We start from the raw sequence: 140,452 nt of genomic DNA, 5'->3' as shown, positions 1-140,452 counted from the left end.
TATGAAACTTTATCACTTCCTGAAATAAAATCTAACAAACCACAGTCCAAACACTTCAATGCAGCAGTATCTCTGTTAAGAATTATTTATGGACAGTGTCTTATGCCACTTAGACTACAGTTCAGAATTTATGAAAGACCAGGCAGACTGGTTCAGACAAGGACACTAATAAATTCAGATGTGTAGTACTTAGAGGGGTGTAACAAGCTGTAAATAGTGGGGGTGATGACTTCATCTGGTTTGCAGTGATCTCACATGTGGCTCTGAGACGAGGACATCCAGTGTCCAGATGAACTGTGTTGGCTGGTCTCTTGAAGCAGTCGGGTAGCAGGAGTGTTGCCTTGGCTGCATGCTGTTCTTCAATGTTCACACATCATGGACAGGCATTTTTGTGTGCTACCACATCAAACGGTATCCCTGCCACTTTTATTGTTCTAGGGTTCAACTTCTATCTCTGACTACTGCTCTTGAAGAACCTAGTAATTAAACCTCTAGATAAACCTCTAGTTTCCAAGCCAGGTGAAAAAAGCTTTTTCAAAAGGTCATGGAAGGTGGTTGGAGCTCAAATGGAGTTCCCTGAAAATGCTGGATGCTCTCAGAAAAAAAACACTGTTTGAAGAAGGTAAGAGGAGTGGGAGTACTGCTTGAGGACAAATGGAGGTCAGGAATCTCCACAAGCTGAAAGCTATTAGGTGGTATGAATGATGGAGTATGGGAATAGGAGTTGGAATAGCAGCCACGTCTCTTAGTTTTCTGCTTTTTGTGGAAGGAAAAGGAGAAGTAGAAAGAAGGCGGCAAGTAGGAAAAGATGAAGGTGCTGGTTGTGAGGTGTGGAGTTAACAGTTTCTTGGTGGAGTGGCTAGCATGTCTTCTCAGCAGTGGTAGTTGCCTAATTCAAGACTTTTCTATGATTACTTCTTAGGCTGTTTTTCCTTCTGTGAAATACCATTTTTTGCCTCGCTTAAGAGTCTACAACTAACTTTGAACAGGCTTTCAGACACAATACTAACCTATTTAAGATTTGAATAGAATATCCTAATTGATGAATTATCTTACAGTTAACTGACTCTGTTAATCTTAGTTTGTATTAAAGCTTAGGAATTTTTTTTCCTGACAAGTCTGGTAATATATCTTGCAGTGAGGATAACTCCTACAGCAGTTACCTGCAGAATCAAAAGAGATCAGCTTGAAATAAATTTTCATTTTGGAAGTAGAGTCAAGGAGTTGCAGGTGAAGACAGATCCCTGGCACTAGCTGCTGCACAGGTTCAACAGACAGCCCCAAAACTGATTGGTGTTCTCTAACTGTGCTAGACGCTGTTGCTTATGCTACTCTTCAGGGGATTCTGCTCAACACCAGGCTTTTTCTTCCCTTCAGGACAAACCTGTGCCTCTCTGATGCAGCAGTCTGTTGAATTTAGGCTTTTCTATCAAATAATAAAAGTGTTTACTTTTCTCTCTTGCATTTTTGGAGCTGTCATTGGCTACTGTATTGAGCAGTATGAGATGGAGAAGTTGTGGAAGATCTGGAATGTTTGTTGTCTTCAGATGGGTTGAAAAGTGAGAATCTATGAAACAGCCACCACTGTGACAAAGGTGATATTCTGTCCAAGATAACAGAAAATATTTTGGCTTGGAGAAAGTTGTACTGTAATCCATTCAAAATGATAAATTGCTCTACTTCCAAAATGAAAACATTTCCAGCTGATCTCTTTTGATCCTTGGGTTTTTTCCAAGACTTAAGGTTTTGGCTAAGTTTAGTAAAACTTCAATTGATTGACATGTTCTACAGCCCTAAAATAATGTTTATGACTGTAGGGAGGAGCTGTGTACTCATTCATATTCCACTGGACGGTATTGTATTCAATACCAGGATGTTTAAAGACAAATGCAGAAATAATTGTTTCCATCTATTTCCACTGCTTTGCTCACTTGGGCAAAGCAGCATGACCTGATGCAGCTGCAGAGTGAGTGTGAAAAAGAGCTTCTGTCCCCGTTTCCGCTTGTTGGCTGCACTGATCCTTGTTAATGGTGTTAATGAAAACTACAGGAAATTTTCTTTGCTGGAGATCCCCTTGTATGAGAAAGGAAAACATACATGTTCTTTGCTTCTCCGCTCTTCTAGACAGTGATGGGGGTACTACAGCAGTAATACCCAGTTTCTCTTAGTTTGAGAACGTTGTTTCTTCTCAAGAGGACCTACTCTTACTTCTGGAGAAGTCTTTTTTTCAGTGTATCTACTCTCGCTGATCTCTTGCAGACGTTTTAAATATTTCATTGTAGGTCACCCAGAAGCAAAGCAATTTGAAAGTATGACAACAAAAGATGAGTAGCAGTATTACAACAATTTTTCTCCAACAGTTGGTCATGTCCTGCCTGCAAACCAGTGAAGAGACAATGTGGAAGTTCAATGGTGAGTCCTTGCTACCTCTTGTACCTGACTCCCGATTCTTGGATGCTGGAAGTGACTTGGAAGAAATCCAAGTTGAGAGGACTGAGGCAGTGGGGACTACTTTCTCATCTGTTGCCACGAAGCTGATATCCTGTGACAGATCCAAACTCATATAATGGTTCTTTTTTGAGGTGGTGAAAGTGATAAATTGCAGACCCTTCTTAAAGCTAACCATCACTCCATTCTGAAAGGTCAACAAATTTGGGTCTCACAGTAGAAGAGAACAAGTATTTTCTTTTTCAGAATGGGAAACTTAAGTTGCCTAACCCAGCTTTTCTTAGTGGAAAAAGAAGAGGAAAGCACTTGATACCTAAAGATTTAAGCGCTGTCAGTGCTATATAATCATACAGGCATTATAATGATTGTTTTAATGGATTTTTCTCATCAAGATAAGCTTGTTGAGCTTATCGGGCTCAATCAAATAGAATACTTTTCTTTGAACCCAGAGAAGATGTTAGCAGGGCAAAAAACAACACGGAAAAGGACACAGCATTTTTGATATCAGTTAACTTGACATTGTCAAATATTATAGGGATATTCTATTTGGCATGTGTGTATAAAGAAATTTTGAAAAAAAAACAACCCAAAAATACTGGCTAGCAGAGGTTTCACAAAGCTCAACTTTCCCAGTGCTGCATTACTGCAGCTGGAGTTCTTAAACACTTCTTAAGAGTATTTTATATACCAGTGCATTTACATGAAAATAGTTCTGTGGTAAATTAATTCCAAATAATCAATCAACTAGGGAAACAAGAACTACTTTAGTATGACTGCTATTCTATCAATACCTAGTATTAAAAGTGAAAATAGATGTAGGTGGAAACGGATCAACAGAAGGAAGAAAAATGTATACTGAAAATCGATACAAGAAAGCAAACCTGGAAATTCTTGTTACTGTCATATCTGAAAATTATCTTACATTTTAGTAAGTCACAATTCGAAACTTGATGAACAGTCTGTAATAAAGTGGCTCTGAAAATTACTGGAGGTTGGGGGCAGTGGCCTGGCTTAGGAAGAGACTTGGTAAAAACTGAGACTGTAGTGGTTTTGTTACAAACACAGTAACAAATTTCTGAACCCATCTGAGTACGATATGATGAAAGATGTCTTTAAGTGCCAAACCAGGCTTGTCGAGGTTGCTCTATGTTATGCTAGCATATACTTCAGAGACTGTAGTGTGAGCAGGGACCCATCAAAATGCAGCTTCGATTCTCAGAACTGGTCTTTGGCAGCCCAGAACAGTTCATGAGGAAAAAGCAGTTGCTGTTGAACCACATTTGCTATTTTAACGGTAGCCCCAGGCACACTGCCTGTATGATAATGGAGCAGCAGAGCAAGTCAAACATGGAATGAAGGCTCAGGACTGGGAATTTTCTACCAGTTATGTGTTTGTATCCTACTGATGTCCTACCTCCACAATGACTGTTTCTGCATGCTTCCGTAGTGGAAAACTGTTGTTCAGCTGATGCTGTGGATATGAAGTGAATGGACATGGTGAGTGAAAACAGTGAGCAACAGGAAAAGCAGGTCAAGATAAGAGGAGTTTGCATAGTTTCTGCTTGGCTGTTCTTAGCCCTTTTGCTTGTACTTTCAAGAAGTCAGTAGCTATTTTGTGTCAGAAATTATTTTCTGTTTTCAATGAGAATTTTTTGGTCAAGAACCTGAAATTTTGAGAGCTCTTCAGAGTAAATGTAGTTCCTTCACAGATTCAGTCTTTCCAAAGTGTGTCAGCATCTCGTTAAAGGGGCTATATTGAATGGTGAAGAGCAAGCATGTAGCTTATAGTTCCGCCCTGCAGTTGGAGTCCTATGGTTAATGTTTCAAATAGCAAGAGGCAGCAGAGTATCCAATGCACCTCTGATTGCCAGTGTACTCTTTCATTGTTTTGTGATATAAAGTAGTTGTACATCTTATGATTAAGGGTTGTTTTGCCTATACTGGTTAGAGAAGTTGGTTTGAGGCTTAAAATGACACTAAATTGTACTGTAGAGCCTTCAAGGAATCTTGTCCATCCTTTTAGTATGTGAATACTGCAGTGCTTGGCGCGATGGGGCACAGAATCTTTTTCAGGGGCTTAGGGAGTTCAGCTTGTATGGGAAATGGAACGATCTCTGAAGTGGATTATGATGGCAAGTTAAGAGAAGAATTCTGTTAGTTGCAGAACCATCCTTAGTGTTGCTTTTTGAATGGCTAGGGTGATGTAACAGCATTGACTACCCCCACCCTCAAACAATTGTTCTGTTAGTTTCCTGCTCTTTCCAGGAAATGTTGCCTGTTGATGGTGTTGTAATGCATATGTAGAAGTGACGGGGTTACTACCATTTGTTCCTGCTTTCTGCATTCCTAGTCCTGGCAATACGAGTCTGTGCCAATCTGCAAACAACAGATCAGCTTCTGTTTAGTCATCACTCTCGGGCAGCTTCCAGCTAGTCTCTGTGGAGGCTGATGTAATCATGAATCTCCCCTTGCATGACAAATGCAGAGTATTTCATGTTAGTGTCTGCTCTGCTTCTTTCATATTTTAAAAAAGTTTCTTGTCCCACTGAGAGAACAAGGCTATTGTAAACTTGTGATCTGTTGTACCAGCTGTGATGTTTTCTTTGTGACAAATCTCATATATATTGGGTTGTTTCATGTTCTGGAATTCTATTAATACCTGATATGCACAGATAAAATAGTGGGTTCACAAACAGGAACTCACAGCCATGGTTATGGATTTACAAAATGTGATACTGTGCAAATACTTGAAGAAAGCTCATCGTTCAGTGTACTGCCTTCATGTCTTGTTACATCTCCATGCCTTCACACTCGTACAGTACAAATAAATGCTGCTGGGGAATGGTATTTCCTTCCTTTTAATTTCAGTCTGTGTGTACTTAATTTCTTTGTCCCTATTGTTGTCTAACTTTGCGGCAGGAGGCAGTCAAGTGTGGAACATTACTGTACCTGCTTGCTTTACTTGTGCAGGTTAGGGGTTTTGTGTTTTCTTAGAGGAATAGGTTAGAAAAGCTATCCTATCTGAATTTCTCAGTTTCTACATTGAGGTAGAGAAAATTAGTGAGTAAAGGAGATACTAATTGGTCCCAGAGGCTATGTTTTTTTTACTGGTAAATAAAGTAGGCTAGGGTGTGTAAGGAGGTCTGGCCTCTAGAGCAAAGGGCACAGTACAGCTTTCATCCAGGTGATTAAGTCGTCTTCTGCCCTTTAAATCCTATTTACATGCTGCCTGCTTGGAGTGGCTGTGCTGTTCCCCATGCTGTGTGCAGGTATTAGTCTGAGAAACTTTAAATGGTATAGGCCATAATTATATAAAAGAGCATGCTAATGATTAAGCAGCAAGGCTGGCTGTAGGTCAGTACCCCAGGCTTACTTGGTTGACTTCAATGGATGTAGCCAGAGCCTGACCTCCCTCCTGCTCTCCTAATTGTGGAGTAGGATAGGAGAATCCTTTTTTTACCTTTTCTTCTTGTATGTGGAAAACCAGAGCATGTGACAGCTAAATCCTGGCATATCTCCTTTATAATATATTTCACACTGAGGAGTGGTGCCTCTCTTGAGTTCCTCATATTTTAAGAAACCTAGTCTGCAGCCTTCTCCTGGGTGTCCTGCTGCACCCAGAGTCCAGGACAGCACCCCATTTACTGTCTGCTGTAGTCTATGGCAAACTGGAATAGCCTGGAAAAATTGTGGGTTGCATCTGTCAAAGTAAGGCTTGGATTGGTATAGATCCGTTTCCTGTGAGCAGTAAAAAAAGGTCAAAGAGAAAGATATTCTTCGCACTGTCTATCTTTGTTTCTCTGCTGTGAGGTTTTTGTTTGTGCAGATTGATCCTGTGATGGAAGAACTTGACATCATCTGCACTTGTGTGGGCCAGGTTTTCATGGGGTTGAGTATGTGGGCAGCTGACACTTCAGAATACAGGAATGGATCTTGGAACTCTGCTGAAATAGCTATGTGAACAGCAACAATAGCAGCTGCTGCAGCTCTTGGCGTAGCAGTAATAGCTGTGCTTGCAGCTGTGACAGCAACAGAAACCACAGGAAAGCCAGGAACACTTTCTGTTTGCGCACTTGGTACTGGCTGGGGTGCTGTGACTACCTTGATGTGGCAAAAGATTCCTTGTTAGAGCAGGTGGCTACTTAAAATCCAACGAAGGGTGATCCACCAAGCTGAAGGCGCCCTTCTTCCTCACTTCTTGTCTGTGTAGTGTGCAAATGGTTGGACTTTAGCATAGAGCCTCAGACTGCCTCATTGTTTTCTTAATGGGCTTGTGGAGAAGGGAGAGGAACCTGCCAGTGCTATGTAAGCCTATGGAACTTGGTGTTGTGTATCATTCAGTTTGTAAACTGAAATAATGCAATGCACCATTACAGGCTGGGGACTGGCTGGCTGGAAAGCAGCTTTGTACAGAAGGATCTGAGTGTTGTGGTGCAAGCTGGTGATGAGCCAGCAAAAAAGTCCAACTGGGCTGCATCAGGAAGAGCATTGCCAGCAAGCTAGGTGAGGGGATCCTTCCCCTCAGCCCTGGTGAGAGGCTCCTGGAGTTCTGCGTTTCCCAGTACAACAGAGACACTGACATCCTGGAGTGAGGCCTGTGAAGGGCTAACAAAGATGATTAGGAGACCAGACCATATGACATACAAAGAGAGGCTGATAGAGCTGGGAGTGTTCAGCCTCAAGAAGGCTTAGAGGATCTTGTCAATGTTTAAAAGTACATTACAAGAGGGAGGAAAGAAAGTGGAGCTGCTCACTTCAGTGTGATGTCCAGTGAAAGGACAAAATGGACACAAACTGGAATACAAGAAATTCCATCTCAGCATAAGAAAAATCTTTTTTACTCCAAAGGTGGCCAAACACTGGAACAGCTTGACTGAGGAGGTTGTGGTATCTGTATCTATGGAGATACTCAAACTGGACAAGGCCCTGAGTAGTCTGCTCTGGGCAGGAGGGTTGGACTAGATGATCTCTAAGGGTTCCAGCCAAACTCAACCTTTCTGTAGTCCTGTGATACTGCAACCTGAGAGCAAAGCTATTCTGCTTTCCATCTTGAATAACAATATACTCATGGTTATGCAATGACAGTTTGCAAAAGAACAAGGGGGAAGGGCCCAAGAGGAATGCGTAGTAGATTGGGCAACTAGGTAGAAGATGGTCATGTATCTCATGGAGTAAATTAGTCCATGGGACTGAGAATACTCTGAAACACTTCTGCCTTCTTGATAGTGAGGCAAGCAGTGACTGACTGGCACACTGAGAGCAGCATGGTAGGATGGGAGACCCAGGAAGAGTCCTGTTGGGATCTATTGAATGTTCACCAAAGAAACTTAGAGCAGAAACTCCTTTTCTATGTCTGGTGGAAGGAGAAAGGAGCTGCGCTGAGCACATCTCCCTCAGAGGAAAGTAAAGCCTCAATGCTAAGTCTGAGAAATCTCAAGCTTGACTTGAAGGCACCTCTGAGAGAAGGCTTGTCTGGGCAACAAAAAGAGCAAGCGTGGTTGTTGTGTGAGAACTATCACTTAGTGAAGATGAATTTCAAACTCAAGGGTGTAATTCAGTGGCACTGTACCTGTGTTCAGGTATAATGGATAATTCCCAAGGACTGGGGTTGTCCTAAGGCCAGGTAAGAAACAAGTGTATTGAATTTTAATGCTTTCAATAGATGACAAGTTGAAGACTGCATGTTCCAATAAATGTTATTAATGTTGGGCATGTAAGTATTGACTGATGTCCAGCAGTAATACAAATGGGATTTATCTTTTAATTCTTTACTTAGTTGACAGCTCTGTCAGGGGATGCTGTGCTGCTCTCTGTTCTGGTTACACAAGGGGAGTGCAAGCTTTTCATCTTGGGCTTGTTTCACAGCCTTGGAGGCTATTGTTTCCTCTGTTATGGTGCTTCCTGGGAAATTCTTGGGAATCAAAGCTTTAAAGTATCTTCAAATAAAGATAAATGTTACATTTCTAACCATTCTTCCATTGGCATACAATGTTCCTCTGTAAAGCTGTTTTTCAGAGTAACTTGTATGTTGCTTTTGCAGTGTACCTGTATATTTGCAAAATGATGGGTCCATCTGTGTATACATTTTAGTCTATGTTTGAAGACTGCAGGAGCTTCTTTTCCTTATTTTAATCTCTTCCTTTTAAACTGCATGTTGAGTAGGGCTGGGTACCACTCTAGAGCCAAAGATCAGGAATGTTTTAAACAGGGTTTTAGTCAAGTCATTGTTTCTCCGTGGTTTTTGCTCAAGGCTTAATCAGAACTCCGTGATGCTTCTATAATCATTTGGGCTCCATTGAGCTTCAGGAATATTGAAGTATTTGCTGGTCAATGATTTTTTTTTTTTAATTGTACCTTTCATCTACCTCTTGTTTTCTCCAAGTGTAATCTCCAAACCCCCAGCTGCTTTTTTTCTTAGGGAATTATGAAAGATAGTTGTGTCTTTTTGGTCAGATTTTGAACTGCAACTCCCTGATTACTTTACACTGATTACTTTAGCACAGGTCTGGCAACAATACCTAGTCATAACACTAGTCATAACAAATTAAATAATCTTCATTTAGATTAAAATGTTTGAGAAAATCAGTCTAGAAACAATTCACTGTTTCCTGGGTATTTTCACAGCTTCATCTCTTTCAAAAACTTATTCCGAGCTTCTCTGTGTTAGCCTGTCCCCTGCTAAGTGATCCTTTTCTCCCATCCTTCTTCTGAAGAGCACTTTTGCCATTATTTTGAGTTATAGTTCCATGTTCGGCAAAGGAACTCTGATTTTGTGGGTAGATACATAAACCCATTGTGTTAAACCCCTTCTCCCCTCACAGCAGCTCTTCCTCACTGCGCACATCTTACTTGCTCTTATGTGGAGTCTGCATCTTAGTATTCTCCAATCCCCACTCAATGTTTCTAGACTCATTGAGTGACCGTAGAAATCAATATGGGAATGCTGGAAGCTAAAGGGAAAATGCATAGAAGAGCACAGGTTAGCATTCAGTGAGCCTACAGAGACACCGTAATTAACTGTTAATTAGCATGTTTTTAGCGATGAAAACACTGAAAGAAGAAACTTGTAGTAGTAGTACCATAGTATCTTAAAGAAATCTCATAAATGAACAAGGTCCTGCTGTGCTAGATTCTTTATCTTGGTCTCTAATGCAAGGAAATAGGTGAATTTGAATGGCAATCTCTTGAACTGGTTTTCCCTTAAATGACCAGATTTTTTGAAAAGCAGCCATTAATTCTCATTTGGGTCAGGAATAAACAAGATTTTTTTTAGCCACCCTCAGTGGAGAAAATAGAGAAAACACTTGTCTTTCTCAGAGCTGGATCTTCTGTAAGCATTCCACTCAGAGCATGTATCTAACCCTCACGTGCTGTTTTTTGGTCCCTCTTTCAGTCCTTCAGTTGAGAAGCATGATTCTCAACTGATTGCAGGGTGCCTCTGCAGTTGCGTTTCTGAGTCTGCCAAGAGTTCATATGCTCTGTCACAAAGCAAAAGTGACCCTGAGCAATCTGACCCAGCTACTAAATATGTCCTGCTTTCAGTAGCAAGGTGGACCAGATGACGTAGTCCCTTCCAACCTAAATTATTTTATGATTGTATGAAAATCAAGGACTCTATCCAGTCCCACTGACAATCAAAGAATAGGCAAGAAACAACTCATGGATGCAAACAAAATAGACAAGGAAACAGTGAGACAATGTAGCGGTCAGCACCATCAGTGGTCGTTTTAGTTCCATAAACTTGGTACCAGTTTTGGGGGTACCTTTTCTATGAAAAAGGAGGACAAGATTTAAATAAAGACGAATGAGATAGCTTGGTGCACTTCTGAGGGAGTTTTTGCTTTCCATGAAAGTCAGGTTGAGGAAAAAGCCTTCCACGCAATTTCTTGCATAAAAACTTTACAAATAGGCAGTCTAGCACTGAGCTGGCTTGATGTGGAAGCTGGATCTTTGGCAGTGAGTAATCATGGGAGGTAATCCTCCTTAGAGGGAGAAAGGGCATTTTGTGTTGGGCCCTAGAGATGGATGCGAGTTGGTAGATGTACAGGAGGGGCTTGGTGAGAGGGTTAAAGGGATAGGGACTAGAGAAATGGCCTTTGCAAAAGCATCCTGCAGGAGTCTGAACAGGTCAAAATGGTGTCAGTCACTCTCAGCAAACAGAGTGTTACAAGAAAAAAATGTTTAGCTGTGTGGACAGACAGGGAAAGCTATGCTATTGTGCTGTTGTAAAGTCTGCAAGAGTGCTAGCTATAACATAAAAGAGAGAATCCAGAGACATACCTAAGACTGAAGCATCAGCCAAGCTGTAGGCCTTGGAGACAGGTGGATGTTGATATTGGGGGAAGAGAGAGCAGGAGGGATGCTAAGAGAGTCTGAAGGAAGATAAAACCATCTTGTCTGTTGTTAGCTGCCTGCAGATGATCAAAAAAGATTTGAATTTGGATCAGGATTAATGGCTGTAGTAGAAATAAAGTGGTGAGTCATGAGATAAATATATCTTTATTGACACAATTACTTACAAAGAGAGGGAGGCTTTGAATATGCTAGTGATCAAGTCCAAGAGATAGGAGAACTAGAAGATGGCAGTCATGCTAGTGATGAGGGCAGACCTCAAGGAGTCTGTTGTAAATTGTGATATAGGCTAATGAAACTGAGATGGGAATCTTAATTCTGAGCTTCTCCTAGGAAAGGAACTTTGAAAGAAATCTTGACAAAGCAGTTTCAGTGGTGGGCCAGAATGACAGTATGCCATGGAGCTAAGCAAAGGAAGTCTCCGGTGTTCCTGCAGAATTCAGGGAGCCGAGAGATGAAAAGGAAGTGGAGAGAGGAATGGGATTACACATGGGTGTGTAATGTATAATTACGTGGCAAGGAGAAAGAAATAAAGAAAATTATAAGAAAGGGAGAGGATGGAAATGAAGACATGGAAGACCAAACAAGATGAAACTGCTGTGAGTGTGGAAGATGGCAATGACAATTTCACTTCTCAAAGCAATTCATTTATGGTGATGCATTTTTAATGGGTAGCCTTCTTCCTTGTATTCACCGTAACACTCCGTTGTGCTCTTACTAAATTCAAAGCAAGGGACCATCAAAGCTATGATGCCCATTTTTTCTATGCCCATACAGCTTTCCAGACCTAGGTAATACTACAAGGACTTGTGTTCTGACTGTGGTTTTATTTTATTTTCTCATCCTTATGCATGTTTATGTAGAGTAACGACAGGCTCCCACAACTTTGAAGCAAATCAGTATTTTTCTCGAGAACCGCAAATCTGGTTTTCCATGGTAAAAAGTAAAGCATGGGTGTTAACCTAGCCAAATGAGGTTTTAATTTGAGAAGTCCGGAGTAAATTGTAATGCCATTTTATGACAGACACTGGTGGCTTAACCCCCGCCGGCAGCCGTCCCACGCAGCCGCTCACATGCTCCCCCCCGCGGTGCGATGGGGGAATCAGAAGAGTAAAACGGAGAACTCGTGGGTTAAGATAAAGACAGTTTAACAGGTAGAGCAAAAGCCAAGCGCGCAAACAAAGCAAACTAAGGAATTCATTCACCGCTTCCCATGGGCAGGCAGGTGTTCGGCCATCCCCAGGGAAGCCGGGCTCCATCACGGGTGACAGTAACTTGGGAAGACAAATGCCATTGCTCTGAATGTCCTCCACTGCTTCTTCCCCTAACTTTGTATGCCGAGCATGATGTCATATGGTAGAGAATATTCCTTTTGTCGGAGTTGGGGTCAGCTGTCCCAGCTGTGTCCCATCCCAACTGCTTGTGCCCCCCCAGCCTGCTCGCTGCTGGGGTGGGGTGAGAGGCAGAAAAGGCCTGGGCTCTGTGTAAGTGCTGCTCAGTGATAATAAAAACATCTCGGTATTATCAGCACTGTTTCCAGCACAAATCCAAAACACAGCCCATCCTATGAAGGAAATTAACTCTATCCCAGCCAAAACCAGCACAGGACAAAGAAAAAAATTACCTTTACTCCTTCAGATTAGCAAATCACTTCCCTGTGAGCAGCTCATTAATCTGTTTCAAATAAACAATATTTGGGGATATACTATTTACTCAAAAGATTTTATAAGGTGCTTGAATATAACAGACACCTTAAAAACCATCTTTATTTATGGCTTTCAGCAGGATCAAATGGTGTAGACGCTGACTGAAAGCTAATTTTTTTCAGGCTTTTCGAGGTAAAGACGCCCAATCAAAACCTGTTGACATCTGCAGGATTGTTTCAGACTTTATAAATCTGTATACGTATGAATGCTGAATATTTTCTAACATTGATGGGATTTTACTTTATCCCGTGATAAAACCGAACGTGTTCCGTGTCGAAAGCCATCATCCTGCAAGTGGTGTATTTTTCAGTAACAGCAGAAATCTGGTCCATGAGTATTAGGGCAGCTTAGCAGCGCCTGTGGGCCAGTTATTTCCTTGACGGTTACATCGTGCAAGAGTGGGAAGAGAAAGAAAACTAGAGAGAGTACAAGTGTGCTTTGTATCAAATTTTCAACAGCCCTCAAATTGTCATTGTGGCTCAGGAAAGGCTGTCAGGGTGAGGAGCCGCCGGGCTCCCTTCCCCTTACGGCCATACTTGTACGACCCAGCCGGGCCACTGCCGCTCGCAGCGCCGCGGAGGGGCAGCACGCCCCGGGCCGGCAGCGCCCCGCCGGGTAACGGCCCGGCTGCAGCCCGGGCTCCACCGCCCCTCAGCCCCGCGCCTCCCCCGGGAGCCTGCGCGGCGGGACAAGGAGCAGCGCGGCGGGCCGCGGGGGCTGCCTGCCCGGCCCACCCGCAATCCGCTTCCCCGCGGCGGGGCACCGGCCAGCCTGGCAGGGCGCCGCGTGTGAGGGATTCAAACGGAGCGGAAAGACCAAGGGAAAAGAGCGCAGCCTTTGCGGGGGCCGGGACACGGCCGACAGAAAAAGAAATAAACCCGCCATTTTCCCCGCTTCCCTGCCGGCGCGCTGCGAGGAGCACAGGCTGCCGCCGCCCGCGGAGGCCCCGGCGGGGGGCGGGGCTCGGCTCTCCCGCCCGCCCCCGTGGCCGGAGCCCCGCCCCCCGCCGGGCCCGGCCGCTCCCGTCCGTGGCCGGCGCGCTTCTCCCTGCCCCGGCGCTGGCGGCGGCGGCGGTGGCGCTTGCTCCGCCCGAGTGCGCCTGCGCCGCCCGCCCGGCCGCGGAGGGGCTGACGGGGGTTGTTGTGGAGCGGCGGGGAAGCACGTGAAGAGCGCAACGTCATCATAAACACTCGTAGGCAACATGGCGGCGCCTCCGAGCGGCAAGGTAACGGGGGCGGGCTGGGCCCGGGTCCCGCGCGGGCGGCCGTGGCTGCCGTCCTCGCCCCTCGGGTGCCTCGCCGTGTCCGGGCTGGGGTCGTCCCAGCTGTCGGGCCGCGGGAAGGGGCGGCCGGGCCCCTGCGTGGGTGCCTATCCTCCCCTCGGGACCCGGGCCCACCCCTCGGGACCCGGGCCGTCCCGCCTTCGGGCGGGCCTGGGTCTGGCGGCGGCGGGGGACGCGGGCCCATTGCGCCGCCCGGCGCGGCTGCGCGGGAGGGGGTCGCGGCCGGCGGGCCGGGCTTGGGCCCTGTCCGGCGCGGGTGCGGCGGCACGTCGCAGCGCCAGCCGCCCCGGCAGCGTCCCACGCCGCCCCGACTCGGCTCCGGGCTGCGCGGAGAGCCGGCCCCGGTGCGGGAAGAGGCCGTTCTCCGCCGGAGGTGGGCAGCCCCGGAGCCGGGGCTTGGCCTCCGCGGAGCAGGCTCTGAGGCTGAGGTGGAGGAAGGAGACATGTTCTGTCTACCGGCCGCCTGTCCCAGGGGTGCTGCTGGACGTCGCTGGCCTCTCTCCTGGCCCGTGCGCCGGTAGCCGGTGGATACAGAGCCTCGTCAGTGGGTAATTTGGTAACGTCAAGATTTTTGCGTGCCCTATCGCTGCCGAGCGTTCCTGAATGAAACGGTGGGGCTTGACGCGGGTTCAAGTGTCTGGCCTAGTTTGAGGACACAGGAGGAAAGGTATCGGCAGCTGCCTCCCTCCTCCCCACCAACAGATCCGAGTTGTGTCCATAAGGTTTTATTGTAGAAGTATTTTCATTCCGTGACTGTTTTCTAAAAGTGTTTCTTTGCAATGCTGGGCTCCCAAGCACGTGGATCATTTTTCTGAGATTTAATATCGTAGTGTAGTGCCTGACTGTATGTAGCCACGTTTAGAATGTGATAATCTTCAAGTTCACTTTTCCAGCATATGGCAGCAAATGACTATTTCAGCTCACGCTGATCTCGGCATAAGAGAGCATATGTAATTAGTTGTGTCTGTGCATCTCTGAGGGTGCCGAGAAGTGCATTTAGCTAGCTGGAAAATTCAGTAGAGATTTTGCTTGTGCCAGTTTACCATACCTGTTTCAACCAGAACTGATGGAGCAGGCAATTTGTTCAGTTGGAGTTGTTAAAACTTTGAGTTCTTTACTGCTCTTAGGTGCTGTAAATGTAAGGATAGTCATACTGTCCTCCAAGCTGTTTCTAGCTATGTACATCCATTTTTTATGTATACAGAGAAAAGTTACTCTTCTGGTTTTGTCCATTTTAAGGTCAGTCTAGCAGTTTACTGGATGGTGGTAAATATTTTCTTTCTGCAGCTTTTTATTTTTTCCCCCCACATAGTTTTTTATTGGGATCTTCTTCAGGAAGTTTCTCCTGAAAGCAGCTATATTATCATAGTTTATATGAGAGGCTAAAACTATTGTGAATTAGTAGTTTGTAAATTTGCTACATATTCATTGTTCCTTTTTTAAAAAAAAAAGTCTGTCTGAGACTAAATCTCTTAAGATGTTACAAAACTCTGTTTCAGTTATTCCACATCCACAATACTAATGCACATGGTTAATGCAACTGCTAGTTCAGTAACGTTCTTTGCCATGTCTCTCTTGATACAGAGAAAAAATGACACTTGTGTTTTCTCTGACTTCGTGAAGTGGCTGGGCTGATGTGAAGTTTCACTGCTCTCAGTAGGAGCAGTTCCATCCTCTAGACCTACCTGCCTGTGTGTTGCACTTCTGCTTGCTTGGTAACTGTGCTCCTTTGATCTCTGGGTGATTTCATTTAGCAGGCTGAAAGAGTACATTGAACTGTGTGTGCTTATTTTTGGCTGGGTTAGTTTTCTATTGGTCTAAGGAGCACATTGGATCACAAATTGTTCCTTTGGGTGGCAGCAGGATTTTAGAATGGCTCACAAACTAGTGAAACTTCACTCCAGATGGAATAAACACAGTGTAAGGTGGTACAGACCCAGAATTCTCACTTAAAGCATTTTGCTTTCCAGTGTGTTTCCAAGCTATGGATGTCCTACATTAATTACATTTTTCCTTTTGGCCGTGTTGTAATGAGGTGTTTCAGGTGGTGAGTTTCTGATAGAGTAGTAGGCATTAGTATGTGGGGTGCTTCAGTCTCATTTGGCAGATTTTATCACATGAAAGTAATGTGTATGTGCTTTTCTGCAAAAATATCACACAAAGTAATTCCCATGGAATGCACATGGTAATATATTAAGCAGCTGGGATAGCCTGCATTGTCTCAGCTTTCATGAAATCTTGTTTCAGCAAACCACGGAAGGTTGTGGTTTCCATTATATTTTTACCCTGTTTGCCTTCCCCCTTCTCTATCACATTTTTTTCCCCCAGACATCATTTAATATCAGTGGATTCACAGTGTGGCTATTTGATGTTGTCTCTGGCTTCTGCTCCATATGTTAATAGGATATGAATTATAAATTTGATTACCTCATCTAACTGTATGTACTAGTTTACTTGGGATTTTTGTCCTATTTGTTTCTTCTTGCTGCTTTGTATCTTGGGAGGTTCTTTTCATTTTCTCTATATGGTTAACTCTGTTCTGGAAGACTTAAGTGAATGCTGTTGAGTTCTGGAGTCGTGACTCATTCTTTATTAATGACCAACTGCACTAGAACAGTGTGAGCTTTAGTTTTTCTCCCTTTCTTAGAGTTGCTGTTTTTTTCTGCAAGTGACTTGGCAGTAAGGTCTTTCATTTTTGGTACTTTTGACTATATGCATGAAAGCAAGTATATTTTCTCTTGCTTAGCAAATGGCAGTTTGTTTTCCTTATTTCAGAGGACTAACCTTGGGTTCACCCTTATAACGGAAAACCAGGGTAGAAAATGAGGTAAAAAGTTGTGTATGGGGAGGAGTACAAACATCAACTTTAGTCTGTTGGTGTATAGGCTATTATGAAAGCTGATCTAAAGACAGTAATGATTTCTGTTTTATGCTCTTGGTGTTCAGAGTATTTTCAGCACATGGGCTGTTAGATCTTTCTCAGATTACCAATTGACACATCGTCTGTCAGGGATGTTTTTTTTTCACTTGCCTGTGTCCTTGCTCTTAAAGTTACAGAGCTTTAACTGGCCAAACATCTGAGCTTCAGGTCTAAGCTCAGGTGTTTGGCCAGTTCAGCTACTAGAAGTGTTCAAGTAGCACTGCAGCTACTGCTAAACAATAATGCTGTGGTAAATGCTGTAGTGTTGTCGGGGGGTAATGTGTGGGTTTGCTGTTGAGGGCTTTTTTTGTAGCCAGGACCAGCAAAGAGATTTAAAATATAGTCTGTTAAAATTAGCTTTTCATCCTTCAGGTAGTTTGTAGGCACAGATATAGCAGATTATTTTAGATGTATATATATTCTGTGGAGTAGGCAGTGTCTTGCTGCACCTTCTACTAGTTAAATTTTGGGGCACAGAGACTCCTATACTATGCATTGTTGTGCCATTTTATTAAGCACTTGATTTAAAACCTTCATTGTGACTTTTTCAGCCTTTATAATTTATGATGTACGGAATCATAATCCTTTCTGAATATATTGTACTTCATAGGTTTTCTTTGTGAATGGAAGCTTTTGCCTCTTTTGAATTTAGTTATGGTTTCATTATGCTTGAATGTAGAGCAGTTCACTGATAATTCTGAAATTTCTTGATATTCTTTCTGTTTTCTATTTATGAAAGGTTTCTCTTGCAGAAGTGTTCATGGTAGAAGTAGTGTGTTACCACCTCAAGCTCTTACTCTCAGTACCCTGAATAGACTTGTATCTTCACTGGTATCTCATGTTGCACAAGTAGCAGAAGTACTTTGTGGTTCAAGAAATCTTGAGTGCACTAAAGGCAGAACTTGAAAAACCTAACTGTTGTCAAGCGGGAAATCTTTCTTACACTATGTGTTTCCTAGTGTTGTGAGCTTTCTCCTGTTTGTCACAACATGAACAGTATTTGTGGGATTTCCCACCCCTTAGAAACTTGGTGTTTGTAAGACTTTAACTCTTTTAAGTAAAGTAGCAGGGCATGAGATTTTGCTGTCATAGGCAGAAGGTTGAGCCATAGGCTCAGCAAACAGATGTGTAAGGTTACAGCTTTACATTTTTCTTAAAATTGAAATGCCAGAAATTGTAACATCTTCTGTGGAGCAGAAGGTCATGTTGGTCAAGTAGTGTTACCTTGATGCTTTGCAGAGCACTCAAATGTTTTGGCATGTCTGCTTTCAGTGATCAGATTATTAATGTAGTAGGTACTTTGATGTGCCCGGTGACAGTTTAGCAGTGGATGTGTGAATAAGCTCCGGGGAAACCTCAGCTATTCCAAAGAGGGAGATGGAAATTAAAGCAGCATAATGCAGTTTTTTAAGTTGCATTATGTTTCTTGTAACTTAAAGCACAGCTCTAAACTAAGGTGCTTCCTTTTGTGGATGTAAGGTCTCTCAGGATAACCGTTGTCTAAACTGGATTTATTTTATTGGCCTGTAGTTGTTTCCTTACTGTGTTGCATCTTTCTGTTTACCTTCAGTCAGAATCTGAAAATAAGATGCTGTACAGCTGCTATATCTGTTGTTAATGTTTGCAGGCAGACCCATTTTTCCTTAATTTGTAGTCTGTGGAGCATTCAGACTTTCTTACTCGGTCGCTTTCTTACAAGCACGCCTACTTGCTGCTTCAGCTGTTGAATCCACAACGAGGTCCTCTACCCAATTCTCTAATATGAGCCAAAAATGAAGTAAATGCTATTGAAAAGTTGTTAGAATCGGGATTTGTACAGTGCTGTAGCTACTTAATGACTGGAGGGCAGTGGCTGCTTCACTGTGTAAGTGCTGCAAGCTGCATCTGGCATGAGAAGCTGGATGGCATCTTGGCAGAGCAGTGCGGGCCCCGAGCTGTACGCTCTGGCAGAAAAGGAGAGCGAGCTGGATAAGAGCAGAGGGAGAGACAGTATGAAGTGTCTGAAAGATGGGACTAGCTGACTACCTGGGAGAGTTGCTGTGCTGCTCCATTCTTTCAAGTGTCCTGTGTTTGGCAGTTTGTTGGTGTGTGACAGAGGTAAGAGCAAAGAGTATAAGGTATGAACAGTCAGTGCATGTGGCATCAGCTAGTACTTAGGTGCCCAGCACATGCAGGGTGGGAAATACATGGGTGAGGAGGGCAGGACCACCCTGTTCTGTGGTAGCCCCACATCCTAGCTCCTTTTTTGTTGGCTTCTACACCTCGTCTTTGGATGCAGTGTTGTTGTCTTTCACTAGCTGATAGCACAGGGCTGTAAATTGCTGTCAAATGGCAGGCGTTTATTTCCAAAGCTTTGCTTGTGTTCTGGCATATACTGTAATTGCTGATGTGGTATGCTGAAGGCCACCTGCTCGCCTATGTCCTTGGCAAAAAAAGTTACATTGTCTGGTGACTGCTCATTGTAAGCAGTACAATGAGCTGGAGGTACAAATTGTCTGTGCTGTGTCCTTACAGTATTAAGAATGATACAGTTTTTCTCAGCAGATGTTACTGGGACAACAGTGGGACTTCAGGAAGCTATTTTCTGCTGGACAGGGAATATAAATATTTGAACAGTTTTCCAGAACCTTAACTAGCATATGACATGACATGTAAACTGAGCCTACATCCTGCTGCTTCCCTCTGTTTTTTTATAGTAGGTGGGTAGGGAGCTATTGCTCAGTGCAGCTTTCCTGAATTTTGTGCTGTGGTTCCCTGTTCCTACAGACCCTCTGTCATCTATGAAGTGGAATAGCTGTGGTCTCTGTGCAACGCAGCGCTTTTAATGGCTGATTAGAATGAATTGTGATTTTGCCTTTGACTTCTGTAGTGCCCCTGGAAAAAAACCTAAAAAACAGGTCAAAGTGGCTTAGCAGCAGCATTTGGAAACTCTTACATCAATTTCTAGTTTTTGGTAGGATTATGAATCAAATAGGTAGTAGGTCTAGTTTTCATTCTGTAGAACTGGAAAAATAAATGTGGTGTAAGTCATGCTTGCATGTTGCAAGTGTGGACTTGCTTGACAGGAAAGACCTATGAACATAAGCTGCTCGGGTACATATTATTGCAAACTTGAAATTTTAAGATTATTAAAAAGTAATACTTAAATCGTGCAAACTTCTCTCTCTCTTCTCTTCCCCGCCCCCCCCCCCCCCCCCCCCCCGCCCTTTCTCCATCATTTCTTCATAGAAAAAAGTTGCCAACTGAGTGCTTTTACAGTGGTAGGTTTCCTTTAAGTAGTCATGCTATAGGTGAATAAATCTGGAAACAGTTTTGCATAGAGCTAGCTTTAAGCTAGTAAGATGTCTGAAAATCTTTGAGTAATTCTGATAAATGTACATCTACCAGACAGAATTACAATTTGTTTGAAATGAAGTAATTTTCAAAGTTATTTAGCTCCTGTCACATTACACCTTGTTGGTTGTGTTAGTGTGTGCTTTTGACAAACACTCTAATGTTCTTTTTTCATTGGGCCTGGCTTGCATGTATGTAATAACATCTAAACCTGAGGAGGATGCATCTCCATGGACAGTTCAACAGATGTTTGCAAATAGGTGTAGAAGAAAACAAAAGAATCATTGCTTAAATCTGTAGTTAGGCCTTTAATGGTGAGACAACTTTTTTGGCCTCGAGCATCTGAGCAACATAAGCTGCTCTTCTTCCCTGGGGTTCTGTTTCCATGACCAGTGGGTTGACTATGCAGAGCACAGGTGTCTTACTGGGTGGATGGGCTGTAATATACATATGTATATAATGTGAGGAATACTTTTAGGTTTTGATTAAAATCCTAGGGACATGATGACTTGCCTAATTACCTATGGTGTGCATTTCTTAACATGAACTTGTCTTTTTTCATGATGGGCTTGTTGATGTTGACTTAAAGGAGGAGTGATGGCTCTAATCATATGAAAAGAAAATGAAAGATTGAGCTTGACTCTACCTATTTCTCACCTTTGAAAAAGAGACCATGATGAAATATGTAAAACAAAGAATAGTACAAAACCAAGGTGAGCCAGTAGTGTGTTTTCGTGTCTCAAAGAAGCGTAATTGACTAACTGAACAGGTGACATTCTTTAAAACTCTTGAGATGTTCACACACTGTGTAATAAGGCCTTTCCAGATCACAGTCCTCTGTCACTGAAGGCAAAAAGTTATCAAGATGTAGCGGAGATGAGGTGGTTTTTCTATGCAGGTGGTGTTGACAGGTAATACTGTTGCAGGTTTTGGTCAGATTTTTGGGGTTATAGTGACTTTAACTGCTAATAAGGGGGCAAAGGTTTTACTGTCCTGCCCTGTTCATATCTAGGTCCTTCTGCTCCCTCCATGCATAACGGAATCTCACTACGTAGATTTTGTGTATACAATTTACACAGGTCCTTAGTGTTTAATGATGCTTCTGATCATCCTCCAACATTTGCTGTCTGTTCTCCCACATCTTATTTCAAGGTACTTATCTTAAATGTTCTGCAGTAACCTGCTGTTCAGGCAAGCGGCAGTGTATGCTGCTGTTGCCTGATTTTGAAATGTCTGTTTTCCTGGCTGCTTGAAATGTTCATGTGTGCTGATTGAGGAGGCATTTGCCTGATTGTTGGGCAGCGGAGGCACTGAGCTCATACATACGTTTGTGGGCCACTTGGTTTGTGGGGTTGGGCTGCAGTGTTACAGGAATTACCAACTAATGGATGTTTCTTTACCCACATGTAACTGTTGGTATACTGTCTTTCAATTTGATACTTTCCTTAGTACTCGTGTGTGTAATTTTATGTTACTTACCATCTTCGAATTGGCTAATAGCTTGCCAGTGCTGTAATACCAGAAAACAAAAATCTATCACAAACTACATTTTACTGTAAGATGCTATAAGAGTACTTAGTACTGTTTTTGCATTTTCAGGTTGCAAAAAACATTGTGTGAAATATGACTGTCCAGTGTAGCTAATCTTCAGGTGCTACCACTATAAAAACATGTTCCTGAAATCAGCTTATTCAAATTGAGTTATGGAGTTACCTTACATAGTACTGCTGAACTTACCTTACATAGAACTGCAGCTCAGTATTTCAGATGATTCAAAGATGGTAACTTCCAAAATATTTTGCAGTGGGATGAGCTGTTAAAGCATTTCCTAGATGACCTTTTGTAAGACTAATGACATGCCTTTCTTCAAATTAGTTAGATTATTGCATCTGCTAGACTGCCATCTCTGTGACTCAACGTTTTTTTTCAGTGATATAAAAAGATAGCACTTGTTAAACTCACTCATGTGAAATATTTGATAACATTTGGAAAAAATAAATACAAGATTGCACCCCTTACTTGATAATACTGAATCCCAGCAGCTTGGACTTCTGGCCTTTCAAAATTGGAGATTTTTTTTCTCTTGAGTAACAGTAGGAGGGAAATAAGCTGCACTGTGAGAAGCCCAGTGTTTCACAGATACCCTCCAAACTTCTGAGCATGTCCTCACTTCCTCAGTTTTATTGCCTGTTTTGGTGAAGCCGGGGGCAGGGAGCTGGATCTGTTATGAAGAGCAATGTAGAATTTTTCAGTTACATGATAACTGTGGCATTGGGAACATGTTTGCCTTTCCTGTGGAAGGAAGTGTTTGTCCTGAGAGATTAATGGATGGAAAATAATAAAAAATATTAGATTGCGTGCCTTCTAGACTGAGAAAGTATACTTTGATACTTAGGAACGTTATTAGCAGGAACATACTTCTACCACTGTAACTCTGGTACAAATAGGTGGGTTTTTTCCTTGGGACAGCTGTAGCAGTGATTCATCACTTTGGTTCAGACTTCTGACTGGTTATGGTGATAGATCAGGTCCAAAGAGATAGAAGGTACAATTTAACTAAATTCCAAAGTTGCCTTGTTTAAACAGGGACTGAATTTAAAAACTGGTTATTTGGTAGAAATAGTGGGAGAATCTTTTTTGTTAGAAAAGAGAGTAAAGCTCTTGAGAGAAGAGGAAAGAAGGCTTCCAATATTTTGAAAGTAACTTGATGTTAATAAACCTTCAAGAGGGAGATTTCTTCCGAGTGATATTTCTGTGATTAAACAGGACACTTCAGAAATTTCTTGCTTGTATAAAGTGAAGAGAATTAAGAGTTAACTGAATTTTATTCCTATTTTTAAGCTCTGTGTTCTTGTCTGCCTTGTTAAGCTTGCACACTTTTAGTTTACTGACCTGACTGCAAATGTGATGATATTAAAAACTTGATAAACGAGTAAGTTGAGAAAGAGATACTGATATTTTAGTACCAAAGAAATAAAATACCTGGCTTTGATTAGACAAGAATTATTAGGGCTTGCCTTTAAAAGTATTTATTTGTTAAGGCAGTGTTCGCAGCTTTGTGTGAAATTAACATGAATGTAAAGAAATTACTGTTACTGTTCGATGTATTTCACTTCCACAAAATCAAAGTTTGGTATATTAGGGACTTTCCACTCTTAGAGAGCTTAAAACAGAACCTGTTTACATTATTTGTAGAGCTTTTAAGAGTATGTCTAGCATGTAGTTTTGGAAAGCCTGCTGAATTATGACAGACAAGAATTCTCTGGTTTCCTTTTCTTTTTTATTTATGAGCATGATCAGAATACTGTAAAAAGTTTTGTAAATGCTTAAATGCACAAGTTACGTGGGCAGTGTGTATTCCAACAAGCCTCTCTGTCAAATATTCTACCTTTGAAATGGAACCTTTGCCATTCACCCCAAATGTAGGATTGGACCATTATTTAATTTAAGGCTGCAATTTTTTATTTCTGTGGAGTTCATCTTTTGTACACTAGACTGTCCATTTTTAATTTAAATTAAGATTATCATTGCGACACGCGTAAATGAAAAGTGGGGAAAGGCAGACAATGTGAAAAAGCCTTTTAATGTTTTAAAAGCTGTGTAGCATTTCCATATGAACCTTTGCCTGCTGATTTTAAAAAATACTAGGTATTGAATGCATTTTTTGTGATTTACTGGCAAAGTAATAGTAGTATGTTGCTTACCAATTAAGTTCAACAAGTTCCATTTTCTATTGTTTAGTGTTTTAATTAAGTGAAAAACAGCTCTTGGGGGTGAGAAGGAAAGACAGGTAACAAAACCCATGACATGGTAGAGGTGTTCACTTATAAAGGTGAGTCAAAATGATAGAGCACCACAGGAGAGAGAAAATCTTAGAGTCTTTGGGTTTTTTATTTCATTACCCATTTTGTGTTATAGGTTGTCTATGAGCAAGAAGGAGTTTTCATTCATTCATCTTGCAGAAAAAATGATGACCAGGACAGCTTAATATCAGGAGTGCTGCGTGTCATAGAAAAGGTATTTGCATAATGCAGTTACGGAAACTTCATATATTTGTTGGCAGAGCACATAACTTGTTTGGCAAACCTTTTACATGTCTTCAGAATTTTGTAAATGACCAAACACCATATAATGTTTGACATAGTCTTCATCATTTATATATATGTCAGTTGTATTGTAATCATACAGTGAGTAAATAGGGAGATATGTACTTTGCTGTGTAGTATTTAATAATTTTATGATTATTTGTACTGTAGGAAAATGAAGTAATAGTAGACTGGAGACCACTGGATGATACTTTGGATACTTCTAATATCCTTTGTGCTGGAAAGGTATGTTTGTTAGTTATCAACGTTCGTCATGCTGTTCCTCCAGAGATTTTATTTTGTGTTCTTATATGTGGGTGTTCTCATAACTGGAAGCAAAGTCTATTTATGTGATGATCATTGATATTAATAGCTACATGTAGGAATCGTATTTGTGAACTGCAGCCCAGTTCATGTTATTGGGGTACACGTGTAGGTGACTCTATTTAGTTTTTACTTGGTACATATATAAAATAGAAGGGGACTATTGTATAAATAGTAAAGACCACATGAATGTAAGTGTATCATGATCACCAGTCACCCTGCATCTACTATGTTGTAGTCTGGTGATTCACTCTCTGTAATTAGACTCAAAACAGAGAGGTATTGTTGTAATGCAGAATACAAATAAAAGTCTATGGGGGTACCAAGATGCAGTGATATGTGGTATTTAAGTAGTATTAAGAGGATGTGACTAAAGAAGATTGAAGTTTTACACTTAAAAACTTTATGTTGGTAGAGTCTGCAAAAGAGGCTAGGATATTTAGGACCATTTTGAATTTGTTAAGACAGACCTCTTAGTCATAAGTCCAAGTTTGCTATGTTGAACTGTATCATGTTTCTTAGGGTTTTAGTACTACAGATTCTCTTAATCTGTGAAAAAGAAGATGCTTATTCTTGTTGAATCTGAGAAACTAGCTCAAATTTAATGCCTTGTGGTTTTTTGATAGTCACTACTTTTTTGTGTGCTCAGGATTCCAGTTCTGTTGTGGAGTGGACTCAAACTCCTAAGGAAAAATGTTCCCAAGCAACAGACCGTCCAAGTAGTTATGAAGCAGAATGGGACATGGTCACCACAGTCTCTTTTAAAAAGAAGCCTCATTCAAATGGAGGTACTTAAAAACTAAGTGTGGGGGGTTTTGTTTTGTTTTTTCTTTATGGTAACTCGTAACTGAAGAATTGCCTTTTAGGTACAGTAAAATGGATTTTTTAGGAGTTGGAGAGCTGGGAGTCCTTTGTTGTAAGAGGTGAATCTCTGGATGTGGAAAAAAATTAACAGTGGAATAGCTGCTGTGTGCCTCCAATCTATTTTTTTTCTTTAAATTACTACAGATTTGTATTGAAAATAAAACTAACTTCTTGCTGTGATGAACATTGGATGATGCAGCAGTTTTATCTGCGTTGGGCTCTTCCATTTTTTCAAACAAATGGAACTTAAACTAGCTGTTTTGTAGAAAGGAAAATGAAGAAACAAGTGGTTTACTACTCCAGTGCCTTTCCATATTGCAACAGCAGAGGGAGATGGAATGTACAGTTATGTGGTACATGGGTCTTTTTTTTATATCGTCTTTTTTACTTTGACAAAATAATTTTATACCTACATCGCTTTTGTTATAGTGTCTCAGTAGAAATGTTGTAAAGAAAAAAAAGTGGGAGAGAAAGGACAGTGATTCTTGAGAAATCTTTCTGCTATAGGAGAATCAGAGGATTTTTCTTTATAGTACTTGTTTTCCCTGTATTACTTCTCAGGCTATAACTGGGGACCATTGTGCTTGGTTCACGATATCTGTGATGGTTTTAAATGTCATCTATGTCATGTATGAGTACAGGGTTTGGATTTAAGATTATGAATGTTTTTGGGTGAAGCACGGTCCTTGCTTCTAGAATACTGTGTTTGAGAGGAGCTTTTAGCGCTAGCATGATATAAAGCTAAAACCAGCATCTCTGTCAGGCATAGGATGGTTTATTACATCACTACCTTGAATTGATTTTTCATCTTCAGGCATCAGAGTACATCTAAAGTGAGTGTCAATGAGCACTACTAGCTTGGATTATGCTCTTTGCACCTTCTCGCTTATTTTTAGTTGCTGTAATTTGATGGGGGCAGGCCAGGGACTGTGCCAGATTCCCCGCAGATATGTTAGCGATTCTGTGTCCTTTGATAAAGTAAAAATTGATCTCTTCTCTTTGAATTTGTATAGTCTTGCACAGAGTGTATACGTTTGCACAGTACGGGAGAGGACTGGGTGAGGAGATTCTCAATTCCTTCTCCCTTCAGTAACAGTCTTACAATACTTGGCTAATACTGTGTGCAATATATAGCATACAGTATTATAATGTGTATCACATTTAGTTTAAGTAGTACTACCTAATGGAGATGCTGGTGGGATTCAGCTCGCTGCTGCAATTTGATAGAGCTGTTGTCCATCTAACTGCTTGTTCACATTTATGAACTGCAGGCGCAGCTTTAGGGGAGCAGTCTCGTGGACTTGCTTATTATTTTAGAAGTGTATAGAAGATGAGGAGGCACAAAGAGAAATCCAGGAATAGCAGCTGCAGTAGGTACTTTATTATTATCAGGACCAGTGCTGGGGTTTGGGTTTTGGGTTTGTTTTTTAAGAACAGTGACAGATACAAAGCATTTGTAATTGCTAACACTGGAAGTGAAACTAAAATCATGTGATAATTTTGTTTTTAAGATGCTACAGCTCATGCAAATGGAGAAAGCAAGTGGTCGTTCCTGTTCAGTTTGACAGATCTGAAATCAATAAAACAAAACAAAGGAGGCATGGCGTGGTCTTACTTGGTGTTCTGTCTGAAGGATGATGTGAAGCTTCCAGCTCTTCATTTTCATCATGGAGATAGCAAACTATTGATTAAATGCCTTGAAAAGCATGTTGTGCTGAGTGAGTAAGTATCAGACAACTATTGGTTCTGATTTAAAATACAAATTAATGGTTTACTTTAATCTGAAACTCATTACAAAATTAATGCTTCCTAGTGTATTTTCTCTGTTTTTTTATTAGTAGAATAAATTTGCAAGGTGACTGAAATTGTGATTTTTGCATATGCGTTTGGAATGTAGGCTGCAGTTTTAAAATAGTTGGATCAATTTATGAAATTTTTTAGACTCTGTTGAAGTGTTGCTAGCTCCATAATACCTCAGTAGCTCCCTTTAAGTGGATACAAAAGCTTCTCGTGAACACTCACTGTAGACTTAAAACCTTCTTCTTGAACTACTTTTGTTAAATAGGATAATTAGTCTTAAAATTTGAGATCATCTACTTTGTGTGAAGTATCTGAGTATTGACATCAGTGTGTAAGAGAACTTATGGTACTGTCAGCTAAATAAATTTATATATAAATGTTTTCCCCCAGAATTCTGTATGCCTATATTTTCTTGCTGTGGGGAATGTTTCACACTTGATCTTTACTCTTCAAATCAATTTTCTGAATGTGAACATAGCTAGACCCTATCACGGTGTTAAATACTTGGGCTTTGTTGTGTATTTATATTGTGTTACGTCCAAGTTTTTCACTTGGATAAAAGCCTTTTTGATTGGCACAGCATAAATGAAGAATAAAATAAAATGTTCTGCTCTCACCATGTAGGCATAGGTATAATTTAGGAAGTCGAGAGGGTAAATAAGAGTAGATAGAGTATGAAGAAACAATAAGCAGTGAGGTGCAACAGTTACCCTATAACAGGTTTAACATCAGTGTAACAGGTATTCTGTTTTCCAAAGTGTGTTTTTATCATCACTTGCAACATCATATTCTGATGAGAGATTTTGAAGGTGGATAGTGAAATGACTGTGGGAATCATCATAGAGGGCTCTTCTCACATTGGTATCATCAACAAGGTCAGAGTTGCCTTTGACAGGTAAGGAAGGCTGTCACCCAGTAATGCTGTTAGGCTGGAGGGCAAGTTTCTAGAAAGGACATGAGGGTTCTATATTCACTGAACTGATTTGTGAAAGGCTTTGACAGTGCTAAGCTGTGGTGTTGGAGTCTGTGATAATCAGCTGTCAACTGCTTGGAAAAGGTAGCATAGTCAGTGTGAGCAGTCTGTGAAATGGTACTGGCTGTAGCATCGCATGTGAGCTTTTTAACAGGAAAATTCAGGAAGACCAAAGGAGAGGCTATTAGGGGGACAATATAAACATGTAGGTTAAGAATATTGTCTGTACAACTGTAGATTGTGAAATCCTGGATGACAACTTCAGCTTCGATCCTGAGGTGGTGTTTCTTTCTCTAGGTTCTCTTTGACTGCTTCCTTAAACCTTTCATTTAGTTTCCTAATTTCATTACTTCTGCAGGTGCAGGGGAGTATTGTTGTCCTGCCATCCCCCTGCCTCCCTCCCCCTGCCCAGGGAAATTGTTCCTTTTTGATCATACTGCTCTGTGTTTACTTGTTGGTGGATATCTTCTGACCAATTGCTGGTAGGCTAGGACAGGTTTTTGGGGCAACCTATGTAGCTAACACTGAAGCGCACCTCTGTTGTATGGTGAGTCGCTGAAAGGTTTATACCCTATCTGTGTGATCTGTTGCCTGTGTACTGCAGTAATATATTTCAAATCTTCCGCTTCAAATTCCTGTAATGTGTATTTAATGATCAGTCTTAAGTAGGCCTAGTGAGTACATTTGCCAGTGTAGCAAACTGGTTTGCATTAGCTTAATCAAAACTTTCTGTGATTAACTATCCACTAGAAACTTTAAAGTTTTAGATGAAAAATTATCCTTACATCTTCATTCCAGTTAGTCCATTTGAGGCTTTAACAAAAGCAATTTAAAATTGATACTGTTCTTTTTAATTGCCAGTATTTAAGGAGCTTAATATTTGTGTATATATATGTGTGTGCATACACACACACACATATATATACACATAAAAAGCAATAAGCAACAGGGAAGTTGGTAAATGAAAGTGGTTTTGCAGCTACCGATGTGTAATTACACATGCATTAATTTTGGTGGAGTTCCATGTATTTAATGTTGAGACACTTGGACTGAGTTTATTTTATATTTCATATTTTTTGCTCAAAGTTATTAAAATACTTCCAACAAGATAGTGCTGTGCTATGTAACAAGTTATTTTATCTTTTCGTATTTGGGAATTACTTTGTATCTTTTGACTTCGTGGTTGAAGGTGTTTGTTTTTTAAAAAAAAAGCAGGAATCTAAACTAACATACCAGAATACCTAAAACCATTTTATTTAGTTGGACACCTAGGCTTGTGGAAGTCAGACATCTAGGTTCTGTCCAGAATTTGCTTGTTGGTTTGTTACTACACATAATGTTAGACAGTTTGTGTTACTAAATGCATTATTTCCAGTTGTATTGAGTCACGTATTGCAAATAATTACACTTTACATTCCTATATAAGGTTAATGCTTATTGGTGAGTCACTGAATGAAAATGAAATAGGTGGTGATTTTGGTTCCTGTTTCAAACACTGTCTCTTTCACATAGTCTTTGGTGAGTGAGCGGGCACTTATTCTTCCTTTATTTGACCCAGAGGATTCTTAATTCTTGTCCTTTGTAGCCTCTTGCCGGGTGCTGTGGACATTTGTCTTGGGACAGTGTAAAACAGCAGCTGTCAGGTGGGGTCAGATGGGGAAGAAACTGTAGAGAGAGAGAGGCAGTTATGTCCTCGTGTGTCTCTTTTAGAAGGCGGCAGTGGCACAGGGCTTGTGCAATTTGGCCGAGCAGCTGTGCACTGTGGTGTCCAGGAACGCTTACCAGATGAGTTCTCTGCTAAGGTAAAACAGGGAACCTTGAGGTGATGTTCTAGCATTCAGGATGTGCTGAGCTGCTTAGTATTGCCACCTCAAACAGTTCTAAGTGTTGATGAATGCAATAGCAGATACTGTGGGAACTTTAAAGCAAAAATCTGAGGTAGCCATGGAAATTAAATTTGAATAAAGTTAAGCACTGAGCTCAGCAGGAACTTCCAGTTTGAATTTTCTTATAGATTCTTCTCTTCCAGTTCAGATCTGCTTCTGGCACCAAATTCTTTTCTGTGGTCTAATCGTGAGTTATGATGATTTTATCTTTTAAGGAAAGAGAAAAGAACAAATATGCCATGTAAGTTGTGGAAATTACAGACTTTAGTCTCGCTAAGTTTCTGTTGCTTCCTAATGATTATTTATGCTTTAATACATGATCTATCTAAGCTTACAACCTCTTTTTAGGAAAAGATGTTTACTCAGCTTTCTGGATGCCAGAAGCAAATATTTGGTAACATAATTACTTGTTATCCCAGCCTCTGGATAATATATGGGATATTGATGTTAAGGTGGAAAGTTCAGTTTTTCTCTAAAATGCCTTTGTCATGGGTACTTCCTTCCAGTGTTCCTATTAACTCAAAAGTTTTTGCCCTTCTCTAACACTGTTCCTTATAAAATATCACATGATTGCTGAAAGTGTGTGTGAAGTGGCTGAACTAGAACAAAATATTTGTAATTCGTTGCTTTAAAGAGTATGTGCTTCCGATTTTGGAGGCACCAGTCTAATATTGAGAAAACACCATGTGTACAGATGACACTTTCTAACTCACAGGATTGAGTTAAATGTTCAGTAAAGTATCTAGCTCACAAATTTGTTTTGAACATTACCCAAGTAGCTGTTGATACCCAACTGGCTGTCCAGAGAGAATGTTTAATTAAAATGGAGATATGGTACAAAGTTTTCCTCCTTTTAGTTAAGGAAAACATAAGGTGTGACTCAGCCTTTGCCCCTGTGCTGCTTTTTAGCAAAAGCCAGTGACTGTTGCTGCCTCAAAACTATGACTGTGGTGTCTGGCTGTCTCAAAACGAGATCTCTTGTTGCATTTCATATCCGTCAGTGTTAACAGTGTCCTGTTGTGTTGGAATGGGAAAGAGATAACGCTTATTAAAGTTCTTATCTTTGACTTTAATAACATGGTAGATGATGCAGGTACTAACAAAAGTAAAAGTAATTTTGCTTTTGAAGACTAGAAATAGTGGACTTAAACTTTGGGATAGAGCAATAGAAAGGTATTTTATATATGGAAGTCTGCAATGGATTAGACACAGATGGCAAAGTGTTTGGCTTTCCTCTGCCTAGCTACAAACTCTGAGGCTTGGCTTCTGAGTTGTTCTCTCTTCTGTCACATAGTGAGCTGTAAACTGGTAATTCAGGAGCTGGTTAATGATTTGATAGGGTATCTCTGCTGAGGGAGGGTAGAAGATGGCATATTGGGGTGGGGGGGGGTGGGGATGCCAAAAGAACAGATTAAATACTGGGAGCAGCACAGTTCCACTGTCTTTGTTACTGTTTTCATCTGCCTATGCAAGCCTGTCAGAGAAGCAAATGTTATACTGAAGAACAAGTGTGTATAAATATAGTGAGTTAGGCCAAATCAGGTTTGTATTCATTTAGCTTTTGGAGTCTACACAGAAATACATTTGCAGGGCTGTACTGAGATGGTTCTGTTTTGCAGTACAATGGCTGTGGTGTTTTTTAAGCTCCCATCAGTATGAATCTTAGAATTACTATGACAGTAACTGTTGTAATACTGTTGGTTAGAAATTTGTTGATGTGCTTTCATACATTGAAAAGCAGTTTGTATTCCTTCAAGATTTTACAGGATGTCTTAAGCTAAGATTTACTAGTTCATAGAAAGAATTCCTTAACTGTGTATGGTAACAATGGGCTCTTTTCACTAACTCTTAAGTTAAAAGCATTTCAGCACATGTTGTGTTGAGACTGACCTTGTCTCACTAAATTTCTTTTCGTGTGTCACTTCTGTTGTCTATTGTCAATTATAGAAAACTAAAGAAAACTTTATTTATGTATGGTTGACAGAAGTTATCTTCCAGAGCAATTTCTCAAAAATTTCTCAAAAGCATCATGATTCTTCAAACAGTGCAAGTACAATTCAGAATCAGTATGATGGTGGCTAATCTTTTGAAAAATGAAAGTCCTGTTTCGTGGTGTGTTGTGAACTTGTGCCAAGAATGAAGAGTGATGCATCAAACCTGCTTTGTTTGCACAAAACCTGAAATGTGACTTCATAAAACAGTAAAGGTTCTAAAAATACTTTCAGGAAAAACTGGTGGTACTTACAGAAACCCTTTTTTAATGTTATTGCAGATCTCCACAGGATAAACGGATTCTTCTTGTGAACTCTCAGAACAAGTCTCTGTCTCAGTCTTTTGAAAATCTCTTTGATGAACCATCATATGGCTTATTGCAAGTATGCAGTCTTTGAATTTTTTATTCTGCAGACATGTATTAAAAAAACCCACCCTACCATGTCACACAAATACTCCCTGAATCATTGCCATTGTAGAAGCATTTATTGTGTCCTAAACCAAATGCTTACTATAGTAAAGTACAATTGTAAACTGTCTTCTGTGTTTGAATAACTTAACTCCCCTGTGGTACTTTTTCAGACCCATTCAAGTTAATGTTGTCTGTGATTCTGTACATTTGGGTACAGATAGCTTTAGAAAAAGGAAGAAGGAAAAGTTTTAGGAGTTACCAAAACATTAATTAGAATTTTCTAATTTTTCCTTGACTTAAGTATTCTTTGGTATTTTCTGACAGTTTTGAGGGGATGCTGGAAATACAGTGGCAAATAGCACAATATTGCCTAAAGGAGGTTTTTTTTCTTAATGCTAAAACTGCTTACCATTTGGTGGGGTTTGTGGACTCATGAAAGTCAGCAGCAAATTTTCAAATTGAAATTTTGACTTGAATGAGGCTGGCGTTTTGATGCACTGATCTGTTAAAGAAAATCTTCATGAGTGAATTAAGTTAGTTTCTGAACTTAGTTGTAAAATTAAGTTTTGTGGGGGCTTCCTAGCAGAGTACATGATGATTCAGAATGCGTTTTCTCTCTGAAGACAGGGAAGCTAGGCATAAGAAAGATGTTTCGTGTCATTAATCACTGGAAAGGTAACAGTGGATCTGATCCACTTTTATACTTAGGTCAGGCTTACTGAGCACACTACTATCCTGTCTTTCAAATCAATTGGTAGTATTATCTTAATACTTAAGATATCTTGTTTTAATCATGTAATGAATGCACTGTGTGAAAATACTGATACTGCAACTTCAGTAACTGAGACCTACAATACTCTTGCTGTTGTTTTGCTTTGAGTACAGAAATTCCAAATAATCTGAGGCTTTTGTGTTTTACTTGTTTTCCTTGTTATAACACAGAAATTGAAGAAAGATCCATACACAGTAACAATGGGAAGATTTTCCAAAGTCACAAACTATATTTTTGACAGTTTCCGTTTAAGTGACCCTTCAAGTCAAAGGCGACCGCCATCAGAAATGGCAGACTTTCTCAATGATGCTATTCCGGAGCTGAAGATAAATCAGCAGGAAGAACCAGGATTTGAAGTCATTACACGAGTGAGTGTGTAAATGAATGTGATACAGATGCATTTCTTCTTTTTATGCGCACTTTTAAAGGAGTGGTAGCACTTGAAGCTTGGTCAGTTAAGTGTTTATGCGATTGTGACAAATGCTGCCCTACCATTTATTCACAAGAATGAGATCATCATCAGCTGCTCCTAGGATATATAATTTTTGTGCCTGCAAATGAGTTTAGCTTCGAAAGAAAGCTTGACATTATTGAAATGGGGTTTATCATTGTCTTCAAATCACTACCCTGAAAAGTAACCCATTTAATGTTTAGTGTTTCCTCTGTGGTCAGATAGAGAGATGTTAAGTAAAATTGGGCTATGCAGATTAGTAACCAACTTTCTTGGCTCATCACTTTGACGTTGCAGTTTGTTTTAAGAGGGCTAAGAAGATTAAAACAAAGTATTTAATTGGATGATTAATGTCTAGGATGTACAAATGTAAAGATTTGTGTATAACTTGAACCAAAGCTAGAATGAACTTGTAATTGGATCATGAGTCATTTTGGGCTCCTGTTGGTGTCTTTTACAGATAGGTGGAAAATGTTTACTTTTAGGTGCTTGTGATTACTATCTAAGCAAGTTACATGTTTTTAGACTGTTAAACTGTTTTGAATGCTATTTTTTTAATTGAGTTTGAAGTAGTGTTAATAGCAGTAGCTGTGTGAACTGCCTAATTGTAAAAACTAGCTGCCTAGCACTTAATCAGTTAATTTATCAATGAGAAAAAGCGTAACAAATGCTACATACTGAAGATAACACTGACCTATATGTCTTAATCAGGCAAATGTCTTAAACTTCTAAAGAGTTCAAACACAAATTGACTTGGTGGTTACCATCATCAAAATGTTTTTAGAGAGCAAGGAATTACTGGCTGCTGAATTCTGCTGTGCTTAAACGTGCAGTTTGGAAACAGAGACTAACCACAAGCTCTGCAACTTTGGTGTGAAGGCACATAGAGCCTTGGGGTTTTTTTTTAAGGGGCAGTGTACTTAAACTGATCTTTCTGTCACACTGTGCAGTCTGTGTGGGTTAGCATCTCTAAACTCAAGTTGTTTTTCAGTTCTATCTTAAGATATGGTAGTGTGTATCAGGAATGTGCTTTTGAAGTGAAGCTCCCCATTGGCCTTGTTTGCTGTGTGGCACATACCTAATGTGTTTCCTGTTGCACGGAGGCTTTTAGTCCATGGGAAGCTAGCTCAGAGGTGTTTGGGGGTAGAAGGTTATTTAAAATGCACATATATATACCCTCCTCCAAAATCTGAAATATTAACATATATACACCCAGGCCCTCAGCACGGGGTCTTGTTCTAAAGATTTGCTTGTGTTGCTCATCAGTACTTGCTAATGGGGACACAGCCTTAGATCCTTAAGAGTTGCTAACTGAGGTATGCAGATGTGAAAATGTAGTTGCACCGAATATAAGAAACTGGCAAGCTTAGTACTATTTGTGCAGTTGTTTAAAATGACTGAAGCACTTCAGTGGGGTCCATATAATGTATTTGTGTGTTTCAGATCGATCTAGGAAAACAGCCTGATGTCAGTAGAAGAGAGCCTGTATTGGCTGAAGAATGGGCTAAGAATATGGATTCTGAAGGAAGAATTTTAAATGTTGACTACATAAAGCAATCAATATTCAAAGGGGTAATTTGTTTTTCTGAAGTCAACAAGACGTATGGCCTGATTCTGTCCCCTTTTTCTTTCCTTCCCAAACCACGTGTATGCTGCTTTCATTATACTTTTAATGCTTTGTGTAGGACTTTGAGTATGAGCCAGTCAGTATTCTTGCAGAGACTTCATAAAGCATGATTTCACGCTAATCAAATAGCTCAGCGGTCTTGGAACCATATGAAATGTTCTACAAGGAGAGAGATCTTGTGGTGACTGGCAAAAGTGAATGAGTTGAAAACACAAAGGCTTAAGTGATAAGAGAAATCAAAGTGCCTTTTAGGAAAACACCACTGTGTCAGTGTTAGGATATCGAGTTTATTCTTTTCTTTTTGAGGGTGTTTTCTTGTCCTTCTCCAACAAAAGCTTCTCTTCTTTGTCTAGCAGTTTGCCTGGATTTGGCCCTCATCAGAGCAGTCTTAAATGCTTTTGCTGGTATTTTTTTTATTGAACTGAGGGCTTTTGCAATATGAATGTGAACTTAGTCTCTGTGATGGATATTTTGTGAACTTTGTCCCATAGCTATTCTACGTAATGTTACTTTAGTATATATCTTTTTTGGTGGGAATTCTGCTGCCTTTAATGCATTCTTTGTGCACCTGTTGATGCATGTTTGTAAGCATGCAGTCTTGCATTTTTGGAGTTTGAGCAGAAGTGGAGAATGATAATATTGGTATTACATTTCTTTTAAAGACATACATACTAAGTAATGTACTGTGAAGATGGTAGTGTGAAATCGAGGTCGTATTCAGTTTCTGTGACTGTTCTTTAAGATACCTGTGCCTGAGGTGCCCAATTAAGGACCCTTCTGCAGTCATGAGAATTACTACATTTCCCTGTCATCTTTGTCCATTGCCGGATGAGTGAGTACTTGGTCTTATTTATGACTCAGGATTCCAGTGACTTCCAGTACATAAGTGCAGATCCTCAATAACAAAAAAAAGTTAGGATGCCTCTTTTAAACTGTTTTCCTGTTACTGAAAAAGTTCCAGTTGCTACTTGTTTTTGCAGTGGTTGATGCTGTTTGCTGCACCATCTTCCTTGCCTTAATCTAATGGTAAATGAAGAAATATAGTGAGTATTCAAGCTGGCCTTGGACTGGTAAACTGGGGAGTCTTGATAGCAAAAGTGCCTCATTCCCATGAGTATACTGCGGGAATTTTTCAACTCTTCATGAGAGTTGGGGATATAATTCAGCTAGTACATCTTTGCCATCTACAATGATGAACATTACTTGGAAAGATTTCTCATAAATAGTGTCCTTGAGTGGACACTAGGTTTTCTAGTTGCTTGGAAGATTCATCTGCGTGTTGCCCATGTCTTGTTATATGAAAATATTAGTTAAAAAAAATAAATAAATGGAAGTCTAGTCCTCAAGAACAGTTTGTGGTGAGACCAGAAGTTTGGCAGTTAAGCAGCATGATCTTTAAATATATAAATTCTAAAGGTACTTCTCTTTCGCTTCTTAAAGTCTGTGATGCCAGTAAGGTTTTCATTTCCAGCAGTGAAGTGAAAATATGGGAAGAAAAGTCTTCTATGAAGTTTCATTTTTATGGTCTAAGGATGAATCCAGTTGCTTCTACAGTTTTCTACTTAATCACATTCTCTTCCTCCTGTTTCCTCCGAGTGTGATGCCTAGTTAGCAGATAAGATTTGGCTACAATGTAAAAAGAAGCTTAATTACAAAAATTCTCTTTTAGGTTGTTACTTCAAGAAGTGTTGTATCAATCACTATAGGAATGTTTCCTCACAAAATAGACATCAGTATTTTTGTTAATGTTTCATATCCATTTTTCCCTAGGGTCTCTGCCATACTTTAAGAAAAGAGGCATGGAAATTTCTTTTGGGGTATTTTCCTTGGAATAGCACTAAAGAAGAGAGAGCAAGTCTGCAAAAAAGGAAAACGTGAGTACAGTGGGGATTTTGTAACAAAATTAAAAAGCTGCTTTTTTCTTAACTCATGTAGTGGTGTAGAAAGCTTTTTGGAAACTATAAGGACAGCTGCTAAAGATTGTTGAATGCAAAGAGGTGTGTGAGACTAAAAAAATGAATGTTATACTAAAAAATACTATATAAACGAGGTGTTATCCCACTTACGCCAAAGAACCAATAGGATGAATGAATGCTTCAATAAAAAAGGAAGACATGTAATAATGGAGCATGTTCTGGTTTCAAAATTATCTTTTTTCAGGGATGAATATTTCAGGATGAAACTGCAGTGGAAATCTGTCAGTGAGGAGCAGGAAAAACGAAATTCAAGACTAAGAGATTACCGGAGTCTTATAGGTATATTATTCTTACCTTAGAAACATACCTAACTGTACAAAATGCACACACTTTTACAATTAAATATGAAGGTGAAAAAATGCAATCTTTTGAGTAACCTGTATGAAGAGGCATTGAAAACCAACATGTTGCTGTTGTCAGAAGTGTATAAACTTTATCGTATACTTAATACTAAAATTTCCTTAGTACTTCGGGGCTGTACACCGGGTTACAGAATGGCTGGATTTTTTTTAACTTCCTTAATAACAAAAGGCTCTTCATTGCATGTTATTTCATGATGTAATTTTACTGGAAATGTCATTAAAATAATGACATATAATAAGAATGTGAAAATGTGTCTTTTTATATTCTAAAATTTCTTACAGAGATTTGTATGTGTACATTCCGACTTGTGGGAGTTTATACCTACTTTTAAAAATTTCATCAAGTTCTGCTGACTACTAGAATTTCGTATCCTTGGTTCTCTTTGGTAGTGCAATTTGGGCACCAATGTGTGGGATTACTGAATAGTTAGTTCAGGAGACAGATTTTTGTGCTACTCTGAGACATGGACTAAGCTTATTTCAGCCAGTTACTCAGCAGGCAAGCTGAAAGGGTTGAGAAAGTCTAATCTTAGCAGATTAGTAAACTTCCTTTTTAGAGAGTGTCTATGTTTAACAGGAAAAAAAATAATTGGAGTTCTAAAGGTGCTGAGGTTTTGTTGCTGTTAAAGCAGTTCTGTTCCTTTTTAAGTGTTTGAAGTGTAAATGACAATATTAGGCTTAGGTTGTAGAATAGGTCCAAAACTACTAAATATTCTTTTTGATAAAACACTCTTAAAATTTTGCTTATTTAAATACATCAGTCTTGAATTTCACATTATTAGAGAGTATGCTGTGTGCTTGTTACGTTTGAGGCATGAAAACTGCCTGATGAAACAGGCAGTTCAGGTCGCTATGAGTTACAAGTCCTTGTTAAATAGAATTTATAAACATGCTGTCATCAACTATCACAGTGTCTTTGAGCTGATCATCTGGTAACTTTCCTACTATGGCTTATGCTGCATTGCATAAGTATTCATAAATGGCATTGCGTAGCTAATTCACATAAAATTGTTCTTAATCCCTGTAAGTGTAAAACATTTTCACTGAATTATAATCAGGAAATTTTCCATAAAAAATATTAACAAAAAAAAGCAAAATGCTTTGAAATATATTTATAAGCAAATCCTTTTATTGCAGACAAGAAGGATTTTCTTTTAAAATATTCTTTTTTGTTGAAATGACATTCAGTTACGCAGTTGTCTTAAACACTTCAAAGCTTTGCAACAGTGTTTGGGGAAAAAAGCAGTGGCTTAAAGATATTTTCAAACAAGTTCTACAAAGCCAGCATCAAATGAATTCAGAATGTTTTTTTTATCTGGACTGTTTTCTTAGAAAAAGATGTAAACAGGACAGATCGAACAAATAAATTCTACGAAGGTGAAGATAATCCAGGATTGATTTTACTTCATGATATTTTGATGACGTATTGCATGTACGACTTTGACTTAGGTAAGTTGTGTTCCTGTGAATGTAAAAAGCCTTTTTAGTTTCTGATACGCAGCTTCGCTTATGATAAGGCCTGTTAATACAATTGAACTTTATTGATTACAGTGCTTTTTGTAAATACCAGTATGTATATTTTAATACTGCAGATAGCTTTGGTCAGTTTCTTATCCTGTTTATTCTTCTGTCTGATTCTTATCACAGGCATCTGAATCCATCAGCTGAAGTGGGATTGGGAATTAGGTGGCAGTTTGTCTTCACTGTAGCTCTACTGCTGGGGTTTTCTTTGTTTCCGATTTTTTGTATTGTGGGGTATTTTTAGGAATTGAAGCAGTTTTGCTTTTCAGAGTTTTAAAGGGATTTGTGTCTTTGGAGCTTGAGTGTTATATCAATTTTTAAGACTGCTGTATCAATAAAAATGATAAACCAGCTGCCACTGCTGTAATTAAAGCTCAGTGTGCTGAACCAGCTGTTTGTAAACATGGGTGCTCTTAGGAATACTTTAAAAGCTGGTTCTTGAGGAGTACACTTAACAGTCTGTCAAAAATTATGCTTTAGTGTATGCATCTACTGCAGAAGCAAGAACATATAATGTCTTGCTTTAATCACAGTGTGCTGGATGTCTAAGTCTTGGATTCTGTTAACTCTTTTGGAAGGGAGGGAGGGAAAAGATACTTCTAGCTGCTTCCCTCCTCCACCCCAGCATGACATTTGCCTGTTGTGCACTAGGGGTATTTTCTTGGTATTCTGTCTCAGAATACCACGTTGTGTCAGAATTTGAAGGAAAAGCAGGAACAACTCTTTAACCACTAGTAAACTGGCTGCAGAGCCATAGTACTTGTCAGCTGTTGTGCTTTCTGTCAAGTCTGTAGTGAGACTTCATCTTTGGCTTGAAAAAGAAGGGGAAAACTAAAACTCATTGAGGCTGTTTAAACGTAGCTGTGTTTCACGTCTTTCCATGTTTCAACCTTCATTAATGCAGAGTAACATATAAGTGAACTTAAAGCACATTCACCACCCGCTACTAAAAACATTGTTTAGATGGCTTAAATGTATGCAGTGGATAAGTCTTCTGTCTTACAAACAAGCAAGAATAGATGGAAATGTAGTGCAGTTGACTCTCTTTCCAAGGCTTCTAAGCTACCCAAGCAATCGGTACGATGCTGCTCTTAATCCTTTGGCAGCAGCTGTAGAGGTCTGAATAATACCACAAACTGCCAGACAGGGGAGGGAACAGAACAGCTGATAATACAACATTTTTCTGAATGAATTCCTTAAGTCTGCACTAATGAAACTGGTTTTATTCTTTAAGAGACTTGTGAACTGTCTTAAACAGAATTTTCTCTGCACCTGTGTTTAATTGGCTACAGTATTAAATGTGTGGGGAATAAAACATTTTTTCTTTTGACCTTTTAATTATTTACCTGTTTTCTATTCCCTGTTCTGTTCTTCTCACACCTGCTCTGCATTTTCACAGTCATTGACTCTAATCCTCTTTTCAGTTATTCAGTTATAATTATGTTGTTAATAAATGTTATCAGCCAACTGAGAAATGTCAGGTTGAACCAACTACTCATGATAGACATGCACATAAATAGTGTTCTCCCTTACTTAGTGAGGTCAGCAGCAACAGGGCAGTAGATAAGCTGACTTGAGCATCAGTGGTAGGGTAGTTGGAAGAGTCAGGAAGAAGGGGAAAAATGAGTTCTAAAACTCATGGTCCTCTGTTCTTCTTAATTGGGCTGTGAATTACGAGGAAGCTGGTATAAGCATTAAAAAGCTACAGAATTTTGAAAATGCTTTGTGTACAACTACAGTTTTCTAGGTATTTGTAAAAATTATATGCTGTAAAAATGGCCAGTTTGTTCTCCAGTTATATGTAAGCTTTTCTTATAAGGCCTGTAAGTGCTTTTTAGGGCATAGGAACTTGATTTACTGTTTCTGGGTACAGAAACCTAAAGGCACTTCCTTGATTCAGGTCTGGGTATGTGTTGTTTCATGCTTCTCACAAGCAATACTTTGCTTAATCCCTTTCCTCAGTTTTGATAGGTCGTAGTCTTTTTTGTTGTTGGCTGCTTGGTTACATAGATGGTCTTAGGTTTTGGTGTTTAAAAATGCCATCCAAGCATAACAGTTCCTTCTTTCCTAATTACAGAAATCCTTAAAGCACATTCAGTGCCAGAAAAAATGAATGTTAATTGTGAAATTGTCTTCATAAAAACTATTGCACCATATTTTTGACCTGGGGATGAAACTCAACATCTCTTCTTCAAATCTATTTGAGAAGAAAATCTTTAGTTGGGGGGGATTGGGAAGGCGTTAAAAGATTTTTAAACGTCTGGAAGAAAGCAAGGTGTTAGATGGAGATGAGAATAACAACTACAAGTCTGTGTTTGTGATGGTGCAAGGTATATATTTAATCTTTCTAAAAATGTCAGTATGTACTCCTGAGCTCTAAATGGGAACTCTTTTTACTAAAAATTCTTGTCTTGGCTCAGTTTGTAAATATGTTAACAACTACAGAAACAATGCATTTGTGTTATATCTCTTTAGATTGGCAGAAACCATTGCTAAATCTTGTTTGATCTGCTGGATGTTGGTTATTATTAATATAAAAATGTCTTTGCTGGTGATTGAGTTGGGAAATTACAGTATCTGTACAAACTTGGAATGCTAACATTTATTTAACTCTGTCATTTACACACTTGAAAAATTGCTGTTTAACTGCTGAGTTTGACTGAATTCTTTCTGGCTTTTTTCTTTTTTTCTCCATCAAGGTTATGTCCAGGGGATGAGCGACTTGCTGTCACCTGTCTTGTATGTTATGGAGAATGAAGTAGATGCCTTTTGGTGCTTTGTATCATACATGGATCAAATGGTAAAATAAGGCTTTTTTAGCCCACATAAACAATGTAAGCTGTGGATAGCATTTGGGGTTAATTTATTTTATTTTTTTATTTATTTTATTTATTTATTTTATTTTATTTATTTCATTGGGTTTTTAAAATTCTCTTAAAGCAGTCATCTTATGTTTGAAGTCAATGTTTCTTCTGGTTGACACGGGTTATTGTGGGTTTGTGATACTGTTACTGTGCCATGAAGACAAATTTGACTCCTTGGAATTCCAAACTCAGAGCCATCACAGACAAATTTGTATTAAATGGGAGTCCTCTAGCAGGGTGCTGTTCATGACGGGTTCACTGTCATACCTACCTTTTGGCATTTGTTAAAAGCAATTTAGACTTCCCACAAAATAAGCTTTTATGAATGGTGCATGTGGCAAAACAATGTGACTGGTATAAGAATAAAAAAAAAAGTTGTCTTTTTGGTTTTTAAGTGCAGTGGTGCTGCTTGGAGGTACAGACCATAGGCTGATTATAAAATGTTATTTATTATGTACAAAAGTGTTATTGAAGAAACACAGTTCATTGCTTTAATTAAGTTTCAGTAAAAGGTAGACATTTCATTAGGTAGAAGTACAGTTAAATATCCGTATGTGAAATAGCTAGAGGGTGAGAATCACTCTTGCAATAAAAAAACTTTTTTTTTTAAAAATGAAAAATGGCTGTAAATATCAAAATGATCATTGAGTTAATAAAACTGACAGTGCTGATATTTTATTCTATCCAGCATCAGAATTTTGAAGAACAGATGCAGGGTATGAAGACGCAACTAATTCAACTGAGTACTTTGCTTCGTTTACTAGACAGTGGATTTTGCAGTTATTTAGGTAGGTGTGTTATTTATGCACAATAACTAAAACAACTTACTGCATTCTGTATGCATTGATGTCCTTACCAGTCTTTAAACATATTTCTGATAGTTATATTACATGAGTACAGGACTTGTAAATTAATAACGCCTGAAAGATTTCAATAATTGCTCCATGCCCATTGAAGAACAGGGTCATCTTGTTACTGATTTTAAAAATATGCCATCCTCTGGCACGTATCTTTTGATGCTGAAAAGGGGCTATCGTCCTAAAAATCAGTGGTATGATTGCCTACCTGTAAAGTGTGTTGGTTGTCCTTCTCCATGCTGCCCTTGCCCTCACCCCTTCCCTTTTCTTAGCCAAATTTGGTGTTTATGCAATGTAACACTCTTATTTCTAGAATCTCAAGACTCAGGCTACCTTTATTTTTGCTTCCGATGGCTTCTTATCAGATTTAAAAGGGAATTTAGCTTTCAAGATATTCTTCGACTCTGGGAGGTAAGAAGGTATTTTGTCACAGAAACTTCAGCAGTCTATAGAGTTTAGAACAAAAAGCGCTGTGAAGTGATTAATAGTCTAAAAGATTTACTTTTTAGAACTGATTCATTGCAATATGCTGGGGATATATTAAAATAAGTCATGTCTTTTTAGCCAAAACAACAACTTGGGAAGTTAATGAAAAAATACTTTTAAGAGCTGGGGGGAATAAACTGACTTTCTGGAAACAGTTTGGACGGGATCCTTCAGATAAGGCTCTTAAGTGAAATTAGTAAGTGGAGAGTATTAGTTAACTTTTAATGGAAAACAGCTTATGCTAGAAGAAATAGCATTTCTGTGTGTCTGATTAATTCATTGATATTGGTAGTACTTTTAAGATTAGGTGGAATGAAGCACTGGTTGGGTAGGTTTTGTTAGCCCAAACCATCAAGAGAATGATGTCAGAAGATGCAGTTGATCTTGATAATAAGGCCTCATGATGCCAAATAACTTCTGTAAAACATAAAACGTCGAAGTTCTGATAATTCCAGGTTAATGAGATCTTCATTTAGGCAATCTTGGGATCAGGTAGAGTAATTCAGACAAACTAGCACTTTGTTGAACACTTTAATTCTTTGTTCCAAGAAAATCAAGGAGTGTGTCAACAGGACAGGTTTATTGTGTAAGATGCGTTTAACAAGAACACAGTATCCACTAAAAACTCCCAAACATCAGAATTAATGTTCAGATGAATGGAAGGCGTATATTCTAGGATATAACATCACGTAGAGTTGCATTGGGGAACGGAAGGGTAATGAAAAGAACAGGACTGAGATGCATAAAGTTTGTACTATAATGAAAAATAATGTTGATGCTTTTATTCACTTTTTCCACTAATGAAAAAGGAGGCACATACAGAGGAGGACCAGTATTTAAAGCTGTCTAAATCTTTTTTAGCTTTTTATTATCTGTTGGTGGAATTTACTATCATAGAGTATTGAAGTGGTATTTTAACTGAAGAAGACTAAAAATTTTATGAATAACATTCATAAATAAGGGCACCAAAGTGTACAAAACAGAAGGAATTCTCTTATTCTGAGGTATAAATGATAATGATTTTTTTGGAAAAAAAAAAAAAAATCACCCATCTCATTTCCCCCCCCTCAGTGTTATGTTGTCTTCTCAGTATTTTTTTTTAAGATTAATTTTTCTTTTTAAATTGATGACAATAGTATTTTTGTTTATAGTTTATAGTCTCAGGCTAGCATCACCTCGGCTTTAATGTAGGTATACATTTGCGTACAGAAAAGAAACACACCATATTTCTAACTTTTTTTTTTTTCTTTCTGTTTTAGGAAGGTGATGGAAACTATTGATGTATGATAGTCTTGTAGGCTTCTTCTGGCACATTATAATACATGTTTACTACAAGTATTCAATTTCTTTGCTAGGAGATATGGAACGGGAAGGGGTTTTAAAGATGAAAATCTTGTTTTCCATTTTAAAACAAACTGATTAAGGCATTATATTGATGTTTTTATGTGAAAGCTAGTATCACCTTTGTCACAGTTGAAGTCCAGCTTACAACAGTTTGGGTTTTTTTCCTGTTCATAGCTATGCAGCTTCATTGGTATTAACGGTGTGTATATGTGGGATTTACAAGGGCAAGCTTTAGACACAGGAGACCATTTTCCCCTTTGTAATCAGCAGAGAAAAATGAACTGCTTTTACGGTATTTCAGTCTGAGCAAAATTGATGTGCTGTTTTGTAATAGCACATGAATGGAGGGAACTTACTTGAAAGTGATGTCCCCCTGTGACATACTTGCTTGCAAAGGGTAGAATGGGAAGAAGGGGAGGGACCATCTGAGATTCCAGTCCCCAGCTCTAGGACTTCTAGGGCATTTTCTGTCTAATACATGAATTTCAGGGTGTTCTTTTGGACCTCCGTTTCTGTCCTCTGGGTTACCTAACTCTAAGGTAGTATCGGATACTTTTCCCCTGTTCCCACCAGCTTCACGACTTCCAGTGTTTTATCTCAAAAAAAGGAATGAAGATTCTTCACTAGACCAGTTATTAGACTTTTGCCGTGAAGATGGGAGATACTACTCCCCACCAGCTGGAGTGGAAGCTAAACCTAAGCTCTCCTAATTACCGAGCAAAGCAATAACAATCAGGTTGTGGTAGAAAATGTGGGTGGTTATATCATCATTACGTGGTGCAGCAGGGTGTGCTAGGCAGCGCACGTGCTAGGGAGGTGTCATTCTACCTTGTGTGGGTAAGTTGAGACACATGGTATTTGCAGTGCTATATGCAACACCTTTTTACAGAAATATGAATCCAGGTTAAACTGCCCTGTGGGTAGGATTATTTATGGTATGTTTCAGCAGTCTCTCTCAAACTCAGATGGGATAGACAGCATACTGAGCCACTGCTTAGATGTCCCAGAATTGAGAGCAGCTCAGTTCCTCTTTCACAGTGGAGGCATGGACAATATTACCTAGTAATTCCAGCCTGGTCTTATTCTTCTCTTGCACAGTGGGCTGCTTCATTCTCAAGATAGTGCAGGAAGACTGGGTAGAAAAAGAAGAATCCCAGAAGAAAAATTCTCTTAACAAAATTACGTAGCTAGCTCAGAATTAACTTCCAGTTATGCTAGTACAGCTCACATAGTATAAAACTGGAGTGATCTAGTGATAAATTACTTTACATATATGTTAGTACTGGTTACGAATATTCATGGATGCTGAGGTAGCACCAGAACAAAGGAGCCCTTACTTGCATAGTTTTATCAGAAAGATACAGGAGGAAAAGAGTTAATACACTTGAGTGGTATACTTTTATATTCCTAATTTAAATGCTGGTTTTCTTTGATCTGTTCAGCTCTTTGTGATGCTGTTGTTACGCATTTACGTACATAAGCTTAACTGCATACTCTGCTCCAGACTTTGAGAGCTGTATTGAAAACAGTAGCAAAAAGTATGGAATTTCTTGCAGCTGGTGACAGCTGCTAATTTTCCTCAGAGAGGAGAGAATGTCTGTAAGCATCCTTGCTAGTATTACTGTGTTTTTTCCCCTCTTGAGGCCAGATCTAGCTTCCGCTGCAGTTAAGCCTGAAGCCAGTACTACTTTAAGTAGGTATTCCAGTAGGATAGCATTAAGTTGGAGACATGAAAGTTAAATATTCTGTTAATGTCCATAAAAAGGTAACTGTTAAACAGGACTATATTTTGGGTCAATTTCCCCTATAGCCTGCACTGTCATGTTTCTATCATCAATATCATGGTTAGGTTAACGCAGCTTATTGTCTGACATACTTCATTATGATTGCTGTAGATGATTCATGGTATGAATGCCATGAGAATTTGAGTGTACCAGAAATGTGTGGGTAGTAGTCTGCTCTCTTCATATGCAGACTTGGTGTTGAATCAAATCCATGTATAGCTGTCAGTATTTCCTTCTTAAGAAGTAGGAGTGGAAAAAAACCCCACCCAAAACCACAACCAAACCAAAAAGAACCAGTAGTGTGTAGAAAGGCCGTATTTGGTAGACTGTAGGCATTTTGTATGATTGTTACTGTTGTATCAGTCTGTTTGTATTCCAGCCTTTTTCCAGGAGTGAGAGAATACTTTATCAGATATCCAATATTCTGTTAAAGATGTGAAATTTAATTCTGGACTGAGTGAATTGAATCTTAATTGAAACATTCACGATTAATTGTGCTTTATTTTAAGTGAACTTGGTTTGGATATCTCTCAGATTTATGCAATTCTGTTTACATGTACTAGTGATAAAAGTTCAAGTAAGCTCTTGCGGAGCTTTAAGGCTGTGTTCTATCAATAATGAAGAAAAGAAATTTTTGCTAATGAATTAAGACTGAATCTTCATGAGTCTGCTTTCTTACCTGCCTCTTTTTGAGAGTAAATCCATTGACTTAAATCCCTTTATATGTCTGTCAGAGCAATTTATGCAGGTTTTTCTTCATTTTTTTTGTTGTCAGAAGTGTTCTCCAGCTTTCTGCCCACCATGCTTATTCTCTTTGACTGTTTTTTTTTCTTTTTTTTAAATGTGACTCTTAAAAACATGCTGAAATAGGGTATTAATACTGAAGTTGCACATTTCAGTCCCAGTGAACTCGCAGAATGATTATCAGTGGCCTCTGTGGGACCAGAAGCCAATGTGTCTGCAGTCAGAAAGTAACACCCCCCTACCCCCAACACCTGCGTGTACATGTATTTGGGCTTTTGTAGTGGGGAAATTGGGAAAAATTTTAGCACCTTATTTATAACTGATAGAACCTTTTTGGGAGGTTGCTGAGCACAACGCACTTATACCAATTCATACTTAATGCAGACACACTAAGCCACACAAATAATTAGTTAGTTTTAATTACTTTTGTGTAGTTAGTAGTTTTGAATGGGAGAATTTCACAAGAGCCAAGGCAGAACGCACACACTCACAGAACTGCAAGCTCAGGCAGCTTAATAACTGTATATAGTGGGCAACCTGGTAGACACAGAAGTCTTAAAGAATGGGATAAGCATTTGGTGACTCAAGACTTGCAGTTGTCACTAATTGGCCAAAAGACAAACTTCACATAGTTGCATAAATACTTAGTTGCCTTCAAAAATAGCTTATTGTTAGTTAAGCTGCCTGGCTTGAGGGCATTTCCAACTCATTTTCTAAGAACTGCTTTTCTTTTTTTGAGGAAGAGCATGAGCACTTAAAAAGTGGTTTTCTTATTTTAACAGGTCATGTGGACAGGATTGCCTTGCCAGAATTTTCATCTTCTCCTTTGTTGTGCTATCTTAGAATCTGAAAAACAGCAAATAATGGACAAGCACTATGGCTTTAATGAAATATTAAAGGTATTGAATTCTTATGCGTTATTGAAATACTAATTAACTTTTTGAAGTTAATGCGATGTGTTTGTATTTCATGTTGGGCAGCAGGAAAAGTTCATACTATCTTCTGAAGGCTTAAATGTGAGCCAGATATTTATCTTCCATGCTTTCAAAATGATTTGGTTTACGTCTATGTTTAGTGCTAAGATTATTAACAGACGGAAAACGATTCTGCCCCTTAGAGTACTGCTTAGTATGTTTAATCTTAATTTTTGCTTTTTTCTTCTATAATCTTATTTATCATCTCTTTGAAAACGTGATCTGGGGGATACCTAGGAGGGCTGGATAGTTTGTCACATTTAGAAGTGCCGTGGATTCCTCTTAAGAATATTGGATACTGGTGAAAGCCAGCACTGCCTACTACAGGTTTCAGTACCCATTTGTCAAAGCAAATAGAGTATGTTTAGCATTTCATAGCTTAAGGAACAAGCTTGTAAGGTGATCCTTACTAGCAGTATTAGTGTGTTTAAGTAAAGTGTATTGTATTTCAAATAAAGCATATTTACCATTTATAATACTTACTGGTTTTGTGAATGTATTTTTAGCATATCAATGAATTGTCTATGAAAATTGATGTGGAAAATATACTCTGCAAAGCAGAAGCAATTTCTATACAGATGATGAATTGCAAGGTAAAGATATTTTGAATATATCTACTGTGAGCATTTATAGACAGTAAAAGTATGTAGTTGGCTGTTAGTGCACATGTATGATTTGGCAAATAACTAAATGCCTGGGTATGATAAAGGATGTGCTGTATAGGGCACGTGTCTTCTAAAAGTCTGCGAGCAAGAGTTATTGATTTTCTAGAGCAGCGTTGTTGGGGAAGACTGGATTGTGCTTTTTGGTCATGATTTCTTAACTTACTAGATAACTTAGTACAAGTAACTCGATGTTTAGTGTGCTCAAGAAAAATGAGGTGAAAGGTGCATTGCGCTGAAAGCATGCCAGACTTACTAGGTAGAACCTAATGATTCACTGACTAGAACTAATTTTGGTAATTATAATTAATTGTGTAATTATAATAGTTTAGACTGTTATTTTTGTAACTAAGATTATACTGTTAATTGGGAATTGATTCCTGAGCCTGTCCCCTTTGCTGTCTTCTTGAAAAGCAGATACAGAAAGTGGTAACTTTAATGGAACTAATGCTGAGAGATGCTGTCAGTACAGCTAAATTCAGATGAATTATTACTTACTGGGGGTGGGGGGCAGACTGGGCGGGACCTTCTTGTTAACTTTTTTCATTTAATTATGGTGATTTTTTAATAGTGGATTGGTTTTCTTCCCCCCCCCCCCCCCTTTTTAGGAATTGCCGCAAGCAGTTAGTGAGATCCTGGGGTTAGAAACCAGTTCTGTAACACCAGATTCAGATACTGGAGAGGACGAAAGTGGAGCTGTGTTGAGTTGTCTGACGTCGTCATATCAGAGTGTCTCAACACCTGTAACTGCTGCCAATGGAACAAGAGACAGCACTCAACAGATGTCTGAGACGCAGAGCCTGACACCTGCGTAATTACATATTGTTAGATTGAAGAAAGACTTTTACTGAGCATGTTTTTTTTCAAGCACTTGAGAGATGGATATTTAAATTTGGTGTTGATTAAGCTTTAAGGTTGGAAAGAAAACCTGTACTGTAATGCTCTTGCATTAAAGCTTTACAACATGACTCAACTTAACTATTTTTGTAGTTTCTTCTACCAAAATAGCCTTTTGTTTTCAATAACATTCCTTAATATTTTTGTAGCCAAGTGCATTTTCTTTTTGCTGGTGAACTGCAAATGGATGGTGATAAAGAATGAATTCAAAAATTTTGCATTTGCTGAGCTTTCACATGTATTGATCTAAGACAGTGTGAGCTCTTTGATTCGAGCAGATTCACAATAGGCCAGATGAAACTGCTGTAGAAAAATTTTCAAGCTGAAGGGATGCCGATGTGTTAAAGAAGGATCGTTTTGTAAATGAATGGGTTTTCCCTATCTCAATTGTTTACAAAAATACTTCTAAGTATTTGTTGCTGGTTGAATGTAGATTTGAAATGGACATTTATACTTAAACAGTTTGATGTCCAAATACTGAATTTTGTGTAATTGGGAGTGGATGAACAGTATATTTTTACATTAACATATCCTCACTTTATATATACATATATATATTTACACACATACATGCACTATATACACAAATGTTTGTGAATACTAAAAAGGATAGTCATATTTTCAATATCCGAATAAACTTGACTGTTCATTCATATGAATCAGTTTGACCAAATTAATGCACAGCTCCAACTTGGGCTCTTTTTCAGAATTTTTCTAACTGAAGGTAACTTTCATGTGAATACATTCAGTCCTACACTTGAGGTAATTTTGCAATTGATTTCTTGCAAACTTTACTAATGTTTATCTTTGCTAATATATTAACTGATCAATTAACTACTTACACTGTTTTTATGGCAACATTATTTGGAGAATTAATAAGCAGGTTATAAAAAAAAAAAACCAACCAACCACAAACCAAATTAGTAATCACAATTAGCATTAATGGATTTTTTTGTATATGCAGAAGGCAGTGTGAGTTTGTTCCATGCCATGCTGATGTCCTTTGACGTTATGTGAAATTTAACATAACTGATTCAGTGTATTCATTATTTGGTAACTATTGTACATATATAAAATAAAAATCAAAGCTTATTTAGTGTTTTTAATTAAATCATATTTAGAGAAAATATGTAGTTGTCTGGTTGTTGATATAAGAATATGAGCTAGAGGGGATAACTAACAATGGTTAGTCCCTTGATACGTATTTTGTGAATAATGAAGAGCAGTGGGATTATCTGTTACAGAGTGGAACATGCCTTTTGACTCCAGACAGTTGATGCATGGGATATAGTGGAGCTTTCTTCTGGAGCAGTTTACTTTTACAATAATACAAATGTTATTTGTGCCATCTAAAGCAAATACAAGTAATACAAAAAGGCTTTAATAGATAAATCAAGTTGTTTCAATAATTTGAGACCTGATTAAACTTCTCTCACCAGTTGTGAACAAACACTGGAGAGCTGAATCAGTATAGATTTTGTATTTAATACCATGCATGTGCTATCTTTCATCAGTTAATAAGGAGAGTCTTAAGCAGTGAAAGTCAAGGATTGATAGCTCAGTGTATCTGTAGCCTTTCATTTCCTGTCCAGGAAATTACTGGGAAGCGTCGTGTGTCACAGTTCCCTGTTGAGCATTGTGCTTCTTGGCAGTTCATTTAATATGGCATAGAATACATAAAGGCACTAGAACTTAGATAATCACAATTTTGGTTCAGATACACTAAGCAAGTTAGGGGGTTTTGGTGCACCTAGTTCACTTTGAAATCTACTTGCAAAATGTTTCTATCAAAAATTATGTTAAAATGAACTATAGAAGGGTGGAGAGAAATGTCTAAAACAGAAATCAGTGGGCAAATCTGTCAATTAACTATGCATCGTTCTTTAGTTATTCAGGGTATGCAGCCATAAAAAATGATATGCAACATACTGAGATCTTGGAGAAAATCATAATTGACTGAACATGAATATTCAGATGTTTAGGAGAAGGATATATAAGTGGAATTTTGTCATTGCTTAGAATTACAGCTATGGTTGCTAAGAAATACTATCAGCCCTTAAAGTTTGCCTTCCCTTTTTGGTTATAATTGTTGATCTTTTTGTATTAAGCACGCTCGGATGTCAAGGATGAGAAGGTTGCTCCTGAATTAACAGTGAGCAGCTGTTGTGGAAAGCTTGGAGTAGGTGGGCTTGCTCTGCTTCCCAGCGGCGAGATCAAGTGCCCCTTCCAGTGTTCATTACCTGTAACTTCCCGCTGCCGGCAGCCTTGCAAAGAGCTGCCACCAAGAGGGACCTCATCCTCCACCAAACTATCCCTCATTGTTAGGGGTGGATTTAGTTTAAGCTGAGACTACAAACACAGTAAGAGGCCTTAATGAGGATCGTGCTGCCTGAGAGGCTGTGGGTTGGAAGTTCTGGATGTGTAAATTTCTTTTGTATGTGGACGATTGTTTAGATTTAACAAATAAACTAACACTGAATACATTTTTGGTTACACTTGTCAGGCTATAAAAGAGGCAATACTTGTTTAATTCCTGCAAACCTGTTTGGCTTTTTAATGCTTGACTTAATTGTCTTTTGGGGGTGAGTATTTAAAACTTGGTACTTTTCAGTTGTGGCAGTATTCCAGTGTGTTTTGTTCTAAGGTAAAAATTAGATTTATGTAGGTACCTCCTTGAGAGATTTTTCTTATTTTGCCTGTTCTGGCGATTTTATTTGTTTTGCAAGTACAGTCTTGTGGTCGTCTTCTGTTTGAGGGCCAGATGATAGCTTACAAAAAGGAGAATTGGCTGAAGCTTCTTGGAAGTTTGGACCAATGTGAATGGTTTTGGTACTGTGAGGTTAAAAAAAACCTACAGAGGTATGATACTAAGTTGCCCATAGTAATCGGTGCTTCAGGTGTCTTGAATACATTTAGTAAATGTGAGCCTGTCCTGTATGTCCCTAATGAGTGGTTTGCACCCAGTGAACATTGTAGCCAGTGGCCTTCAAACCCCTGTCGGGTGTGGAGTTCTTGTTTTTGTTGTAGTGGGTAATCTTCCTGAAGAATATGAAGGAGATATATATATATATAAAAAACAGGTCCTTATTGCTTTAAGAACCGAAAGTGGAAATACTATGATGTTGAGTAGTAACATCTTTTGATCTGTAGTTTAATTGAAATTAGGGCGTTAACATTCAACAAGCCCAGTTTTGTTGCTAACAATTTTTTTTCTTAAGACCTTTTCATTTTTCTAGCAGACGAATTTAAGATGCAGATGGTGCCTCTTCAATTCTTCTCTCTAGTATTTCTTCACATACTACTCTACAAAATTCTTTGGCCTGTCAGCCAGCCAAAGCAGTGAGGAATCTGATTCCTCGCTACTTTCAAATATATTCTTATGCACCAAATCATACTCCATTGCTGAAACTTTTTAGAAAGCTATAAAAAGTATTCTTCCAGCTTCCACTTTTTGAGAGAATGTTTAAGTTCAAAACAACTGAGGCACTTTTTCTTCACTTCTCTAAATAATTTTGTTACAAGACTCTTGCCTTGTGTGTGTGATGCATATGAAACCTTACCAAGTTTGGGGTTGACTTTCTGTAGGTAAAATCTATGTTCCCCTCAAACTGTTCCTTGTTAAACAACAGAAATGACAATGCTGAAGAGGTTAGTGACATGTTAGAAGTGCATCTGTGAATTGATTCACATTATAAATGGACTGGAAAGAGGTAATTAGATGGCCTGTGTGCAGGAGTAGTAATTTGCTTAGAGAAAATGTTAAGTGTTCCTCAGACTGTGTTAGTCAGTATTCTTGTATAGATGCAACTTAAAACTGAAGCTTGGTCTGTGGGCTGCAGAAAAGTGGCTGGTAACATGATTTTGTCTGTGGTGGGCTAAATATCTTAAAATACATTATTCAAATCTGTTGACTGTTTTCTGAATGTTTCTAGTCAGTGGCTGGTGCCATCTCTGTGTGACAGATACATGGCAGAGAGGTCGGTGCTTGTTCTTAGGAGGGGAGTTCCACAAGCATTCTGTGTTGGTTGCGATTAAAGCAGGAAATCTTCACCCTTGGTTCTGTATGTGCAATTTTGTACCTGTAACTAGCTCTACAGTTGACATGACTGTACATAGAATTGATAAGGTGATGAGACATAGATACATAACTGAGGACTTAACAGATTTCATGTGTGCTGTTATATTTGATTTAAAGATGCTTTCAAATGCTTTTTTTTATGGTCTTAAAAGATGGGCTGTGCTTCATGTTTAGTGGGACTTGAAAATGTCTGCTATTCAATTAAGTGATGTTACAGCAGTACAGGCCTTGTATAAATTAAGCTTGAACTAATTTTTCATTCAAGTGGGGATTTTAAAGATATTTTTTAGAGAATGTGTGCTATTTTTTCATGTTAAATTGCTGTAACTTTGGGACAAACTGAATTTTCTGATGAATTGCAAACAAAATATATCGTAGGATGTCACTTTTGGCCTCATCAAGAATTAATTTCACAATTGAATCAAATACATATTTCAAACTGTCCATGTAATTCAAATAAATGAAGTCTTTTAGATGGGTTATTTTTTGAAGGAATTCAGTTGTACGTATTTTGATTATACAGGCTACATGTACCTACCTTAACATTAGTTCTTAGACTGTTTCTACACACGTATGTTGTTACTAACCAACTAACTGCAGAGCCCTGTTACATAGAGCTTAAATTTTTGCCAGGCTAGCAGTTCAGCAAATGGCAGTCACTTGTTTTCTCTCTGTGTGTTGTGCTTGCCCCTGGCCAGCAGCCAAAGCACCCACCCAGCCCCTCGGCTACTCGCCTCTCCCATGGGATGGGGAGAAAATAGAAGGAAGGCAAGAAGGGTCATGGATTGAGACAATGACAGTTTAACAGGGAAAGCAAATGCTGCTCCCGCAGGCAAAGCACAAAAGAGGATTTCATTCACTACTGCCCAGCAGCAGGCAGAAGTCCAGGCGCTTCCTAGAAAGCAAGGCTTCAGCACGGGTTCCTTGGTAAGTTAAACACCATGACCATGAATATCCCTGCTTCCTCCTTTCACTGAGCTTTTATGGCTGAGCACAACGGCACGTGGTATGGAATATCCCTTTGGTCAGTCTGGGTCAGCTCTCCTGGCTGTGTCTGCTCTCAACCTCTTGCCCACCCCAGGGGAAGAAGCGAGAGAGCCTCAGTGTTGTGCAGGCACCGTTCAGCTACAGCCAGAACGCTGGCGTGTTAGTGACGCTGTTTTAGGCACAAACCCAAAGCACAGCATCACGGAGGCTGCTATGACAAAAGTTAACTCCATCCCAGCCCGACCCAGTTTGATGTGATGACAGCTGTTCTTGATGGTGTCTGAGACCATGTTAGCAAAAAACCTAATCCTTCCTATTGAAGAGGTCACTTTTTTAGTGCCCATCTAAACCTGATGCAAACGCCGTTTATATTACGTACAAGCAATTGGTATTCAGCTGTTCTGTTGCTTGTCATATTTCAATGAGATGCAACACCAGAAACTTTTCCAAAATACTCTTGCTATATGAATTGGTCCAGATGTCCTTTAGGTTGCGTGGTTGCGTACCACCTTTGGGCACTGGTCTTGGAGACCTGGTTTTACTGGTGAAGTAACTGATGGAGGAGGCAAAGTCTTTAAAGGACAGATATTTGGGTTCAGGGACTTGATAATTCCTCAAGCAGCAAAACAATACAACTACTGCTACCAAAAGTGCTGATATATATATACGTATATATTTATGCTGTTATGGTTAATTTGTGTAGTGTATGGTGAACCACATAAGCTGAAAAAACTCAGGCTTAACCAGTTCTTCTAGCCAGATCAGTCATACCACAAGTTTGGTTTTTTTTCCAGTGAGGTATAGACCTGAGTATATGCATACAGCAAGTTTGTTAAAGTCATGGACTTGCGATGTTGGAAGGCACTTTTAAAAGTTTGTCTATAATAGACTAGCTAGACTATCTCCTGTTGGAAGGCACGTCTGTCTTCTGCTAGATGCTTGTCTCATCAGAGGGTACCTTTGTAGATCCTGCAGTCTATTATGCAAGCACTTCTGAGGTGTTTGTGGACTTCCAGGGCAGACTGAATGACTGTGTGTGGTTGGTGATTTTCTGTGACTTCTGACTCCCTTCCCATGAGCTCTGTCTTATCTTGTAGTTGTGTGGCTGATCATCTATAGGTAACCCTTACGCTGCCAAAATCGGTTCAAATTATGTAACCTCTGAGGTAGGTACAGCCTGGGAATTTATGGGTGGTCTCTACGTGGTCATTTAGCTGTTATTAAGTAGTATGAGAGTGAGGGTAGGTACTTGGCGCTCTCCTGTTCTCTGCACCAATCTATTAATAGTTTCGTCTGGACCTGGTTTCCTTATCTCTCGTGAGAATGTTATGAGAGACCATGCCAAATGCTTCACTACCATCAAGATGAATGACACGTTGTTTTGCTTTGGTCCACAGGACTGTCATAAGAGGAAATGAGATTTGCTTGACTCAATTTGTTCTCAGCAAATCCATCTTGGCTGCTTAATCATCTGTTATCTTCTAGGTCTTTAAGAATAATTTGCGTACTTCTGTTTTCTCAAACAAATGAAATTAGACTGGTCCATAATTCTTCAGCCCTTCCTCCCCAATATCTTCTTGCAAATGGACGTAATTTTGGCCTTTTCCCAGTCTTTTGTCACTTGTCCATCCCCTGAGCTCTTGAAATAATGATGGCAGAGATTTAATAAGCCTACTCTGTAAGCGTGGTTTCTGTGCAAAGTCATTTGCTATGATCAGATTTATCCCAAGTATTCTCCAACATCGTTTCATCTTGTTAAAATCCAAGAGCTTACCTCTCTGCCCTTTCTACTATGACAAACTTGGTCACAACTGATTCTTCTAGCAAAGAACATTAAATGCTTAGATAAAGCGGGGATTTTTCTGTTTTGTACTCTCCTTGTGTTCAGTAGCTGTCTAATACTTCAAGTCTTGTGGCTGCTGCTGTGTTTAGAGGAAAAAATTGCTTTTGATGTCCTGTACTAATTAGGCTGAATTTTGTACCACAGCCTTTGTCTCCTGTAAGCTCCTTTTTCGAAGTGAAGGTAATGACAAACTAATGACTTATGATCCTACTAGTAAAAGTGTAGTAGAAGACTACACTCCCTCTACACTGAAACTGTTTCCCGACAAAACTTTTTTTTTCTTTCCCCCTGAAGCAAGGAAAGGATTGTCTGTCTTCTCTAGGTTTCTTCCCCTTGGGAGCTAACAACTAATTAACTAAGCTAACAACTGAATGTATTGAAGTCCTTTTTTCTGAAGTTGTCAGTTTCTGCTTTCTTCTTGAAATCATTTTTTGCTGAAGATCGTGAATTCATTTTATGTTCATTCTCATACAGCCCACCTCTTGTGTAATATTTTCAACCAGTTTGTCTCTGTTGGCTCAAATAAAATCTACCGTAGGCTCTCCTTTCATTGTTTTCTTCTAAATCCTGGATCAAAAATCATCATTTGTATTCCTAGTTGTTCCAAGCCAGTCTATCATTTGGTAGATGCCTATTACCAACAGCTGTTGGTTGATTAAAATCCCTTTAGTGCTACTAGAACGTGGGATGGTTTTGCTGGCTGCTTGAAAACCTGTGTTTCCCGTATCTTCATGACTTAAAAATCAAGTCTACATTCTTATCACAGATTTTCCAGCAGACCTATATCATTCAGAGAAATAGACTTTAGAGTTGGCGTGTGTATCTTTGATAATCCGGGTACAGATTGTGCATCTTTCTTTGTTGAAGAAGCTCCTTTGGCTAGTCCACTTGTCAATGATTTAATGAAGTCCTTTTTTTATCAACTAAATTGTGATTTGATTAGGTATTGAGACTTATATTTTCTGTCAGCATCTCTTGCATTAATAATAACCGTACCTGTTCTCCTCCTCCTTTCCTTTTTGACCTTACATTGAATAATATTGTTTTATTTTTTAGATCCTTGTGAAGTCCGTCTTTCTTTATGCTTTTTTGATACTTTTCCATAGCTTCATTTCTTTCCCTGTTCTGCCACATGATGACTTGAAAGTTCTCCTCCCTGCTGTAGCACACCTGTATAGACAAAGACTTGGTGGTGAACTGGGCAAGTCAGATGTAGATGCAGTTTATTTCTTGGTATATACTAGCTACCCTGCGCTGTGATTTTTGTCCTCCTGTTAAAATCAAATGGATGGTCTTAAGGTTGCTAATATATCATCAAACTACAGTCAATGTTACAAATAGTTTTAAGGAAAACTGTGCTGAAATGGACAATCAGTACCTCTAAGGGGGAAAAAAATGACAAAAACATCTCACAGACTTCATTTGGATTTAAATTTCCCCTTCAAAATTCTGCAATTTTTTAAGCTTAAAAGGTGTATAGCTTAGGGTTTCAGACAACGGTGACTGTTCTCTCATGAGAGGAGAGGAAAACGTGTGTGTAAACTAAAGAAGATCACAGTTTCTGAATTCTGAGTATAGGCAATAAGGTGCCTTTTAGAAATAAAAGTATGCTTATTTATTTCTTAATATCAACATGAATTCCATTTCACAAGAGAAATAAGATTGCTGTGTGGCACCCTGACATAACTTCTAGAACAGATATTTTTTGATAGCTGCTTCAAGGAACTTCCAATTTTTTGGCCAGCGATTTTAAGTGTTCACTTGTGTTACGTACAAATGCTGTGAACTTCAGAAAAATGAGTTGAGCTCTAAACAAAATCTGTAGTTTAGCAGTATTCCCATAGCCATATACCAGCTCTGTTGTACAGTAGCTAGAACAAAGAAGAAATAAACATTTTCAGTTCATGAATGTATGTCCTTTGATCTGGCATTGATATGGGAAAGTCCACCTGCAAAATAAAAGTTGCAAAAGCATCCTCTCCAGGGAGAAGCAGTCTCTCTGTGGGATGCATAGGCAGGCAGCATGGTTAAAATACTTGCATCACCAGAATCTTCCCTGCCTGTTATATAGGACCTGCTGACATAGTGTACCTCTGATTTTTTTTTTTTTTTTTTTGCATTTGTGAGTCATTCTGAAGAGGTTATGAGAGACAGGAAAGCTTTGCCATGCTGTAGTTACTGCACAGAGCTGTGATAGATAGGAAGGCTACTGGGTAGTAGGGTCATTGATCTGTGGTGTCCCAGCTGCAGAACTAGCATCTAACAATAGATAAAATAGTGCTCTGTTACGCCAGTAGGAAACAAGCCAGCTCAGTAGAGCTTGGTTTTGTCACTGGAGATTCAGAGTGCGCTAAGCAATCTTCCACTCATAAATTGTTCAGCTGCAGAACTGTCTGTGTACCTCAGGCCTAGCAGGTAGGGGTATCAAAGTCCAAAGATTCCAACTTGTTTTCCTATCATTAAATGTGAAAGAACATTCTTGATAACTTACAAGACTGAGCTAATACATGAAGACGTGCTTTCCTCTGATGGGCAAAATGAAATAAACTTTTGTGGGTTAGTGTAACAAAATAATTTGCATTACAGGAGCAGGTAGAGTAACCAAATTATTACAAATTTATTGTCAAGCAGAAGAAAGGATCCTTACTACATTTTACACCTGGGAAACTCTGGAAAAGTGAGGCCAAAGGAGTTTGCTTCAGACCTCCCATGAGTTCTGAGGCAGCTGTGAACCTGCCCTAGTCCTGAACATCGAGCATGACAATCCACTTTAAGAAGGGGGTTGTCTGAGTGACAACAGGCAGTTTAGGCTGGAAACTTTTGCTGTTTATTGTTGTGATTAAGGGTAAGGTCCCATGAGACTCCATGGCAGCTATGAAAACTGTCTCAAATCTTCTGTTGTGCTTCTCTGTTGGTCTCTTTAAGAGCAAAATGAATTCCCTGATGATGGAGATCTGTAAATGCTAGCTATGAGGTGCTGAGGTTTTGAAGGGAGGCCGGCTGCAGCTGAGTTAGATGTGACATGAAGCTTAGTACTATCAGTGATACTTGCCTTGTGCAGCTCCCTGCTCAGTGTCTCGCCTTCAGTTGATCAGATTTGCAATTTTTTCCTCTCAGTCTGTGATCTGTATATGTACCAAGTTAGGGCCCCGTGATGCCAGCCATCACATCCAGCTAGGCTGCCCCGGTTCCGGGAGGCTGCAGGGCAATTCACCAGTGGTGCTTTTCAAAGGGAAGTAAGTGGTGCCTGTTTTCCCTGCCTGGTGCACTGGGACAGAGAAAAATACATGTTTGAAGGAAACCTACTGAGATAGCGCTCCCAGTCCAGATGTGCTGTTCAGCCCTGCACACTGTAAGGCAACCTGTTTATTCCAAGTAGGTCACGAAGAAGTTTTGGAAAATGGGAGAAGCAGGGAGGGAAATTATCAGGGAGAGCAAGTGACAATGGTAGGTGACAAAATGAGTGTTTGACCTTAGAATGTTAGAGAAATTAAAAATGCTAAAACAATTTCCCAAGCAGATTTGAGAGGCTGAGACAGTACCTTGACAATGCGATCAAGTTACTGCTTTAGCAGCTGCCTTCTGCTCACATAAAATTTCTGAGCTAATAGTAGTCTCGAATTAAGTAGTAAACAAATTCTTAAAAAACTGACCAACCAACTAAATAAATCCTTATCCTGAGACATGGGTATTTCAGAGACAAGTGAAGCTGTCATAGACATATAAATACAAATGACCTGTGTGTGACTCTTACCTTCACAGGCGATTATTAATTGCTTTACGATGCGGTTAGAGAAGAGCCTTGCGGTCAGGGTCTGGCCCTTGCAGGGCTCAGGCAGGACCACGGCCCTCGCTGCCTGGATTAAACAGCATTCCCTTCCAGTGGAAGGGCTCCTTGCATGTCACCAATCACCCTTCAATATATAAGGTACGTTAACCTTTCGTTACAAGATACAATTTCTGTCCCTCAATACATCTTCTCTGAACCCGTGTTTCTCAAAAAGGGAGAGGGGTGCATTCCTACACCGAGGCGCTTCTCCGCGCAACTTTTCCATGTGGAATCTCGGCCCCTGCTCGCCTGTGGCGCCCTGTTCTCTCCGCTCTGTCCCTGCACCGCTGAGCCCGGTGCTGCTCAGGGCTACCCGCCGCCGCGGGCAGCGTGCCCCCCCCTCCCCGGGCTGTAAGCGTTTTACCTCCCCGGGCTGTAAGCGTTTTACCCCCCCGGGCTACAAGCCCGTGCCCGCGGCGGAGGCAGAGGGCAGGCCGGCTTGGCTGCCGGGCTCGGGTGCGAAGCGGTGCGGCCGTGCCGCGCCGTGCCCCGCAGCCGTGCGAGGGGAAGGCGGAGGCGCCGCCCGAAGGCAGCCCCAGGCGGGCGGGGGGAGCCGCCTGGCAGCGGGGGCCCCCGGCGTGGCGGTCGGCAGCGCCGCCCTCCTGGGCCTGGGGGCTCCTGGGGGGCGCGGCGGGGCTGGGCAGCGCCTGGGGGCGACGCAGCTGGCCGTCCCCTCCCGTCCCGCCCCGGCGGTGCGCGGCGGTGGCTTGAGGTAAGCGGGGACCGTGGGCGTCTGCCTGCCGGCGGCCTTCGTCACCCGGAGACGGGTCGCCCCTAATCGGGCTTCCATCAGCCTCCGCGGGGGCGTATAAAAGGAGCCGCGGCGGGGCGAGGCGGGCAGAGCGCGGCGCTGCCCCCCGCCCGGCCGGCCCCATGCAGCCCGCCATGATGATGTTCTCCAGTAAGTACTGGGCGCGGAGGGGCTTCTCGCTGGACTCAGCCCTGCCGGAGGAGCGCCCCGCCGTCGGCAGCCTCACCGTAAGTGGCGGGGCTGGGAGCGGGGCTTCTCCGGCGGGAGCACCCCCGGCGGCGGCGGGGACCCCCGGCGGGGCAGGCGGGGCAGCCGCTGGGCCGGGGAGCTGCGGGGCGGGCCGGTGCCGGGGGCCGAGCGCCCTCCTCTCGACTAGGGCAAGTGACCGGTTTTTCTGCAGCTGCAGGGGCCGATGAAACTAACTTTGCGGTCTGGTCGGCGCCTGTTCAAAACGCCGCCTTGAAAGTGTCTTTAAATAGTAGTAGAAGTTCCTTTGGTAATAGAAGCCGTGCCACGGAAATGAATGAACTGCTGCTGGAGGGATATAAAAGCATCGGGGTCCAGTTCAGGTGATTTTAAGTGCTTGAATTTTGAAAGGCTTTGATTAGTCCTGCGGCCCTTCTGCCCCCGCAGAATCTGCCTTTTCGGGGCGCCCGTAAGCCCGGGGGCACGGTACGTGAAAGGCATCCTTGGGAACGTGCCCATCGCCGGCAGCGGGGCTGCGCTGGCGCCTGTGGTACCCCATGGCCGGGCGCCTGGCGCGGGGCTTGCGGTGCCTGGCAGGGTGCGGGAGCGACGTGCAGGGGGTGTGCAAGTTCCCTGCTGAAAACCCCGGAGGTGGGAGCCTGCTCTGCGCGGTGGCACGGGTGCATCAGGTGCTTGGGTGGCACCAAGCAAGGGACGAACTTATGTATGCTTACAGGTGTTTGAATAGGTGCGCTGCAGGAGGAGGAAAGAGTGTTAGTAGGTGCTAATGATGTGATCGGCTCCGAATAGGGGAAATATTTAGGATTGTGAAGACTTACCTCCTATAAAATCTTTGCAACACGTGAAGATTCATGTCACTTGAGCAGAGCCAAAAGGATGCACCTGTTTGTACCAGTTGTGAACTGGCCCGTTGTCTTTATAGTAAAATGCAAAATATCGCTATTTGTACCTGCTTTGCTTCTGTTGGAAATACTGAATAAAATGGGATAAATTTGTTTTACTGCCTTTGTATTTGAGTTGCTTTCTTCACTGAGTTCTGCCTTAGATGACTTTTTTTCCCAAGTACTTGCACTTGCTCCAGGTAATTCTTAGGAAAACCTTAGGGAAGTTGATTATTTAATTATGAAGTGTACTAATGAGCATGGCTGATAAAGATTTGAGTTATTGCAACATCACAGCTTCTTCTAGGCTCATAACAAATAGATGTTCTAGTATTCACATGCTTGAGAGAGTCTTTCAGTCATCACTTTGGGTCATGCTCACTTAAGAGTATTGTGGAACCTCTGATAGTCTTGGAAGGTGCCAAGTGCTCTTGTTTCCCAGAGGAACTGATGGTACTGAGATTCTCAGATGCTCAGTTGACTACGTGCTCCTTGGTACATAGCTTCCAGAAAGCACGGTGAAAAATCACAGATGCTATAAAAACAGCACCTTTGTCACTTCATGTGGAGACTGTGTGCTTGACGTATGTGAAAAGGACTTGACCAAATCCCAAATATTATTGAAGTTAAACCGAAAGTGACATTTCCCTAAACAATCCATGAGCAAACCTCCTATGGAGCAGAATCGTATATGCTCAGTTGCTAAGAAATAAACATTTGAAACCCTTCACATGTCATTCTATAAACATAATTGCTTTTCCAGATTGTTTCTGTGTAGTCTAATACATAACGAGGAAAGACCACAGAGACTTTTTAGTGTGTCCAGTAACTAGTTTAAGTGTGGCTGGTTTAACCTGTGCTATTAAAAGAGTGGCTTTCAGTAAGATTATGCCTTTTAACTAGCCTTCTTTCTAATTCAGTGCATTCTTGTACATTAAAAACAATAATCAGAAGCTCCCATGGGAACTGCCTTGAGAGCTGTGGGCTCTCTATTCAGTGGAGGGAGATATTTCAGAGTGGACTGGGATTGTGTAAAAAAGTACACCGATTTGATATGAACCATGTGAATGCATTAAGGTGGACGTGATGCAAATACCTTGTCACTGTCAGCAATATCCATTTAAAAAAAAAAATATAATCTGGTTGGGAAAGGAATCAGGCTGAAGCTTACTAATGTTTTGCTGGGTCATGAAGCACTTGATAAAATCTTGTAAAACCTTCTAGAAGCACAGGGAGACCCTTTGCTAAAAAGTCCATCGGTGTGGGTCCACAGATATTATGCAAGTGGGATAGCCTACCTGTAAGGAGGAAAAAAGAACAGAGATTTAACTTGGCTTTCATCAAGTGTGGTGGGACCTGTTTAAAAACATTTTCAGGTTATTTTCTGTGCACTGCTTTACAGTTTACTAAAGAACAGTCTAATCAGTGTGGATTAGTTGTATATGATTTCTAATTTCTGTCTTAATTTTTTTTTTTTTTAGTGACTATAATACTGATGATAAAAAAGCAGTTGGCATCTCACTGGAAATTTAATTTTTCCAGGCGTCACAACCTGGGTATTAGAAAACGCAGGCTGTTTTTTGAAAATCATGGTTGAGCTTATAAAAATTGTCTGTAAAGGCTGTACTGTTGGCATCTCAATGAGATTTGAGCTGATAAAATTACATTTCTTGGAAAATGCTGTCTGAAGTTTGGCTTTAAGCAATCTTTGACACACACACACCCCCCAAAATTGTGAGAAGAATATATAGGAGTGGCCAAGGATGATGTAATTTTCTGCATTTTTTTGAGTGCCTCAGCCAACTCATCTTCTACGAGAGGTACGTTTTTTCACAAATATTGGAATAATCTCTCTGGGGAAGTGGTGGGTTCCCCAATACTGGACACTTCTAAGATTCAGCTGGACAGGCTGTTAGGTCAGCTTGTCTACACTGCGCTTTTGCCAGGAAAGGTTGAACCAGATGATCCTTGAGGTACCTTCCAACCTGGTATTCTGTGATTCTGTGATGCAGTCTATGCTTGCATTTCTGTCGCTGTTTGTATAATCAACAGGTGTAGAAGAATGGCTGCAGAAGCATGGCCTTAGAATCTCTGAAGATCTGCACAATCCAGGCCTGGTATTAGAATAGGCCTGTAATCAGAATTGTACTGAAGTTGCTGTGCTGAAGTTAACAAGAAAGGTAGCCTTGAGCTGTTCTTGAATCCTGAGACCGAGTAATTATGTTGTGCCAACAGGCCGTGGCTGTAACAAGCTACAGCTGCTGGGAAAGCAGGTGCAGGGCCAAGAAAGATGGGGACCGGTATGGGAAAATAGGGAGTAACAAACTACGAGGCTGAAGCACAGCAACACAATTGGCTACATGGATAGAACGCTTACTTTAGTCATGATAATTAGGGGTGTGAGAACCGCGCGCGTTTAGAGACTACTAACCAATTATGTTTCTGCTTTACGAATATGCATGTGTATCGGTTCTATATAAGTAGTGTTAGAAACTAATAAAGTGGAGCAAGATGCATAACTCATATTGAGCGTCTTCTTGACTCCGGCAAACCCTTCTTCCAACAAATAGGGGTTTTGTTTTCTCAGGAAAAATGACATTACATGACAACACTAATTGTATTACAACAGGGAACATAAAATTTATGTTTTAAACTTAGTGGTTAATACAAAAATATACAGGGCACTGTAAGTCACCATAAATTGACTGGTACATGATAGAATAGCATCACTGCAGGCTTTGCAGTAATTTAGAATGTCTCCATTTGCTTGGTATTTATTACTAATGATAACATTGTCATCATATTTGTATTGCAAACATTCATATGCTTTTCCTTAAGCTTTTTTTTTATGGACTGGCCTCTTACACAATCATCTCCAACTGCTGCCTTTGACCTGTGATTCTGGTTTCGAGTAAATGCATTACCTTTTAAATTACATCTGGATGAATTCCATTCTGCTATTTTCTAACAAAAATTTATCTTTGCATAAAGGATTTGTATTGGGAAATGCCTGTTTGCATCTGAGATTATGCTGTTCTTTTTCCATTTGCAGCTAAACAGATCGAGTTCTGGGAAAAATGAAGAAAAGAAAGGGAATAAGGGAGGTGGGAAAGGTGAATCTGTTTCTGAAGGTGGAAAGACAGCTGTGGTGTTTTCCTTGAAGAATGAAGTTGGTGGATTGGTGAAAGCTCTCCGACTCTTCCAGGTAAAGCTTACAAATCATTATGCTGACTGGACTGAGGAAGGCTACCGAGGTCAGGTTATTTGTTGGTATAACTCTAATGGACCATGGCAGGAGGAATAGAGTGCAGTTACACTCTGCAGAATTGAATAAAAGTAACAAAATTTTATGGACCATTCAACAAAGCATTTTGGGCTTGTGAAGGGTTTTCTGGAATAAGATTTAACAGTAATGCTGATGTTCGCACCATTTGCTTTAGATTTCTCATGTGTGATTCTCAACACTGTAAATAACATTTGAAGTTGTCTGTGCAGGCCACAATGAAAGGAGGTGCTTTCAGAGAGCAATTCAGAATCTAAATTACATACAATCAGGTGACGGTGGCAGCATTGCTGCCGGACAATGTTTGGTCATGAGGTTAGATGCACCTTTAAGTGCTTGAGGGGTCAGGGCTTTTTGTGTCTTAACCAGAACATAAATTGTGAGGTTCCTGTATAGATCCCCATGCAATTGGTGGTTTTCGGTCAGACCGCTGGTACTGCACATAGTCTCCTTGCCTTATTAAGAAATTGAAGAGAGCTTGGAGGCATGCCTGAGGATAGTTAAAGCAAAGTGGTACTATAGGAGTCTTAAGTTGTTCAGTCTGTGCAGTGAAGAGAAAATTTGGAGGTGGCTTGTAGCCTGCCTCGAAGGCCAAACCATCAGAGGGGTAAGTGTGGGAGCACTGGGCAATACCAATCCTACCTCATGGGAGCTGGCTCTGGGAACAGATTCCCAAGGCTGATGTAGATACTTAGATTCCCCAGCCAAGGAAAAGAGGTAAGTTGGACCCAGGGGAGGGAGGCTGCCAGGAAGCGGGTGTTTCACAGAAAGTGGGGAAGCCTAAGTGAGCTAATAGGAGTTGCAGAAGGAGTCGTGTTTTCAATCCAGCTTCTCTCCAAGGGTTAAAGTGTCTAACTGCAACTCTGGCTTAAATGCTTGAATGGGTTTGTATCTGAAATCTTGGATTTACACATCAACTTCCCCTTCTTGGGAGCGGGTATATAACTCACTGTGGTCTCTTAAAACATGGCTGGAAGATGTTGCAGAGATACCATCCCCACTCACATAGTCACTTAACAATTTGAGTACTGTGAGGGGGAGTGCAGGGTTTTGTTCTCTACTCGACCTAGGGGAGGTCAGAGTGAATTTGTTACTTAAGTGGGCTAGCTAAGGAGATACGCTGTATATATATATATATATATATATATATATATATATATATACACCTTATGGAATATGCCAGTGAAATAGTTACCTACATATATCCAGAGGTGTAGAAGCAGAGACTGCTGGTTGGCTGTACCAGAGGGGACTTTAATCTGAAATGGACATTTATGTAAAATACAGCAGAGAAGTGGAAGTACAGGCATGGAGCTGTCCCCGTTTGGAAGTCTGTAAGGGCCCTTTCTGAGAAAAGGCTTTGTTCATTGTCCGGGTGCCAGGCTGCAGAGTGATTATGCCTTAAAATGTAGTGAGGAAACAACTAACACTAAATCTGGCTCTCTGAGCTCACCTGCAGATCAATTCTGTGCACACCTGTCTGCAATGAGGGGCTGTCCAAAGCCTCCCACAGCTTAAGTATGGGGGGAGACCTCCTCAGATGAGCATGGAGGGAGTAAACAGCTCAGCGCAGTGTGAACTAGCTGCAAAGGTGCTTTGCTGCATGTAGGCATATTCCATGGCAGAACCTGGGCGGATTAGCAATTGTATGTAACCAGCGCTTATGTATACAATAAAGGATCTCACTTGGGGTCTGTGCCTTCATATGCCACGGAAGTAAAAAAAATGTTTTATTGGCTTCACTGAGTAAGTGAAAGAATAGTTGTGAAAAGTAACAGATAGTTTCTGTCTAGCAAAAAAAAGAAAAATTGGAGTCAGTAGAAGTATTAGTTGAGAACAGTCACTTAGTCCTACCTCCTGTTTTGAAGCAAGGCTCTCGCAACACTAGATCAGGTCAGCCGTAACACATTACGGTTATCTGTCGTTGTATGACACCCTTGGCAGACCAGTAGTTGTGGTGTGAGAGAGACCCCACAGGAAAGTTTTCATGCTAGAAGTACGTACACACCCATGTTTGTTGCATCGTCGTTTAATTTTTATGGGAACATTGTAATAGAGAATAAATTGAATTAAGTTTTAATTTTATTACGGTTTTTAACTATTAACACTTTTGATTAATGGTAATTACTGCAACAAAGATGGATGAGGATTGATACACAGTTATCCTCACTAAAACATTATCTTCCTCACGTGTTCATAAGAGGTACTGAAGTATTACATGCTTAATAGCATCAGTTTAAAGAAGCACACTCAAATCTAGTTAAATTAATGTTATTATTATGCATATTGCCTAATTAAATTGCATTAGAATTTAGTATTTATAGCAAAGGTAAATATAAAATTGCATTAGATTTTTTTTTCTTTTTGAAAATTATGTTATACTGTGTGAGAAGTTGTCTTGGTAGATAAAATTAAATCATTAGTTGACTTTCTTCATTAAATATAACAGTTTTACTTTCAGTATACAGATGTTTCTGTTGTCAGTGTTTATTAAGCATCACTAACTAATTGTGTAAATACAAAGTGAGTACTTTCAATGAAAACACCTTTTAATAACTGGGAAAAACTTCACTGATGAATATGCCATCACTATTGCCCTTCTAGCTGGTATGTCTGTATTTCATCCGTTATTTCATCTTTCCACAGGAAAAGCATGTGAGTATGGTTCATATTGAATCACGAAAATCAAAGAGAAGGAACTCGGAGGTGGAAATTTTTGTGGACTGTGACTGCAGTAAGAAAGAATTTAATGAACTAATCCAGTTGCTCAAGTTTCAAACTAATATCGTGTCTCTCAATCCACCAGAAAACATCTGGACCGATGAAGAAGGCAAGGCTGCTTTTGTATCACTTGGTTTAGATACTGACAAATGTTTTGCACAGGTATCTCCATAGTCTTACACTCCGGTACATTCAGCTCACATTCTGTCTTCTACAGATCTTGACTGTGTCCCTTGGTTCCCCAGGAAGATATCCGAATTAGACAAATGCTCACAGAGAGTTTTGATGTATGGATCTGAGCTGGACGCAGATCACCCTGTAAGTGTGACATGAAATTGTCTTTTAGAGTAGATAATTTGTTTGGGTTATTTGCCAATCAAATAAAAAGCCTGTTGACTGCAGATTCTGAGTACCTTTTTGAGTGTATGCTTTTCAGAAGGTGAGGATTTAGTTCTCTTCAGTAATTTCAGTGAATTAATTTTCCTTTTCTGTAGTAGGATACCCAAAAAGGAGGTCCTCCAGAAAACTTATTCACTGTTTAACAGCTTTGTCCCCTTTTGTACTGCTTTCATTTGTTTATTTTTTAAATTATCTAGTTAATAGAAAGGTTTCAAAACTTAAACAGTTTAGATCAATGTGACTGTTGGTTCTGCCACAAGTAGCTCTTAGGTAAGAACTGAGAGTAACCTAGGTGTCAGAGAAGAAAGAATCATGAAGGAAGACTTCATTGGGTGCTGAGGAGGTAATTACAAAATAAAACAGAGCAACGTGTTCCTGTTTCTGCATGAATGCAGCAGATGGGAAGGTATCTCACATTGTTTCCTGACTTTGGTGACAGGAGACAAGCCAGTGTCTCACACAAGCTGTATCTGCAGTAGTGCCAAATGCTCAAGGCAAAAGGCAGGAATTGCCTTTTTTGTTATTTGTTACTGTTTCATTTCTTTTGGCTGATGCCCACAAATGCTTAACCTCTGAGTCTTTAGATGCCAGATGATTGCAAGCATTTGTGTTACAATATTTTTGCTTGTTATAAATCCAGGTTTCTGCCTTTGGACCACTTGATAGATACTTGTGGTAGCTAGTTGTGTCCATTCTTAAAATAGGCTGGATTAAAGCGGTATTGTAGGAAACTTCCAGCTGAAAGGAAATAGGTAATGAACTAAGATATCTGACCATAAGATTGTCTTGTAATAGCATGAGATTAAACTCTAGCTGGAGGCAATCGTTTCTGGTTTTTTGTCACACACATTTTTGTCGGTATTGTCCAAGATGGTGAAAAACAGCCCTGTAGAGTTCGTGACTGCAGGAAGATCAGTTCGGTGTAGGGGACTTTCTAGTGATGCATCTGTGTACCATGATACTACAGTGCCTGTGTGGACTCCTCCCCGGTGACTGTTTTGGCTGAGGAGAGGCAGGTACTCCTGGTGACTCTGGGTTTGGGGCTCTACGGCAGCGCAGAAATGGCACTCGGACTGCTGCCTTCCGTCCTGTGCTCCACTGTGCCTGCAGCGGCCGTGCTGTGGGGGAGCTCGGGCACAGACCATCACGCCTGTGCACACAAGCAAACGGACATCACCACAACGTCCCTAGCAGCCCCACTGCCTTGTCTCTCGTGTCACCTGCCCACGTATCAGCTGCAGTACTCTTCATCAGCTCACTCGGTTCCCAGCCATCTCTACCATGTGTGAGCCCTTCCCACGCTGTGGGCCCACAGTTGGGGAGCACCTTCCTGGATCCTGGTTTCTGCCATGTACTTCTTGATGACACACTAGGATTTACCTCACATTTTCTCAGAATGGAAAAGTCTGTTGATTACCTTCACCCATTAGCAGTAATTTGGTTCAAACGAGGCTGTAGTGGCAGCTCATTCTAGCCTGAGTTGATGACTGTGACGGGCCATTTGATACTGTTTCATGTTCTGAGCTGCTGCCTTCATTAAATACTTGAGTGCTCTGCTGAAAATCTGCCCTCGGTTTTACAGACAATGAAAAAAGACATTTGCATTATATGAATATATATTTTACACTTGGGGGAACTCTTATAAACGTAATTTACACACCATTTGTTAGCCTATGCAGCATACTAGGTATTAGAATTGTGGGGAAAAAACTGCAAAATCTGTGACTGGCCTTTCAAAGGCCACTTCTGGTGCCTGCCCTGTTCCTTAGCAGTGGTGTGTAGGTGCCAGAGGACCAAAGAGAATTACCGTATTACAGAACCAGCATAGCACCACTTCAGCAGCATAGCCCTAACCCACTCCATATTGGCTAATGCTTTCAGTCTCAGTTTCACTACACGTGACAGGCTTTTAAATCCCCTGTGCTGTCCTCTGTCACTTTCAGCCCTTGAATGGTCTGCAGCTGAGTAACTCAATGCTTATGTCAAAAGGTATTGAGCAGACAGGGAGACTCCCCCAGATTACTGCAACTTTTTGCCAGACAAAAAGCTTTTCTGTGTAGGAGCGGAGGCTTGAAAGTTTTCTGCAGTCCTCTGGCATCCTCCCTTACCCTGCTCAGCAGCGCAGCTTTGGTTATGGGGCAGTAAAATGCCTTCTGAGTTTTCTGGAAGCTCATACAAATATTTCAAATCAAATGACATTATCTTTTCATTCCCCTCAGTGATTTGCAACTGTGTATGTGAGCAGTAAGGAAAAAGAGTGGTTTACATTTCAGCCCTGACTAGGGGAAAATTAAATGTACTTCCTGGGCTGCTAACTGAGGAACTTAGATAACTGTTTAACCTTTTTCATCTTCAAGAGGTTGGCAGTTCTGCCTTGTAAATGGATAGCTCTTTTTGTAGTCCAAAACCTGATGTGTCTACATGTTTTATAGGTGTAGAAGAGATCTTGGTTTAGTTTTGAGTAGCTCAAAGGGCTGTAACTGGCTGGTGTGTGTTATGCAGCTCTTTTGTGCCTAACGTGGAAAAGGCATGAGCCTACGGTACCCCATAGAGCAGAGCCCTGCCTCTATAACTCAGATTGGAGCAATATGCGTATTTGTGGCTGGAGGCTGACAGTTCAGTCCCTGATGTATTGGTTAAGGTGGCAGCTGCTGAAGGTAGCATCTTCAAAATGAATTGTGTATGAACTCCAGGAGCTTGATTCTTCTAGTGAACAAAAATGTATTAAGGATAGGTAAATTACTCTGCTTTGTGCCTGCGTATAGATTGCCATTCAGATTAAGGAGAACCTCAGTGAGATGAAATGACAAGCAAAAGGTTTCCCTTTTTCAACGCCTTGGATGAATGACTGTACCCATGCACAAAACTGTCATGTAAAAACTCCTGTGGGACTTTGGTGGGGGGGAAAAGTGAAGAAATCCTTATCTTCTCTTGCATTCCAGTAGGTAGTGTTAATCAAAATACAATATGATTAGGTACTAAATAAACACTTTAATGATTTATTTTATCATTCTTACAGCTAATTTTCTGTTCTTATTGTAAATTACTCTCCTTTTCCTTGCTTAAGGGATTTAAAGACAATGTCTATCGACAGAGAAGAAAGTACTTTGTGGATGTTGCCATGAGCTATAAATAGTGAGTACTGGCATAATTCTTTCCTGTGCTGCTGACTAGTTAGAATTCATGCTCTACTTAATTCTGTAGGTTGAAGTTTAACAGTAGACAAAGTCATCCTTTAAATTTTGACTAGTTTAGTGTAGGCTATAAATGACAAACCTGATGCTTGAAATCCCGTTACATTTTCGGTACAGATACAGGTGGGTAAAGCACTTGAAAGGTAAGCACCGTCTTTTCAGCATTTTATTCGTAGCTACGTAAACTTAAGAATCTCTTTTACAAATGCTTGCATGTCTTAATGACCAACGGATGCACTGCTGAATTGCACATACCTAGCATCCCTATTTAGTTGGACGAGCTCACTAAAAAAATAAATTATTGTTTTCTTTTCATGTGCTTACTATACTGGATGCTGCAAAATGCCATTTAACAATTTTGCCAACACAGCTCTAAATTTCTCAGAATTCAGTCAGTGGATTTCTCTCTAGTTAGTGGAGCTGGTGCCTGTGGACAAATGTACTGCATGGGTTTTCTCATTTTGATTTTTTTTGTTCCATGTCAAGTCAGTATTTTCAATTTTCTACCATCCCTGAGAGTTAGGAAACTTTCTGTGCTACCTACAAACACCTGCTGTGTTCCAATTTTCTTGTCACAGAAGCATTCAACTAATTCTTATCATACTCCATGTTTTATTTGCAACAGGCCTAAGCCCTCATTCTGAAGGGAAAGGACATACTAATTTCCCGGTCTTTTCCATTTTACCACACTTCTTTATCATTTTTCTCCTTTGAGATTTCTACCTCCATTGTTTAAAGAATATAAAACACAACAATTTTTTCTCCCTTCGTAGGAGGCATGTCCTGTAAGGAAGCAATTAAAAAATGGATTTTTGAAGGCTTTTCAGTTCTGGTCTTCTATTCTTAATATAAGGCTAATATATGGGCTGCAGAAGGCTGGGGGGATGGGAGGATTAACTCTGCTTTGTGACCATATAACCCTGAATATATTTCTCCTTTACTTTTGTCCCATTCCTGTCGTTAAGCTATTACCAATCTAATAAATATGTAAGTCCTGGTGTTGGTTCCTCATTCTACTGCCCACAGTGGCATTTGTTTAGCTGGCTGTATGTGACATTCACCCAACACACCGAGCTGCTGCCTGCTGGGGGCAGGGTGCTAGCTGGTAGAGAAGCTTGTTGGGCTGACCAGGTAAGTCCTAAGCTTAGCCAGCTTTCAAATGTAAATCGAGACAGGTTTTTTTTGTTTGTTTGTTTACAGCTGATTGATTTATTATCTTTTTTTTTTCAGTCTAATGCTTGTGGTAGAGTTAGTGCTTCTTGCCTAGCATTTATTGCAGTGTGAAATGTCAAGCAGGTACCTGTGGATGAGGGCAGACTGTGTGCTCGTAGAACTCTTTCAGTAAGTTGGATAGTTCTCCATTTACCTATGGTGGTAGCAGCAGTGCCATGTATTTCACAGCTGCTAAGCGGCTGGAAACAGCTCCCTTCTCCCTCTCAGCTGCCTAAGTGCACTAAGCAATGGTTGGCCTTTTGCTAAAAAGGGTTTTTTTTGCTCTGAAACCAGTGACAAATGTCTTTTCACAAAAATCACATAATCCTGCATATTCCCAGAAAAACAGATAAAGGAAAGGAAAAATGTTTTCCTTCTTGAGATATTGAAGGTTCTTTAACCATTTCTGCAGGCACATTACAAAAATCAAACTACCCAAGCCAGAGGTTATCTGGGGGCCAGGTCTTGTGCTTCAGCGAAACTGCTCAGAAGTGCACCTTCATCCTGATCTTTTCAAGCCTGAAAAGTATTTCAAACTCTTCCTATTATCATGGGAAGAGGGAAAAAAAGATGCTTTGAATGTTTTCAGCCAGGGACCACAAAATGACTGGGAGGTCAGTTTTTAGGACAGTTACCTAAGATGTAGCAGTCTTGTTCGTACTCCTCAGGTCTCCTGCAGTGGTGATCTTAACCCCAGGGATGTGCCATATCTACTGGGCCGTATAGTCGGTCTGTCTCCAGGTGTGCCTGTAGACAGCCCAGGGAGACATCTACCCTCAGCATCCTGAACTCAGCCTAAGCCATGCTGAGGAAGGGCAGATCAGCTCAGGGGGGACTCTGTGCTGCTACAGCTAAGCCATTTCTGTTACACATGCTGGGGAACTCAGAATTAATATAGATGTCTCGACACTACATTGCAGTGTCATTACATTCTCTTCTGTGGTCTAATGACTATTTACTTATTTATACAAAAAGAACAGCTCTGTTGTAAGGACTGCTTCCCTCAGGGATAAATTGAGAGCATTGTCTTGAACCTCTCAGTGTTTTCCAGGTAAGTGACCTTCCTAATAATTTACTGAGGCTTGATGGTAATGATGAAAATTTCTACTTTTCATTTTCCAGTGTAAGAAAAAAACCCAACCAACACACTTATTTCCTTAAAAAAAGTAACGAAGAGATTTGGCTGCAAAGAACTGGCTGCAAGGAATTGGCTCTGTAAAAAAAATGTTGAGTTGAAAATCCCAGATCAGTATTTCCTTTATGAATTGCTGCTGTTCTATAGCGATAGATGCTCTGCTTTGCTTGAACATAAAGAGGCCTCTGTAGTGGAGAGAAAGAAAACCACTAAGAATTAACTTGAAGGAGCAGATACTTGCTGGTGCTGGGTGTTAAAGGGAAAGACGTGTTAATAGAGCACAGCAGTGAAGATCAGCTTTATGAAATAAATGGACCAAAAAAAAAATATTCTTCCCTCCTTCACTTAGCTTCTATCCAAAAGATAGTGAAAATGTGTTAATCTTTCTAATTAGTCCTTTGAGACTGATAAGGTATTGAAAAAGTGTTGAGAAAATTAAATCTGGAGGAAAAATACAATATTTAAGAGGGAATTCATAATATGAGTTGATAGCTCATGACCATAGCAAAATGGAAAGACCCTGTTTTAATAAGGTGAAATAAAAATTCAGGATAGGTTAGCTTGTAGAGTTATCTTACTCAGCCACAAGAAAGCTGGCTATGCAGGCTGGCCATTTCTGTGATTTATTGTAATGTTTGAGCGCAAGGCGGGTCTTGGTTGTTGAAACAAGAGGGTGAGAAAAATGAGATTTGCAGAGCTGGGAAAGACATAAGTCCTCCCTCAAGTCTGGTTGCCTTGATGTTCTTGATAAAGAAAGCACTATCATGATCAGCTCTCGTAGGCATAAATCCTACTAAGGAATTAATGTTCAGTGAACCTTACTTCAGTACTAATGAATTAATTGAAACAATAACTAAGTTATAAACCTTTTAGTGAGCAGCAGCCAAGCTTCAGATCGTTGATTGTGTTTATACCTCTCTAGTGACAGGCTAAATAGAAACCTGAATTTTTCCACCGGTGCACACATTTTTTTCCTCTTTGCTGGTCCAGTGCTGACCCGTACGGGCAGCATCCATAGTAGAGGTCAGGTCTAAGGAAAAGGGATGAGGCTACTGCACAATATTCTGGCAGCTCCAGGAGGATGGAGTAGCAACCTGCTTGTATCTGTCATGTACGGTACAATTCAGAATAGCTGTGTTATGCTTTCCATGAGCTGGCGGGCACTTTAAGGCTGATAAAGTGTAAAGGCGAAGACAGATACTGGACCTGAAGGACTGACTTCCACCACAGAATGGGCACAGAGCCAGCGCAGCTTCTCTTGACGAGAAATGCTTCACTACACGTGTTGCAATTCTTGTCATGTCTACAAAAGAGTGGCTGAAGGGGAACTGGCGGATGTATTGGATGTTCAGTGAGTCCTCAGCAAGTATGAGTACCTCATACAAAGTAGCCTTTGACTGGCAGATAACTGCCATGGATCAAAATCCATTGATATAGTGAAAGGCAAGGGAATTAAGTGTTACGTTTTCAATAAAGATGAGGGGACAACCACAATGAACGTGGTGCTGATGATCCTCTCTTGTGCATGTAGGGATTGCACAGCAGCAATCGCATGTGACAAGAGGGCTCATTCCTTGTTGCCTTGTATGATGGAGACAGGATTATGAACTGAGCAACAACCAAGGTGGCGAGCCAACCCCCAGCAAGAGCCCAGCACTGCAGTTCTGCTGCAGTGGGATTCCCCATGCCCACTGTGCCCATTCAGCTGCTGTCTGCGATACTGGGGAAGCTGCAGCACTGGGCTGGGAGCACCTGTGTTGCCAGCCTTGTGGCAGGGGAGTGGGAGCTAGGGACTGGTGGTGTGGAGGAGGATCCTGTGAATCCCTTTGCCAATCTGTACTTCTTTACAGTGCAGGAAAAGAGGACACCTGAGGAGAAGGCAGATTGCACAGCTTACATACTATAGATTGTGAACACTGAATATTATAAAGATTATAAAATGAGATGATGGCCCTTGACCATGGCATGGGAAATGCCTGACAGCTAAATACAAGGCAGTGCAAACTGGAAGGAGCGCTTCACACCCTTCACACTGTGTCAGTTTCAAATTAGCTGTAACCACTCAAGGCAAATCTTGGATGTCAGAGATGCATCAGCAGGTACCTTGGAAAGCTCCTGCTTTGCAATTTCTATACATCTGTATAAGGGGGAAGAGGCAGAGGGATGGTGCAGAAGAAAAGATGTGTTTAGAGGCTTAGTTTCATCTAGGGTAGGCTGGCTGTTGGCTCTGATGTGAGCTTCCTCATGATGTAGTCCTGTATGCATTTGGGGTTCCAAACATACCCGGACATGTAAGCGACAGTCTAAACAATAAATATATCTATATCTATATTTTTTTTTTTTAATTGGATCCACACATTTCTAAACATCTGTGTAATTGCCTAATCTTCCTTTTGTAAAATGCTAGGTAATGATGCCATGTGAGTATTATGTGTTTTAAAGAATGCATTGAGCATGCAGTCTGCTGATGATGTTACTGAATCTACAAGTTAGACTGAATCAGGATCTTCAGCTCACCACTTGCAAAGGCATCAGTGGCAATAAATGGAGAAATATTACTCTGGTATAGGAACTTGGCATATAAGAAATCAATCTTTTTGCTAGCATATATGCAAAGATTAAGAAATAATCTCATTGCTTAATAAGAAATACAGTTCTTAAGAAATGAATGGAATATGTGCAATATCACATCAAGAAGTAATTCTAAGCAAAAAGCATCTAGCTGTCATTTTTAAGGAGTTTTTAATAGCTTTAATGTGCTCCCTCTGCCTTTGCTTATTTAAATAATCCTTTTCACAGAAATTTTGCCATCCACAGTCTGTCTGGAATCTTGTTGTATTCACATGTATTTTTTATTATTTTATTTTTTACAGTGGTCAACCCATTCCTAGAGTGGAGTACACCGCTGAAGAAATTAAAACATGGGGGGTGGTTTTTAGGGAACTCAGTAAACTCTATCCCACCCATGCTTGTCGTGAATATTTAAAAAACTTTCCTCTGCTGACCAAGTACTGTGGATACAGGGAGGATAATGTGCCTCAGTTGGAAGATGTTTCTATTTTTCTTAAAGGTAAGATTCACATTTGGCTTGTCAGTAGATACGGTTTCATGAAAATGCACATTGAAGGAAGAGTCCCAGCACTGTTAGTGGACTTTGGTTTAGCCTGAAGTATCATTCTGTTTTTGACACTGTCCATGGCAGAGAGTTTGTTGAGTCAAGACAGTTTAATGTATGTATTTGCAAGGATGAAGTTGTAAGGAATTAAACAGCTGAAGATGTATCACATGATATTACTGTGCATAGGGAGGAAAGTCCTTCAGTACCACGAAAAGGAAGAGCAGTGTTAACTCTGCAGGTAAAAGAGGGAATAAAATGCCAAGATAACTGAATTAAAAGAGGAGAGCAGGTCTGGCACATTGTTTTACAGTGTGATGAATATGAGGCTTTCCTGAGTGCTCAAGACCTCATGAAGCTAGTCATTATATTTGTATGTTGAAAAAAATAAGTGGGACTCCATAGATGATCTGGTACTTCTCTTTCATGTTATTTTTTAAGGGATCAGTATATTACATATTTAAGTTTGAAAATACCCTGGTTTTTAATCTGTAATGGAAGTGTATCCCACATGGAAGAAGTGGCAGACATGAACATCCTAGAGGAAAAGCCACCAAAGAGTTCATTTAAGATTTGCATTTCTCCTCAAGGGTCACATCAGATACGTGTATTTGTTCCTTGATCCTCTTGCTCAGAGGCTGAGGAACTATGATACTGTAAAGATGGCTGTTTGGAAAAGAATGTTATGTGGTGTTAAGTGTTATGAGAAAAATTAGCAAAGTGTTTTGCCCCAAATATGTACAGAAAGTCTTTAGCTAAGACAAATACAAAATTTCTAATGAAAGGCTTGCTTACTTCAGTCCCTGCTTAATCTGTAACTCTTGTTGTGAACACTTGCATTTACTAATAACTGGCTTATCAGTCTTTTAATTCAATTATGTCCTTCTGGGTCTCTCATATGTTGTATTATGGTCTCCAAGGAACTATGCCAAAGTGTATAGGTTCTTTCTCCCTAACTAGAAGCTCAAAGCTTCACACTGCTTTCAGAAGTATGTTTTCAGACTAAATACAGCAATAGTAGTGTGCATTGAAGAAAAAATTGGAACGTTCTCCTGTAAACACTTGGAAAGAATAAAGAATGAGTTTGAGAGAAATGTGCTTTTCAAAGTCACCGAGTCTGAAATCATTCCCCACTGGGACTCATCTGACAAAACCCCACTTTGTTAAATATTTAAATGAGGACCTTAACAGTGAAAGTCAGTATTTTACTGTCACAAACAGTTATTTTATCTGTAAAAATAAGGACAGATTCGATTTAATCCTATTCTGTTCTGTTAGTTTTTAATATATTTTACTGAAGTCATCTTCTGTTTTGGAAACTTCTCTCCCATTTGGTACCAGACATAAACCCCAGATATTCTGTGATGTGAGAACGTCACTTATGTTACCTTACTGTCTTTTCTAGACAAAGGTATTTGAACCAACTTTGAAATACCTCAAGCTGTTTTCATTAAACATATGCTATCAATGCAAAATAGTTCTTGTACATGACAGGTGAAAATGATGTGTGGTGATCTTCAGCCAAGATTCTCCATGTCTCCATGCGTCTGGTCGATTAAGAACAGCAGATCATTACCTGTGCTCAGAAACTGATGTAGAGATATATATAATAATGGTCTTTTATTATCTCCTTCACTTCAGAAAGGTCTGGCTTCACAGTGAGACCAGTTGCTGGATATCTGTCTCCCCGAGATTTTTTAGCTGGCTTAGCGTACAGGGTTTTTCACTGTACTCAGTACATACGACATGGCTCAGATCCTCTCTACACACCAGAACCGTAAGTTCCTACATTTGCTTTAATGCAGAAAAAATACACTCACTAGATTCTTAAAAGACCCAGTTGGATTTGCCAAGATTGAAAAGAGTAACCTTTCTGCAAATGTAAGAATCTGCTTACATCATTGATGACAAAATGCTTTACGTTGGTGAGCCAGAATTTAATTCAAAGGTTTCTTTTGGACTTTTTCCAGGGGTCTTAAATAACTGGATAATTTATATGGTGGGTCAAAAAATTCTGTCTGGATTATATTTCAGTAGAAAATGGAGTTTTCAACTAAACATTTTGAAAAAGTGTCTGAAATTTTATTTTCTGTTGGACAACTAAGGAAAGAAGTTGGAAAAAAAGCCCTGAATCCTCTGAAAAAAAATTGCTTTTCGAATTATGGTCTGGTTTTCTTGTGTCCCCATTTATCTTTTTTGGGCCAGACTCCACAGCTGAACTTCATTTCTCTCTTATACCGCAACGCAAGCAAGTAATGAAGCACCATCCTCTCACTCAGAGCGGTATGAGATATGAAGCCTGTTACAGGGAACATGATAGAAATAAGAGACACTTTGATTATGACTTTCATGGGACAGTATTATATCTTTTCCAAAACAGAATATTGCAAGTTTAGATGAAATATTTTGGCATTTGGTCTCTTGATGAAAAGCAGGGGGAAAAAAAAAAAGATCGAAGTGATTGTAGTTTTTGTCGTGTAATATATATGGTGTGCTCTGTGTAATAATAACAGAACAATACGTGTCAGTTCAGTAATACGGAGGTATTTTTACCAAAGGCATCCATTGATCGTGTAACCACAGGAATGACATTTTTGCAGTGAATCAGTCATCAGGCGGTTAGCATGAAATTGTAGCTGTTGTTTAGTCAGCTTGGACTATTTGAGTGTATTTTATCTTTGCCAAAATTTACACAAAGGATTCGTACATATATACTCAGCTCCGGTCCTGTAAACATTTGGACCCATGCCTAACTTTGATTTCATGAACAGACTGCCAAAACTATGGAGTAATATTTTTGGATATAAAAGAATTACTGGAACTGTGCGTTAAGCTGTATCTCAAAATGCTCTGACGTTATTCCGGCAGGAGTCACCAGGTGGTGCTGTTACACCCTGAGCGACTTTCCCCGCACGTGAACTGGGCAAAGCGTTTGCTGAAATGCTGAGGCTGGTTTTGTCTGTGTGTTTCTTTTGGGAAAGAGGTGGTAAATCCTTGAAGGAATTCACTCATTTCTGTAACCCCTGTAATTGGAACTTTAATCTCTTAAATCTGTAGGCTAATTGCTACAGTCTAAAACCCTGAAAGAAAGGCTTGGATATAGGATGCTGGACCTCTTCTGGTCTGTCTGAAAATACCTAGATATTTCAAAAATAGAAATTATACTTGGGAAGTACCAGGTTTTGCACCAATAATTTCCTCTTTTATGGGAAGCCGGTGTCTCAGATTGCAGCAGCTGCCAATGTTCGGCAAAAGAATGATGACATTTATTAACTTAATACAAACTAGAAGAACAATTTCATCTATTGATAAGGGGTTTACATACAGAACTCTAACAGGAACAAAGGAAGAAACATTTTCCAGGAAACAATTAAGTACATCTGTACAGCTTTGCTGATGCTGTCTGGTTCCTTGATTTGTATATTTGAGACCCCTGTAGTTTTCAGGATGCTGCTTACATTCAGAATTATGCAGTGTATCATAGCTGATCCTTAGTAGTAATGGCAACTACTTTTTTTCTTACCTTTCTGGTCATGGTGTCTGGAAAGTCACTGTGTAGTAATAATAGTTCAGTTAGAATGAAGATTTTTATTCCTTATTTGGACTGAACTTAAAAATCCAAGTTACAGTCTTAACACCTCTAAATATGACTAACGGGAACTAGATTGTCATTTTCTAATGATGTTACTCTCTTCTTGCAAACCTACCTGTTCACATAAATTAATTAATGTGCTGACTATCAGGAACTCCCTAGGAAAATCTTGAAAACCCATTTTTAAATGAGGGGTTTTTTTTCATAAGATAGAGCGTATAGTAAGTGTTATCAGAAATGTAGAGTGAAATCCTGGCTTTCTTTTGCAATCAACGGCAGAACTAAATTGACTTGAGTGGGGACAGCTCTTCATCTTCCGCAGTAGCTGCAATGCTCTGAGTTGTGCTGGTTGATATATGGGGCCATAATGAGGTTTGCTGCAGGTCCCTGGCTTGGTGAATGTTGCATTTCAATGATATAAACCCGGTAAAAAGACTCCCTTTGACTTCAGTGGGCTTTCCATCAGATTTAACACCCAGGCTATAGAGCTAGATACAAATTAGAGAGTTCATTTGGTTTGATCTGTATCACTACTATATGCACTATATGCATTTTAAAACATTTCTTCCTGAGTTTCATTATGTTTCTACTACATTCACAGAGCTATATAGATTTCCTCTGCTCTGCTAACTAATTTACTCCAAGAAAAATCTTTTGCTGTGAAAAGTGCATTACAAAAATCTTATTTTCTCTAAGCAATGTGTGAATAAATTAAAGGAACTTAATTATTTTCTGAATAAAACAAACCCAAAGAATCAAGCGAATCAAGCCTTGGTAGTTAAGTGAAGAATTATATTGTTTAGACTATCTGTAAAGGGCCAGACTGGCAGGGAAATCTTAGAGACTCCAGTGACAGTCCCAAATGCTGGTTCATGGTTCTGCCTGGAAGTTTTAGTTGTTTGGTGTTTTTTTTCTTTTTTTGTTTGTTTTGGTTTTTTTTTCTTCATATGCTTTCTGTTTCAAGCTCCCCTCTTTATATGTTCAAAATACTACTTTGCATAGTTTTAATGGAAGAATCTACAAGATAAAGACATGAATGAAATATCTTCTGCCTCATCATCCTCCTCCCCTTGCCAGGAGAAACAAGTTGGTGGGGCTAGACTTTGTCTGTTCCCATTGTGTCTGCAAGGGTGGAAGTGACACAAAGAGCCTGTGTCCCACTGTAGAACTAAGGATAACGTGTCCTTGCTTATTTGTTTCTGGGAGTTGTGACTTCAGCACAGGAAAATAGAGATACCACAGGTACCAATAGTAGTGATACTGCTGTAGAAGCCCACCTGGAGACAAGTGTGCTTACCTGAAGCCAGGAACTTGAAGCCAATCCCACTCTTATCTTTGCTTGTATTTAAACTACTGATAGGAAGTGTAATGTATCTGGACCAATGCAGTGCAGCATAGGTGAAGTGCTCAGCAATCAGTGTTGATTTCTCCACTGAAGATGAGAACTGCAGTTAGAGCTCTGAACTTCCAGAGAATGGGCTTTGTGGCCCATTTCTGTGTTGGAAGGTGATGGTTGGAAGACGCAGATTCCTCCAGTGGATTGCTTGTCACTGGGAATCCTCTGGGTGTATCTGTCAGACTGCAAATGCCATTTTCCCACTGTCTTTTGTATTGTTAGCAAGCTAAATTTTGCAGGAGATGACAGAATAAATTGTGACTGGAACTGAATTAATTAAAGAAGGGTCATTAACCTTTGATGATTATCCACTCAAGTGATGCAAACCATCTCCTGAACAAAGAGATGGGAATCATGCAGAGCCAGCCAATTTTTCAAGTCTGAGCTCCAGTGAGGAACGAATACTAAGTTATGGGTCTTATGATAGGGAACTTTGGTCATTTTGCCAGATTCAGAGCATCACCAAAGGGGTGTGGAGGTCATAAAAGAGAAGCCTTCTTACCAGCTGCTTTTGAAGAAATTGGGAATTTCTCAGGCTCTGAAAGGACATGCAATGATGTAGAAAAAAGGGAGGAAAGGTCTTTCAGGAGGAAGGACAAGCTTTACTAGGCAGTGGAAAACAAACACAAACAATTTTCCTTATGTAGGTATGATGTCTAATACTGTTCCTGGCCAGCTGTACATATCAAACATGTTTCATGGGTGCTGACTGAAAATATCGGCACACAGTAAACTTGAGCGCTCAGCCTATATTGCTACAACTGCATCACCAGTCAGTGTCCATGGACCATGTTTGTTTTATCATGTCGGGTGCAAGAGTATCTGTTTACCTCCCCAGCCTCTTTGGGAAATCTGTACGTCTTAGAAAGCAAGAGAAATGAGATTTGGTAATTCCTCTGTACTGTTGAATGAATTACTCATATATGAGATTGGCTAAAACTCGTCATGCACAACTTCAGAGCAGTGCTTGTCTCACCAAAAAGTGCCAATATAACATGAGGAAATGTTGTCAGGCATCTGTCAGTGGGGCCATCTGGGCTGAGAAGAGAGACTTGTATGTAACCCTTGAATACTGGAACTATATTTGATACAATTTTGGTGAGGCAATCTAGTAATTTCAAAAATGCTAATCTTAATTTGCATGCATTCAGAAACTACTACCTACTGCTATCTACCTGGGCACAATTGTTGAAGATTTCTTGGTGAAGAGTACTGAGTAAGGAGACTTTAAATTACATAGAAGGTTGTTTTTCTCTTCATGATTTATATGAAGTGTCAGGTTCTGTGTCTTTTAAAACAAAAATAGTTTATAAAAGACAAATTGGATGATTTTGGATAGAAGGCAGAAAACTTGATGTTTTTTCCCTGCCTTTAAAACATTTGTTTACAGCTTGAAAAAAAAAAAAAAAAGAAAAAAAAAAGAAAGTGTCTTTGAAGAGACAAAAGTAAGGGAAATGTCAGATCTGATTTTTAAAGTGAACTTCACTACCAAGTCCATTATTTTCTGTTAGCAAATGCACCAAAACTTTCAGAATTGTTTGAGAGCTTTTGTAGATGATGCATGTGCACTTTCGTTATGTTGGTTAGCAGTTTTTTGTACACTTAGGTCTGCACTTTGTCATGACTAACAATGCACTTACAGGTGTGGACAGCAGTTCTTTTTGAAATGATTTGGGTTCTTTGCTTTTTTTGAAATCTACTTGGTGAAAAGTGGACTGTGTAACAAAAGTACCCAGTAATAACAGTAGAAACTCGAGACTAAATTAGAAATTAAGCATGCAGAAACCTCTGTAAATATTGTCCTGAATTTCTAGTGGCAAGTGGCAAAATGTTTGGTTGTGGAGTTGTACCCAGGTGCGGAAAGGGGAATGGAGAAGAGGAAGGGGGAATGTGTTGGATTTTGAACTTGCTACATGTTCAAAGAAATGCTGAAAACAGTCTTCATGGTACTAAGCCTGGAATACAGCAGTGATCAGGCCCTCCCACTCAGTCTGGAAATGCTGGGGAAATCGTGGAACAGGTGGGGTTAAATGACATATAACCCCTTTAATAGAAGCAAATGTGTATGCTTCTACAGAACAATATACAGGGAAGAACTACTGCACCATAAAAAACATGTTTCACGGTAGGTGTTTTAAAGTAGCAGTCAGACCCATGTAAAATGGCTTATGTTAAATTAATTATGGAATGATTATGGCATTTATTTCTGTAATGACTCTCTTTTAATTTCCATTCCCTTAGGGATACATGCCATGAACTCTTGGGACATGTGCCTCTACTTGCTGATCCCAAGTTTGCACAGTTTTCACAAGAGATAGGACTTGCTTCACTGGGAGCATCAGATGAAGATGTTCAGAAATTAGCCACTGTGAGTCAAAATCTTTTTGTAGCATGCTCTCTCATCTGTCCTCCTCTTTGGTTGATGAAGTGACATGCATTGTCTTGTTAGAACTGACTGCATTTTCAGGTTGCAGATGACTATGATGTGACACAGACCCTTAGATCACAGAGCTTTAGGTATTTTTCCATTGTTTTTAATAAGACTAAAGCTGAACACACGAGTCTTCAGGTAGTCAGTTTTACTTTTTATATGCAATAACCACCAATTTTCAGGGCTAGCTGAGATGGATGTTGTCTACTTTAAGGTGCTGAAAACAAGTAAGCAAGGTAATCTTGAAAAAAAGCCAGAACATTTTGGTGTGTGCTCTCACCTCTACTTTGTTAGTTCCTCCACAGGTGGCCACTTTGGCTCTTAGCACTGCTGTTTTGCAGTTGTTTACTGAATTGTCGCGTCTGGTGGATATTGAGAAGATGTTGCATCCTTGCTACTGTTTCTGTTGAGAATACCTAGTTACTAAGCCAAGCCTGTGCAGCAGTAGATTTAGAGAGGTCAAGTGCCTCAGCCAGTGGCTGTGAGATGGATTCTATGTTGCATCAAAAGATGCACATGCCAGTAGATAGTGTGAACTGGAAGAGGTTGGGTTTAAAGATGTAAGATGCTACTGACCACCTGACTGGAGCCTTCTTGGCCCTTTGTGAAGGACTGTTGCGTTGCAGTGAAGGGCCCTGTCAAATTGCCAGGACTCTCAGCTCCTGCCCACCTGTCAGCCCTGCTGCATTGCCATTTCCAAATAACTGATACGCATCCTTTTGCATCATGACATAGGTTAGTGATCCCTGATCTATACCACTTGCTTTGTTCAGTTGTTTTAACTTACTGTATGCTTCCTTTTGTGGATCCTCTTAAAACTAATGCTGCAAATAATTTAAGGAATTATATTGTATTAAAAAACAACCCCATATTTAAATATTTTGTCTCATGAAAAATTCCGTGAGATCCAGCAGAAGAATTGGTTATTTTAAAACTTATCCAGCATACTACTGCTTTTCTGCAAAAGAAGTGCAGTGGGGGTTTAAAGGGTTGGAAATAACATGGAAATAACATGTTGAAGGTAGGTTCAAACCAGGTTCAATTAAACTGTAATAGTTTTGATGCCCTGGCTTAGCAGCGGCTTAGAGTCCCATCTGCTGAAAAAGGTGTTTGTACACATCCGTTTGATTTTAATTCTGTAGCCCTGCAGAGGAGGCTACTGAATTTATTTAGTCAAACCAGCCTCACTCCTTAGACTGGCTCAATGTCTTACTTACGGCCAGTTCCTCTCACATGCTTCAGGGTATGTGCGTTCCTTGATTTTCTAGTAGATGTCTACTGAGAAGAAACTGTTGTTTGTACAGAGGAATCATGAACATTGTGTGTCTGTTTGCACATTTGCTGGGAAGGCACTTAGCAGGAAGCAGACCTACCTTGTCATGACCTGCAGCCTCAAGAGAAACTACCTAACTGGCTGTCCCTGTAGGTACTTCGAGAAAAGCAGTATGGCCAAGTCTTTCACCCAACATAACCTTGGATGACATGGGCCTGTTGCAGAGGACAGTGTTGGCACTGATCTGTTTGAGGAGAGATATTAAAGTGACCTCTGAATATTATATAAAACGCTTTTACTCATCCCCCTCACAGAAGTTCCCAGTTATGACTGACTGTGTCATCTGAACAGTGAGTTGCTCCTGAATCACAAAGCCAAAAATAAGACAGCTGAATCACTTTCCCTTATCACACTGAGAATTTGATATCTGAGTCAAACTTGATTTCTCCTCCCATGCTTGAAATAGCTCTTTCAGGTGGAAGAGACATTTAGAGAGAAACTTCAGGTAGCCCAGGTGGTGTTATTTTTTGTAGAAGCACAATGAGTGGCTGTACTCCCCTGGGGCAGGTGCTTGACAAATACAGAGATGTTACTTGCCCTAAAATTTGCAATGTAAACAGTCAACTTGAGAGCAAGTAGAAAGAACATCTCTCAGCAGTGAGGGTGAGGAGGCCAAGAAATTCATTCAGCTGGGCACCAAATGTCACCTGAGGTGCTATTAACTGACTTCTGCAACATTCGGTCCCATTTCCATCCTAGAAAAAAACAGAGACGCAGTGAGCTGAGAAATGCCAGCCAAGAGTCTTAACACAGAAAAGCAGTGCAGGTTCCATTGAGGCAACTTCAAAGTAAATAAACAAATGAATGGAGAGAGAACATGCATATTAATGAGCTCGAAGCAATATGCCCAAAGCAAGCTTGCCATTAACACGACCTGTTTCAAAAGATAGTGACATTAACAGCTGAGCCATTACAGGGAGGACAATGGCTTTAGGAAGAGAGGAAAACGCCTCTTAGGGATTCAGACCAGAAAGGGAAGGATTATTACAGGTGATTTTGTAATCTTTTGTTCCATTCTGCTCTCAAAAACCACCATTTATTTGCCTTGATAGATCTACTCTTTGTGCCCCACCAGTCCTGAACTGCAAGGGAAATGTGCTGATGTTTATGTCCCTGCAGAGCTGACACAGTAGATGTTGAGCAAGCTGGAGCCTGGTCCCTGGGCAGACTACAAGTGTTTGTTAAATTGCAATTAGTCACATCTGTGCAGCCCCACTGAGAGCAGGGATTAAGTAGGAGAGCATTGCAGAGGCCCTGGTGCTGGCCAGCTGGAGGGAGCAGGGCAGCTGCAGCGGAAGAGGGCTGAAAAGAAAGGATGAGAGCTCTCCTCATCTTCTTGTTTGAGTCTGGTAGTCAGATGGGGGCAAGAAGAAAGGAATCACTTTTGCTTCTTTTTAACCTTAATCATTCTTACCATGAGAGAGGAATATTGAAAGAGCCAAAAGACTGTCTTTGCAGTGTTTTTTTGAGAGTTGTACAATGTTTTAGGTCAGTAAGAAAGAGGAAAGATAAAAAACCCAAGTGACTGAGAGATATATTACTGAAACAAAACAAAATATTTGCACAATCCACTTTTTTTGCTTGTAGTAAGGTATGATGTGGTGACTGTATGAGGAAATACAATATTGGCTGTGCATATCTGGGTGCTAATTATTATCATCGTCATCACTAATGTCTTGTGCTACTCTGTGTGACTTTCTAAACTGAGTTGATTTTTCAAGCATGCCTGGTCTTTCTACTTTCACATAGTATGAAAATAAACAAAGGCAGTCTTCTGCTTACTTATCAAACCGTAAGATGTAGGGAGCTCTTGACATGAGGTGTTTCAACTAATGCATATATCATTTACAACATGTTTAACAGCACATAATGTAAGGTTTTGTCAGGAAAATTGTACAAAAAATATACCTCGGTTTACATTTCAGTATTACCTTGTAATTTGTGGACTTGGGAGCCAGCGAGCAGCTGTCTTTGTAAAGCTTCAAGTTAATAAGCAGGATCCTGTCTCTCTTGCTAATGGCAAAAATGTCTCCTAGCTCCTGCCAAGTTGTTTCAGCACAGCTCAGGCTGCCCCTTCGTGATGCAGTAGGTATAGGATGTGTTTGTGAATATAAAATTTGGTAGGGCACATTAACTGGTGGTGGTTCAGAAAAGAGGTTAGCAGAGTGTCTTTGTATGCAGTTTCCCACCAAATCTTTCCACCCAAGAATTTGGTCATTAGGGCCTAATTAGCTGCACAAGTTTTTTCCCCAGTTGTTTCTTACTGGAAGTTACATTTAAACCTCCTGTTGTCTACAACTGTAAAATTATCACCTTTTCATCCTTCTTGATAAAATTTGCTCTGGTATTTTAACAGAATGGGACAGCAGAAATTGAGAAATTTCTCTTGCTTTTGCTATCCTTTATGTGGAAAACCACAGTAGTGAATTGCTTCTGAATTTGAAGGGATTGTGTGTGATGAGGCCTTGTAAGTGTATTTCAGGCTTGTTATGAATATAAATGTTTTACCTTGCACGGATGATGACTGAGGCCAATGGTTTATTTCTAAAGATCACTTTAATTTATCTGCGTATGTTCCACAAACAAAATATTGTAAAGATATATGCTGGGACAAAAAACAATGTTCAGAACCACTTCTCTGGGAGAAGTCAGTGGTAATTCCTGTAAGTTTACTTGCTTGTCTTCCCTCATGATCTATGTTATCTGGTCTTGTTAGCTTCATTCTGGATCTTCTCCCATGCTGAGCAACTGACACATAATTCAGGACAATTACACATTATGTTTGCTGAGGAGATAACCAGAATGGAAGAAGCAGGAGCATTGTAGATAAAGATGGAGTTGCATTTGGTAACTCAGAGTAGATACAGCGTTCATGGTCTCACTAGACGGAGCAGACTATTGCAGTCTCTCATCTTCACAAACAAATTTCCCAGAGGGGCTATTTGATAGTGCTAAGCCATAAGTACAATTTGTGAACTGGATTACTGTCTTCCTCCATGAATGAACAAATGGAATAGAGAAGAAAACTATGAAAATATTTGAGATTTTAAACATTGCCACTGTGCATCTGAAAAATCAAAACTACTTGCATGTCTCTTATTTATAGTTGCAAAATGATAGACAGTGAACTAACCACTGTTGTCTGTGATCAGCTCTGCTGCTGAAGCTATTCTGCCATATAAAAATAATTATGTATTGGCCAACTGAAACCTGGTGTTATAGCCCAAGAGCTATGGCAGGTGCTGAACATATTGGAGTTTAACATTCAAATCTTTGCTCAGTCTTTTTCCTGTATCCCAATCGCATGCTATGATAGTGTGACGAATGCAAAGAGGGAGCACAGTGAGTACCTTAAGTCCAGTGGTGACATAATGGAGTTTCTTGCCAAGGCATCACTTCCAGTTCCACCTGTAGAATGAATAAAGGAGCTGCAGCGTGAAGAGCTGGGAGGGAATATGATTTAAAAACTGCTTGAGTGAATTTTGATGGACTTCTGGGAAACATATGAAATGATTCTGGTTTGGGATTTGTGTCACTTAGGGAAGATGAACCCATTCCCAGGGTAAAAGCTGGGACTATAAAACTGAAATCAGGTAGGATAGATCACTATAGCCAGACATTGTTCTGCCACACAGCGTGAGACTGGAAATACTGTGATCCATATTGTTTATCAGTAGATAGCCTGGGCTATGTTTCTGTTCCTGACTTTGACCAGGCAAAACCACCCACATGCAGATGTATTTGGAAATTGCCCCAGTGCAAAAGCTGAAACTGATACAAGAAGCAGAAGAGAAAGCTGCTAAAACCTTGTAGCTTTCTTAATCATTACGAAGTCATACAGGTCTGTCTGAATCAGGTGAGAAGGATCACTTACTGACGGATTACTTCGATTGGTGTGGTGCTGCTGGGCATGCAGACTGTTTCTCTAAAAGCATCCCCTAATTTGTGGGTTTGCTCTGCGTGATGTTCTAAAGGAATTAATAATAAGTAATGTTCTCCATTTTTTAAGGGATTCTTTCAGCAATAGTTTTTCATGAAGTAGCAGAAGCACCGATGTCAAGTCCTTCCTACAGTATACGTAATCAAATAGATGAGCAGGAAAGACAGTACATGTATCACAGAACAGGACTAAAGGGGAAAAAACCTTGTAGATTTCAGGGATCAATATTTAATATTTTGGAATACTGCAGTGTTTCCCCTGCAGTGCATTTTCACGATCATCACATCAGAGGTTCACGGCACAAGAACAAGACGTCAGCAGTGACACCTAGCTAGCTTTGTAGCTCAAACCAAATAGCTCTGAAATACAAAAAATAAGCTAGCACTCTGAAGAAGTTACTACAAGGAGAATTTGAAGAGTTCTGTTTCTGAAATGGGAGCAAATGCTTGATGTTTTCTGCAGGAATTGTGACGCTTTGTTGAGGCCTTTGTTCTGGGTTTGGAGAGAGTTGTGTTTCCAGGTTTGGGTTTGTAGGAATTGTGGTGCTGGTCAGGCCCTATGGCTGATGCCTTGTACCCAAGTGCAGTCATAAACAGCTGCTTAGGGGGATGTAAGAACAGGATAAGCATACCTGATTCTTTTCAAATGTTTTCAAAGTTTCTGGCCACTCAGAAACTCAGGGAACTCTTGAGCCGAATGTGGTTTCTACGTATTTAATTATCCTGAATGGATTTCTGTCCAGGAACAGCTGTTTGTCTTTGAAGACATGTAAATTTTCAGTATCTGCAGTAACTTTGGCAAAGAACTTTGTGACTCAACTATTCACTGTCTGGTGAACTATCCCCTTCTGTTGTTTTTAACTTGATTCCTACTAGCCTTTTTGTATTTGAGAAGAGAATGATCAAGTCATCCCTGCATGCTTTCTCTATGCCATCATGATTTTACAGAACTGTTTCATTTTCTCCCTTAGTTGTCTCTTCTGGATTGAAAAGCAGTCATTTGTTTAGTTGTCATGTAGAAGATGCTCTGTAACTTTAAGCATGTTATTACTTCCCTGAATCCTTTCCACTTTTCCAGCTAGAACTGGAAAAGAGAGAGGGTTGGGGAGTCAGGGAAGTGAGCAGTTCAGACCCTAATCTGAGTTTTGGTTAAGAGCAGCCCTGTGAAGTTAAGTCAGTTTTGGATGTGCTTCTGTAGAAGTGGAAGACTTTTGTGTGGCAGGAAGAATGGACCTGATGTTGCAGAGCTGAAATGGTTTGCTGCTTAGGGATGGGAGGAATGAGCTGCATGCAGGAGGGAAGTAGGATTCAGCGGATTCATCTTTATCAACCAGCATCACTATTCAAGGATACGTCTCTGCAGTTTCTGATCAGCAGAAGGTAAAAAGGCGTGATTCAGATCTGCAAATTCTTCAGTGGGATGGGAAAAGTAATTTAGATGGTGGAGAAATCAAGTGTCAGCCACTGCAGTGAAGTTGGGGAGCTGGGCTACTGGTGTTGGAATTGTGGTGGGTTGTTCTTTCATTTGTGAAGGGTGGTATAAAATAGTGGTTTGCAAAACATTTTTAAATACAGACCTCCTACTTTAACTAGTTCTGGGCTAAGTAGGTACCTCAACATATGACATGTTACATCTAAAACGGAAACATTTTGTGCTTTGTACTGTATCACTCAAAGTTAAAATGTGAAGGAGGGTTCACCTCTGGCTATGAGGGTGCCCAGCTGGTCAGGTCAGTGACCCGCTTCTTGAGAGGATCTCAGATTGCTCTAATGGACAAAATTTTGGACTCATGAGTAATTAGAAATAGTTGACGTGCGGAATTAGACTCTATAACTCGAAAGTTATAAAGTAGGTATGTTTATTGCGCGCAGATGCACGGGGGATCGCTCCTCCACAAGCGTGCATACCCAAAGTGACGAACCATCTCACATTTATACAATGAACAAATGAATATTCAATTAACGCCTATACATATTTGTTACCTAAACCCCGCTTCGTATGTTAATTAGCTTATCAGTCCTTTGCCTGGAATGTGGTGGTCTTGCAGGTTTGTAGGTGATTCATGTTCTTGTGACCATCCGATCTTCTTCAGGTGATTCATGTCCTTGTGACCACCCGATCTTCTTCAGGTGATTGTGACCACCCAATCTTTTCCAGCAAGGAGACTTAGCACTCCCTCCCTCTAGATAGCATTTGAATGTCTCTCATCTTTTCTTATTCTCTTTTAAATAGCCCCTTTGTTAGAGGAAGAAGGGCAGGCGTCTCCCCTTTGTTAGAGGAAGAGGGGCAGGCATCTCCTCAAAACTGTGGTTGTCACCGCACCCATGACTAGTCACCATACCCACATTCCTTAAGCAGACACATACAATCACAATCCATGTCCATTATCCCCATTTCACATTATTTCTCCATATCAATCCCCCCTTTTCTATTAAATTAAGTAAATTCTTTTACTTAAGCAGCCTTCCCGAATGATATAAAGCATCATACATAAGTGTTACCCTTTTAAACATTCTCCAAACCCACAAATATAACATAATGGTTAGTATTAAGGAAATTCCTAAATTGATCAATAAGATCACAATGGGGTGTACCAGAGTGTTAAGAATTCCTGTTGCAGAGGGTGACCAGCCAAAGAGAGTATCCCACCAATTATGGTTTCCATCCTGTTCTACCTTTTTTAAAACTTTCTTGATCCCCTCTACATCATGATGGATCATAAGAAGAGTTTCATGTCCCTTTTCTTTGGTTTCTTCCAGTATACGTTGTAAATCTGCATGTTTTAATAGTTCTTTTATACTGCTTATATTTAGTCCTATGGGGGTAGGAATTATTATCTGTGATAGGGTAAAACTGGATTTTAAGAATTGATGAGACACTACTGGGGCTGAGTAACTAAAATCGCATCCTGTGATAGTAGTAAAATTACAAATACAATAATTTGAATACTGTGCAGTCTCTTTTACCTCCCCATCTATGGTTATTGTGTTACACTTAGTTCTCAAACACGCACATCCCTTCCCTGCATATATAATTACTGTTTTCAAGTTTGCATTTGGTCGGGCCTCGAAATGACATATTTTCTGATCTGTATCTAAACAAGTATCCTGAGCCATTATAGTATTGCTTTCACAGAGGAAGCCCTGCTGTTCTCGCATAATACAAGATTCTAAATCTACTGTTTGCCACTTGTCGCCTATCTTTCTGGCCCATGTTCTATGTTCAAAAGGGTATAGGAGCACCCCATTATGGTTAATTCCAAGGGCTACAATGGGGTGTATGGTAATTATTACTGCATTATGTATGGTTAACACAAAAGCTGTGATGGTGTGTGTGTTGGGGTCATAGGTAAAGTTCACCATATTCCACCATGACTGGAGTTTTCTACCTCCGTAGCACTGTCCCAAACCATCTTTCGAATTTCTGTAGGAAATATGCCTTCCTCTCCTTCTTATTATGGATGCAGCTATTGATTGCATCCACATTTGGGCTTGGATGCAACTTAGAGCCAGGGCGACGTCATCCTGTAAACCACCTAATGCCTTAGTGATGAGTTGATGATCTTCCATGTTTATTTGTTCCCACCTGGGGAGTACCTTCGATATCAACCATTGATGTGCCCCTAATGCCAATAATGAAGATTTTAGTGGTTGTTGTAGTTTTGATAGATCGGCCGTGGTGGCGGCTAGTTTATTCATTATCACCTCTGAGTCTATGGAATTTAATACTCCGAGTCCTGTTCCCAACATTCCAGTTACATCTCTCACTATTCTGTTTCGATAAATATTTCCCCTTTTTCTTAACCAAGTTGTCCATCCCTCATAAGAGGTTCGTAAGAAGGGGGAACAGGATGGCTTAACATCAGAAACATTGACTTGTATTTTTAACTCTATTCTTTTAAGAGACCATTCTGGGTTAAACAACATTTGTTGCTGACCTGTATTTCTGATTACACATGGTCCAATTGTATAAATCTTTGGATCTGGTTTAGTTAATTTAAGATCAAGCGTTAATGGGGTTGTTGTAACTGTGGTGGTGGTAGGAACAGTGGTTAGCATGATTGTTATTTTGATCTTATAAGTCAGAGCTGTTCTTGGGGATTCCTTTCCTAGGCATATTATAAAGATGGGCTCGGTTAAGGTAAAATTGTGCCAACATTCCCGTGAATTAAAGCACATGGTTGTATTTAGAAGGGTAAATTCCTTATCTACCTTTCTGACATTAATCTGGGTGTCTCCGGAAATCTTGGTGTTATCCTTTTCATTATATGTTTGACACCCTACTTTTATCTTATCTCCTAATTTTCCCCATAATCGGTCGACTTTGTGTACATCCTCCCGATCCCATTGATTCCTTTGGTACACCTCATTTTCAGAAAAAACCACCATAGCTAGTTTCGTCTTTTGAGTCCACCTTTCCCATTATTCCAGTGTGTTTTTTCTGGGCATGATTCCAAGGCCAATTATCAGGCTCTTGGTTGTAGGCAAGAGAGGGTACAAAAAAACACAAATGGTTTAAACCCACTATTGATCATTTTAAGAATCTAAACGTTCCTCATATTTGATCAAAAATATCTTTCTTTGTTTGAGTTGGGGCTTACTAATAACAAGTTGGGCAAGACTGGCCACTGGCTCAGTCCCAGACTCTTGTTCTATATTGTTTGTTGTGGTGCCCTTCCCATATGGTGGATCCGCAACCTCTCAGGTTCACTTACTTGCCACCCACATTGTTCCCATTTGTCCGAGTAAATTTGAGTTTCAGTTCTTTTTTATCTGGGGTTACTTTCCAAGAAGTTGCAGGGGCTTTCTTAATCCGGGTATGGTGAATCCAAGAATTCTGTCCCTCAACCTTGATTGCAGTGTAGGTGGTGAGTAGGACTTGAAAAGGTCCGGTCCACTGTGGTTCCAGGGTTTTATCTGCAAAACACTTAACGTATACATAGTCTCCTGGTTGTATATCGTGAACAGGTCCATCCAGACCCCTACTGCGTGTTCCCATCACATGCTTCTCAATTCTTATTAATTGTTTGTTTAGTGCCACCATATAGGAAGTCATTGTTTCTTCACCAATCTGTGAAGACATCCCCTTTTGTACCCCATAGGGTCGTCCATATAAAATTTCGAATGGGCTAAGCCCCTCTTTTGCTCTCGGTCTAGTTCGAATTCGTGTAAGAGCTAATGGCAAAGACTGGGGCCAAGTTAGATTTGTTTCTTGGCCTAACTTGACAATCTGTTGTTTGATTAGATGATTCATCTTTTCCACCTGGCCACTCGATTGTGGTCGGTATGGGGTATGTAATTGCCAATCTATTCCTAGATGGTGGCTAATTTGTTGCACTATTCTGGACACAAAATGTGGTCCTCTATCCGAGGACATTACCGCTGGGACTCCAAACCTAGGTATTATCTCTTGGAGTAGTATTTTGGTCACTTCCCGGGCTTTAGCAGTTCTGCACGGGAAGGCTTCTGGCCAACCTGAAAAGGTATCCATTAGTACCAATATCGATACCCCCCTTTTCTAGGAAGTTCCGAGAAATCGATCTGCCAATGTTGCCCTGCATAATTCCCTCTGCTAATGTTCCCTAGTTTTATTTTATTTGCTGTATTGGGATTATTGTGTAAACACATTTCACATTGCTGAGTCACCTGTTTTATTACAGTATACAAGTTTCGCCCTTTCAATTTCTGATTTAGACTTTTATATAAAGTATCAGCTCCCCAATGAGTCTTATTAATAATAGGGCTGTGGTCCATATTAAATTGGATGGTACCACTATACAACCATCCCTTAAATAAATCCACTTACTTAATTTTATTTTATAATTCATGTCCTGAATTACCTTTAAGTTTTCTTTAGAATAGTTTGGCTCTTGATCTGTACTTACAGTTTGGATTTTATCATCTGGTATTAAGGATAATTCCTCCTTTCCTACCTCCTCTGTTACTTGTCTGGCCTCATGGTCGGCCAGGCAGTTTCCAATTTCCAAATCAGTGCCTCAGAGTGGGCCATGCCTCGCATCAAGGTCTGGCATGGCATATGTTCCCACCGCTCAACGCCTACTGGGTTGCAGCCAACAGCGGAGCTCAAGATTCTTCTTGGTGGCAAACACAGAGGCCAACCCAGTCTTGCCCTTGACTATGGTAGGAGGCACCTGACCAACCTTATTCCTTGTACTTCGTTGTCAATGCAGTTTCATCTGCACATCCCATAACAAGTCACTGTCATGGCAAAACACACAGATTTACATTAGTAGAACTACTACAGAGTGTATTTTATTTCACTTTTTCTGCCAATATCCCCACAGCCTTGCTGACCAAGGGATATTGTTTTTATCTGAACTGAGCAAGCCTCCCCCTTATCATTTTACTGTATCAGGTAAAGCATTTTTCACCTTTCCTGGAATTTATTTTCAGATACACCTGGTTAAAAATTTCTCTTACTTCAGGGAGGTCCTCTTTTCCTCTTTTCTGCTGAATTAAAGATAAGCTCAATATTTCAATTACTTGATCATATTTAACTTTTAATTTCATTTCCCCCTCTTTAAACGTCTAGATGTTCTAATAAATCTCATCCCAACAAAGATTTTAGTGAATTTGGCATTCTTATTTGTTTTTTTTTTTTTTAGTTTGTACTTTAAAGGTTTCAGGATGTTTTCCTGGTGGCCAGCAGCTCCCACAACTGTAACAATTTTTTTTTTTTTTTTTTTTTTTTTTTTTTTACTGAAGTTTAACAAGTAAGTTGGTTTTATATTCACTAAAATTCCACCTCATACCCATTCCCTGCCCTAGAAGGGCCGTTACCGGTCCTGTTGTACTGCAAATGCTGCAGCAATTGGGGTGACATTGTCAGGTCCTTCTGCTCAATTGTCAGCAAGAGCAACCCCTCCTCCTCACCAGCAGAAGGGTTCGGGGCAGGAGATGCTCTTCCTGCTCTGCAGGTTACACAAGCCTGCCTCTGCAGCAGCACTTCTGTTTTAACTCTTTCTCACCCTGAATGCAAATCTGCTACTTGTTGCTTTAAGTCTGTGTTCTTACATATCAGGCCTTTGCAAGCAAACAGAAAACATCCTGCCATGCATCCCAGCATGATTCAGTTGCACCTTCGAGGGGGTACGGGGGTTTGTACAAACTCACCCCAACACTTTCACAAGGTCTTTGATTCTTCACACACACACGCATGCCTCAGGTTTTACATACATCAGTACAAGTTTTTATATCTTACAACGTGTTTCATTCTGGTTGCTCCACAGAAGGAACCGCAACCTGAGCTTTTTAACACAAAATTTCAACAAGAACATCTTTCTAGTTTAGGTCTCAGTTTTTTCCTATCCTTTTCTAGAGCCACAATCAAAGATCAGGTGATGTTAATCCCGCACTCTTTCTAGTGCTAGTACCATAGGATCCCGAGGGGGTACTAATCCACAGTCCTTTTGCCACTCAGGTTTGTCCTGGAGGACAAAGAACATGTCTGCATACGATACTTCGTCCCATTTTCCTTCTCTTCTCAGACACAACATTAATTGCAGGAGAGTGTTATAATCTAACGTTCCTCCCTCCTGAGGCCATTTCGCATCGCTCTCCAATTTATACAAAGGCCACCACTGATTACAATATTTAACCAATTTCCTTCTATTTTCGGTACCACCCTGTCCTACGGTATCACTCCAATGTTTTAATATACAACCCAAAGGCGATTTTTCACAGGGCTTACTCCTTCCATTTCCCATTTTGCAATTTTAATTACTTTGTTTTTCTCCGGCCGCCTTAGCCACCCAAGGTTGGAAACGCGGATAGAGCTTTTTACTCGTTTTGCACTCAAACGCCTGTCTCAAGCACTCTTGCACTCACACTTAGTCAAAATAATTAAGCTATACACGGAAAATCAAAATGCGCATCTCAATCACACCATTCACACTCTCCGGGCAGCCCGCAGTCACACAAGCAGTATGTTATACGGTACCGTGCACTTATGTACAAACTCTTAGGAACACTAACAGTTCACAAAGTATGCATTTCAATGAACAATTGCCAAAAAACAAACAACAAACAAAAACCAATTTTTCCTGGTCTTAAGCAGAGTGTTAAGTTTTCCGCTATTTGCCACGAATTACCAGAATGTTAATATTTTTCAACATACGTTTCATAACTCCGAGTTTTGAACATATAACAAGACAACACATAGAACAAACAAGACACAGAGCGCTATTTCAGTTGTTACATTCTAGGAATTCCCCAATTCTTAAGACAACCTAAAGGAAGTTTTTAGCTTCCTCTTTTTCCTACGCAAAAGTTTCCCTTTTACTTTTGCCGTGAGGTCCCTCTTGTTCCTGTGAGATTCCGCCTTATTCCGTCCCGCCCCCCGCTTTCCGTCACGAGGCCTCCGGGCTTTTAGGAATGGCAGTAACCTCGGGTTTGCTCGATCTGCCCTCAAGATCGCTAGCGGCCACCCCTTGGTCAGCAAACCCCCTCCCAAGGTACCTTTCCTCCTGGGGACTACGCTGCGCGCCGGACGTCTCCGTGCGTCTCACCAGCCGCCCCGTTACTAAACATACCGTTTTATCCGTGGATCCAGGGGTTTCTCTTCTGCTCCCGGGTGAACAGCTGAGGAGAGGAGGCTCCTCCGAGGAAATCTCCCGGGGCGCGCCTAGGAGCGTCCGCTCCGCAGCTGGTCCCTCAGCCGAGCAGAAATCCTCCTGCCTGGCTCGCCAAACTGACGTGCGGAATTAGACTCTATAACTCGAAAGTTATAAAGTAGGTATGTTTATTGCGCGCAGATGCACGGGGGATCGCTCCTCCACAAGCGTGCATACCCAAAGTGACGAACCATCTCACATTTATACAATGAACAAATGAATATTCAATTAACGCCTATACATATTTGTTACCTAAACCCCGCTTCGTATGTTAATTAGCTTATCAGTCCTTTGCCTGGAATGTGGTGGTCTTGCAGGTTTGTAGGTGATTCATGTTCTTGTGACCATCCGATCTTCTTCAGGTGATTCATGTCCTTGTGACCACCCGATCTTCTTCAGGTGATTGTGACCACCCAATCTTTTCCAGCAAGGAGACTTAGCACTCCCTCCCTCTAGATAGCATTTGAATGTCTCTCATCTTTTCTTATTCTCTTTTAAATAGCCCCTTTGTTAGAGGAAGAAGGGCAGGCGTCTCCCCTTTGTTAGAGGAAGAGGGGCAGGCATCTCCTCAAAACTGTGGTTGTCACCGCACCCATGACTAGTCACCATACCCACATTCCTTAAGCAGACACATACAATCACAATCCATGTCCATTATCCCCATTTCACATTATTTCTCCATATCATAGTGTTGTTTTATAACATGCTTGTACATTTGTGTGCTTGGGCCCAACCCTGTAATGAGGAAGCTAGATGCAAGAGAGAACTAATTTGACTTAATTAGGAGCAGGGAAAGAATTAGAAATTTTGCTGTAGAAATAATATAGCTCCTTTTAGACAGGATGCGATTTATGAAGATCAAGCCCTAAGCAGTTAGAAACGCTAAAGAAAAAGCCTCTAATAAAACAACAAATTACAGCCAGACACTGGATTTATTTTTATTTCTTATAGCATTATGTTTCCATAATGCTATGTGGATTAGATCATAATCTGTGAGGTTACTGAACTGCAAATGCAAATTTACATGCACACGAGTAATACATCTTGACATATAGGTTAACAAGAGAATGGTACAAATTTCACACAGCACTGGCTTGCTAATTACGTTTGTTTATTTTCAGAAGCAACTTCATTTTCATTAAGAAATTGCAGATTCTGCAATAGTAATCTTTGCTGGTAGTTCAATAGCTCACACTGAACATTTGCTCTGCTACAACAGTAATGAAAGTGAGCCTCAAAAAAAGAGCTCAGGAAGAATTTGTGCAATTTAGGAGTGCATGCAAGTAGCAAGGATCTACCATTTTGTTGTTGGATCCAGTTGAGATAGGTAGAGGAATAGGTGGAAGGAGTCTATGAATATTGATAAGAGTTTTTTGCATATTTGTTTTCTCTTTTGACTTAGAGTAGGAAATCTATTAGCAAAAAGGTATAAAGTATCTTACAGAACATACGTAACTGGGTCAAAATAAAGGACCCAGCGTAAGCTTCCAGTGAACAACAATAGCACAAGCATTTTGGGTAATAAATACAAACAAAGCACATAAGTTACAGGACTAAAGGTTTAAATAAAGACAGTGGGGGAAAAAAGCAGTAGAAGAAAGGTTTGGAATGTATTGCTACTGCTGTTGCTGACTGCCTCTGTGTTTTCACTGATATTTTGAAGGAAAGAGATAATCCTAGGCTCTGTGTAGGTATCATTCATTCTGACACTACTACATTTATTTTTCTTTGGTTGTAGCACATACATGTGAAACTCACTTGTAAAATGCATTCATGTATAGTCCAGAGCTGTGGGGGTCTTAAGCTGCTAAAGTTTTATTTGTGTACTGCAGTATGTCCCATACTATGTTAGGAAGTATTCTCAGGGGGATATATAGGTGTCAAAGCAAACTAACGAAGTACATTTTATAATGCCACTTGCTTTTTCTGTTGTGTTTGTTTACATACTGAAATCTGTAAGATTCTGTAACATAGAGTAGTAACTGAGTCATTTGTACAAGACGCGGAGATCCTCTGCCAGCAGCACACATTTTTGAAGTGAGGGAGTTCAGCACATGGAAACTCATTTCAGCCATGTCTAGTTCTCACTTAGGACCGAGGGAATGTCTGTGCTGTGGGTGCACAGGTGGAGGAGCTGGCTTTATCCATGCTTTCCATGGAGCCAGAGCAGCTGAGGAGTGATGTGCAAAAAACCTGCAGGTGGGGTTCCCTTGGGAGCAGCTCCCTGAATGCAGCTGCTTGCTTATCTGGCTGGGACCTGCAGTGCTGTTGGGGTGGACCAGCTCCAGGTTCCCCTTGCTCAGGGATCTGTGCTCCCTGCTGCGCTGCAGAGTGCGACCATGGCTGCAACCCTGCATATCTGTTTTCCTTTTGAGGGTTGGTGGATGCATCAGGAGAAGAAAGCCAAGAGATTCTGCTTTCAGGCAGAAACCAAACCAATTATGTGTAATAAAGTCCTCAAACCACGCACTTACCTTGGTATTGTCTGGAATATTTCAGTGAATAATTTTGCTTCCAGAAGGGACATTCATACATGTAGCTGCTATGCATAAGCCAAATACCATCTTATGGACAGAGTCTTAAAATTAATATCTGTACAGAACTGAAAAGATTCTGTGCACTAATCTGAATTGTTTTAAATACTGGCTCAAGGACTGAGCATACCACATGTGTTCAGTCTAATCCTCTCACCCAGCATGTTCCTGGGTATTTTCTTTGTATACACAGATTAAACTATGGAAGTAAGACAAAATATGGCTGGTATCCATAAAGAGCTGACTATGCCTAGGGCTTAATTGCTTAAATGCTGCATCTTTGGAAGTGGTTCTTGTGCCTGTCATCATCTTTCTATCAGATGGCATCAAAGTGCTGGATGGAATATGGTCCCATAAATTTTTAACTGAGATATTTTTGGGTGATCTACCATAATGATTTTGTAAATATAGCTTAATTATATATTTATAGGTCCAACAGAAGGCTAAGGAGAGGTTTGCCATTGCTTTCAATGAGTTTAGGTCTGTGAGCTAAATACTACCTTCATTTCCATGTATAGTCTCCTAAAAGTCAATAGGGTTGTATACGTCCAAATGACAGTAGGATTTGTTGCTGTAAAATTAATGTTAGTAATTTACTTGCCAAAACCTGTTATTTAGGAATACAGGGTTTTGCAGGGGAAGAATCGACTCCAGAGGACACATGATTTTGCCGGTGTGTCTCTGTCCAAACCAAGCTTACATGGTACAGCATGCAAGCAACTCCGTTAGCTACTTCTTAGAGCTGACAGGCCTTCTGATGTTATTGTATATAGGGGTTTTTATTTGTTGGCAATCTTGGAAGGTTAAAGCAAATGCTCTAAATCTGAGAGCGTTGTTGAAGTAAAAAAAATAAGTTTACAGAGAAGGGCCTTGTGTCTGTTAATTTGGGTTGGTTTTGGTTTGATTCCAGTTATGGCTGAAGTTGTCGCAGCGCAAGGTCAACAGAAGGTGAATGTGATGGCACTGTTTCAGGCACACTTTGAACACCCCCACCCTGCCTCCAGGCTGTTTGTTAGATTCAAGCTTGGTTTGGGATTTTGCTTTTGCATAAGAAAAAGCATTAGCGTGGACAGGATAACCTTGTTTCTGTTAGCATCTGTCAGTTTTATATTTTCTGTAGATGATAGAGAACTTTCTATAGATCATCATTATGGCATTGATAAAGAAGGTATCTTCTAATAGCGCTAGATAAAGCATTTTGAACTCGGAGCTTTTTCAAGACATGCTGGAAAGAGTGGGTACTCCCAGACTATACTTCTTTCCCTATAAAACATATTACTCTTTTTCTAAGGGTCTTTCTTCCCTCCCTTGAATCAGTAGGCTGTATTTGTTACCATTATATAGTTTGACTATATAAAAGTGTCTAAAATTATAGTTTACAAGATGTTTTACATTTCTGAAATGTAAACACCTTTACAGGATTAATTTTTCAACTTTGAATAAACATATTGGCTTATGAGCAGATCCATATGATACACCTGCAGTGAATTTAGGACCTATAAGAGCGCAGAAGTCTTGCATATCAGTGGGAGCCTGATCACTAGTGACCATTTCAGAGTGATCTGCATGTTTGGTAAGTCACTCCTAGACCACAGCCACTGTAAATCCCTTGGACTTCAGTATAGTGAAAAGCTGCGATCTCCCTGCTCACAGGTACTTGCTCAAGTGTAACCTTTTTGCACCTTGCTGAATACATGATTTGCTGTTTACAGGCTTCTGGCAGGTAACTCAATGGTGACTCAGTTGACTACTCTGGTTATGATAGATTCATTTTACATGCCCTTACTGCTGAAAATCAGGGAGCTACAAGGAGGTGCTCTACTATGCTTGAAAAAGATGTTGTTTGGGGCTGTGAAAAACATCTTCAATTTGGATATATTTTTAGTAGCAAAATTAATAGATATTTAAAATTCCCTGAGCTCCTTTTTTTCTTTTGATCTGCCTGTCAGCTTGACATGAATAGAACTTAAACTTTTGTGCTGATGCCTGCTATCTTTTTTTTTGGGGCTTTTTGAAAGGCAGGTTAAGCAAATGCATTAAGAGCCACAAAAGCTTTTGGGAGTCCCTTTGCATTTATGTGATTAAAAGAACATTGAGTTCAAGTGTAGTGTTGCTGTTGGAAACGGTGATGTTTGAAAACAAGTCATAGCTATTAAATCAGTTTTCAGTAAATAAATGCAAGAAGTTAATTTTATTTTTTAAATGTTTTGAAAATTAGTGTGGATGCTGTAATTTTTCAAATGAAGTCCTAGCCTTTTTTTGCTCCTCAAAAATAAATTTGAAATGGATATGACTCTAAAGAAATAGTGCATTTTTTCCTTGAAATAAGAATTTTAAAGCTTGACTGGCCAGTTGTCCCTGTCTCTTCAATGTGTTTCTGCCCCCACAATTTCAAGGCTTGCAGAAGTTCTGAGATCCTTCCAGCCCCAGGAGGCTGCTCCCCTTTCTGGAGATATGACTTCCCCTCATTAGCAGATCATTAGGACTTTTGCTGCTGATCATGTACACAAGAACCTCATACCCCTCCTCGGCTAAAATGCCATGGGAGGCTCCCTGGCTCTTCTGCTTCACTCCCTGCAGTGCAGTTGCCATATGCAGTAAGTGGCCTGGCAGTTAGGGGGTGGATGGCCTGCTCCAGGGAATGGCATCTTGAGAAGCACTACATGTGCCTGGTGCCAGGGGAATGCCTGTTAGGGAGGACACTGGGGGTCTGTCTCTGGGCTGGCCAAGGATAGTTATTAACGAGACCTTGCAGCCTGCAGTAATGAATTCTGACAGCGGACTGGCAAAGGGCAGTGATTCAGGAAACCTGCTTATAACATGAGGATTACCTGTACTGTGATTTGTTGCTGCACCTTGCTTCTTATTAATCTGTGGATTTGCCTTACCAGTCTATCAAAAGCTTCTCCCAGGATAAATGGCAGAGACTCTGGTGCCAGTTTTTCCCTTATGAAGTTTTCTCAGAGCACTGCAGCGCATTCAAAAGGACAGACTCTGCCTCCCCAGCCTCAAAAGGTTTTCTTGGTATTTCAGGACGTGTTGGAACTTTATGCCTTCTCTTCGGAGTCTCCTTCTTAGCATCCTTGCTGGGGAGTGGAGGTTGGCCTTTTTAGAGAAGGGGAAACTATGGTGGACCAGCGCTGATGTCTACAGGTTACTGTGGGAAACAGGTCCTGAAGGCTGGGCTAGGCTTTTGTAGAGATGCTTGGCTCTGGATGCCAGAGGAAGAAAAGTGCCTGAAGTTCTTCTTGTCTGTTCTCTGGGTATTCTTCTAAGCAATGCAGTTCACAGTTAGAGAAACAGTCGAGGGTCAATGACTCCCCATGAAATGGGAGTGCTGTCAGGCAAAGAACAACTAAATGATCTCCTGTATGTCTATTCGTTCCATGTTCTGCTCTTGTGTGGCTCGTGCCAGCCTGTCAGTGTTCAATTCCCTGGCCCTCTGCTGGAGGAGTCATACTCTCCAAGCTGTAGCATAAGCCACGAGGCTGAGGGAGCACTTCTGGGGTGCCAGACCTTGCCCATGTAGTATATAAACTCAGGACTGTTCTTGCTTTGATAGGTTTTGTTAACACAAAGTCCTCGTTTGAAAGAGTAGCAGAACAAGGATCTGGAAAACAGGAATGGTAGAGCCCTAAAGACAGTCCCTGCTTGCAGCATGTGAATTGTGAATGATCACGGTGGATCAAGTGTGTTACGTTGGTCAGCACAGACTGAAGACTCTGGCTGGACAGCAGCGACATATGTTTACCTGTTTACCTTGCCCCCCCCCCCCCCCTTTTAGTTTGGCTTTCAGAGGACCCCATCTCTTGGAGTCCTAGCTAACATATCAAAAGACCTGACTGTGCCTCTTATGTTAACTGTGTGAAATCTCTAGATAGCTGAAATTTGCGGCAACAGCTTGAAAAAGAAATGAGCAAATATTCACTTCAGCTACCATAGGGAGCGCTGAACGTGAACTCACATTACATGTTGTAAAATAAAGTGGAAAGGGAATGGCTCATTATTGCACATCATTTGTTCTTAATAACTCCATATGAAATTAATAAACCTTAAAACCCCAGGTTTTAGAAGTTGTTCGAGATAAGAATCATATGATAGGGAAGGGGAAATAGGAAGGGTAAAGCATTAGGGCTTTAATGCCTTATGTTTAACAAATGATCTAAGCAGCAGTTTGTAATTTCAGTGGTTTCATCTCCTTAGCTGTATATTAAGCTTCAGCATTATTAATTATGTTGAAAAAACTAGGAGTTCTTCCTCTGACAGTGTTGGGGAAGTTGAGGCAGGTGTGCTTTTGTGGGACTGATTTTTTGCATCATCTCTGTGACCACTAGCTTTGGTGGAGGTGAATTGCTGCCTTGCCAGGAAACACCAGCGTTCTACAAAGAGTTTTTGCTTAAGTATTGAGGTTCCTGATTCTGCATCTCCAAAGGTCTCCAAGGTTTTCAACTGAGATAAAATGAGAGGCACTGACAGACATCATCTTTGTGCAGAGCAGGCCTAAATTCAGATTATTTAGGAGTAATTAAAATATGAAGCGGGATATCCAGTGGCTCCAAATCTGTGGGGACTAACTTCTTTTGGAGTGGCAGCAGCAGAAAGATCCCAGAAGTGCTTCATCCTCCATTCTCTCTGCCTGCTCTTCATAGTAGCAAGAGGGCCTCCTTCATGTGAGAATCAACAACAGAAAGACACATTCTCTCAAGAGACACAAGGGTTTTAGTAGGGATGGATGTCCTTCAGCTCTTGTTCCAGAAGATGCAGAGCACCTGCAAGGTAGGCAACTGGCATACACATTGTCTCGTCTTGGCTGAGGTCCCTGCTGTTGGAGGTATGGAGTTACCTCCTTACTGATACCACTGAAGCATTATGTTGCTTGAGGTACGTTTTCTGCTTCCTTACAAACTCATGATGATAATTTTATTTGGGTTACGGTTATGAGTTTCTCTCTTCAGAAACTTCTGAAAAAAGAAATGTAATTTTGAAGTATTCACAAGGGGTTAATGCCCCCAGTGCTCACTATAGTCTGTACTTTGAGTATGTCAAGCCTCTGCATGAGGTATTTTTTGATTTTTTTAGAGAAATTTGCATGTAGTGATACTGTGTACTATGGCTGACAACAGAAATGCTAAGGCTGGTCTGTGTCTATCCCCAAGTGCTAGTGAGTGGCACCAAATCTGCTCAGACTTCTGTTTATAAAGAGGTTGTTCCAAGCATTCACCCTTAGTGAAAGGTCTGAATGCAAATCAGTCACATGAGCGGAAAAGGAGAATATTGTTAAATATATACACTTTGAGATCCCTGAAGGGAACCTCATTTCAGTGAGCCTAAATACATTCCGAAGTGGCAGACTAAACAAAATACTTCAAGAAGATAACTGAAAAATTAAACTTTTTCTTCTTATTTAGAAATGCTGTTGACTGTGACCAGGGTCACTGCATTTGCTGGATGTAGACGAATCATCTATAATGAAAGATTTAGCCATTGAATTTTACTTCTTTTCTGCTTTTGATCTATTCACAAGCTCATCAGGAGATTTATTTGTTGTTCAAAAATCTCCCGGCATTTCTACTCAATAATGTTCCCACATGAATAGCTGTCAAATAGCCAGTATTGCTTGATGTCTGGACTCTAACATTGGGCTCTACTGGCTAGTTGCCTGGGTTACCTGCGTTATATCTATCTGTTTCTTGTAGTGGAGCATTCCTGATACTACTGAACAGACTTTGAATTTTGAATAATTCAGTCAAATGTGAAATGCCAGTTGTTTTTTGGTGCCTATTGATGTCTTTGAGACCGAAAAATAAGCAACTGTTCACAAATTTATTTGCATTAGCTCTGAATGAAGAAAGAAAGCACAAATGGGAGTCTCTAATATCTCTGAATCAACATTTGCTTGCAATTTGAGCAACTTTCATGGGGGAAAGAAAACACCTTTACTTCATTGATTCTTAGGACTAATTTCTAACAATGGGATTTTTGAAAGTCTTTCAGTTGTATATAACTATTCTCTTAGGAGAAAATTAGAACTATATGAGAGATTTAATCTCTAGGTGAATCGTTTTAGAGCTAAAATATCAAAGGTTTCTTCTAAAATAAAGCAATTAATCTTTGCATATTCTGAACATATCACGTGCATCTGAATTAAGAGCGGGCTATTCAAACAATTTAAATCCAGTAGAAAGAACGTAAAGATGTCTTCTTAAGGATATTTATTTGGCACTGGTCTGGCAAGTATTTACACACATTAGTAGTTGTATGGTCTTCATGGCAATTGTATATATATATATCTATATATATATACACACACACACACATACACACAATTTTATATATATATAATATATATTGTGTATATATATATATATATAAAGTAATTGTTTGTGCTACTACAAATGGGCTGCAGCCGTATCCCATTAGCAATTCCTGTAGTGGTGAATATTCCTGTCCATGTGCTAGGGCTGCAGTCATGCAGTTACTCAGTCTCTCCTTCTTCCCCCTTGCAACAGGGAGTGCAAGTGAATCGGCTCTTGACATGGCTGGTGTTCTCAGGACTTGTCCTGACAACATCTTTACAAGGTACTTCTAGAGAACAGATAAAATCTCATGTTATACATCATGCTGAAAATTGCCAAGTGAACACAAATATCAGTGTCTAAGCTATACCATAAGAAAGCTAAGTGAAGTATAATGGCTTGAAAGGCCTCTTTATGGCCAAGTCAGATTCTGAAGTACTGACTTTGTGACATTAGCACCCAACACCCTGCACTAGCTCTTTGCGCAGATCCCAGGAGGGAGACATCCAAATGCAAGATGATGTGATGTGAGGAGTGATTTTCAAAGCCTTAGAAACCAGTCAGATGGGGAGTGTTGAGCTTATCACACCTTTTTTCCTGCCTTTGAAAATTTGTAAACAACCTTGAATAATAATTGGGGTTTTTTTGATAGCTGTCACAGCTGTTGCTGATTTTTTCTTTTTCTTTTTGGTAGTCCAGTTTATGATGCAGGACAGTACCTGAACATGAAGAATAGACAATTGTGTTTACCCTGGAGACCAGGTGCCAGGGCTTGATCTGTTCTGTATCTTTCCTGTCAATAGTATGGCAAGTGATCTGACTCTTACAATTGTACGTATACTGGACGCACCAGCTACCCCGGTATCTTGCCTCTGACACTGGCAAATGGCAGATTTCTGGAGGACAGTATAGGTCTAAAGCCATACAGTGGTGATATTTTCCTGGTGTACTGCTTTAGTTGCTGATGACTTTTTGATTTGGGGACTCTGAAGGAAGAGATCTGCTGTATTAGTACCTAATAGCCCTTAATAGCATTTTCTTCCATAGGTATGTTTAACAATTTTTGAATCCACGTAGACAGTTCATAAGCATGACTGTAAAGTACATTTTATGTACTTTTGGTAAATAAGAGAAATAAACTAAAATTGTATCATACAGGGTCCTGTGCTCTTGTCACAGTCTTGACCATTACACTGATGTCTCTTGGCTTTAAAATTATTTTTAACCCTTCATTTGTCACTTCAGTTCTTCATCTTATTTTGCTGATTTGGCTAACAGACCAGCATTTTAGTGGAAGGCTCTTCAAGAACTACAGAATTTATACAACACAGAAAACACCTTTCCGACTTCAAGAGCCTACCTATATGTTGTAGCAAAGCCAAAGATGCGGTGGAACCGGAAGTAAAGAGAGATGACAGGATATTGCTGTAGCTTGTAGAGGAGCCACACGCCTGGGGCTGCAGGCTGGGGAGTATGCCCCAGAGCGGTCCAAGATCTGAAATCAGAACGTGAGAGCCTGCCTGCCCCTATTTGTGCTTGCATTCACCAGCCTACAGGTAATGACAATGTAATAATCAGCTATTTGCCTTCAGGTGAGGCTTTAAAAAAAAATTATTCATCTGAACAACGATTTTTTTGTTCAGTCATTCCCACTCCAGTGCAGTTATCCTGTATATACTACAGTATCCCAGTCTGTGCAGTTTGCCATACAAAGAGAAGCCTACAGCGGGTATTGATGCGTCTGCGTCTGGTCCATGAAAAGTGTCTCTATGCAGTTAGTATTTAACCTCCTTATCAGTATACCTTGATGCTTGCAGACTTGAAGAGCAGAGCTTGCCAAGGCCTGTGGAGCCTCCTGATGCACCGAGCTGCCCCTGCGTGTCTGTCTGTGCGTGGGGGGGAGGGGGGAGCCGTGTGTAGCTGCCTGGCGATCTGAAGGTGGCAGCATTGGGTGAGCTATCTCATTTTCTTGGCTAAGCGGAGCTCTCTTAAGAATCCCTCTTAAATTGTAGTTGTTGCGTATGGCGAATTTATCAAAAAATCGGCTTTTCATTTGAAGGGCTTTTCTTAATGCTGCAGCTTAATACCACAAGTTAGTAGTAGGCAGATGTATTTTATCATCTGGTCATTTTGTATGTATTTTATTTGAGTTAGTTATACTGAGAGTGCAAGTCTTATCAATATTGAAGACGGGCTGTCATCAGCAAGCGTTGGCTCATAGATATGACTCTCTTTTATAATAGTAACAATTATAATAATTTTTGAGCCTGAGTAAAAAAAAGCTTCGTCTTTGTGTGCTGTCTATCCATCAAGGAGGAAGTGAAATCGAGTTCTCTCTGTCTTGTGAACACCCTCCCCCTGGGCAGCAGGGATTGCTCTCTCCTGTGCCAGTATTAGCTCTCTGCCTCCTGCCCCTTCCTTCCCCATGACTGTGCATCCTCAGGGGAGCGGAGAGCATTTCTCTTTTCTCTCTCCACTGGCCCTATAGATGTCTGAGTGGGCATTCCTCTGGGAGAAGCGTGACACTGGTTTGGTCCTCCTCAGCCTGAGGAAGGTCTACAGTAAAGGTGTCCCACATATGGGGTCAAAGTCATGGTTGCTCTTACAGATCTACAACAGACAAACACCAGACCCTCCATTTTTAGCTGCTGTTGGTTTTAAGATTGCAAATTACTGCAATCACTGTGCTTTATCAGGAGCCCAGTCCTGCTGTGTATGTCAGGGTGTTCATGTTCAGAGCATAAGAATTACTGCCCGATGGGTTCTTTTAAGAGAGTTGAGGGGAAGGGGGCAAATTCAAAGATGTTGGTGGGATTTAAATGTAAAGCTGAGTGGTTCATGCTGACAGTGGCAGCATGTACAGAACCAGGGCTGTAGCCTCCTGAAGGTTTTCCTGGCAAAATATTTAGGTAGGGAAACTAAGTGTCTCCTCTTCTTGGTGATAGGTCTCTCAGCTTCATTCAGCACTCCTGCAGTGATGCCTTTGTCATTTTGTGTACCTGGCTGTTTGTCCTGAGATGTCTTTTTGGAAACCAGCTGTCTTGGCCTTCCTCTAAGTGATGACATCAGCTCATTGCATCTAATGAAAAATTTTATGCTAGCTTGTCTTATCAGAGTCAATAACAAAGCCAGAGGTGGAACTTCAGTTTTTTTGTTTGACAATGTTGTGCTTTCACCTCCTCTTGTGGATATCTGTGCCTTTGACTGCTGTGATGGAATCTGACTCAAAACATTTGAAGTTACTGCAACCTTTCCTTCTTCCCAGCTGACTTAGCAGGATTGGATCAGACACAGGGCTCATGGTTTTTATTACACCCTTCTACATAGTGCCATGCTGCATGAGTCAGTAGCTCTATAGGAAATTTTATAAGAGCCAGAGAAATTAATAATTTCTCGATTTCTAAACATTTGTTGAACTTAAAAGTGCTGCTAATTTCTGCTTTTTTGCATTTAGTAGGATACTCAGCCTGGAAGAGTGGGGGTTTAAGGAGGAAATGGACAAGAATAAAATCATTGTGTTAGGATCCATTCTGAAGTTATTCAGAATAACTTAAGATTTAGTACCAAATACTTGGTCAGTTCTTATTCTAAATTCACATTTCCTGCAAATACATGTAAATCTGTTAAGTTCCGTGGAATTATGCTCCTTTGAACAAAACCTGAAATTGTCAGATAATGTAATAAACGTGCACACACACACACACACGTATATAGGTAGGGGTATTTTTTTGTAAGTTAGAAAACTTCCTAAAACCCTCCTATGTAGAAATAGTTACTAGCTTAATCTCAACTGTTTGATCTAAGGTTAAAAAGTAATCTTGATTTATCATAGCAAAACCAAACCAAAACTCGGTACCATAGCAGAAGTGATTGTTGTCTTTTGCTGGAGAGAGGGCTATATGTGCTTCTTACGGTCTTCCTAACATTTAACTTTCTTGGGTTGATACAGCAAAGTTACATACAGTACTCTTATGCTGATTTAACACCTTGCTTTCACAGCTTCTCATCAGTTTTGCAGCTCAGATATGTTATCTGATTGAATGGAGACTAAAGAACAATTGTAATGGATTGGTCAAGTGAACTCATTCAACTGGCTGTGTTTTTCTTTCTGTAATTTAAGAAGCCAAGTGGCATGTTAGTTCTTCATTTATGACAGAGTAAGATCTAGTGAAGACTAAGGCATTGGCTCAAGAAGGCTCTTAAGCACATACATGTACGTAAATTCATTCTAACTCAAGACAGCACTTAAATAATGTGCCAGACTTCAAAGTGTCGTCAGCTTGAGCTTAAAGCTGAGTGCTCTGAACTTGATCTCAGAGATCTTCAGAGGTTCCTAGACAGGCAGACCAACTACCGTGAAGGATTTTATTTTAAGGCACCTCATTTATTTCAGAAGGTTTCAAAATCTCTGCAGATTACTATCAGCACCTTTGATACCTAAGTGATCTTGCTTGTCTGTTCCTAGCTGGCTGTTCCTGTGAACTGCCTAGGTGCCCAGAGAAAAAAGCCGGATCTCACATTTTTGTGCAAAGCTCCTTTACTGCAGAACATGACATTTAAAGTACTTATCAGTAATAACATACTTTATCTGAATTTATATTAAAGACATGAAATTCTGAAGAAGAGAGGCAATCGAGTGAATATGGTACCCATCGTCATTGCTGAAGTGCCTGTTTGCAACTACACTATATGTATCTGTATATTTTACAGTGCTATTTTTTCACGATTGAATTTGGCCTTTGCAAGCAAGAAGGACAACTACGTGCTTATGGGGCAGGACTTCTGTCTTCTATTGGTGAATTAAAGGTATGTGCCCTTAAAGCAGAATCTACTTTTGTTTAATCTTAACAAAATAATAGTTGGATGTAAATCTTTTGATTTTCAAATAACAGGTAAAGTTCTTAAGATAAAAAGCTTACTTTCATAATGTGATATTGATCTAAAAGCTTTGTTTGAAATATCACCTGGCACTTGAAGCATGAAATGGATTTGTAAGGCCTGAAGTACCAAAGCAACTATAAAATATAAAATTTATTTCTGTTTGAATTTGCATTTCCTGTAAAAGGAGGCTCATAGGTTCTAACAGGTAAGGGTGCCTTGGGCTCTGAAAGCTTTCTCTAGAACAGAAGCATATACTTTTAACACACTTTAAAAAATGTTTTGAAATCAGACATGATTCTGTTGTAAGTAATCCAATGTATTTCAATGGATTCGTTATTGATACTAGAAGAACAACATTTATTAAGGTCCTTATTCAGTAGGTTATTGGTATTTAAAATTAAAGAATGCATATAAGCTCATGCTAGACTTGAAGTACATGCCTATATGATAATTCATAGAGCCCTGTCCTTATAAAGGTGAAAGTGTTTAATCTCGCCCAGCTCAAGTAGTTGTAGTGGATCATTTATTGCCTCTTTTTTATGCCTAGAAAACATAGGGAACAAGCAAAAGCTATTTTGTTACAAGTGTAGTATTTTGGGACATAATACATCTCTCTGTTGGCAAGATGGGAGGGAAGGGGAAGAGGAGGGCAGAGTACTGTCTTCTGGGACCCAAATGAACTCTTGGTGGCTTTTCAGGTAAATGTTTGGTTTTAGAAAGCATATACAGAATAGTATTTACAAGCTGTTTTGCAATATATATGCTGTTTGTTTGTCTTTAGACATCTTCCCACCCTCCTGGGCTGGCTTTCAGTGAACTATCTGGCAGTTTAATAGAAGTATCTCAGTCTGGTTTTTCTGTTTGTTTCACTTGTAACCAAGAATATTCATGGTGAAACTCATTAGTCAAATTGCTATTCTTTCATTAGTAGAAAAAAAGGTTGAAGAAAATTACCTTCTCCAGTATTTTTTCTTTGCATTGCAGTTGTTCTAAGTTCAGGGCATACTTCAGCCACAGAAGCATTCTGTATCAGCCTGGCAATGTTTTATACCCGCAGTGCAAAGATGGTTAAATGCAGAGAGATGAACACGTCCCACTTATTCTCCTGTGGCCCAACATCATTCAGTGCTGGGCCCCAAACTCTGTGCAGGATTCTGCAGAGAATCAGGCCTTTTATTTAAATGAACAGTACAGTCATTAGGTGATGACCCTGAAAATACCTATCACATCATTTACAAAATCTAAGGGCATAAAAACAAGGAAATGAATAGTCAAGAGCATAATAAATCTTCTACCATCAATGTCATAAACAAACACATTATTCTTGTCAAGCGTGCATAGTTTGTTACCACACATTTATGACCCCAAATCTGTGTTCTTCACTCGGCAATGATCTCAAAGTATAAATGCAAAGAATAATCCCTTTGAGAAGCGACAGTAAAAATTAAATAATGGGCACTTTAATGGACTATATTGATCTGCTTCAAAGGTATGGCCATATATCATAATAATTTTGCCATAAGTCAATATTATTATATACTTTTCTATTACACTACATATATATTTCATAGATGTGAAGCCAGAGGGGACTATTAGATCATCTGGTTTGACCTCTTGTGTATCATAAGCTATTAAATTTCACCAGATCTTACATATATAGAGCATAGGGACTTAAGTTAGACATTTCAGTTATTGAGAGACTAAGCACTTGTGTGCTGCAGGCACAGAACAGCACAGCACCATGCCACAAATAGCCATAGCCTCCATGAAGGAACTGATAAGGTGAAAAATGTCTGGAAAGTCTGCAGGACTGCGCTCCAGGGTAGAAAAGAAGAGAAAACATGAAAAAAACCTACGAAGTTTTCTGCTAATCTGACCACAGGAGAAGCTGTTTCTAGACCAGAAACCTGTCATAGAGTGTGTTTCTTGTCAACAAGATATATCAGGCAGGTGCTTAGGAAGGAGAATGTCTGGGCACTCACTCATGACATCGGTGCACAGCCTTGCATCAAGCCATTGCCAGTCTCTGATGTTTCCTGGGAAAGCAACCTCCCTTTCCTCCACCCTTATCTCCTAGCACCTATCGTGAGGGAAAATTTCTTCCTTGACCTGAAGGTGCCTGACAGTTAATGCTAATGTAATAGACCGTAGTTGAGATCCTGATGATATCAATACCATGATTGTAACTGAAATCCTAATGAATGGCAGCAATTGCTCTGAAAATGATGACAGAAATACTGGCTGTTTCTGTGGTGAATGGGGTTGGAGACTCGGACTGCATGGCTGTGAAGTCTGACCCTCATGTGTGCAACACCCATACTTCTCATAGGAGTCAGAGTGAAGAAGTCTTCTCAGGAATAACTACTGCCATTCTTAAGACAATGCTGATTGTGGACCCATAATCCCTTCTCTGAAGAAGTTCAAATACTTATTTATTCTTGTCACTAGGAAGGTAGATCTTGTTTCAGTTCTGAATTTTGCTACCTTGACTTTACAGGCGTTTGATATTAATATGCTTTTGTTAGCAAGAAGAGAAGCCTTTCTCTAACTGCCCTCCCTATCAGCTCTCTTTTCAATGCAACACTATTCACAGGAAATAAAACAGTGGCTGATTTTATTTATAATTTCTAGAAATTTCTAGAAATAAATGAGTCGTCCTGTTTGCAGGGTTGAAGTGGCCAGCAGTATTTGGGCCCTTCAGATTAACGAATGGCTTGTTCAGTCATCCCTGTTTCTGTATCACGCTGCTCCATTTTGCAAATCTGGTCAATAGCTTTAGCAACAAAACTATAAAAGCTAGAGAAATGTGGGCACGAACTTATGAATATAGGATTCCCTTCAAGTCTTTTTCCCCACTCATTATTTAGACTTCAAATTTCAGGTACTGAAAAATGCAACTCCTGATGTGCATACTATGGAACCATCAAGTGAAAAAAAAATTTAAAGCACAACAAAATAAGGAGGAAGAGAAGATTAAAAATGAAGCCTGGGGGGAAATGAATAATACAGTAAGTAGTTAGAAAATGTTCTGCCTAATATAGTCAGGTTAACTCTAGCTAACGCTATTATACAGTATATATTTGGGGCTTAGACATAAGGCAGAAATAATGTACATTTCAATTATTAAAACTATTTCTAAAAGGCAGTCCAAATGTCTTCAGAAACTTTAATCCATTTACTTTGTATGATGCTCTCTTGAACTCTTTCATTAAAGGAGTCTCCTATCAGCTTGACTTGGCTGTAGATCAAGTCATATATCCCTGTTATATGCTTCTATATTTAACAGAGAGGTAGACTTCAAATCTTTCTGTCTACATTTTTAAAGTCAAATACAATAACTAGTCATATTTTGTTTTAACGATAATTTGTGTTAGGAAGAGCCAGCCTTAGCCTTTATAACCAATAAGGTTCAAACACAAGTTTTGGCCCAGTTTTCTGAAGAGGATGAAGACAATGGATAAAACAGCTCCTGGATCCTAGATGCTAATTTTAGTGCTCTTTTTAAAAAGAGAGTCTTTTCCTTATTTGTCTAAACAATATATTAAATTGTTGATGAAAAAAAATTGACAAAATAAAAAAAATTCTGGTAAAATTAGGGCACAATCAGGTTTGCAACCTATGTTTTAGATAACTAGAAAAACATCTAGAGCAGGTTTTCCACGATTCTGTATTCCCCACCAGAATAGCAAGTTAATAAAACCAGTACTGGCACAGACACAGCTTCTCACCTGTGTTCTTATTCTGCCCTCCTGCACTCTTCAGACAGTGCAGTATTTATAACTCATCTCAAGTTTTCCCCTTGATAGCTGAAGATTTTTCTTTTCTTTTTTTTCTTTTTCTGTGAAACTGAGAAGCTCCAAATTGTATTATTACACTCCATTTTTTATACTCAAAGGAGAAATTACAAGACCAAAGCCTTTTTTTCATGTGTCAGTGATAGTGGTCACTTAGGAAATGATTCACGGTTGCTCAGTGTAAATGCCTGGTGCCATCTGAGATGCTCCAGTATATCTGACCAACCCTCCAGCTGACAATCCAGAAATGTGTAACTCTTCTTTAGATCCTGTGCTATATCTTCCATCGCTGTACAGACACGTCAGATATCCTGGGTCCTAGAGACCTGACCTGCGGCTTGGTACCTCAATCTCCTAACCTTTGACTGAGCAGGGAGTGTTGGCATTTCTTTAGTGTTATGCTTATTTCCAGTATGGTAGTTGTCTAATTTTTAAGCTGTCCAGTTATCTGATACTTGCTGCTTTTCCTGGGAATTGGTGATGATTCATTTGGAAGTTGCACTCCAAACTCTTGTTGCTTGAACTGAAGGAGAATCACCAATAGCTGCATTAGCATAAGCAGTACAGTTTGTATGAATGGGGCATTAGAGACAGTTATTACAAATCCACAAGATGGTCTGATGCTCTATTTGACCAAAAGCTATTTTCCATGTGATTGTTAGCCTTGACATCTCATTGGAGGTGGCTCTTCAAGAAGTTTCAGATGGAGAAATCCATACTGGATACTTACTTGTTTGAGTTCACTGAAGAACTGAATGTCCAAGCAAAAAATAAGTGAGTAGCATGCAAAAAAAAAAAAAAAAAAAACAGGCCTGAACTTGAAAGCTTTTAGACTCACCAGGTGAAGGTTTTTTTGAGATTCTGTACTTCATAATGCCGAGAGTGCCAAGGACCATTTTAGAGCACTGTAAGGTTTCTGAAAAAAACTAGTTTGGCTTTGAGTCAGTGTCCTGACCATGCTAGTTTACAATAGGTGGTTGATGGTCTGAAGGTTTGCCTGCGGACTCAAATCACTTGCTGAACTCTGGCATTGCTGGTGTCAGCATATCAACTCGATCATAGATGTTACAGATGCCAGGCTGCAGAATTTGAAAACACCATCCAGATTTGCAAAGATGTTTTCCATGGCTTTGGTAGCCATGACAATGCCTACTTGATCCAAGAGCCGGAAGATCATACCGTAGAAGGGAGGTAGGTATCTTGGGTGGGAATTCATCAGAACTTAGGCACTTCCTTCCCAAAACTGCAGTCCTAAGAATAACTGGTCAGTTGTCATCTTACTTTGCAGGCATGCCTGAATTCTTTACCTTCTGTTTCCAGGTTGCGTGATCCCAGTCTCTACAGAGTCGCTGTGTGAAGCAGCAGCTCTGCTCCTGCAAAAACTAAACTGGGATCCAGAAAGCAGGAGTCATTGCACAGAGATAGTCTGAGGAGAATTAACAAGAAAGGCTTTCTCAGAGGATATCAACTGTGATAAAGAATTAGCTTTTGCTTCTCTTTAAACTCTTCCCTTTTATAAAAACAGGGTTCAGGGATTAGAGTAGTTGTTCGTGGTGTAGGAGCCACAGTCTGAATCTGTTCTTGCCTCTGATGACTTCAATCCCAAGGAGTGGGCCTGGCCCAGCAGAGGCCGTTAGTGAATGGAGGAGAAGAGGAGAGGACACCACCATCATGCTTTCTGTTGAAGCTGACACAATACAGGAAAGAATCCATGAACCAGAAGTGGTCACCCACTGATTCAGTTCCTAAGAAAACATGACCCATATCACTCTCTTGATTCCCTGCACAGGGGCTTCACTAAGACCACCCAGACTTTTAAAACGTTGTGCTTTAGGACATTTGAGGCATCAAGTCTAACCTGGAAGTGCTAAGGTATCTTAAGAGGAGATGTCTTTATCTATAGTTAACTTCCCAGGAAGCCTATTATAATTCCAGTCAAGAAAAACAAATTCCTTATGATAGAAGGAGGTAAACACTTAAATTTACTGGCAGTCAACCATGTCACGGCTCAGCAAGGAGAAAGGGACAACAGGGATACAGAAAGGGGCCAGGCGAGGTGAGCCGGTTCCTGCAATCCATTTAGAAGATAATGCTGGTTAGGACAGACCCTTTTTGATTTTTGTTTTCAAAGCTGTTTAACTGGTGGCTGGCTAGAAACAGCAAACCTTGTGAGAAGGAAAATATACATTTACTAAAGAATGTTAATTCCCTGACATTTTAAGATTCCATGCATTAATTTTTCATGTATTTATTTTTGGAGAGAGAGGAGGTGGCAGGAAGAGGTTCTTGTTCCAGTTTTGTGTCCTGTTATTTGGAGACTGCAGGTTGAGAGCTAGTGTGATATTTTCAGAGCCTTTCACAGGGATTTAGGAATGTGCATAAGCAAGAGCTTGGATAAAAGGTGTGGTGGATACCTTAAGGTTAATACCTTACTCCGCTGTAAAGAATGTCCATGCAGAAAGAAAGTAAAGAAGTAAGAGGCACCTTTGGAGCTCAGGGATCTGCTTCCTCCCCATCATTTCTCTATGCTTTTCATGCACTATCTTCACTATGGATAGATATTAGGGGTCTGAAGAAGGTTGAAAGTTGCCTAAAAATGCTCTCCTTCCCTACTTTGTACTTCTGTACAGAGCACTGAGAATGAAAATATGTGTGCTCTGAAAGTTAAGGTAGATCCATAAGCTAACACAAGTATTCAAGTGGAAAGGGGAGCTAGAAAAAGATAGTGTTGGAAAATGTCTTGATACTTGATTTTCAGTTTTGAAACCTCTGTGTCCTTTCTAGTGGCTTGTGGCAGTCATATAAAGAGAAAGGGTAATCAGAATCTCTTCTCTGGGTAAAAGCATTTGATGCCTCATCTGCCTAGTCTCTGCTCTGTACTTATCTCTGCCTGCTATTTAGTTATTTTTATCTTGCAGTGCTATATGAAGCATTATTGCTCAGTTGTACATGGCAGAAGGGTAATGCGTTTCATCAGTATGCAATAAATTAGTGTTGTTTAATGGGTTTTCAGGTACATAGTTTCACTCTTAAACTCGCTGTCAGGACAATAGTGTATGATTTTGGCCTAAAAATGTAAAGCACATATTATTGGAATGGTTTGGTCAGCCTCAATTCACCCACCAAGATGATCAGTTCTGCCAGTTAAGTGACATTTTGGGGACATACATATTTGTAGTTGTATAGATAATTTTCCAGGATGACTTTCCTGTTTCCAGCTGAGGATTTAGGTTTGTGTGCCTACTTGGCAGGTACATTTCTAATCCTCTCTGTTATTTTAATAATTATTTTTGGGAAAAAAATTACTCTCATAAAAAGCTTTTTAAAGTAACTATTTATTTATTCTATTCAAACTGAAAAAGCACTGAATATAAACCAAGAGAGGCTACCAACTAATGGGAAACATACAGCACAGTGATATAAAAACTGTATATATGAACAGTTGTATAGATACACAGCAGTATCAAAATACATTTTAACAGATCCTCTAATGTGTTTTGCAGCATGCTCTCTCTGACAAGGCCAAGGTTAAAACATTTGATCCAAAGACAACCTGTTTGCAAGAATGCCTTATCACTACTTTCCAGGAAGCCTACTTTGTTTCAGAAAGTTTTGAAGAAGCCAAAGAAAAGATGAGGTAAATTATTTCCCTTGACTCAAAAATCTAATTTTCTCTTCTTTAGTGGCTGGAAAAAAAAAAGTGTTAATTTTCTTTTTTCTTTCAGGGACTTTGCCAAATCCATCAATCGTCCCTTCTCTGTGTATTTCAATCCATATACACAAAGCATTGAGATTCTGAAGGATACCAGGAGTATAGAAAATGTTGTCCAGGACCTCCGCAGTGATCTAAACACTGTTTGTGATGCTTTAAGCAAAATGAACAGATATTTAGGGATTTGATATGTGTGGCACTGTGATTTGCTGTCAGTTGCTTTTCCTGTAGCCAGTCTGGTAACATCACATGATGCGGCTAACTTCTCAAACCCATCAATTTTCCCTTTACAGCTTGGGCTGTGGCTTGCATCATTGTGTAGCTCTGTCTAATTGTAATGTGCAGACAAACCAAGGCAATGCTAATTGTAAATGCAACATGGAATGTGGCAGAATATAATCATCAATTCCTCAACACAATGTCATGTACAAGTACACCATTAAAAATTTGCCTGGCAATGGTTTTGTTTCCATAAGATGATTCACTTTGATGTATAAGAAATGGTGTTGCTGATTTCATTAAGTCTGAGTTTATTTCTTTATAATCCCTTTCCTCCCATAAGAATCCGGAAAAAAATTAGTTGCAACATTTTCATTTTCTTTGTAAGAGAATCTGTATTTCTTTCTATAGTGGTGAAGACAATGTTTTGCCCGTATATCTGTAACAGAACTGAGTGTCTCTTGTGACAACAATACAATTTATATACCAATGCTGAGGTCAGGAAGGCTATGTATCAGTACTAAAAGGTCTGTGGAGACTACAGATCATGAGAACTCCCAACTGACAAATGTTCAATGTGGCTGAGTAATTGTAACACAATAAAAAAAACCCCACCTCTGACAATTCATGAGGAAAGGTGGTTTCTAGTTCATGTGTGTGTTACCTGCAACAGTCCTGAGCATACTTCCTCTGCGAGGGCTATCTGGAAATAAGAAAGGAAGTACTTGTGTTAATTCCGGATTGTTAGATACGAATATAAAGCCCTTCTACAGCAATGTGTGCCTTCCGCATTCCCTTGTCTTTTGAACATACTCACTCCTCTTGCATTTCATGCATAATTTGCCTTTCCTCATTATGCCACATTCAACCTTGACGTGGCCATGCATGACTGGGTCTGCACTGTATCAGTATCAGCACATATAAAAGGGTGAATAGGGAAGTTGGTATTTAATTATAGACAAGTGGTTATCAGTTAGTAAATTACTTGTGGAGTGATTAAATCATAGAGACACCCAAGCTGCCTAGCTTGTTCCAGATGGATGTAGGCAATGCCTGAGTTAATAAACTCTAAGTTAGCAAGGTCTTACAGAAGTACAAGCCCTGTCTGGGGAGCACAGTGCAGAAATGTTTGAGCTGGCCTTTATTGGGAAGCAGTAATTATGCATGTCTTTCCTTTTTCTGGGTTATTCAATTCTCCTATTAGCCAAGATAATGAAGAGTTGACTATATTGTATGGACCCTTAATGGAAGCCATATGGCTTATGCAGATCATGTCAGTGTGGGTGAAAGTGTCATAACTTGTCTACCTATATGGAAAATAGGTATCTATTAAAGCTGCTCTCCCAGCTGAAAGAGTCATGCAGCTACTCTGAAGAGTTGCTAGCAATTTCAGCCTTAAAAGATCATTACTTGATAGTACCAGCATATCTTTAAATAAGAGGCAATCTATAAGGATAATTTTCACAGGGAAATCTGCCACCTCCTCAAAGATAAGTATGACATAACAGAAAACGCTCTTTCCTCCCTGTAGTCCCTGCTGCATTCTAATGCTGCTGTTAATAGGGTGTGGAAAAATCTGGTTTTAGATTTAACTGTGACTGCTGTTGGTACAAATGAAGAGCTGTTAAATTATCCCATGGGGATCAGTATGCCAGAGGAGTTTTTAACTTCCCGGCATTAGTGCTGACTCCATTAGCTAGCACTTTTCACAGAGGAATTGCTGGCAACCTTGGCGTGGAAGTTTCTCCCTGTTTCTTCCTATGGAATCTGGTGAACCTTTCATAGCCCTTCTGGAGAAAATAGACTGTACTGCGATTTGCTTTAACTGGTCTGAAAAAAAATGTCGTGCAAGGAGTAGTATATCTTAGTTTAAGAAATGACAAATTATTGTTGCTTGCTTAAATAAAATAAAGCCACAAGTAACAAAGATCCAAAGCTTACAAAGTTACTGAGGCTTTCCCTTGAATCAGAAATATGCAGGAAAACTTTAAATCCTTATAATATATGGATTTATTCTTGAATTTTCTGAATAGCTTAAAATAAGAATACCACAGCAGTAAAACAATAGAAGCATATCTTTGTTTTGTTTTATGCTGTTAGCAAGTAAATCTTATTATGGATTAGGGAGAAACCCTTGAAATCCAATAGTCATTTTAGGACTAATGATGGCAAGGAAACTGTCTACAATGAAGATATAATGTCAATGAAACAGAACATTGTCAAAGGATAATGGGCTCCTGCTGCTAGATATATGCTTAATCCAATGATTTTATTTCTATTATACAACATGATTAAAAATAAATTAAATATAATGGGCTAAGGAATAATAGTGATTTAGAGAGGCAATTGCTCATTGTTCTTACATAGCAAAGCTGCCTTTTTACAGGCTGCAGAGCAAACTGGCTTTGGGCTTCAGCCAGTCAGGAGCCAGGACTGGGAAAGAATGCTTTAAAAAGTGCACTATTGCACTTTTATGAATCAAATAGTTCCAGCTTAGCTGAAATTTTTCTTTGCAGTTTTTATTAGCAAATTAAGATCAGCCATGCAGCAATCTCCTTGGATGACAAGCTCATTTAGGCGTAATGAGGGAATTATTGACAGTTATCAAATTACACTAACGTTTCATTTAAAATAAGCCATATTTATCTAAGGTGCTTGTTTAGCTTTAGCAAGCTGGACTCTGGAAATTGGACTTCTGGCTTAGGCTCATTTATTTCCTGTGTAATTCTGAACTGATGTTTTATGGGTCTGAGATATATGCACTTGCTTTGCCTGCACAGAGTAAATGGGCCCGAGCTTAATGAATGTAAAGCATTGCAGTGTTTACTACCATGCAAAGTCTGAAATGAAAAACACTCTGAGACATTGTAGCAAATACAAATACCAAGTTTCATTTGCAAACGAAGACATGGTTCATGCATTTCGTTTCATTTGTTTGGCAGAGGGGATGAAGTGGGGAAGGTGTTAACACAATATATTGCGTTTTCCCTCTCTAGTCTTCAAGACCTCTTTAGAAGCCTGTTTTAAGTTCAGCCCTTCAGTATGCTTTCACAAAATAAGGTGCCTTTTCCTTTCTTCTTGTTGTGACATCCTAATGTGATGGAGAAAATTCCAGAAATTTACTGTACTGTAATGTATATTTGCTGATACACTGTAATGGATTACAGAAGAAAGTTTCACATCTTTGAAAGGACAGCCTGGCTTAGAGAGCTAAGGCTGCTGAAGGCTTTCACCTACAGGCTGCTGGTGCAAATCCAGCTCAGTCAGCAGTTACTGAAAGCTATCACCAGCCAGCAGCAGCCTGGCTTCTGCGTGATGAACTGGGAAGCTGAGATTGCTTAGTCTGGAGGAGACTGAAGGGAGATATGATTACTTTTTTCAAACACATAGATACAGCAGCAAAGAGGAAGGGACAAACTGTTCTCCAGCCTCAAGAACTAATGGACTTAAATTGCAGGAAAGGAGCGTTAAGTTACGTAACAGTGAAACATGGGGCACAGATTGCCTAGGGAGGCAGCAGAGCCTCCATCATTTTTTAAGAGAACAGGTTAGGCTGCTATCTCTTAGGAGTGATACTAGCACAGTTGGTACCATCTGGAGGCCAGGGAAGAGGCTATATGATGTCTTGAAGTCCCTTAGAGCAATTGCCTGGAAAAGGCTTCAACATGCTCATGAAAGGGCTCCAGCTGGCTCACAAAACCGGTAATGGTCAGCAGCCACCACTGTGAAGCGTTTGTCCGTCATTTGCACCTCTGCCTCCTCCTTCAGTCTTTGACCAACCCTAAAAAGTGGTTCTTTATCTTTCCATCTTCCCTTAGGGAATGAATAGGATCCATGATTGGAATGTTGGAATGTAGCCTTAAATCCTGCTGCTGCTGCTCTATTTTAAGTTCATAAGCCATTTGAGAGAGCTCTGTGTGCGAGTTACCTGCTAGTTACAGCTACCCAGAGGCAGAAGTCCGATGGTGAGCAACCAGCATTCGTCCTTTTTGTAAACAAGGTTTACAAAAGCTGCTCAGCTTTATAAACAAAACAGAAATGTGTATTTCATCCTATCTGTGCCTGCATTAGGGCTTTCAGGAAGACTGTGCTCCTTTGAACAATCTGGAGAACTTGGAGCTCTTCCAAGCTCCTGAGCCCGAGTGCTTCAGCCACGTCAGCCCTGTGTCTGGGTGAAATCTGGGCAGAGAGCAGCCTGTTCTCCCTAACACCCCTGGTTTCCGAGGGAAAGAAACCCACTGGTGTAGTCCAGGAAGGGAGCCTTGGTTTGGGCCCCTGATGTAGCTGGCCAGGGAACCTGGGGACAGCACCTGCTGCTCAGCCCGGTGTCGCGTTGAGGGCCAGGGAAAGAAAATGCAGTGCTTTTCCATTCAGAAAATCATCTTTCCACCCCAACTTGGAAACTTCTTTTCTTGTTTCAGCAGGACAGTCTATGCCTTTTTAGACATATGGCAGCTTCCCTTCTTGGTAGGAACCATTACCACATTTCCGAATAATTTGCAAAGGATAATTCTGTTATTGTTATACAATGGCTACACTCTGTGATATCGATCACTCCCAACTCTGGAGATGTTTCACAGACAAATCCTTGCCTTCTCAGTTAAGAATAGGACAACAGTGACAGATTCCTCTTCTGAGCTTCAAAGTACATTTGAGACTTGGAGCTGAGAGAGAGATTCTGGTTATTCTAGCAAATATTTATTAGTAATGAGGCCCCCCTAGTTAACATGGTGAAGGCTGTAGAGATGTCCTTGACATCTTTATTGGCAATTTCCTGTAACTTAGCTTGGAGGCTAAATAATCTCCTCCTCAGTTGAAATACTCTGTGAAACCTCTGTTGTTTCATTTTGTATCTGGTCCTAGAGAAAATGTAAGTAAACACAAAATAATCAGAAATCAGTGATACCTACTCAAAACATTTTACAACAAGTACATTTAGTTTAAAAAAGCCCTCCAGCACCTTAGAGTAAGAATTCATTTTTCTTTGCCGACAGCTGAGATGTTAAGACTGAAAATAAGTGCTGGCATCTTCTTGGGATTTGGGCCGGAGTGGACTATTCAGGTGGAATAAGTGTGAAATGGGTTATGTAGTCACGCACTTCAAAATGCAAGTAGGTGATGGATATTCAGGTGGACATTTTTTTAATGTAGTCAGGAATTTTGAACGTGCAGGAAAAATAATGGAAAAGAAGGTGCTGTTGGCTGACTCCACGTTTGGAAGAAAAGAGTTGAGTTTGCAAAGCAGCAGGAGGTAGATTTCAGTCTGTTTTAAAGTGGCACATGACCTGAAACACAACCCAAATAACGCCTGCATCACTGGCTTCTATGTGAGCTCCAGTGTGAATACAATTCTGATAACAGAGCAGCAAAAAAGCACCCCAGAGCCAAACAGCCCTGCTTCCCCACAGGAGACAAAGTGGGTGATTTGAGACCAGCATGGCACAAATAAAATCCCTTTTATTTCCTATTAAATCAGTTCAGTTTTCTATTTCTCTTGCAAAATACCTTTTGAAATGTGTTACTATTTTATTTTTTCATAAGGATTATAAAGAGATGTGTTAATTATGAAATGGTTGATGTTCTTAAAACTTTCTGCCTCGAGCTTTTCTTGTTGCCACCAAACTCCTTACCCAGTCCTGCTGTTATGCATGAGAGTAATGCTGAACATGTGATACTGTCATTTCCCAGGGGATGACAGCCGATGGGTACACCTAAAATGCTACCCCCCTTTGCCATCCCTCCTTGTAGTGAACTGCTAACCTCAGAGATGTGAATAAGGCCGGTTAATGGTAAAGAAGTTTAAGGTTATGCGCACAATGGATTTGCCACTGTAGCAGGTTTTGTCTAGAGGATCAATTTAGCTGAATCCCTTTTAATGATTACCCCGATAGATCACTTGCAAATAAAGTTACGAAAAGGCAAGTGTATCCCATCAGATGGGAACTGGCGAGTCAAGATCTCAGCTGCTGCAAAACCAGCACATGTTCCAAGAGGCATTTTAGTGCCAGTGCCATCAGTTCAATTAGAAGTAGCTCAAAATAGATTTCATAGTTACTGGACTGAAAGTCTACATTTTACCTTCGGGTCTCAATCCAGCCACTGTTTTGTGAGATAGATCTGTGTCTGCTGGAGCAGAAGCTAGAGCCATAAGTCATGTGCACAAGGCCTGTTCCTTATTTCATTTGCAGGCATTTTTTAAAAGCCTCCTTTGCAGTGTTATCTCCAGAATAAAAATGCAGTGTGTAGAAGTTGCAGAGGCAACAAGGTCTGATCTTTTCTGAGATCTCATTGCTTCTTCCCAGTGTTGGTCAGCACAGTTCATGCATCCAAGGGAAGACTCTTTGCCCATGCTAACTGACAGGGGCAGAACTTATGAAGCCACCTGAATCCCAGAGAAGAGCTCCCACTCCTAGCTGCTCCTGGGGCCTCAAATGACCACTTTTGTCTTCTGTGACTTGTTTTCACAGAGCAGCTCCTCAGGCTTTGTCTATGGGCATCTGTGTAGCAGGATCAATTAACATATACTATCATATGTGCAGGAAAGGTAGTAAAGAGAGGTTGAAAGGTGCCAAGAATTTAATTTCATAGCTCTCCTTTCAAATCTTTTCTTCTCATACCTGGCTCCTGCTTGAAAAAAAAGCACAGTAGAGGCCCACCAGCACCATCCCTTTAAGTATCAGGCATAGATGATGACAGTCATCCTTTTCAGGCCTCCGTCCCATTGCAGCCATCCTGCAGCAACTGTGGAGGTGGTTGCTCTCAGCTGCCGGGGTAGCTGCCCTCTTCTCTGAGGCCAGTAATAACGGGCAGTGGATCTGAAGGGCTGCATGAGCTCTCACTCCTCTGCCCCGCCAGGGCTGTTTCCCCGCAGAACGTTGCAGCACAGAGCTGGGCAGCCTAGCACAGGTCTGAGGATGGATACAGCGTGGTGGCACACAGTTCTGCCTAGGGCAGGAAGCCCAGCCTGACTGCTGGAGCGAAGCCCTCCAGGACAGTCAGGGCTCTCAGCTGCACCAGTGCAATCTTCCTTACCCCATTCCAGAGGCAGAATTGCTTTAAATAGCTTGCTTAGGAAGCCTGACATTTGGGGACTTAAAAGTGTCAGCAGCTTCCCTGGACATAGAAACACAAGGAAAGGGCATGGGGAACTGTGTGGTACCTGTAGGCAAGTATTGATTTTCTCATCACAATGTCAGCACAAAATCTGGCACACAAATGACGTGGGGTTTGCATGAATTCAGTTTTGATACGCCATCTCTCAAAAAGCTCAGGAGAATCAAAAGGGGGCTGTTTGCAGCTGGATTGGCACAGGGGCCTCTCTATAATTCTCTGTGTTTTCCTGCCATTACCTTATTTCCAAAGGAGAGGAAGAGCACTGTGTTCATGAATGCTATGTAAAAGCTGTTGTATTTTCTCTGAGCAATAGCTTGGTTTGTCAGAGTTGGGAATGAAAACGTGGTTAGAGGGAGCAAATTAAACCTCAGATGTAATGCCTCTGATTTGCAGAAGGGAAAGGGGAAGTGCTAAGTGAATATAGGAAATTGCAGCATTATGTGTTGTGAGAGCAATTCTTTCCATCCTTGTAGCTAATGGACTGAACAGAAAGTGAACAATTTGTTTCATACAATGATTCACCAACACTCTGACAGGGTTTCCAATTCTGAGCTCAGTTTCATATTCAACTCCCTGTTTACTAGTGAAATAGTACAATTATCTGTCTACCTCTTACATTTTATAAACAGGCAAGGCTGCGGTATCTGAAAAGAATAAAAATAACTGTCTAAATCCTGGTTGTTTAAGGCTGGAGGGAAGGGAAATGAAGCAAGTGTTATCTTTCCAGTGGTCTATTGGAACACTCCTCTAAAAATGAAGTTAAATTCCCTGGGAAAATAGATCTGAAAGAAAAATACCAATGAAACTTGGTTTTCAATTTCTATTTAATGTTTTCCCCATCCAGGTTTGTGAAAGGAAATCACAAAACATTTCCTGTTTGAGCCCACTTGTCAAATTGTCGATAGTAAAGCAGCCAGAACTGTTACAGCTGAATTGACCCCACAAAGCTCTGGTGAAAAAGGATGCTTCTCCCAGAGGCGTTTGGTAAATGTGCTAAGCTGCTTTACAAGACAGGATGACATTTTTCTGCCTTTAACCTCAGTTTTATTGAGAACAGAAATCACTTGGACTACAAGGAGTTTCAGTTTTTAATCTGGAAATGTTTGTGTGCCGGCCCTGACTGCATACATTTCTTGCTCGTGGGATCAGAATGTTTGAACGGAACAGCCTTCCAGAAGACTGCAATTAGTTACTTGTTCATATTGACTGCTTGTGATACATTAGTGCTTATCAGGGCTATTTGGAAGGAGAATCTGGACAAATATATTGTAAAAGGGCAATTCCTGTCCCAAAGTATAAATTCAGTAGAGCTTTTAAAATCGAGTGAGGGTCAATGGGCTGGGTGGAAGGAGGCGATGGCTATAAAGATGGCTATGGAAGCTAGTAATAAGGGTAACAACCTGCATAGCTGAGGATTTAGGGTTTTTTTTATTTCAAATTGCATAGCTAAAATGTAAAAAAATCAAAGTCGGTAGCAGCAATTACCTGTTGCAGCCCCTTCTGCTAGATGGTGATGAGTCTTGGAAGAATCTGACTCAACCCCTTACTTTTGCTGTAAACAGTGAGTATAAAATTGATGCTAAAAATGTGCAGTTTCTTAGAAATCCTAAATTATCAGTACCTCTGTCCATGCAGAAGAGGTAAATCCTCCGTTCCCAGGGTACCTTCTCAATGACACTGGGATAGAGGTGCCAAGTTAAATGCCGGCCGAGTCTCTGGGTGACTTTACTGCTGCCCTTTCTGGAAGCAGTACGCTGGGCCTGGCTTTGCTGGGCAAGCCAGCAGTACTGGCTTTATGGCTGGAATTTGCAATGGTACAATTAATCTGCTTCTATAAAATGGAGAAGTGCAGCGTTCCCTTTGGATTGCAAGACTGAATATGGGGCAACAAGGGCAGATTTGTCCTATGAGGTGTTTACTTCAGGATGAAGTGGAATATAACCTGTGAGGGCTTTTCTCTGTGAAGTTAGCCTTGGGTAGTTCCTGCAAATGTAGCACTACTAGATGTCTCCATTTGGCTGGATGACTCTCACCTTGTATTTTTCTCACCTTAGCAAGTTCCAGGCAGACCTTGGCGGTGGTCTGAATTTAAGTGAAACCTGCTATTTTGTTTAGCTCTGGAATAAATCACTTTTGGAGGAGCAGGAGTAATCTGCCTGAAGAGTTACCATGCTGTGATGGTCCTTGGCAGTTAGATAACTCTTTGGGCTAAGAGGTATAGATTATGGTGGCCCCAGGGCTGTCTTAAAGTTAAGTCTGAGCAGAATTTGCACAAAGCCATTGGTGTGACTAAGGAGCTACAGCAGATTTCTCTGGATTCCCTTAAATTTCTGAGTTTCTGCTTTCTACTGAGCACAGCATAAGGGAAAGAAACCACAAACTGGGAAAAAAAAGTTTCCCCTGTGTTGGCAAGCAAGTGCTGCAAACAGAAGCCTTCCCTTTCTAGCACCACTGAGTTCAAGAGAGTGACTGCTCCACTTCCAGCCTCCCTGGCACTCTCGCCCCAGAAGTTGTTACAGACAGCATTTGTTCCCTGTGATTCCCTCTCGCAACCTTATTTTCAGTTGCCTGGAGTGCTACAGCATGGTGAAAGGTGACTCATGTTTCCCTTTCAGAAGATGGCTTCATCTTTGCTACTGCAGAAAGGACCTTTATTTCTTGCAGATTCCTGAAAAGTGTTTTGTGGTAAGATGACAGATAGTACATCTACTTTCACACGTTTGCCTAAGTACTCGAAGCCTGCACACATCTCTCTCTCCGCACACCGTCGGACATTTCCCAGTACTGGGATCTGTAAAGCCCTAAAAAGCCCTAACCTATTACAGTCTTTTTAGAAGTTTAAAGCAGACAAGCAAACTGATATTTTATTGCCCTCCTTCCCTTCTGTGTTTAAATTACCATTCACCCTAATTAATCTTGTGCATGGCTCCTCAGTTAGGCAGTACAGTTTTTCAGTGTGTGTATGTATGTATGCTTGAATTAGAAAGAGGCTAAATTATTTTCTGAGCAGATTTTTCCCATGGTCTCCGACACTGCAATTCCTGCCCAGGGTTTTGTGAAGTTGCACGTGCGGTTCTCATGCAGAAAACAGAGCAAACATAATGTAACTAACCCATATTGATTACCAGATGCCTCAAAGTGTTTGACTTCTAGCAGATTACTGTTTTCTTTGGTCTGTATTCACTCTGCCTTCTGATGCTTTTCCTTTTGATGCCCTGTGACCTTGATGAGAATGTGATGCCTTCTGCTCAGTACTCGCATGGACAGATGGACAATGGTGCCAGCAAGGGATCTCAAGTCAGTCCGCTAGACTCACTTATTCTTCCTCAGAAGGATGAAAACTGATTAGCTAAAGCTAATGGTTTCTGACAAGTGCTTAACTAGACTTAAAGAAATACTGTCTCTGTGAAACCAGTCTTTTCATAGATATTTAAAACTTCACTTCTCTGCCAGATGCATGTGTTAGTAACGGCACTTCACCAGCTGATCACATCTCATAATTACAATTACTTGTCTAGCCCAGGGAAAAGCTCAGTTCATTTGTCCAAGTATTGATTAACTGGTGTAGTCAAGATTACTTTACTTCACAGAGGATGGATAACCATTAATAATGTTATAATTACAGCCCAGAAAGTATGTTGATGAGGGGCTAGTTTGTTGAGACTTTAACAGATAAGGAGACAGGCATTGTTTATATAATCCTGACAAAAATTGCAGCTGCTATGTTAAAGGTGGGTAATTAACCTGAGGGAACCACTGATGACAAGGATGTTCATGTCCCCGGGCTGTGCCTGCGCGCAGGGGCCTCTCCTGGTGGGACTGCCTGGAGGTCAGTCACTGGCTCGGGGCAAGGCCATGAAAATATTTGCCTGAGGGGCATCTCAGGGCTGCAGCATGTGCGGGAGTATGAGGAGGCAGAGCCACAGGCTGTATTTCGGTATCTTGAAACCATCGGAGAGCACCATACCTGTGCAAAGGGTTTCAGTTGCTGTCCTATCCCCTGCCCGGTCTGGTCAGGCAGGAGGGGGAAGGAGAGAAGGAGAGGCCAGGTATTACACCCACAGCAGGTGCCACAGCACAGGGTGGCACCAGGACTTCTTTCTCCTCTCTCCTCTCTCATGCGGATGCCCTCGTACTCTGGCACAGGGTGGCTCCATATGTCACAGTCCCTGTGGAGGTGACAGCCCTGCATTGCTGGCTGGCAGCCATGCGGTCCCTGAGGGAGGAGGAAGGGAAGCCCCCTGGGGTGCAGGGGGGCTCTGCACAGGGCAGGGCACTGAGGGCTGGGCCGGCCGGTGCTGCACACACCGGGCAGAGCGGGACATGGGGTGAGTGTGAGAGAAACAGAGATGCTGGCATTGCCAGATGATCTCGTGCTTGTTCAGAAGGGTGACACTGCTGTGGGATCAACACACAGCGATGGGTTGGAGTATCTGTTGGCTGAGGAGGCGCTGGGAGAGCTCAAGAAGAGGAGGCTCTGGGGGAATTTATCAATAGGCATGCAAGCCTGATAGGAGATGGGGCTGAAGAAGGAGCAGACTCTTCTCAGGGGTGCCCAGTGACAGGAATGGGCACAAGCTGCTGTAAAGGAAACGGAACTTGAGCAGAAGAAAAACATTTTTACTGTGAGGGTGGTCAGACACTTGCACAGATTGTCCTGAGAGGCTGTGGAGTCTGTGTCCTTAGAGGCACTCAAAACCTGGCAGAACCCAGCCTTGAGCGACTTGTTCTGGCTAACCCTGTGCTGAGCTGGGGGTTGGACTAGGCAATCTCCAGGCATCCCTCCCAGCCTCAACCATGCTGAGATGCTTTGACCAGAACATTTCACAAATGCTGCCAATATGTTGTAATAATCATGCCATCAGAAGCTCCACCATCTCTTTCTAAACAAAATGTGGATAATATTACAGATTGCATCTTATTTTTGTGGTAGGATTCACAGTGCTGTCTGCTTAAAGTTTTCTTCTATGACCATCTTCCACGCTTTTGCTTGAGACATTAATCACTGGTTATTAACCAGTAAGCTCTGTCCCAGACAGAGTAAGATCTCTTCTGATCTCCCATAAATGGGCTAAAGCAAACTTCAGTATGTACATTAAAACAAACTTTTGCATGTAGGAATGCAATTTTGCAAAAGAAGGCAGCAGCTTGTAGCTAGCTTTTAGTTTGTAAGCCTGATGCTGTCTTATTCCTGAGCATGAGCTGCAGCTTTAAGAGTCTAAGACCCCCTACAGCTCAGCAGAGAAATCCTGTGAAGATCCTCCTGCTGTGGACTAAGATCAGAAGAATTTTCTTAGTGCTTTGGGTGTCAAAGCCCAAAGTCCAAAGGCCAGGTCACTTTGCCCTGCTCTGAGGGTGCTGGAAATCTCTTGGGTAAGGGGAGCTTCCAGAGAGCCATAGATGGGACCTCATCCTCCTGAACTTCTGGAGGTGGTAAAGTAGGACTTATACCAAGGATATGGTTTTACATATGGAATTAGAACCTGAGAAGGTTATTATCTGGAGTCAATAAGTCATATCCTCAATCTCTTTGACCCCATTATCTAGACTTTGGCTAATTTCAAGCATCTGTTCCAAAATTAGTGTCAAAACACAGTCAGTTAATCTGCTGTTTATCCATCACACAGAACAAATATGACCATTCCTACCGAATAGTGATTGCCCATCGGCGGTGTGTGTGCTTGTACACAAGTCTGTATTGTTTTATGAAAATTCATGCTAATCTCAGTCTCTGTACATGTGGGCATATTTCACCCATCTGATAAAGATCAAGGGACTCACCCCTTGCTGTATACTTTATATTCAAACAAACTGGGGTTAAATTGATGCCAGGAGAGCAGCTTTTAAGTCTCCCTCTCAAGGCATTAAACTACCAACATTAACTTTCAATACTCAGCTCTTGGGGTCTACGAGGAAATGGTGTGAGTAAATTTGATAGGGATATATTGGCATGTGAATGTAAATCAGATAGAGAGTTATAGGTAAAACAAATATCAGGCTAAGATATGTGGTGCTTTACAAAGGAAAAAAAATGAACCAAATTAAGCTCGAGCTAATTTTTTGTTCGCACAGTGTTGATAGTTGGGGTGTTTGATCTGAACGCTGTGGGTGGATTGTTTGGAAACAGTAGGTCGTGAGTGCTTTTGTTAATGAAAATGTGGAGGGCTCTTGTGTCCCACTCTGAAATGTCAAATCTCTTTTCCAGTGCAAGCCCTACCATTAATTTGATTTATTTCTGTCAGTGACCTGTGCTCCCTTCCTCCCCCACTCTCCTTAAAGTCCTCCAAAAAGATACAGTTCTTCATTTTTGCTGATTTGGATGCATAATCCAGCAGTGTCCTTTTATTTACAGACTAAGTGCTGAGTAGTGAAATGTAGATAAACAATAATCTGCCCAACTCACAAATACTGATTGCACGCCTCCTCTTCACCACTGCTATCATCGCTGTAAAAGCTTTGTTAGATTTTATGGAGTACTTGTAAAAAGGAAGAGATTCCAGGGAATTTTACCTTTCTGTTCAAGCTAAGGGAAAGTACCTCAAAGCTCGGAACTCTTTTCAGCAAAATCACAGTGAGCAGGTCCTGCTCTTTCTTAAATTGGCAAGGTGACAGCTTGAGTGCATCCGCTGAGTGCCACTGTGACAGTCTGATCACCTGGGGAGAGAAGTGTCTCGCAGACAGGCAGATCCCCAGCCATTTTGGTAATTATAGGTGAAAACTAACAGCTTGCCAGTGCAGATTCTTGAGTGCCCAAGGCATGTGCTTACAGTAGAAGCCTCCACAGTACAACTGCATTTGGTGATTCTGTAACAGCTGGTCCAGGGGGCTCCCTGGGGAGAGCGTGTTGTAAATAAATAATCAGGAGATAATAAACGTAATGGACAGTAGTTTTGCAAGCTCCTGACCAGCTGGAGTTGAGAGACCTCATGCCAGCTAATGCAGCTTCATGATTGTCAGGTGCTGGCTGGGCATCTAACCAGGCCTTTCGGTTGCAAACGAAAGTAATGCTCCTTCTATCCAACGGTTGTTCATAATGTTTTCTCTCTCTTATAACGATCGCTTCTCCCAATAACAATTTCATCTTCCACCAGCCTAATCTTGCCAGTTCTCTAGCTTTCAACAGGCACTGAATAAAGTATCAGTCTCATTACAGAACGGAGAGGCACTTACTGTCAACCTTAATGTAACCAGCACTGACATCAGGCATGACATCAGGCTGTCAATTTTCTGTTCATGTAGGAGTTAACTAAAGAGGTAGCCAGTTGGTAGGAGAATAGCTGTCTCTTCAACAGGTCTTTCCCTGAATATAGATGTCAGTGCCCAAATAACAAGTGTGAAATTGTAGTTCAGGTGAAGTGTAGACAGCTAAATTGAAAAGCATGGAAAATGCTACCTTCTTTCCCACTTATACCCTAGAGGTGTTTGAATTCCTTAAGTGCCACAAGACTGGACTCTGGTATTTCCCAGGGCCTGAAGCTCTGGAAAGATCCAGAAGTGCCATTGTCAGGACTAGGCAACTGCCTATGTCTGACGGTGATTTCCTATCAGACATTTCCCTGAGCAAGGTTCCTGGAAGTCATGAACAAGTTGCTTGGAACCATGAGAACTAATTTCACAAAATTAGGAGTGTGTGATCTTTCCCTTTTAAAACTTGGGCAGGGGAAGTTCCCTCCCTCCTCCTCCAAAATACAGCAGCCAACTGGAAGCAGAACTGACCAAAGGCATAAGAGGTCTTCTGCCTGAAAAAAGAGAGCCCAGCACCTGTCATCTGGGTTGGACATCCCAGCCACCAATACGTGGTCCACCTCTGCCAAGAATTCTGGCTCTGTGCACAAGAACTAGAGGGGGCAAGATGAAGCCTGGAGTTAAGACATAGTTACCTGGGTTTTACCACTGCTTAGGGTGAGTATTCCTCCTAGAGGTACAGTGGGAATTTGAATTAGCGTGAAAATGATCTTATTATCTTATGAAAACTGATTAAATAAACAGTGAATTCTGTATGTTGTTTCATGGGGATACAGGCAGCTTGGCAGCTGGGTGAGCCCACCTTGTGACCAGCCAGGAATGAAGGAGGAAACCCTTTGTTTGAGCATCAGGGAAGATGAGCGTGGCTGGCAGTGTGGCAGGCTCTGTGGCGCTGCTGACATCAGGCACCACATGTGTTAGCAGGCGAGTGGCAGCCAGGCAGGCGCAGCAGCAGTGGGACCACACGTGTGCCCTTGTGACAGAAAGGACCTATGGGCTGGCTGTAGTCTTCCCGCATACCCTGGGGCACCACAGCAATGACTAAGATGGTTTAAAACTCCTGACTACATTTTAGATACTTATTACTGATGATTCCTGAGATGGGGAAAACCAAAGCTACAATAGCCTTTTTTTTTTTTAAATTTTAGGTTCCAGGCTGGAAATAAGAAATAGTCTGGAAAAAAGAAATTATGTTCTTTTTACTTTTAAAAAGGTGAGTTAATCTCTGGAAAAGTCTCTGGAAAGATTGTAAATATGGAATTTGACTGTGCTATTTTCTGCAAAGATAATCCTCTGACTAGAACTGCTCTTAAGAGTACTGAACTGTAAAGACAAACATGGATTGGAGCTGTCTGGAAAAGTTCCTTTTGTTTAGGGAGCAATTACAGTTTTTCTCTGTAATTGCATGTAAAATAACTTCCTTGTGTCCAATACCCAGCTATTTGATGAGTTAACGTTACTGGTGTGACTGCATCATAGGGTACCAAAACTAAGCTTCTGTTAAAACAAGTGATTTTCTAACCGTTTTGTTTGCCAAGAAAATCTTCCCACAGTCTAATTAATGTGATACTGTCTGTCTGAGTCTGCAGACAGCCTTAACAGAAAAGCATAAACCTTCCCACCCCATTCATCTCAGTGAAGTGCCAGCTTCACACTGCTTGGTTTCATTCAGTGTCAGTGCCACTTGCTTTATTGCTGAGTTTTGTCTGAAGGTTTGGAAGAGGCATGCTGGGACATGCAGGGAAGGAAAAACACAGGAAAGCAGAGCAATGATACAGAATGAAAGAAGGCATCACCCATCCTCTGCGTCTGGGTGATGGATTGAGCCTCTTTGGTGACAGCAGAGCAAATGGGAGCTGGAGGTCAGGCTGGCTTGCTCCTCGCAGCCTCCCCCGAAGGCAGCCCCTTCATGTGTTGCACTGCTGCCAAAGGTGGAAATCTTTCCCCAAAGCCAGCTGAGATTGTCCCTCCTGCAAAGCAGGCTGGTTGCCTCTTGTCCTTCTGCCTTGTCCCACTCTTTTTGCTGTAGTAATCCGAGCATCATCGAGGCCAGTGCCAGTGATTACATGTAATTAATCTGACTACAGTCAACTGGAGATACCGGCATTGGCACTGACACCCCAGCAGTTCCATGGAGGCTCAAGTCTTCTTCTGTCTGCCCTGTACCCAAAGAGCACCTGCGTTTGGCTTTGTCTCCACCACAGTGGCTCCTTCCCTGCTCAGGTGCTTTTGCCGAAGACCTCCCCTCCCCTGCTTTTCCCCTTGCCTTTTCAAGTCACACGCTCTTCTCCATATCACTTGGATGGGACTCTCCATTTTTAATTTCCATTTTTTCTAAACCCTCCTCATGGCCTATAGCTAGAATGAGAGAGAAGTGGCCACTTTTGGGGGCTATGACTCCTGAAATATTTCTTCTCTAATGCTTCTGGTGTGAATACTGCAGCTTTGTGTGCTGGAGCTTTGGTACCTTTGTTACAAATGCATGCAATGTTCCTCTCCTTGTAGAAGAAAATTCAAGGCTATGCTGCACAATGTTTGGCTTTCTTCTTTGAACCTGACAACAAACTCCATGATTTTTTTCACCTCTGTCTTTCTGTGCTGTAGCTTTTTCACACCTCTCCACTTAAGAGTCCCTTCAGATGCACAAAAAGGAGTCCCTGCTTCTTTGGAGAAAAGGTGGTTAAAAAGGCACAGGACTGTGAAGGGGAGAGGAGAGCTGAGCGAGGCTGAGCCCAGCCAGAAGAAAAGGCAGCATCGGCTGAAGTCAAGGAGAGGTAAGGGCCTGGAGGGACAGAGGAGGGAGGGCTGCCGCAGCCTGTCCTTCAGGGACTGAATAAACAACCCACATAGCAATAACAATAAATAATTTTATGTGGAGCTAGATAAGCTTTTAAGGGGAAAAATGGTAGGGGGTATAACTACAAATTGAGGAGGAAAGCAGCTGAGATGGGTTTCCCTGTTGCCGTCAGTCCACTATTTGGCAGCAGCTCGTTTGTGAAAAAAGCAATCAAGAGTAGTTTATGATGCTAAGACATTTCAGTGACTTGCACTCAGTGAAAATCATTGATGTTTCGGCTTTAGCTGCTTGGAGTTGAAAGCATTTCACTGCCTGAAACCTTGTTTTGTTAAACCTGGCAATGAGAAAAACTGTTCCTTAAGAGTTCCTTAAGTTCCTTGAGAAAATCCTCTGGGTTTGGAAGGGTACGTGTTCATTACCCCTGTGACTAGCAGAAAAACTCCACCTCGACAGAAGGGGTACTTGGTCCCTTCTGATTGCCCTCCTCAAACTCCTTATCACCAGGTGCCATTCAGATTGTAGATTGCCACCATTTAATGTGTATTGTAAAGAAAACAGATTACGAGTCACTATGAAACACTCCGAGAGCCAGGCCATAAATATTTCTATCTACTTGTCTCTTTACCACCCCCAGGATTCCCCTTCCTGCAATACAGCTAATCCCTCAAAATGCAGTTTGGGTTTTGGTTCCCGTGGAGCTGACCCATATGCAAAGGAAATGTTACCTTGGGAACAAGGTTAAGTGATAGGCTTATGGACCGACTCTCTTACTTCCCCTTTATTTTATGATGGAAATGTAAGATGTTGTGAGTGGCTCATCATAACATATGCCAGCAGAAGCATGCCAAAAATAACAATCTGAAGCAGCACACGGTATGTAACGCTTGCATACTTCTCCGAGAGTTAGAAAGATCATTGAAACAACACATGTCAGATGCTATTACTGTCATATTGTTGGGGCCATCTGTTAGAGTGCAAGATCAAGACCTGCTGCTTTTGCTGGAACAGCAGCTCCACAAAGGACTGTGGCAAATTAAACTAAATCCACTCAGGCCTGGGGAGTTCTTCTGAGAGGTTTGCTTGTTTTATTTCAAGATTTCATCAGGGATATTGCTCCAGGGGAAGTCTGGGGAAAAGCTTTTTAATTCTCTTTTGTTTGTTTGTTTGTCGTGAGTTGTTTTTTTTTTTTTTTTTTTTTTTTTTAAGAGACTAAATAGCAAGTACAAAATAAGGACTGAATTCTCAGGATGGGATGTGTACGTTTGCACCTACAAGTGTGCTTCTTGGGAAAACACATCCATAAATAAAGTTCATACAAATGTGCACTTGCAATTTTTTTGCAGCTAATAAACAATAGTTTGATAGCAACCTGAGTTGTATATGACAACTGAATAATGCAGTTGACTACACAGACACAAATTTTCAAAGCACAGCAAAGACTTTTGAAGTTACATATGGAATTTGGATGCCAAATCCTCCTGGTGGTCTTCAAAAATCTCAGCTGGAATACCTGTAAATTTGTTTATTATATATAAGATGGAGTTCTATGTAATTTTGGATCCACAGGGAGTTTTGCTACTGACAGCAGTGGGCTGGATTTCACACATACACTTACTGTATCAATATAGCTATTCACGCACACACATCTATACATATACATATAGATGTGTGTTTTCAATAGTATTAACATAATGGCACAGATTTTATTTCTACTGCATTCATATAGGTTTATGTAATGGGCATATGTTTTACTGACGTGTTCCATAACAGTTTTAAACAATGTCCTTACTGACAGAAGAACACTAAAGAATTAAATGTATTGCTGTGGAAGGTGGGAAGGCTCTGTTATGAAGACAGACGTGTTTCAAATGCCATGAAGTAGGAGTAGTTTTCAAGTGTAGGTAAATGACATCATAGGTCTGGAATATTTTTGCGGAGGTTTTGTTTTGCTGCATGCTGGTGAAAGACTTGGACCCAGCTGCTACCCCTTCTGCACTTTCCAGTTAGTGGGGGAACTTGGACCACAAAAAGCCTCCAAAGCTTTGCTTCAACTGTGATGCAGGAAGAGCTTCTGCTTTGAAATTTCAGGCTGTGCTACAGCATATGGATATTTTTCCTACGGACTCAGGATGCACATGCTCATGGTGAGAGCTTCATTCTGCTCCTGACAAAGCCCAGCACAAGGGGGTACGTACAATAGTAGGAGAGACCTTCCCAGGAGGGGCACAGGAGAGAGCCCCAGAGAGGAGCAGGCTCAAAACTGGTACTGAAATAAGGAGACGGCAGAGCAGGGCTGGAGGAAGATGCATGGGGAAGAGCGAGGACTGCTGGGGATTCACTCCTGGCAGCACCTTGTCGTTCTGCCCACCGGCTGTTATACCCAATGATTGTTCCATGTAAAATCTGTGGATAGCCCTTAGCGCTGGGGTAGAATCCAGGTCTCCATTTCCAAGAGACCATTCTCACTGGAAGGACAGAGACTTGAAGTTTATTAATTGTGCCTTCAGGGTCTGGGGAGGGAGCTTTTGCTTGTGGAGTTCAGACTCTGGGGGGAGGATGGTATCTTTATGCTCACAGCAATTTTATAATCTACCGCTATTCTTTCCTCTGGGTCTCTTGCAGGAAACTGATGTCAGAAAGATGCTCCTGCAGCTGTTGCTGGTGAGGAGTAATGATCCCAACTGCAGCACCCTCTATACACACACCACTGTCTGGGGATACTAACAGTACAAACTGATTATGCAGTGCAAAAGTATCTAACAACCTTCTATTTATTTTCTTTGTGGGAGAAATTCCCCAGGTAGAACTCTGTCACTCTTCCCAACCTTTTTTACACGTTTCAGTATTCAATCAGTCATCAGAAGTGTTTAAAATACATTATTGGAAGCCTTGTTTAATTGAAATGCATGCTGTCCTAACTAGTTTGGAAGAGCCAAGACTGATTTTATGATATATTGGAAAACTCTCAGGTCCTTGGAGGAGGGAAGCAAGGTGTAACTGAAAAGGTGGTGTGGCAGTTTTGGGGCCAGGCAAAGGGCATGTTGTTGAACTACAGGTACTGTGGAGTTATTTGTCACCCTCAGGAAGGGCTAGCCTAAAGAAGAAACTTCCATAATATGAAATAACCTCCCTTTCCCTCCCTCTCTGGGTTTGAGCTCACCGTTATTTGGGGTAGAAACATTCTTCTGGTTTTGAAATTTGTGC

The 140,452-nt window shown here is 40.5% G+C and overlaps 2 protein-coding genes across 4 annotated transcripts; both read left to right on the top strand.

Moving 5' to 3' along the window:
• Positions 1-13,532: 13,532 nt before the first annotated feature.
• Positions 13,533-50,790, top strand: TBC1D15 (TBC1 domain family member 15). Of its 3 annotated transcripts, none has more exons than XM_055807159.1 (17): positions 13,536-13,731; positions 23,960-24,058; positions 24,298-24,372; positions 25,100-25,238; positions 26,826-27,036; positions 32,246-32,348; positions 33,320-33,517; positions 35,044-35,172; positions 36,998-37,101; positions 37,388-37,482; positions 38,898-39,014; positions 41,786-41,886; positions 42,639-42,738; positions 43,121-43,218; positions 47,948-48,064; positions 48,646-48,732; positions 49,410-50,790. In XM_055807159.1, exons 1-17 carry the CDS (start codon positions 13,708-13,710, stop codon positions 49,614-49,616), a joined length of 2,004 nt encoding a protein of 667 aa, XP_055663134.1. In that variant the 5' UTR covers positions 13,536-13,707; the 3' UTR covers positions 49,617-50,790. The 3 variants fall into 3 exon arrangements, with proteins under 3 accessions (XP_055663135.1, XP_055663134.1, XP_055663136.1); XM_055807161.1 differs by lacking the exon at positions 13,536-13,731 and adding an exon at positions 14,235-14,344; XM_055807160.1 differs by lacking the exons at positions 48,646-48,732; positions 49,410-50,790 and adding an exon at positions 44,553-44,587 and having other exon boundaries at positions 13,533-13,731.
• A 10,119-nt stretch (positions 50,791-60,909) lies between these two features.
• Positions 60,910-123,045, top strand: TPH2 (tryptophan hydroxylase 2). The gene is made up of 11 exons (XM_055807162.1): positions 60,910-61,413; positions 65,327-65,479; positions 68,204-68,387; positions 68,496-68,596; positions 71,745-71,812; positions 77,092-77,288; positions 78,975-79,110; positions 84,563-84,689; positions 112,198-112,293; positions 119,666-119,799; positions 119,888-123,045. Exons 1-11 carry the CDS (start codon positions 61,309-61,311, stop codon positions 120,060-120,062), a joined length of 1,476 nt encoding a protein of 491 aa, XP_055663137.1. The 5' UTR covers positions 60,910-61,308; the 3' UTR covers positions 120,063-123,045.
• Positions 123,046-140,452: the final 17,407 nt, after the last annotated feature.

The sequence above is a fragment of the Falco peregrinus genome, chromosome 6, assembly GCF_023634155.1.
Source record: "Falco peregrinus isolate bFalPer1 chromosome 6, bFalPer1.pri, whole genome shotgun sequence".
Taxonomy (NCBI): domain Eukaryota; kingdom Metazoa; phylum Chordata; class Aves; order Falconiformes; family Falconidae; genus Falco; species Falco peregrinus.
Note: the sequence above shows the minus strand (reverse complement) of the source record. Positions and strands in the feature narration are given on the sequence as shown.

Bases quoted from the DNA above. Each gene is read 5' to 3' on its own strand.
- TBC1D15 (XM_055807159.1), top strand. From the start codon at position 13,708: ATGGCGGCGCCTCCGAGCGGCAAG. The intron at 27,037-32,245 runs GTAAGTATCAGA...ATGTTATTGCAG, and splicing joins AAGCATGTTGTGCTGAGTGA to ATCTCCACAGGATAAACGGA. The intron at 37,483-38,897 runs GTATATTATTCT...CTGTTTTCTTAG, and splicing joins AGATTACCGGAGTCTTATAG to AAAAAGATGTAAACAGGACA.
- TPH2 (XM_055807162.1), top strand. From the start codon at position 61,309: ATGCAGCCCGCCATGATGATGTTCTCCAGTAAGTACTGGGCGCGGAGG. The intron at 61,414-65,326 runs GTAAGTGGCGGG...TTCCATTTGCAG, and splicing joins CCGCCGTCGGCAGCCTCACC to CTAAACAGATCGAGTTCTGG. The intron at 79,111-84,562 runs GTAAGTTCCTAC...CCATTCCCTTAG, and splicing joins CCTCTCTACACACCAGAACC to GGATACATGCCATGAACTCT.